Source organism: Hordeum vulgare, chromosome 5H (genome assembly GCF_904849725.1).
Source record: "Hordeum vulgare subsp. vulgare chromosome 5H, MorexV3_pseudomolecules_assembly, whole genome shotgun sequence".
NCBI classification, from domain to species: domain Eukaryota; kingdom Viridiplantae; phylum Streptophyta; class Magnoliopsida; order Poales; family Poaceae; genus Hordeum; species Hordeum vulgare.
The window spans coordinates 500,622,906-500,767,084 of record NC_058522.1 but is presented as its reverse complement, the minus strand read 5'-3'; positions in this window follow the sequence as shown (position 1 = coordinate 500,767,084).

Genomic DNA, 144,179 nt, shown 5'->3' with positions numbered 1-144,179 from the left:
TTGTCTGTCAGTATAGAACTTGCCCGAGATTCGATCGTCGGTATACCTATACCTTGTTCAATCTCGTTACCGGTAGGTCTCTTTACTCGTTTCGTAACACGTCATCGTGTGACTAACTTCTTAGTCACATTGAGCTCATGATGATGTTCTACCGAGTGGGCCCAGAGATACCTCTCCGTCACACGGAGTGACAAATCCCGATCTCGAGTCGTGCCAACCCAACAGACACTTTCGGAGGTACCCGTAGTGCACCTTTATAGTCACCCAGTTACGTTGTGACGTTTGATACAGCCAAAGTACTCCTACGGTATCCGGGAGTTGCACAATCTCACGGTCGAAGGAAAAGATACTTGACATTAGAAAAGCATTAGCATACGAACAATACGATCTAGTGCTAGGCTTAGGATTGGGTCTTGTCCACCACATCATTCTCCCAATGATGTGATCCCGTTATAAATGACATCCAATGTCCATGATCAGGAAACCATGATCATCTATTGACTAACGAGCTAGCTAACTAGAGGCTTGCTAGGGACACATTGTGATCTATTCATTCACACATATATTACGGTTTCCTGTTAATACAATTATAGCATGAACGATAGACGATTATCATGAACATGGAAATATGATAATAACCATTTTATTATTGCCTCTAGGGCATATTTCCAACAATATAATGATTTTTTTCACACCAGAAGGAGTACCCTGCACGAAAACGGAGTCCGGGAGGCGCACGAGGTGGCCACAAGCCCTCCCGGCGGGGCCAGGGGGTGGCCGCGCCAAGCAGGCTTGTCGCCTCCTCGCGTACTTTCCGGACTACTTCCAGTTTTTGTATTTTTTCAGATAATTCCAAAACAGAGAAAAAATACTACTGGAAAAGTTTTGGAGTCAGTTTACTTACCGAATCACATACCTCTTCGTTTTCGGAGTCTGAAAAGGCTAATAAATATCCCTTATGTACTCCTCCGTAGTTATGGTATTGATAATATTGCTTTCAACATTTATGGGAGTACCTGAGATATAATGCTTGATTTTCTGCCCATTTACCACTCTCGGAAAATTACCTTCCGTGTTGTTGATCTTGATGGCACCGCAACGATATACTTCCTCAACAATGTAAGGACCTTCCCATTTAGAGTGAAGCTTGCCTGCAAAAAATCTTAAACGAGAATTATATAGCAAGACATAATCACCTACATTGAACTCACGTTTTTGTATCCTTTTATCATGCCACCTCTTAACCTTTTCTTTGAACAACTTGGCATTTTCATATGCCTGAGCTCTCCATTCATCAAGCGAGCTAATAGCAAATAACCTCTTCTCACCGGCAAGTTTGAAATCAAAGTTGAGCTCTTTGATTGCCCAATAAGCCTTATGCTCTAGCTCAAGAGGTAAATGACATGCTTACCGTAAACCATTTTGTACGCAAACATGCCCATGGGATTCTTATAGGCAGTTCTATAAGCCCACAACGCATCATCGAGCTACTTAGACCAATTCTTTCTAGACCCGTTGACAGTCTGTTGCAGAATTAGTTTAATCTCTCTGTTGCTTAGCTCTACTTGACCACTGGACTGAGGGTGATAGGGAGACGCAATTCTATGGTTGACATCGTACTTAGCAAGCGTTTTATGGAAAGCACCATGAATGAAGTGTGAACCACTGTCGGTCATTAGATATCTAGGGACTCCAAATCTAGGGAAGATAACTTCTTTCAGCATCCTGATAGAGGTGTTGTGATCAGCACTACTAGTGGGGATAGCTTCTACCCACTTAGTGACGTAATCAACAACAACTAGGATATGAGTATACCCGTTGGATTTTGGAAAAGGTCCCATATAATCAAAGCCCTAGACATCAAATGGTTCAATGACAAGTGAATAGTTCATAGGCATTTCCTGATGTTTGATAATATTACCTATTCTTTGACATTCGTCACAAGACAAGACAAACTTACGGGCATCCTTGAAGAGAGTGGGCCAATAGAAACCTGATTGCAATACCTTGTGTGCAGTTCTATCTCCCGCATGGTGTCCTCCGTAGGCCTCGAAGTGACACTTCTGTAGGATCTGTCCCTGTTCATGTTTAGGTACACAACGTCTAATAACACCATCTACTCCTTCCTTATAAAGGTGAGGATCATCCCAAAAGTAGTGTCTCAAGTCAAAGAAAAATTTCTTCTTTTGCTGGTACGTGAAACTTGGTGGTATATATTTGGCAACGATATAGTTTGCATAATCAGCATACCACGATACACTACATGAAGCATTGATGACATTCAATTGCTCATCGGGAAAGCTATCATCAATAGGTTGTGGGTCATCAAGAACGTTCTCCAACCTTGCTGATAAGTCTAGGTTTAGCGTCTTTCTGCTCCATGAGGTACTTAATAGCAGCGTGATCACTGTGAATAGTGACTTTGGAATCAACTATGTAAGACCTGAACTTTTCACATGCAAACACGACTGCTAAAAATTCCTTCTCCGTAGTAGCATAGTTACTCTAGGCACTGTCTAGAGTTTTACTAGCATAGTGAATAACATTCAAATTCTTATCAACTCATTGCCCTAGGACAGCACCAAGAACATAATCACTAGCATCACACATGATTTCAAAAGGCAAGTTCCAATCAGGTGGTTGAACAATAGGTGCAGTTATCAAAGCCCTCTTAAATATTTCGAAGGCTTCCTCACAATCATCGTCAAAAACAAAAGGAATATCCTTTTGCAAGAGATTGGTAAGAGGCCCAGAAATCTTAGAGAAGTCTTTAATGAACCTTCTATAGAAACCAGCACGACAAAGGAAACTTCTTATACCTTTGATATATGTGGGGTATGGCATTTTCTCGATTGCATCAACCTTAGCTTTATCAACTTCAATACCTCTTTCGGAAATTTTATGTCCTAAGCCGATGCCTTCATTAACCATAAAGTGGCACTTCTCCCAATTCAAGACAAGATTGGTGTCTTTACATCTCTGTAAGACTCGATCAAGGTTGTTGAGGCAATCATCAAAAGAAGACCTATAAACGTAAAAGTCATCCATGAAAACCTCAACAATCTTTTCACAAAAGTCAGAGAATATAGCCATCATACATCTTTGAAACGTGGCAGGTGCATTACATAAGCCAAAAGGCATACGTCTATAAGCAAAGGTACCGAAAGGGTAGGTGAACGTGGTTTTCTCCAGATCAGATTGTGCAACTGGTATTTGGGAGAAACCAGAATAACCGTCTAGAAAGCAAAAGTGTGTGTGTTTACACAGCCTTTCTAGCATTTCGTCGATAAAACGCAAAGGGTAATGATCTTTCCTAGTGGGTTTATTCAATTTCCTAAAATCTATCACCATCCTATAGCCGGTAATAATTCTTTGCAGGATCAATTCATCCTTATCATTAGGGACAACGGTAATACCTCCCTTCTTAGGGATGCAATGCACCGGACTCACCCAATCGCTATGAGCAACAGGATAGATAATACCCGCTTCCAGAAGCTTTAGTATTTCTTTCTTACTACCTCTTTCATCTTAGGATTTAATCTCCTTTGATGATCAGCAACTGGTTGAAATCAGGATCGGTTTTAATCTTGTGTTGGCATAGAGTAGGACTAATGCCCTTAAGATCATCAAGAGTATATCCTATAGCAGCACGATGCTTCCTCAGAGTTTTTAGCAACTTATTTTCTTCATGCTCTGAGAGGCTAGCACTAATAATAACAGGATATATCTCCTTTTCATCAAGATAAGCATACTTAAGAGTATCAGGCAACTGTTTAAGCTCGAACACAGGATCACCCTTTGGTGGGGGTGGATCCCCAAGCAGTTCAACAGGCAAGTTATTCTTAAGGATAGGATATTGTTCTAAGACAACTCTATCTATCTCATCCCTTTCATCCATATGCATATCATTTTCTTGCTTAAGCAAGTATTTCTCTAAGGGATCAGTAGGAGGCAAGGCAATAGAAGCTAAGGCAATAGTTTCATCGCTACTAGGCAACTCTTTTTCATGAGGTTGTCTACCAAACTTGGAGAAATTAAACTCATGTGACACACCTTCAAAGCCAACAGTGCCAGTTTGCTTCTCACAATCAATATGAGCATTGACAGTATTGAGGAAAGGTCTGCCAAATATGATGGGACAAAAGCTATCTTGTGTGGTAGCAAGAACGAGAAAATCAGCAGGATACTTCGTTTTACCACACAAGACATCAACATCTCTAACAATTCCCGAAGGGCAGATAGTATCTCTATTGGCAAGCTGAATAGTGACATCAATAGGTTCCATCTCAACAGGTGCAATCTCATCTTTAATTTCATCATATAAAGATTGAGGTATTGCACTAACACTAGCACCCACGTCACATAAACCATGATAACAATGATCTCCTATCTTAAAAGAAACAAGAGGCGTGCCAACAACAGGCTTATGTTTGTCTCTAGCATGTGGTTTAGCAATTCTAGCAGCATCTTCACAGAAGTGAATATCATGGCCATCAACATTGTCGGACAGGAGATCTTTGATAATAGAAATCCTAGGTTCAACTCTAATTTGCTCAGGGGGTGTAGGTGTTCTAATGTAGCCCCTAAGTATCATAGTTGAAACTTTCGAATAATCCTTTATCCTAACAGGGAATGTTGGTTTATCAATGTAAGCACTAGGAACCATAGGATCATTATAGGCAATGACTTTCTCTTCAACTTGAGTGGGTTTAACTACATTGACTTCTAAAGGAGGATGATATTTAAACCACTTCTCTTTGGGGAGATCAATATGAGCAGCAAAGGATTCACACAGTGAAGCTACCATCTTAGAGTCAAGTCCATACTTAGCGCTAAAGTCTCAAAAAGTATTTTTCTCAACAAAGGATTTAATGCAATCAAACGTGAAATTCATACCTGACTCCTTACCTTCTTCAAGCTCCCAATCTTCAGAGTTGAGTTTAATTCTCTCCAATAAATTCCATTTGAAGTCAATATCTCTCTTCATAAAAGAACCGGTACAAGAAGTATCAAGCATGGTGCGATCATCATGAGAAAGCCGAGCATAGAAGTTCTGAATGATAATTTCTCTCGAGAGCTCATGATTGGGGCATGAATATAACATTGATTTAAGCCTCCCCAAGCTTGAGGAATGCTTTCTCTGTCTCGAGGCCCAAAATTATAAATATAATTCCAATCCTGATGTACTAAATGCATAGGATAAAACTTTTGATGAAATTCCAATTTCAACCGATTGTAGTCCCATGATCCAGTATCATCACATGGCCTATACCATGTCGACGCCTTATCCTTCAAAGATAAAGGAAAGACCTTCTTCTTGAACTCATCGTCGGGCAAACCTACAAGCTTAAATAAACCACAAACTTCACCTACATAGATTAGATGCAAGTCTGGATGTGATGTTCCATCTCCTGTAAAAGGATTAGCCAGCAGTTTCTCAAGCATACCCGAAGGAAATTCAAAGCAAATATTTTCAGTAGGTGTAGTAGGTTGAGGAGCAACTATTTGTGCTTCCGTTCAAGGCGAAGATACCACGAACAAACCCCTCAAAGGATAAGTATCCATAGTGACAGGTGACAATAAATTTCAGCACACTGTATGAATGTTTTCTTACCAATTTCCACTTACCAAAGGCGCTTCACTCCCCGGCAATGGTGCCAGAAAAGAGTCTTGATGACCCACAAGTATAGGGGATCTATCGTAGTCCTTTTGATAAGTAAGAGTTTCGAACCCAACGAGGTATGGTATTCTCTGCAGGCACTGAAATTATCGGTAACAGAAAGTTGTGTGATAAGATGATTCGTAGCAAGTAGCAAGTAGCAAAAGTAACAAAGGTGCAGCAAAGTGGCCCAATCCCTTTTGTAGAAAGGGACAAGCCTGGACAAACTCTTATAGGAGGTAAAGCGCTCCCAAGGACACACGGGAATTTCTGTCAAGCTAGTTTTCATCATGTTCATATGATTCGCGTTCGTTACTTTGATAGTTTGATATGTGGGTGGACCAGCGCTTGGGTACTGCCCTTACTTGGACATGCATCCCACTTATGATTAACCCCTCTCGCAAGCATCCACAACTACGAAAGAAGAATTTAGACAAAGTCTAACCATAGCATTAAACTAGTGGATCCAAATCAGCCCCTTACGAAGTAACGCATAAACTAGGGTTTAAGCTTCTGTCACTCTAGCAACCCATCATCTACTTACTACTTCCCAATGCCTTCCTCTAGACCCAAATAATGGTGAAGTGTTATGTAGTCGACGTTCACATAACACCACTGGAGGAAAAACAACATACAACACATCAAAATATCGACCGAATACCAAATTCACATGACTACTATTAGCATGACTTATCCCATGTCCTCAGGAAGAAAAGTAACTACTCACAAAGCATAATCATATTGATGACCAGAGAGGTAATGAGTGGCATCAAGGATCTGAACATAAACTCTTCCACTAAGTAATCCAACTAGCATCAACTACAAAGAGTAATCAACACTACTAGCAACCTTACAAGTCCCAATCGGAGTCACGAGACGGAGATTTGTTACAAGAGATGAACTAGGGTTTAGAGATGATATGGTGCTGATGAAGATGTTGATGGTGACGAGTCCCCTCCGATGAGAGGAGTGTTGGTGATGACTATGGCGACGATTTCCCCCTCTGGGAGGGAAGTTTCCCCAGCAGGATCGTCCTATCGGAGCTCTGGATTGGTTCTGCTCAAGTTTCGCCTCGTGGCTGCGGCGAATCCACGAAAAAGCACCTCCCTAATTTTTTTTCTGGACGAAACCCTTCCTATAGTAGAAGAGGGGGGCCAGTGGGCCAGCAGGCTGCCCACAAGCCCCCTTGGCGCGGCCAGGGGGGTGGCCGCGCCAAGCAGCTTGTGTCCACCTGCTGGCGCCCCTCTAGCGCTTCTTCGGCCCAGTATGTTTTATAAATCCAGAAAAAAAATCCTCGTTCATTTTTAGGGCGTTTGGAGTTGCGCAAAATAGGTATCTCAACTTTGCTCGTTTTTCAGCCTAGAATTCCAGCAGCCGGCATTCTCCCTCTTCATGTAAAACTTGCAACATAAGAGAGAAAAGGCATAAGTATTGTACCGTGAAGTTAAATAATATCCCAAGAAGCGATAAATAACAACATGAAAACATGATGCAAAATGGACGTATCATTCATATGATTCGCGTTCGTTACTTTAATAGTTTGATATGTGGGTGGACCGGCGCTTGGGTACTGCCCTTACTTGGACAAGCATCCCACTTATGATTAACCCCTCTCGCAAGCATCCGCAACTACGAAAGAAGAATTAAGACAAAGTCTAACGATAGCATTAAACTAGTGGATCCAAATCAGCCCCTTACGAAGCAACGCATAAACTAGGGTTTAAGCTTCTGTAACTCTAGCAACCCATCATCTACTTACCACTTCCCAATGCCTTCCTCTAGGCCCAAATAATGGTGAAGTGTTATGTAGTTGACGTTCACATAACACCACAAGAGGAAAAACAACATACAACGTATCAAAATATCGAACGAATACCAAATTCACATGACTACTATTAGCATGACGTATCCCATGTCCTCGGGAACAAAAGTAACTACTCACAAAGCATAATCATATTCATGACCAGAGAGGTCATGAGTAGCATCAAGGATCTGAACATAAACTCTTCCACCAAATAATCTAACTAGCATCAACTACAAAGAGTAATTAACACTACTAGCAACCTTACAAGTACCAATCGGAGTCGGGAGACGGAGATTGGTTACAAGTGATGAACTAGGGTTTGGAGATGAGATGGTGCTGATGAAGATGTCGATGGTGATGAGTCCCCTCCGATGAGAGGAGTGTTGGTCATGACGATGGCGACGATTTCCCCCTCCGAGAGGGAAGTTTCCCCGGCAGGATCGTCCTGCCGGAGCTCTAGATTGGTTCTGCTCAAGTTCTGCCTCGTGGTGGCGGCGAATCCTCCGAAAAGCCTACTCCTGATTTTTTTCGGAACGAAACCCTTCAGATAGCAGAAGAGGGGGGCAGGGGGCCAGCAGGGAGCCCACAAGCCCCCTAGGCGCGGCCAGGGGGGTGGCCGCGCCTACCAGGCTTGTGGCCCCCTGGTTGCGCTCCTCTCGCACTTCTTCGGCCCAGTATTTTTTATATATTCCCAAAAAATCCACGTTGATTTTCACGGCTTTTGGAGTTGTGAAGAATAGGCATCTCAAACTTGCTCCTTTTTCAGGCCAGAATTCCAGCTGCCGGCATTCTCCCTCTTCAAGTAAACCTTGCAAAATAGGAGGGAAAAGGCATAAGTATTGTATCGTGAAGTGAAATAACAACCCAAAAAGCAATAAATATCAACATGAAAGCATGATGCAAAATGGACGTATCACCCAGTCACTTGCAATAATAACACTCTGTTTCAGGCTTAGGTCCACCCTTGGGTTTCTACGTCGGATTGGCAACAGGTTTGCCGCTCTTCTTGGAGTTACCCTTCTTATTGACCATCAACATTTGATGCTCTTTCCGGAGTTCTGACTTTGCGACTTTCAGCATCGCGAATAACTCGCCGGGTGACTTGTTCATCCCTTGCATGTTATAGTTCAACACAAAGCTCTTATAGTTTGGTGGCAGTGATTGAAGAATTATGTCAGTGATAGCCTCTTGCGGGAGTTCTATCCCCAACTCATCTAGACGGTTTGAGTACCCAGACATTTTGAGCACATGTTCACTGACAGACGGATTCTCCTCCATCTTGCAAGCGTAGAATTTATCAGAGGTCTCATACCTCTCGATCTGGACGTTCTTCTGAAAGATAAACTTCAACTCCTGGAACATGTCATATGCTCCATGATGCTCAAAGCGACGTTGAAGTCCCGGCTCTAAGCCATACAAGATTGCACATTGAACTACAGAGTAGTCCTCCTTACGTGTTAACCAAGTGTTCTTAACATCTTGATCAGCCGTAGCGGGTGGTTCATCTCCTAGTGCAGCATTAAGGACACAATCCTTCTTCCCAGCTTGCAGGAGCAACTTAAGATTACGAGCCCAGTCTACAAAGTTGCTTCCATCATCTTTCAACTTAGCTTTCTCTAGGAACGTATTAAAATTCAGGGTGACTGTTGCGTGAGCCATTGATCTACAACACAAATATTTCAAAGTGGACTTAGACTATGTTCAAGATAATTAGAGTTTAACTAATCAAATTACTTGCTAAACTCACACTCAAAAAGTACATCTCTCTAGTCATTTGAGTGGTACATGATCCAAATTCACTAACTCAAGTCCGATCATCACGTGAGTTGAGAATAGTTTCAGTAGTAAGCATCTCTATGCTAATCATATTAACTATACGATTCATGCTCGACCTTTCGGTCTCATGTGTTCCGAGGCCATGTCTGCACATGCTAGGCTCGTCAAGATTAACCTGAGTGTTCCACGCGTGCAACTGCTTTGCACCCGTTGTATGTGAACGTTGAGCCGATCATCACGTGGTGTCTCGAAACGACGAACTGTCGCAACGGTGCACAGTCGGGGAGAAAACAATTTTGTCTTGAAATTTTAGTGAGAGATCACCTTATAATGCTACCGTCACTACTGGAAAAAAGGCTATTAGTGGCTGATACGTCTCAAACGTATCTATAATTTTTTATGGTTTCATGCTGTTATCTTTTCATCTTTGGACTTTTATGTACCTTTTCTATCTTTTTTGGGACTAACTTATTAATTCAGTGCCAAGTGTTAGTTCCTGTTTTTTCTGTATTTTTGGCTCTTTTCAGATCTGATTTTGGAACGGAGTCCAAACGGAATAAAATCCCCGAAATGATTTTTTCCCGAACGGAAGAAGATCATTGGGCTTGTGGGCCAAGCCAGGAGGGCTACAGGGAGCCCACAAGCCCCCATTCCGCCACCAGGGGGCGGCGGTGGGCAGGCTTGTGGCCTCCCTGCCGCCCCCCTGACCTAGATCCTGCTCCTATATATTCCCTAAAATACATAGAAAAAATCAAGGGATCCATGAAAATACTTTTCCGCCGCCGCAAACTTCCGTTTCCGCGAGATCTCATCTAGAGACCCTTCCCGGTGCCCTGCCGGAGGGGACTTTGGAGTTGGAGGGCTTCTTCATCATCATCATCGCCCCTCCAATGACTCGTGAGTAGTTCACTTCAGACCTACGGGTCCGTAGTTAGTAGCTAGATGGCTTCTTCTCTCTCTTGGATCTTCAATACAAAGTTCTCCATGATCTTCATGGAGATCTATCCGATGTAATCTTCTTTGGCGGTGTGTTTGTCGAGATCCGATGAATTGTGGATTTGTGATCAGATTATCTATGATATATATTTGAGTCTTTGCTGATTTCTTATATGCATTATTTGATATCCTTGTAAGTCTCTCCGAGTCTTGGGTTTTTTCTGGCCAACTAGATCTATGATTCTTGCAATTGGAGAAGTGCTTGGTTTTGGGTTCTTACCGTGTGGTGACCTTTCCCAGTGACAGTAGGGGCAGCAAGGCACACATCGTGTAGTTGCCATCAAGGATAACAAGGTGGGCTCTGTCGTAGATATGAGATTGTCCATCTACATCATGTCATCTTGCTTAAGGCGTTACTCTGTTCTTTTGGACTTAATACACTAGATGCATGCTGGATAGCGGTCGACGTGTGGAGTAATAGTAGTAGATGCAGAAAGTATCGGTCTACTTGTTTTGGACGTGATGCCTATAGATATAATCATTGCCATAGATGACGTCATGACTTTGCGCGGTTCTATCAATTGCTCGACAGTAATTTGTTCACCCACCGTCTACTTTCTTTCATGAGAAAAGCCACTAGTAAACACTACGGCCCCGGGGTCTATTCACATCTATCGTTTCCACTTTCGCTTTTACTTTGCTTTGTTACTTTGTTGCTTTCAGTTCTCACTTGGCGAACAATCTATAAGGGATTGACAACCCCTTCATAGCGTTGGGAGCAAGCTTTTTTGTGTTTCTTCACACACTTGTGATACTCCTTCACTGGATCGATACCTTGGTTCTCAAACTGAGGGAAATACTTACCACCATTGTGCTACATCACCCTTTCCGCTTCGAGGGAACACCAACGCAAGGCTCCAAGGCCACGGGGGAAATCCTTTGCATATTTGCCTAGGAAGTCCCTTAAGGCCTAGCCCTAGCAGAAGGATTCCTGGTGCCGTTGCTGAGGAGTATCAAGCAACACTCCTATTTCTAGCGCCGTTGGAAGGTCTTTTGTTGCAGTAGCAGTGGCGCACCTATTTTTCCTATTAATGGCGCACTATAGGTGCGCCACTATTATCACGCCACTACTAATAAATAGTAATGGTGCACCCCCGGTGCACCACTGTTAATATACATAACACTGGCGCACCACCTGGTGCACCATTAGTAGGCCCAGAAGTGTGCCACTGCTGTGGGTTTACTAATGGCGCACTTTTAGATGGTGCACCACTACTATGAATATTAGGATTTTGTTTTTGCTTTTCTGATATCTGCACAGGTTACAAAATACATTACAGCACAAAATATAAGTGATGTAGAAGTAAGTGATACATATTCTATACAATAGTTTCATAAAATATCATCACATCATCTCGAAAATAGCGATACATAGTGATGTAGAAGTAATCATCACAGTCAAGGAGACATCATACAACAAAAGTTGGTCACTAGTCATAATCACAACTCCTCTTCATCATCATCGTCAACTCTAACACATTGTAGCACATCATCACATCATCTCGGAAATAGCTAATAATCATCATAGTCATTACCACCAATACTATTTAATACATTGTAGCACATCATCACATTAACACATTGTAGCACATCATTGATACGTCTCCAACGTATCAATAATTTTTGATGGTTTCATGCTATTATCTTGTCAAACTTTGGATGCTTTGTATGCCTTTTATATCTTTTTTGGGACTAACTTATTAACTCAGTGCCAAGTGCCAGTTCCTATTTTTTCCGTGTTTTCGACCCTTTTCAGAGGAAGATTTGAAACGGATTCCAAACGGAAAAAAACCCCGGAAAATATTTTTTACGAAACAGAAGAAGATCAATTCTTACACTTTTACTTCGTTGCACCTTCCGCCTTCATATATCACTTTGCAATCAATCTTGAAGGGATTGACAACCTCTTTATAGCGTTGGGTGCAAGCTCTTTGTGTTTGTGCAGGTACTCTGGGCTTGACGAGATTCTCCTACTGGATTGATACCTTGGTTCTCAAACTAAGGGAAATACCTACTGCTCCTGTGTTGCATCACCCTTTCCTCTTCAAGGGAAAACCAACGCAAGCTCAAGAGACGACAGAAGGATTTCTGGCGCCATTGCCAGGGAAGGACTTTTGTTGTCGTAGCTGAAGAATTTCTGGCACCATTGCCGAGGAGGATCAAGTCAAGAACTCATCCAAGTAAGTGTCGCAAACTCATCTCTTGCATTTACTTTTTTGCCTCTCGTTTTCCTCTCCCCACTTCCGAAAAACAAAAATTTACAAAAAAAATCTTTGCCTTTTTCGTTTGCCCTTTTCTCTCGCTTGTTTTCTGTTCGTCTGTGTGGGATAGTCTACCTGTCCTCATGGCTAGATCCACCACTTCGAGCGATACTCCCGAGAGCGAAGTTCTCAATTTCAAACAAATTGAGGAAGAAAACTTAAAGGACGCTTGGTATAGGATTTGCAATGCTCAGAGTAGATCTACTCATAAGCAATCCACTACCGTCCTGCTTCACAGTTTTTATGTGGGTGTTTCTCCTTGGAATAGGTATATTCTTGACACCATCGTAGGTGGAAATTTCTTGGGTAGCCATACCGGTTATTCTTACGGAGCTGTAATAAATTTGGTAGGCTCACCCCCACTCATGGTTAATGGAACTACCTTAACGCTGGAACATGTGATGCGTAGGCTGGATGTCATTGAAAATAAAGTTGCTACGATCAAGATTATTGAGAATTTGGATAAAAAGATACACAATCAAATCACCTAGTACGGATCCAAGGTGGGAATGGTTTTGAAAAAATTAAAGGAGAAGGAACCCACAGTTAACGAAAATCTAGGTCATGATTCCGCTAGGATTGGCAAACTAGAGGATGTTATAACCAACTTGGGTTCTGCTTTTGCCCCTGTGCAGAATACTCCAATTTTTTCCCACAATAAGGTCACCAAGTCTGTTTTTGTTCCTAAAAATAGTGTTGAATCATCTACCAAGAAAGATGAAAACCTTAAGATAATAATTGATCACGCTACTTATGGTTTGAGCACCAAAGACGACGATACGTGATTCTATCGCTTTTATGCCTAGCTAAGGGCGTTAAACAATAGCGCTTGTTGGGAGGCAACCCAATGATTTTATCTTTTTCTTTCTATTTTGTTGCATCCACACAATCATAATTCTGTTGTGATTGTGTTTTTTGTGTTCCGTTTTGTGTTTGAGCCAAGCAAAACCTTTATGACTAGTCTTTGTGATGGTTGTTTGATCCTGCTGGAAAAAGACATAAACTTTTCGCTCACGAGATGATTTTCCATTTTTATTCAGAAAGATCTTTTGAGTTTATTCTTTTTTCTTCTGGTTGATATACCTTTTTCCAAGGCATTCGTAATTGTTCAGAATTTTTGAGGTACCAGAAGTATACGAAGTATACAAATTGCTACAGACTGGTATGTTTTTGACAGATTCTGTTTTTGTTGAGTTGGTTGCTTGTTTTGATGAAACTATGGATAGTATCGGGGGGTACTAGCCATGGAAAAGTGAGAATACAATATCCTAACACCAATATAAATATAAATAAAGATTGCTACAGTACCTAAAGAGGTGGTAGTTTGTTTTCTTGTGCTAATGATATCACGAGTTTCTGTTTAAGTTTTATGTTGTGAAGTTTTCTAGTTTTGGGTGTTGTTCTCATGGACAAAGAGATAAGGAGTGGAAATACCTCAAGCTTGGGGATGCCCAAGGCATCCCAAGCTAAATTCAAGGACACCAAAAAGCCTAAGCTTGGGGATGCCCCGGGAAGGCATCCCCTCTTTCATCTTCAATCCATCGGTAACATTACTTGGAGCTATATTTTTATTCACCACATGATATGTGTTTTGCCTGGAGCGTCTTGTATCGTAGGAGTCTTTTCTTTTTGTTTTTTCACAATCATCCATGCTTTACACCTTTAGAGAGAGACATGCACTCATTGTGATTTTGCTAGAATGCTCATTGTGCTTCACATATATCTTTTGAGCTAGATAGTTTTGCTCTATGTGCTTCACTTAGATCTTTTAGAGCACGGAGGTGCGATACTTGGTAGTTGGCTTATGCTTTGAAAGTAGTCCCAAAGGTGATAGGTACCCAAAGAGGATAGAAAAACCTCCATCTTCATGTGCATTGAGTAGAAAGAGAAGTTTTGATTCCTCTCAATTAGTTTTGAGACGTGGATTTGGTAATACTAAGAGTTATGTTAGTAGGGTGTTGTGAATCTAGAAATACTTGTGTTGAAGTTAGTGATTCCCGTAGCATGCACGTATGGTGAACTGCTATGTTAGGAAGTCGGAGCATAATTGATCTATTGATTGTCATCCTTTGTGTTGAGGTCGGGATCGCGCGATAGTTAACACCTACCAACCCTTCCCCTCGGAGTATGCGTTTAGCACTTTGTTTCAATTACTAAAAAAAAACTTTCGCAACAAGTATGTGAGTTCTTCATGACTAATATGAGTCCATGACTAATGTGAGTCCATGGTATAGATGCACTTTCACCTTCCAGCGTTGCTAGCCTCTCTAGTGTCGCGCAATTCTCGCCGGTGCACAAACCCACCAAATGCCTTCCTCAAAACAGCCACCATATCTAACTACTATGGCATTTTCATAGCCTTTCCGAGATATATTGCCATGCAACTCCCACCGTTCCGTCTCATGACTTGGGTCGTCACTCTCATATTCCCATTGCATGATCGTAAGATATCTAGTGAGATGTTTCAACGTCATACGCCAAGCTAGATCGTTGCACATCCCGGTACACTGCCGGAGGCATTTCCTATAGAGTCATTTCTAAGCTTTGAGCTTTGAGTAAATAAAAGTGTGATGATCATCATTATTAGAGTATTCTCCCATGTGAGGAAATAAATAAAAAGAAAAGAAAAAATAGAAAAAAAATAAAGAGGCCCAAGAGCCCAAATAAAAATAAAAATAAAGAGAGAAAAAGAGAGAAGGGACAATGCTACTATCTTTTTCCACACTTGTGCTTCATAATAGCACCATGTTCTTCATGATTGAGAGCTTCTTGCTTTGTCACTACCATATGCTAGTGGGAATCTTCATTATATAACTTGGCTTGTATATTCCAATGATGGGCTTCCTCAAATTGCCCCAGGTCTTCGTGAGCAAGCAAGTTGGATGCACACCCACTAGTTCTTCTTTTGAGCTTTCACATATTTATAGCTCTAGTGCATCCCTTGTATGGCAATCCCTACTCATTCACATTGATATCTATTAATGGGCATCTCCATAGCCCTTTGATACACCGAGTCAATGTGATCATCTCCTCCTTTTTATCTCACAACCACCACCACACTCTATTCCACCTATAGTGCTATATCCATGGCTCGCGCTCATGTATTGCATGATAGTTATAAAAGGTTTGAGAAAGTAAGAGTGCGAAAACAATTACTTGGCCAATACCGGGGTTGTGCATGATTTACATTAGTTGTGTGAGGATGATGGAGCATAGCGAGACTATATGATTTTGTTGGGATAACTTTCTTTGGCCTTGTTATTTTGAAAGTTCATGATTACCTTGCTAGTTTGCTTGAAGTATTATTGTTTTCATGTCAATAGCGAACTATTGTTTTGAATCTTACGAATCTGAACATTCATGTCACATGAAAGAAGTTGCAAAGGACAACTATGCTAGGTAGCATTCAACATCAAAAATTTGGTTTTTATCACTTCCCTACTCGAGTACGAGCATGAGTTAAGCTTGGGGATGCTTGATACGTCTCCAACGTATCTATAACTTTTGATGGTTTCATGTTATTATCTTGTCAAACTTTGGATGTTTTGTATGCCTTTTATATCTTTTTTGGGACTAACTTACTAACTCAGTGCCAAGTGCCAGTTCCTATTTTTTCCGTGTTTTTGACCCTTTTCAGAGGAAGATTTGAAACGGTGTCCAAACGGAATAAAATCCCCGAAAAGATTTTTCCAAAACAGAAGAAGATCGGGAGACTTGAGAACCAAGGCAGGGGGTCCCCAGGGACCCCACAAGCCCCCTAGCCCCGGCCAGGGGGTAGGCCGGGCCTCCTTGGCTTGTGGGCCCCTTGGACCTCCTCTGCCCTAGGTTTTGCGCCTATATATTCCCTAAAATCCCAGAAAAAATCAGGAGATCATCGAAAGTACTTTTCCGCCGCCGCCAGGTTCTATCTCCGCAAGATCCCATCTGGGGCATGTTCTGGTGCCCTGCCGGAGGGGGGATTCGGACACGGAGGGCTTCTTCATCAAAACCATGACCTCTCTGATGATGCGTGAGTAGTTCACCAAAGCCCTACGGGTCCATAGCTAGTAGCTAGATGGCTTCTTCTCTCTCTTGGATCTTCAATACAAAGTTCTCCATGATCTTCATAGAGATCTATCCGATGTAATCTTCTTTTGCGTTGTGTTTGTCGAGATCCGATGAATTGTGGATTTATGATCAGATTATCTATGAATCTTATTTGAGTTTCTTCTCATCTCTCTTATGCATGATTTCATATCCTTGTAATTCTCTTCGAGTTGTGGGTTTTGTTTGGCCAACTAGATCTATGATTCTTGCAATGGGAGAAGTGCTTGGTTTTGGGTTCATACCGTGCGGTGACCTCACCCAGTGACAAAAGGGGTAGCGAGGCATACATCGTGTTGTTGCCATCAAGGGTAAAAAAGATGGGGTTTTCATCATTGGTTTGAGATTATCCCTCTACATCATGTCATCTTGCTTAAGGCATTACTCCGTTCATCATGAACTCAATACACTAGATGCACGTTGGATAGCGGTCGATGTGTGGAGTAATAGTAGTAGATGCAGAAAGTATCGGTCTACTTGTCTCGAACGTGATGCCTATATGTATGATCATTGCCTTAGATATCGTCATGACTTTGCGCGGTTCTATCAATTGCTCGACAGTAATTTGTTCACCCACCGTAATACTTGCTATTTTGAGAGAAGCCTCTAGTGAACACTATGGCCCCCGGGTCTACTCCACACCATATTTTCAGCCTCACACTTTTACTTCGTTGCACTTTCCGCCTTCAGATCTCACTTTGCAATCAATCTTGAAGGGATTGACAACCCCTTTATAGTGTTGGGTGCAAGCTCTTTGTGTTTGTGCAGGTACTCTAGACTTGACGAGATTCTCCTACTGGATTGATACCTTGGTTCTCAAAGTGAGGGAAATACTTACTGCTCCTGTGCTGCATCACCCTTTCCTCTTCAAGGGAAAACCAACGCAAGCTCAAGAGACGACAGAAGGATTTCTGGCGCCATTGCCAGGGAAGGACTTTTGTTGCCGTAGCAATCTTCACATTGTAGCACATCATCACATTAACACATTGTAGCACATCATCACATTGTAGCACATAATAACACATTGAACCTAGGACCTACTCCTCTGCTTAGGTAGAATATCAAAAAACAAGATAGGCCCTGACTCTCCATTATAGAGAATGGATATCATCTTGTCTCCAATTCTTGGATTACGCACAATGTTGCTTCCAAGTAGCTCTCTCGGATAGACCATACATTTTTTTCCAATCCTTGATTGTCATCACTTCATCGGTTTGAGAAATCCGGTATGGACAGGAGTAAATCAGATACCTAGGCTGACCTGGCCGTGTTGGTCGTATCATCATAACATCAACGCGACCTCTTGGTAACATCAGATGAGGCACACAATCTTCCGGGATTTTCTGTTGAAAAACATAGTATTAGCATTGTAGCTAGCAATGTAGTTTAGTTTTACAAGAATTTATGCAAAAGATGCATGGATGTCGTAATAGTACAAAATCTTACCATGCAATCTCCATGCATGTTACTGTAGTTCACCACGTGCACTAGTGGCACATATTGACCATAATGTTGGGAAGTTTGTTGATTGGTATTGTAATTCTCAAGATCAATGATAAATTGGACAAGATGATGTATCTCCTGACAAGTTAATTCTGCTTCATCATTGTAGTAATAGGTTCTGTCTACCATTTTCCGTACATTTTTTGAAGAATGAAAATAAGTTGTCAACGGAAATAAGTTGTTAAATATTTTTAAATAAACAATATAAATTACTTAATAAATGTGGTTGAGAAACTCACATAATGGTAGAACTGGAGGCGTCCGCACATCGACCTAGATGTCGATATTACCTTCAATTTCATCTTCCGGACGAATATCAAAGGTGATAAGAATATTACGCTCAAATGTATAAGCCTTGCATAGTGCTACCCAAGTTTTGCATTCAAAAAAGGAGTAGGTGTCTACATTGTACAATTTTACGGCAAAAGTATAACCATGCACGGTCCTCAAGTGAACTATGTTTACCTCCATAGTTTCTTCAGTACTGAAACCAATCTTATCCAACACATAATGTCTTGCATGGCAGGGGATACGCTAGTAGAATAGTAAAAAATAAAAATTATAAGTTGAAGCAAAAGAAGTTATGCTTAATTATGAAAAAAGACTTGTTGTTGTGACTTACTGTATCCACTTTGAAGTCCTCATCCAGCATGATGCTGAAGCGCCTATCATCAACTAGGAAAGGCGGGTCGCAAAGGCCGCGCTTGTCTTGGCAGTATTCGCACATAACGTATTTGTCGTCAGACGACAATCCCTAAAACAGAGAAAATTTGGGCATGACATTTACTAAAAAAGTGGACATATGGAGCGCCTGAAATTTGCCGGAACGGAAATGAATCAATATTCCAGCAAAACAAGTAAAGCTACCAAACATGAAGAGCACTCTTTCGGTGCAATATATTACAGGTATACCTCTCTCAGTAACATGGTTCATGGCAAGTAAAAGTAAGATGAATGATACCTCTCTCGGTACCATGGCACAATAGTAATATTAGCATGTAAAATGTAAAAGTAAGATGAATGATACCTCCCTCGGTACCATGGTTCATGGCAAGTCAAGCAATGCATAAAGGAAGACTAATTTATATCTCCCTGCATTGTACAAGGCCTTTAGAAGCTCTGATCATGTTGATGGAAGAATCTATTATGGTCATAAACCCATTTTACTGGAAAATGGATAGAAGTAAACAATAATATTCTTCTATGTTTCACTGGAAGGGGTCGGCCTCTTTATTAGCCACTCCACAACCGAAAAAGGTGACATTAGCACTTGTAATGATAGATATGCTGATTCTACAATTTGATACTACAAGGTTTATTGATTATTGCAGCACACAATTACATATTTCAGTCGTCCTTCCATCTGTGCACAATCAAAACAGTAGAATTCATAGAAATCCCTGGTTGCTCCATGACATTTGATCGACTGTTGATATCTACGACATGTTGTAGTAGAGAAACCTGTCCAGTGTAGATTGTCACACAGTGTCAAATCATAAGAGTTTCGAGGAAGACAAAAACAGTAGTACAGTGATATGTGTGAACCGGAATAACCCAAATGTAGGTCAAACACTCATGTTCGATACATAGCCAACTCAACCATCTCAAACATAAACCTATTTTATATTCTACCGTCTTGCTGTCACAACTAGCTCAAATAATGCTTCAAATCGGTTTACATAGCAATTTCGCGGTGTGACACTATGTACTTCCTCCGGCTCACAAAATTGTCTTCTGCACATAGTTTCAGTCAAACTTTGTAAAGTTTGACGACATATTATTTCAAAATATCAAGATTGGAAACTTCAAATCATATGTATGGAGTATACACTAACTACAGTATAAACTAGAGGTCATACATCTTAAAGACCATATCAATAAGATAAACATCACTTATTTGTGAACTTGTGTTATACTAATTAAGTACTTTGCAAGCTACTTAGGCTTCTACGAAAATTGTATTCACCAACGGGCAACTACAAGTTTAAAAGCATAGCTGTACTCATTTTAGTTCTAAGAATTAAATCTTTCGAATTGACTTCTCTATATATTGGTCATCGCATCATTGTTGCTCGTATATCACTGCACAGTACAGAGCCTAGCACTTCCCTATGGGCTATGGCAAGTGCCCATAAAGAACTCTTAGTGCCAATGACAAGTGGGGTCTGCCTAGAAACTCTAACCCCACCATTTCACATGGGTAAGGAATACTCACAACGCCCGTCAGAAATTCTAACCCCATAGTTAACCTTGAAAATTGAATAATCAACATATCTTTTTCGGTTGTGGAGTGGCTAAAGTAACCTGGGGCATTGTTGCCAAAGTTCTTGGCACTAATAGTTGCCCCAATACTCTATGGCAAAGTATTTCTTGGTTGTATGCCATTTGTTGGATGATATGGTGTACTCGGAATAGAATCACCTATGAGAATCATGTGATGCGTTCTCTAGTAGAATTGTAGAAACTATCTGCTCGTTCTTATCTTAGAGGGTTCTATACGGGGGAAGGACGGGGGGCGAACCTCGGGGCGAACCTTGTGGCCGAAGGAGGGGAGCGCGGCGGAGGCGGCGGCGCCCTTGTCGTTGCCCATCATCGGGGGTTCCTGGCGGCGGTGGGGAGAGGCAGGCAGCGGGGAGGGCACGGTGCGAGGCGTACGGTGCGCAGCGGCGAGGGGGAGCAGGGGGTTCAGCCGGCGGCGGCAGGTGCGGTGGGGAAGGCGGCCGGAGGGCCAGCCGGCGGAGGCAGGTGCGGTGGGAGAGGCGGCCGGAGGGCTCGTGGGAGAGCGGGAGTTTCACTGGATTTGATCGGGAGAGAGCCACGATGGGAGGGGAGCGGGAGTTTTTTTTCACTTCTGGTTATCAATGGCGCACCCGCCTAAGAATGCGCCATTGGTAACCAGGGTTACTAATGGCGCACCTGGTAAGAATGCGCCATTAGTAGTTTTGAAAAAAAATTGAAAAAACAATTGTTAGTTCTTGCACACCGTGGATGTGGTGCGCCATTACTAGTTAAAACTAGTAATGGCGCACTTCTCCTGGTGCGCCACTGATATGTCTAGGAAAGGGTGTGGGGCCAGGACAAAGATAGTAATGGCGCACCACACACAAGGTGCGCCATTAGTAATACAGACACTAATGGCGCACCAGTCTCTGGTGCGCCACTGCTATATAGCAGTGGCGCACCATGATACGTCCATTTTGCATCATGCTTTCATGTTGATATTTATTGCTTTTTGGGCTCTTATATTACTTGTGGTACCATATTTATGCCTTTTCTCTCTTATTTTGCAAGGTTTATTTTGAAGAGGGAGAATTCAGGCAGCTGGAATTCTGGACTGGAAAAGGAGCAAATCCTATTCCACTATTCTTCACATCTCCAAATGCCCTGAAAAGTTACGTGGATTTTGTTGGGATTATATAAAAAATACTGGGCGAAAGAACTACCGGAGGGAGGCTGCCAGGGCGCCACAAGCCCTGACACCGCCACCCCCTTGGTGGCGTAGTGGGGGCTTGTGGGCTCCCTGATGGCCCACTAGCCCCCCTCTTGTTCTATATGAAGCGTCCTCGTCCAGAAAAAAATCAAGAGGGAGATTTTTCGTGGTTTCGCTGCCGCCACGAGGCGGAACTTGAGCAGATCCAATCTAGAGCTCCGGCAGGACGATCCTGACGGGGAAACTTCTCTCCCGGAGGGGGAAATCATCACAATCGTCGTCACCAACACTCCTCTCATAGGAGGGGAGGCATCTTCATCAACATCTTCATCAGCACCATCTCCTCTCCAATCCCTAGTTCATCTCTAGTAACCAATCTTCGTCTCGCAACTCCGGTTGGTACTTGTAAGGTTGCTAGTAGTGTTGATTACTCTTTGTAGTTGATGCTAGTTGGATTACTTAGTGGAAGAGTTTATCTTTAGATCCTTGATGCTATTCATTACACCTCTGATTATGATTATGATTATGATTATGTTTTGTGAGTAGTTACTTTTGTTCCTGAGGACATGGGATAAGTCATGTTGATAATAGTCATGTGAATTTGATATTCGTTTGGTATTTTGATATGATGTATGTTGTCTTTTCCTCTAGTGGTGTTATGTGAACGTCAACTACATAACACTTCACCATATTTGGGCCTAGAGGAAGGCATTGGGGAGTAGTAAGTAGATGATGGGTTGCTCGAGTGACAAAAGCTTAAACCCCAGTCTATGCGTTGCTCCGTAAGGGGCTGATTTGGATCCACTAGTTTAATGCTATGGTTGGACTTTGTCTTAATTCTTCTTTTATAGTTGCGGATGCTTGCGAGAGAGGTTAATCATAAGCGGGATGCTTGTCCAAGTAAGGGCAGTACCCAAGCGCCGGTCCACCCACATATCAAACTATCAAAATAACGAACGTGAATCATATGAACATGATGAGACTAGCATGATAGAAATTCCCGTGTGTCCTCGGGAGCGTTTTTCCTCCTATAAGACTTTACTCAGGCTTGTCCCTTGCTACAAAAGGGATTGGGCCACTTCCTGCACCATTGCTACTACGTGTTACTTGTTACTTTTTGCTCGCTACGTTTCACCTCACTACACCATCTCTTGTTACCGCTACTTTCGGTGCTTGCAGTTATTACCTTGCTGAAATCCGCTTATCACAGCCTTCTGCTCCTCGTTGGGTTCGACACTCTTACTTATCGAAAGGACTACGATTGATCCCCTATACTTGTGGGTCATCAAGACTCTTTTCTGGCGCTCTTGCCGGGGAGTGAAGCGCCTTTGGTAAGTGGAAATTGGTAAGGAAACATTTATATACTGTGCTGAAATTTATTGTCACTTGTCACTATGGAAATTGTTCCTTTGAGGAGTTTGTTCGGGGTATCTTCACCATGAACGGAAGCATGAGGAGTTGCTCCTCAACCTGAGGTACCTACTGAAAATATCTTTTATGAAATTCCTTCGGGTATGCTTGAGAAACTGCTGGCTAATCCTTTCACAGGAGATGGATCTTCACATCCAGACTTGCATCTGATCTTTGTAGATGAAGTTTGTGATTTATTTAAGCTTGCAGTTTCCGAGGATGAGGTAAAGAAGAAAGTCTTTCCTTTATCTTTGAAGGATAAGGCGTTGACATGGTATAGGCTATGTGATGATACGGGATCATGGGGCTACAATCGGTTGAAATTGGAATTTCATCAAAAGTTCTATCCTATGCATTTAGTACATCGTGATCGGAACTTTATTTATAACTTTTGTCCTTGTGACAGGGAAAGCATAGCTCAAGCTTGGGGGAGGCTTAAATCAATGCTATATTCATGCCCCAATCATGAGCTCTCGAGAGAAATCATTACTCAAACTTTTATGCTCGGCTTTCTTGTGAAGATCGTACCATGCTTGACACTTCTTGTGCCAGTTCTTTTGTGAAGAAGTATATTGATCACAAGTGGAATTTATTGGAGAGAATCAAACGCAACTCTTAAGATTGGGAGCTGGAGGAAGGTAAGGATTCAGGTATGAATTTCCAGTTTGATTGCGTTAAATCTTTTGTTGAGACAAACACTTCTAGAGATTTTAGCGCTAAGTATGGACTTGACTCTGAGATACTAGCTTCTCTATGTGAATCTTTTGCTGCGCATGTTGATCTTCCCAAAAATAAGTGGTTTAAATATCATCCTCCTGTAGAAAGCAACATAGCCAAAACCAATCTAGTTGAGGAGAAAGTCATTGCTTTTAGTGATCCTCTTGTTCCTGGTGCTTACACTGAGAAACCACCATACCCTGCTAGGATAAAGGATTATTCTAAAGCTCCAACTGTGATACGTAGGGGTTACATTAGACCACTTGCACCCCCTGAGGAAATTAGAGTTGAACCTAGTCTTGCTATTATCAAAGATCTCTTAGCTGAAGACATAGATGGGCATGTTATCAAATTCTGTGAGGACTCCGCTAGAATTGCTAAACCTCACTCGAAAGACAAACAAGGACCTGTAGTTGCCCTGCCCGTTGTTTCTGTTAAGATAGGAGATCACTGTTACCATGGTTTATGTGATATGGGAGCTAGTGTTAGTGCAATACCCCGTTCTCTATATGATGAAATCAAAGATGAGATTGCACCTTCTGAGATAGAACCCATTGATATCACTATTACGCTAGCTAATAGAGACACTATTTGCCCTCTGGGAATTGTGAGAGACATAGAAGTCCTGTGTGGTAAGACGAAGTATCCTACTGATTTCCTAGTCCTTGGTACTGCACAAGATAGCTTTTGTCCCATCATATTCGGTAGACCCTTTCTCAACACTGTCAATGCTCACATTGATTGCATTAAGTAGACTGTCACAGTAAGTTTCGAGGGTGTGTCTCATGAATTTAACTTCTCCAAGTTTGGAAGACAACCCCATGAAAGAGAGTCGTCTGGTAGGGATGAAATCATTTCTCTTGCCTCTATTGTCGTACCTCCTACGGATCCTTTAGAGCAATATCTGCTTGAGCATGAAAATGATATGCATATGGAGGAGAGAGATGAGATAGATAAAATTATCTTAGAACAATATCCTATTCTCAAGAATAATCCGCCTGTTGAACTGCTTGGGGATCCTCCCCCACCAAAGGGTGATCCTGTGTTTGAGCTTAAACAGTTGCCTGATACTCTTAAGTATGCCTATCTTGATGAGAAGGAGATATATCCTATCATTATTAGTGCTCTCCTCTCAGAGCACGAAGAGAAGAAGTTACTAAGAACTCTCAGGAAGCACCGCGCTGCTATTGGATATACTCTTGATGATCTTAAGGGTACTAGTCCTACTCTATGTCAGCACAAGATTAAAACATATCCTGACTTTAAACCAGTTGCTGATCATCAAAGGAGATTAAATCCTAAGATGAAAGAGGTCGTTAGAAAAGAATATTAAAGCTTCTGCTAGCATGAATCATTTATCGTGTTGCTCATAGTGATTGGGTAAGTCCAGTACGTTGGCTACCTAAGAAGGGAGGTATCACCGTCGTTCCTAATGATAAGGATGAACTAATCCCACAAAGGATTATTACCGGCTATAGAATGGTGATAGACTTCCGGAAACTGAACAAGGCAACCAGGAAAGGTCATTATCCTTTGTCGTTTATTGACCAAATGCTAGAAAGGCTATCAAAACACACACACTTCTGCTTTCTAGATGGTTATTCAGGTTTCTCGCAAATACCTGTCGCACAATCTGATCAAGAGAAAACCACTTTCACCTGCCCTTTCGGTACGTTTGCCTATAGACATATGCCTTTTGGCTTATGCAATGCACCTGCCACCTTCCAAAGATGTATGATGGCTATATTCTCTGACTTCTGTGAAAAGATTGTCGAGGCTTTCATGGATGACTTCTCCGTTTACGGGTCTTCCTTTGATGATTGCCTCAGCAACCTTGATCGAGTCTTACAGAGATGCGAAGAAACCAACCTCATCTTGAATTGGGAGAAGTGCCACTTTATGGTCAATGAAGGTATCGTCTTAGGACACAAAATATCTGAAAGAGGCACTGAAGTTGATAAGGCTAAGGTTGATGCAATTGATAAAATGCCTTGCCCCACAGATATCAGAGGTATACGAAGTTTCCTATGTCATGCTAGTTTCTATAGAAGATTCATTAAATACTTCTCTAAGATTTCTAGGCCTCTTACCAACCTCTTGCAGAAGGATGTTCCTTTTGTTTTTGATGAGGATTGTGAGGAAGCCTTCGAAATACTTAAGCAGGCTTTTGATAACCGCACCTATTGTTCAACCACCTGACTGGAACTTGCCCTTTGAAATCATGTGCGACGCTAGTGATTATGTTGTTGGTGGTGTTCTAGGACAAAGAGTTGACAAGAAGTTGAATGTCATTCACTACGTTAGTAAAACTCTAGACAGTGCCCATAGAAACTATGCCACTACGGAGAAGGAATTTTTAGCAATCGTGTTTGCATGTGAAAAGTTCAGATCTTACATAGTTGACTCAGAAGTCACTATTCACTCTAATCATGCTGCTATTAAGTACCTCAGGGGGAAGAAGGACGCTAAGCCTAGGCTGATCTGATGGGTACTCCTACTACAGGAATTTGATTTGCACGTCGTTGACCGAAAGGGTGTTGATAACCCTGTAGCAGATAACTTGTCTAGGTTAGAGAATGTCCTTGATGACCCACTACCTATTGATGACAACTTTCCTGATGAGCAATTAAATGTCATCGCACTTCACTTAGTGAATCGTGGTATGCCGATTATGCAAACTATATCGTAGCCAAATACATACCACCCAGTTTCACCTATCAGAAAAAGAAGAAATTCTTCTTTGATTTGAGACACTAATTTTGGGATGATCCTCACCTTTGTAAGGAAGGAGTAGATGGTGTTATTAGACGTTGTGTGCCTGAACATCAACAGGGACAGATCCTGCAGAAGTGTCATTCCGAAGCCTACGGAGGACACCGTGCTGGAGATAGAACTGCCCATAAGGTATTGCAATCAGGTTTCTATTGGCCCACTCTCTTTAAGGATGCCCGTAAGTTTGTCTTGTCTTGTCTTGTGACAAATGCCAAAGTATAGGGAACATCAGTAAGCGTCAGGAGATGCCTATGAACTATTCACTTGTCATTGAACCATTTGATGTGTGGGGCTTTGATTATATGGGACCCTTCCCGAGTTCCAATGGGTACACTCATATCTTAGTTGTTGTGGATTACGTTAGTAAGTGGGTAGAAGCTATCCCCACTAAAAATGTTGATCACCACACCTCTATTAAGATGCTTAAAGAAGTCATATTCCCAAGATTTGGAGTCCCTAGATACTTGATGACTGATGGCGGTTCACACTTCATTCATGGTGTTTTTCGCAAGATGCTAGCTAAGTATGATGCCAACCATAGAGTTGCATCTCCTTATCATCCTCAGTCTAGTGGTCAAGTGGAGTTCAGTAATAGGGAGATCAAGTTGATCCTACAAAAGATCGTCAATAGATCTCGAAAGAACTGGTCAAGCAAACTTGATGATGCACTATGGGATTAAAGGACTGCTTATAAGAATCCCATGGGCATGTCACCGTATAAAATGGTTTACAGTAAGGCCTGTCATTTACCTCTTGAGCTGGAACACAAAGCTTATTGGGCAATCAAAGAGCTCAACTTTGATTTCAAACTTGCCGGTGAGAAGCGGTTGTTTGGTATTATCTCGTTAGATGAATGGAGAGCCCGGGCATATGAGAATGCCAAGTTGTTCAAGGAAAAGGTTAAGAGATGGCACGACAAACGAATACAGAAACGAGAGTTCAATGTAGGTGATTATGTCCTGCTATACAATTCTCGTTTGAGATTCTTTGCAGGAAAGCTTCTCTCTAAATGCGAAGGTCCCTATGTTATCGAGGAAGTATATCGTTCCGGTGCCATCAAAATCAATAACACGGAAGGAAATTTTCCTAGAGTGGTAAATGGGCAAAGAATCAAGCATTACATCTCTGGAACTCCCATAAATGTTGAGACCAATATCATCAATGTCATAACTCCAGAGGAGTACATAAGGGATGTTTACCAGCCTGTTTCAGACCCTGAAAACGAAGAGGTATCTGTTTCGGTAAGAAATTGGACTCCGATGCTTTTCCAATAGGAAATTTCTTCCGTTTCGGAATTTTTGGAAAATTAGAAAAATAAAAAACAGTCCAAAGAGCGAACGAGGCGGCCACAAGCCCTGCCACCGCCCCCTACCCCCCTAGTGGTGGAGGGCAAGCTTGTGGGCACCTCGTGTGCCTCCCGGACTCTGTTTTCTTGCGGAGGACTCCTTATGGCCCAGAAAACATCAATATATAGTCTCTCGAAGGTTTTGATCTCAGTATCGCGCAGTTTTGCTCTGTTTTCATTTCGAGCTTGTTTTCTGCCGCAGATTTAGAGCAAAGATGTCTCAGAAATCTGTTGGGGACAATGATCTTCACCAAGTTCATGAGGAAGTAGATGCTGATCTGAAAAGAGTAGAAGTTACGGAAGCCAGGGACCAAGCTAAGGAGAAAACCCAAGCTAGGGAGGAGGTTCAACCTATGTTCAACATTGAAGATGTTGAAGGAGTAGATTTTCTCCAACCCTTCCTCCACGTGTTGTCTCCATCCTTGATTGAACTCTTGAGGTTTTGCGAAACAACTCGTGCTCGTAATATTTCCCTCTCTCGTGAAGTTGTTTTACTAGAAAACCATGTCACAGATCTCAAAGGTATAAATCAAAGATTGATAGTTCTCTTGGAATCAGAGGCGACAGCAACAACACCATCACCACCAAAGGAAGACAACTAAGAATTGGTATGGGCAATCCCCTTGGCTTCTGCCAAGCTTGGGGGAGTTGCCCTGGTATCGTATCACCTTTATATCTTTTGCTTTTACCTTTGTTTTAGTTCTTTCCTTTTCAGTTTTTATTTCTTCTTTTAGAGGAATAAGTCTTTAGTTTTTAGTTTTAGTCTTTTACTTTTTCCTCTCCCCCGATGTATTCGAGCTTACGAGTTTTATAATAAAGAGTTTCTTAGTTAAGGGCTTTGCTTTGTGCCATGATCAAAAGTATGAAAAGAACGATAGCATGAAAGATCATGAGACGATCTTATGGAAAGTGATAACTTCACTTATGACACGTATGATGATTGAAACTTGTTGAGAATAAATCAACATAGACCTCAGTCATTGTTGCAATTAATAATAAGTAATAAGGAAAGAGAGTTCACATATAAATATATCATCTTAGACACTTTTTACAATTGTGAGCACTCACCAAACTATTACATGCTTAGGAGTAGAATTTGGACAAGGAAGACAAAATAATGAATTGTGTTTGCTTGGTTCCAAACAATGTGATCTGATTAGAGATCCCTTGGCATGTGACGATTGCTTCCACCTCATATTAGCCAAAACTCCCGCACCAAGTAGAGATACTCTACTTGTGCATCCATAAACCTCCAACCAGTTTTGCCATGACAGTCCACCATACCTACCTATGGATTGAAAAAGATCCTTCAAGTAAGTTGTCATCGGTGCAAGCAATAAAAATTGCTCTCTAATATGTATGATCTATTAGTGTGTGGAAAATAAGCTTCATACGAACCTGTGATGAAGAAGACATAAAAGCAACAGACTGCATAATAAAGTTCTTTATCACAGGAGGCAATATAAAGTGACGTTCCTCCGCACTAAGAGGACACGCATTCAAACCTCAAAAGCGCATGACAACCTCTGCTTCCCTCTGCGAAGGGCCTATCTTGTACCTTTACTTTTTGCCCTTGTAAGAGTCATGGTGATCATCAACAATTCCCTATTTTTGCCTTTTTCTTGGCTACCGTCACATGTTTGGGAAAGATCTATATTCATATATCAACTTGGAGTTGCGTACTTATGCTTTATTGTTGTTGACTTTACCCTTGAGGTAAACCGTTGGGAGGCAAAACTATAAGCCCCTATCTTCCTTTGTGTCCAGCTGAAACTTTGACACCATGAGTACCACGTGAGTTGTAAGAATTGTGGAAAACAAAAGAGATGATTGAGTATGTGGGTTTGCCTTACAAGCTCTTATTTGACTCTTTCTGATGTTGTGATAAATTGCAATTGCTTCAATGACTATGGACTATTGTTGGTTACTTCTCGGTAAGGTTTTTGCTTCATGCTTTGCTTTGTGAAGGAATTGTTACTTTCCCATAATAATCTTTATGATGTATTGATGTTCTATGTGTGATCATGACGCCCTCATGTCCGTATTATGTTTTATCCACACCTTCGTCCCTCAACATGTGGACATGTTTATGGAACTTAGTTTTCGCTTGAGGAAAAGCGAGGTCTAAGCTTGGGGGAGTTGATACGTCCATTTTTCATCATGCTTTCATGTTGATATTTATTGCTTTTTGGGCTGTTATATTACTTGTGGTACCATATTTATGCCTTTTCTCTCTTATTTTGCAAGGTTTATTTGAAGAGGGAGAATTCAGGCAGCTGGAATTCTGGAAGTCCACTATTCTGCACATCTCCAAATGCCCTGAAAAGTTACGTGGATTATTTTGGGATTATATAAAAAATACTGGGCGAAAGAACTACTGGAGGGGGGCTGCCAGGGCGCCACAAGCCCTGACACCGCCACCCCCTGGTGGCGGAGTGGGGGCTTGTGGGCTCCCTCATGGCCCACTAGCCCCCCTCTTTTGCTATATGAAGCATCCTGTGTTGGAAATATGCCCTAGAGGCAATAATAAAATGTTTATTATCATATTTCCTTGTTCATGATAATCGTCTATTATTCATGCTATAATTGTATTAACAGGAAACAGTAATACATGTGTGAATAAATAGATCACAATGTGTCCCTAGCAAGCCTCTAGTTGGCTAGCTCGTTAGTCAATAGATGATCATGGTTTCCTGATCATGGGCATTAGATGTCATTGATAACGGGATCACATCATTGGGAGAATGATGTGATGGACAAGACCCAATCCTAAGCATAGCACTATATCGTATTGTTCGTATGCTAAAGCTTTTCTAATGTCAAGTATCTTTTCCTTCGACCGTGAGATTGTGCAACTCCTGGATACCGTAGGAGTGCTTTGGGTGTATCAAACGTCACAACGTAACTGGGTGACTATAAAGGTGCACTACGGGTACCTCCGAAAGTGTCTGTTGGGTTGGCACGAACCGAGATCGGGATTTGTCACTCCGTGTGACGGAGAGGTATCTCTGGGCCCACTCGGTAGAACATCATCATGAGCTCAATGTGACTAAGGAGTTAGTCACACGATGACGTGCTGCGGAACGAGTAAAGAGACTTACCGGTAACGAGATTGAACAAGGTATAGGTATACCGATGATCGAATCTCGGGCAAGTTCTATACCGACAGACAAAGGGAATCGTATACGGGATTGATTGAATCCTTGACATCGTGGTTCATCCGATGAGATCATCATGGAGAAAGTGGGAGCCACCATGGGTATCCAGACCCCGCTGATGGTTATTGGCCAGAGAGGCGTCTCGGTCATGTTTGCCTGTGTCCCGAACCCATAGGGTCTACGCACTTAAGGTTCGATGATGCTAGGGTTAAAGGTAATTGTTATACGAGGTTACCAAAAGTTGTTCGGAGTCCCGAATGAGACCCCGGACGTCATGAGGAGCTCCAAAATGGTCCGGAGGTAAAGATTGATATATAGGACGGATCGTTTCAGATACCGGAAGTGTTTCGGGCATCACCGGTAACGTACCGGGACCACCGGAGGTGGCCCAGGGGTCCACCGAAGGGGGGCAACGACCCCGGGAGGTAAGGTGGGCCAAGTGGGGAAGGTAACCAGCCCCTAGGTGGGCTGGTGCGCCTCCCCACTCAGCCTAATGCGTGGGGGAGAGAAAAGGGGGGGCAAACCCTAAGCCAGGTGGGCCTAAGGCCCACCAGGGGTGCGCTACACCCCTCCTCCCCCCCCCTTGGCCGCCGCACCAGACCCATCTAGGGCTCCCCCCCCCCAAAAGAGGGAAACCCTCAAGGGGTCACAGCCCCTCCCTCTCCCTATATATAGTGGGCACTTTTGGCCATTGGAGATCAGACTTTTGCCTCTCTCTCGGCGCAGCCCTGCCCTTCTTCCTCCTCCTCTCTGCCGGTGCTTGGCGAAGCCCTGCCGGGAGACCTCGTCTCTCCATCGACACCGTGTCGTCGTGCTGCTGGAGTTCATCCCCAACCACTCCCTCCTCCTTGCTGGATCAAGGTGCGGGAGATGTCACCGGGCTGCACGTGTGTTGAACGCGGAGGTGCCGTAGTTCGGCACTAGATCAGAATCGCTGCGAGTACGACTCCATCAACCGCGTTCTAGCAACGCTTCCGCTTAGCGATCTTCAAAGGTATGAAGATGCTCTTACCCCTCTCTCGTTGCTGGTCTCTCCATAGGAAGATCTGAATATGCATAGGAAAATTTTGAATTTATGCTACGTTACACAACAGTGGCATGCGAGCCAGGTTTTCTATGCGTAGATTCTATGCACGAGTAGAACACAAAAGTTATGGGCGATGATTTGTCAATTTGCTTGCCGCTACTAGTCTTATTATTTTCCGACGGTATTGTGGGATGAAGCGGCCCGGACCGACTTTACACGTACGCTTACGTGAGACTGGTTCCACCGACAGACATGCACACCGTGCATAAAGGTGGCTAGCGGGTGTCTGTCTCTCCTACTCTAGTCGGATTGGACTTGATGAAAAGGGTCCTTATGAAGGGTAACTAGCTTTGGCATATCATCGTTGTGGCTGTCACATAGGTAAGAAGGCGTTCTTGCTAGAAACCCAAATCAGCCCCGTAAAACTTGCAACAACAATTAGAGGACGTCTAACTTGTTTTTGCAGGGTTTGACATGTGATGTGATATGGCCAAAGTTGTGATGTTTGCATGTATGATGTATGATATGATCATGTTATTGTAATAGGTTTCACGACTTGCATGTTGATGAGTATGACAACCGCCAGGAGCCATAGGAGTTGTCTTAATTTATTGTATGAGATGCAACGCCATGTGCTTACTACTTTTAATTCATTGCAAACGGTTAGATATAGTAGTAGTGATAGTAGTAGTTGGCGTGACGACTTCATGGAGACACGATGATGGAGATCATGATGATGGTGATCATGGTGTCACGCCGGTGACGATGATGATCATGCGATGCCTGAAGATGGAGATCGAAAGGGCAAAGATGATAATGGCCATATCATGTCACTATATGATTGCATTGTGATGTTTATCATGTTTTACATCTTATTGCTTAGAACGACGGTAGCATAATAAGATGATCCCTCTTAAAATTTCGAGAACGTATTCCCCTAAGTGTGCACCGTTGCGAAGGTTCGTTGTCTCGAAGCACCACGTGATGATCGGGTGTGATAGATGCTAACATTCGCATACAACGGGTGTAAGCCAGATTTACACACGCGAAACACCTAGGTTGACTCGACGAGCTTAGCATGTACAGACATGACCTCGAATACAAGAGACCGAAAGGTCGAACATGAGTCGTATGATTGAATACGATCAGCATGAAGTTTCTCACCATGGTGACTGGTCCGTCTCACGTGATGGTCGGACACGGGTTAGTCAACGTGGATCATGTACCACTTAGATGACTAGAGGGATGTCGATTTAAGTGGGAGTTCATACTTAATTTGATTAAATGAACTTAATTGTCATGAACTTAGTCTAAAAGGTTGGTCTTTATAAATATTGTAGATGGCCAACGTCAACCTCAATTTCAACGCATTCCTAGAGAAAAACAAGCTCAAAGATGATGGTAGCAACTATGCGGACTAGGTTCGCAACTTGAAGCTCATCCTTGAAGCAGCTAAAAAGGCTTATGTCCTTGATGCGCCACTAGGTGACCCTCCTGCTCCCGCAGCAGCCCAAGACATTCTGAACGTCTGGCAAACGCGGAGTGATGACTACTCTCTGGTTAGGTGTGGCATGTTATACAGTTTAGAAACGGGGCTCCAAAGGCGTTTTGAGCAACACTGAGCATATGAGATGTTCCAGGAACTGAAGCTAGTTTTTCAAGCTCATGCCCATGTCGAGAGATATGAAGTCTCCGACAATTTCTTTAGCTGTAAGATGGAGGTGAACAGTTATGTCAGTGAGCACATACTCAAAATGTCTGGGTTACACGGTCGTCTGACTTCACTTGGAGTCGAACTTCCGGATGATGCTATAATTGACAGAATCCTCCAGTCTCTCCCACCAAGCTACAAAGGCTTTGTGCTTAACTACAACATGCAAGGGATGGAGAAGACCATTCCCGAGTTGTACTCGATGCTCAAGTCTGCAGAAGTAGAAATCAAGAAAGAGCATCAAGTGTTGATGGTCAACAAGACCACTAGTTTCAAGAAGGGCAAGGGTAAGAAGAACTTCAAGAAAGACGGCAAAGCTATTGCCGCGCCCGGTAAGCCAGATGTCGGGAAGAAGAAAAAAAATGGACCCAAGCCTAAGACTGAGTGCTTCTATTGCAAGGGAAAGGGTCACTAGAAGCGGAACTGCCCCAAATACTTAGCGGACAAGAAGGCCGGCAACGTTAAAGGTATATGTGATATACATGTTATTGATGTGTACCTTACCAGCGCTCGTAGTAGCTCCTGGGTATTTGATACCGATGTTGTTGCTCACATTTGCAACTCAAAGCACGAACTGCGGAATAAGCGGAGACTGGCCAAGGACGAGGTGACGATGCGCGTCGGGAATGGTTCAAAGGTCGATGTGATCGCCGTCGGCACGCTACCTCTACATCTACCGTCGGGATTAGTTTTAAACCTAAATAATTGTTATTTAGTACCAGCTTTAAGCATGAACATTGTATCAGGGTCTTGCTTAATGCGAGACGGCTACTCATTTAAGTCAGAGAATAATGGTTGTTCTATTTATATGAGTGATATGTTTTATGGTCATGCTCCGCTGGTGAATGGTTTATTCTTGATGAATCACGATCGTGATGTTACACATATTCATAGTGTGAGTACCAAAAGATGTAAAGTTGATAATGATAGTCCCACATACTTGTGGCACTGCCGCCTTGGTCATATCGGCGTTAAGCGCATGAAGAAGCTCCATACTGATGGACTATTAGAGTCTCTTGATTTTAAATCATTTGACACATGCGAACCGTGCCTCATGGGCAAGATGACTAAGACTCCATTCTCAGGTATAATGGAGAGAGCAACCGACTTATTGGAAATAATACATACTGATGTGTGTGGTCCAATGAACGTTGAATCTCGCAGTGGCTATCGTTATGTTCTCACTCTCACCGATGATTTGAGTAGGTATGGGTATATCTACTTGATGAAGCACAAATCTGAGACATTTGAAAAGTTCAAGTAATTTCAGAGTGAGGTCGAGAATCAACGTGACAGAAAAATTAAGTGTCTACGATTTGATCGTGGAGGAGAATATTTGAGTCACGAGTTTGGCACACACCTAAGGAAGTGTGGAATTGTTTCACAACTGACGCCGCCTGGCACACCGCAACGCAACGAAGTGTCTGAACGTCGTAATCGCACTTTATTAGATATGGTACGATCTATGATGTCTCTTACCGACTTACCACTATCATTTTGGGGATATGCATTAGAAACTGCAGCATTCACTTTAAATAGGGCACCGTCTAAATCCGTTGAGACGACACCGTATGAACTATGGTTTGGCAAGAAACCTAAGTTGTCGTTTCTTAAAGTTTGGGGCTGCGATGCTTATGTGAAGAAACTTCAACCAGAAAAGCTCGAACCCAAAGCGGAGAAATGCGTATTCATAGGATACCCTAAGGAAACTATTGGGTATACCTTCTATCTTAGATTCGGAGGTAGAACCTTTGTTGCCAAGAACGGATCCTTTCTAGAGAAAGAGTTTCTCTCGAAAGAAGTAAGTGGGAGCAAGGTAGAATTTGATGAGGTATTTACTGTTGGGGAACGTCGCATGGGAAACAAAAAATTTCCTACGCGCACGAAGACCTATCATGGTGATGTCCATCTACAAGAGGGGATGTGTGATCTACGTACCCTTGTAGACCGTACAGCAGAAGCGTTAGTGAACGCGGTTGATGTAGTGGAACGTCCTCACGTCCCTCGATCCGCCCCGCGAACCGTCCCGCGATCAGTCCCACGATCTAGTGCCGAACGGACGGCACCTCCGCGTTCAGCACACGTACAGCTCGACGATGATCTCGGCCTTCTTGATCCAGCAAGAGAGACGGAGAGGTAGAAGAGTTCTCCAACAGCGTGACGGCGCTCCGGAGGTTGGTGATGATCTCGTCTCAGCAGGGCTCCGCCCGAGCTCCGCAGAAACGCGATCTAGAGGTAAAACCGTGGAGATATGTGGTCGGGCTACCGTGGCAAAAGTTGTCTCAAATCAGCCCTAAAACCCCACTATATATAGGAGGAGGAGGGGGGAGCCTTGCCTTGGGGTCCAAGGACTCCCAAGGGGTCGGCCGAACCTAAGGGGGAAGGTCTCCCCCTCCCAAACCGAATTCTACTTGGTTTGGAAGGTGGAGTCCTTCTTCCCTTTCCCACCTCCTTCTTTTTTTCCTTTTCTCTTTGATTTTTCTTCCAATGCGCATAGGGCTCTTTTGGGCTGTCCCACCAGCCCACTAAGGTCTGGTGCGCCACCCCAAAGGCCTATGGGCTTCCCCGGGGTGGGTTGCCCCCCCCCCCCGGTGAACTCCCACAACCCATTCGTCATTCCCGGTACATTCCCGGTAACTCCGAAAATCTTCCGGTAATCAAATGAGGTCATCCTATATATCAATCTTTGTTTCCGGACCATTCTGGAAACCCTCGTGACGTCCGTGATCTCATCTGGGACTCCGAACAACATTCGGTAACCAACCATATAACTCAAATACGCATAAAACAACGTCGAACCTTAAGTGTGCAGACCCTGCGGCTTCGAGAACTATGTAGACATGACCCGAGAGACTCCTTGGTCAATATCCAATAGCGGGACCTGGATGCCCATATTGGATCCTACATATTCTACAAAGATCTTATCGTTTGAACCTCAGTGCCAAGGATTCATATAATCCCGTATGTCATTCCCTTTGTCCTTCGGTATGTTACTTGCCCGAGATTCGATCGTCAGTATCCGCATACCTATTTCAATCTCGTTTACCGGCAAGTCTCTTTACTCGTTCCGTAATACAAGATCCTGCAACTTACACTAAGTCACATTGCTTGCAAGGCTTGTGTGTGATGTTGTATTACCGAGTGGGCCCCGAGATACCTCTCCGTCACACGGAGTGACAAATCCCAGTCTCGATCCATACTAACTCAACGAACACCTTCGGAGATACCTGTAGAGCATCTTTATAGGCACCCAGTTACGTTGCGACGTTTGATACACACAAAGCATTCCTCCGGTGTTAGTGAGTTATATGATCTCATGGTCATAGGAACAAATACTTGACACACAGAAAACAGTAGCAACAAAATGACACGATCAACATGCTACGTCTATTAATTTGGGTCTAGTCCATCACATGATTCTCCTAATGATGTGATCCCGTTATCAAGTGACAACACTTGCCTATGGCCAGGAAACCTTGACCATCTTTGATCAACGAGCTAGTCAACTAGAGGCTCACTAGGGATAGTGTTTTGTCTATGTATCCACACAAGTATTGTGTTTCCAATCAATACAATTATAGCATGGATAATAAACGATTATCATGAACTAAGAAATATAATAATAACTAATTTATTATTGCCTCTAGGGCATATTTCCAACAGTCTCCCACTTGCACTAGAGTCAATAATCTAGTTCACATCACCATGTGATTCCAACGAATCCAACACCCATATAGTTATGGGGTCTGATCACGTCTTGCTCGTGAGAGAGGTTTTAGTCAACGGTTCTGAAACTGTCAGATCCGTGCGTTCTTTACAAATCTTTATGTCATCTTATAGATGCTGCTACTACGTGCTATTTGGAAATGCTCCAAATATCTACTCTACCATACGAATCCGTTTCACTATTCATAGTTATTCGGATTAGTGTCAAAGCTTGCATCGACGTAACCCTTTACGACGAACTCTTCAGCCACCTCCATAATAGAGAAAAATTCCTTAGTCCATTAGTTACTAAGGATAAATTTTGACCTCTGCTAGTGATTCAATCATGGATCACTCTGTGTACCTCTCAACAGACTTTGAGTCAAGGCACACATTAGGTGCGGTACACAGCATGGCATACTTTAGATTCTACGACTAAGGCATAGAAGACGACCTTCGTCTATTCTCTTTATTCTGCCGTGGTCGGGTTTTGAGTCTTACTCAAATTTACACCTTACAACGCAACCAAGAACTCCTTCTTTGCTGATCTACTTTGAAGTCCTTCAAAAACTTGTCAAGGCATGCATCTTATTGAAACTTTCATTAAGCGCTTTTGATCTATCTCCATAGATCTTTGATGCTCAACGTTCAAGTAGCGCAATCCAGGTATTCCTTTGAAAACTCCTTTCAAACAACCTTATATGCTTTACAGAAATTCTACATTACTTCTGATCAACAATATGTCTACCACATACACTTATCAGAAATTCTATAGAGCTCCCACTCACTTCTTTGGAAATACAAGTTTCTCATAAACCTTGTACAAACCCAAAATCTTTGATCATCTCATCAAAGTGTATATTCCAACTCCGAGATGCTTGCACCAGTCCATTAAAGGATCGCTCGAGCTTGCATACTTGCTAGTATATTTAGTATCGACAAAACCTCCTGGTTGTATCAATACAATGTTTTCTCAAGGAAACCGTCGAGGAAACAATGTTTTGACATCCTATGTGCCATATTTCATAAATAATGCAGTAACTACTAACACAATTCTAACAGACTTTCAGCATCGCTACGAGTGAGAAAGTCTCATCATAGTCAACTATTTGATCTTGTCGGAAACATCTTTGCGACAAGTCGAGCTTTTCTTAATAGTGACTTATCACCATCATCGTTTGTCTTCCTTTTAAAGATCCATCTTTACTCAATAGTCCTATGACCATTAAGTAGTTCTTCCAAAGTCTACACTTTGTTTTCATACATGGATCCTCTCTCGGATTTCATGGCCTCCAGCCATTTGTCGGAATCCGGGCCCACCATTGCTTTCTCCATAACTCGTAGGTTCACTGTTTCTCAACAACATGACCTCCAAGACAGGGTCACCGTACCACTCTGCAGTAGTACATGACCTTGTCAACCTACGAGGTTTGTAGTAACTTGATCCGATGCTCGATGATCACCATCATCAGCTTTCACTTCAATTGGTGTAGGCACCACAGGAACAACTTCCTGCGCCCTGCTACACACTGGTTGAAGTGATGGTTCAATAACCTCATCAAGTTCCACCACCATCCCACTCAATTCTTTCGAGAGAAACCTTTCCTCGAGAAAGGATCCGTTTCTAGAAACAAACACTTTGCTTTTGGATCTGAGATAGGAGATGTACCCAACTGTTTTGGATATCCTATGAAAATGCATTTATCCGCTTTGGGTTCGAGCTTATCAGACTGAAACCTTTTCACATAAGTGTCGAAGCCCCAAACTTTCAAGAAACGACAATTTAGATTTCTCTAAACCTCAGTCTATATTGTGTCATCTGAAGGAAATACGTGGTGCCCTATTTTAAAGTGAATGCGGTTGTCTCTAATGCATAACCCATAAACGATAGTGGTAATTCGATAAGAGACATCATAGCATGCACCATACCAAATAGTGCGTGGCTATGACGTTCAGACACATCATCACACTATGATGTTCCAGGTGGCATGAACTGCGAAACAATTTCCACATTGTCTTAACTGCGTACCAAAACTCGTAACTCAGATATTCATTTCTATGATCATATCGTAGACAGTTTACCATCTTGTTACGACGAACTTCACTCTGAAACAGAATTGAACTTTTCAATATTTCAGACTTGTGATTCATTAAGTAAATACTCTTGTATCTACTCAAATCGTCATTGAAGTAAGAACATAATGATATCCACTGCGTGCCTTAGCACCCATTGGATTGCATACATCAAAATGTATCACTTCCAACAAGTTACTATCTTGTTTCATCTCAATGAAAACAAGGCCTTTCTCATGTGGTATGATTTGCATGTCACTAGTGATTCGAAATCAAGTGATTATAAAGATCCATCAACATGGAGCTTCTTCATGCAATTTATACCAACATGACTCAAGCGGCAGTGCCACAAGTAAGTGGTACTATCATCATTACCTCGTATCCTTTTGGCACCAATATCATGAACATGTGTAACACTACGATCGAGATTCAATAAACCATTGAAGGTGATTATTCAAGCAAATAGAGTAACCATTATTCTCTTTAAATGAATAATCGTATTGCAATAAACACGATCCAATCATGTTCATGCTTAACGCAAGCACCAAATAACAATTATTTAGGTTTAACACCAATCCCGATGGTAGAGGGGGTGTGCCACGTTTGATCATATCAACCTTGGAAACACTTCCAACACGTATCGTCACCTTGCCTTTAGTTAGTCTCTGTTTATGCCGTAGCTTTCATTTCGTGTCACTAATCACTTAGCAACCGAACCGGTATCCAATACCCTAGTGCTACTAGGAGTACTAGTAAAGTACAAATCAACATCATGTATATCAAAATACTTCTTTTGACTTTTGCCAGCCTTCTTATCTACCAAGTATCTAGAGTTGCTCCGCCTCAGTGACTGTTTCCCTCATAACAGAAGCACTTAGTCCCGGGCTTGGGTTTAATCTGGGGTCTCTTCATTAGTGCAGCAACTGCTTTGCCGTTTCATGAAGTATCCCTTCTAGCCCTTGCCTTTCTCGAAACTTAGTGGTTTTACTAACCATCAACTATTGATGCTCCTTCTTGATTTCTACTTTCGCAGTGTCAAACATCGTGAATCGCTCAAGGACCATTGTATCTATCCTTGATATGTTATAGTTCATCACGAAGCTCTCACAACTTGGTGGTAGTGATTTTGGAGAACCATCACTATCTTATCTGGAAGATCAACTCCCACTTGATTCAAGCGATTGTCGTACTCAGATAATCTGAGCACACGCTCAACGATTGAGCTTTTCTCCTTTACTTCATGGACAAAGAATCTTGTCGGAGGTCTCATACCTCTTAACAAGGGCACAAGCATGAAATAACAATTTCATCTCTTTAGAACATCTCTTATGTTCCGTGACGTTTCAAAATGTCTTCGGCGCCTTGCTTCTAAGCCATTAAGTATTTTGTACTGAACTATCGTGTAGTCATCAGAAACGTGTATGTCGGATGTTCACAACATCTACACACAACGCTCGAGGTGCAGCACACCGAGTGGTGCATTAAGGACATAAGCCTTATGCGCAGCAACGAGGACAATCCTCGGTTTCACAGACTCAGTCTGCAAAGTTTGCTACTATCAACTTTCAACTAAATTTTCTCTAGGAACATATAAAAACAGTAGAGCTATAAGCTACATCGTAATTCGCAAAGACCATTAGACTATGTTCATGACAACTAGTTCAATTAATCATATTACTTAAGAACTCCCACTCAAAAAGTACATCTCTCTAGTCATTTGAGTGGTACATGATCCAAATCCACTATCTCAAGTCCGATCATCACGTGAGTCGAGAATAGTTTCAGTGGTAAGCATCTCTATGCTAATCATATCAACTATACAATTCATGCTCGACCTTTCGGTCTCATGTGTTCCGAGGCCATGTCTGCACATGCTAGGCTCGTCAAGCTTAACCCGAGTGTTCCGCGTGTGCAACTGTTTTGCACCCGTTGTATGTGAACGTTGAGTCTATCACACCCGATCATCACGTGGTGTCTCGAAACGAAGAACTGTTGCAACGGTGCACAGTCGGGGAGAACACAATTTCGTCTTGAAATTTTAGTGAGAGATCACCTCATAATTCTACCATCGTTCTAAGCAAGATAAGGTGCATAAAGGATGAACATCACATGCAATGCATAAGTGACATGATATGGCCATCATCATGTGCTTCTTGATCTCCATCACCAAAGCACCGGCACGATCTTCTTGTCACCGGCGTCACACCATGATCTCCATCATCATGATCTCCATCAACGTGTCGCCATCGGGGTTGTCGTGCTACTCATGATATTACTACTAAAGCTACGTCCTAGCAATATAGTAAACGCATCTGCAAGCACAAACGTTAGTTTAAAGACAACCCTATGGCTCCTGCCGGTTGCCGTACCATCGACGTGCAAGTCGATATTAACTATTACAACATGATCATCTCATACATCCAATATATCACATCACATCGTTGGCCATATCACATCACAAGCATACCCTGCAAAAACAAGTTAGACGTCCTCTAATTGTTGTTGCATGTTTTACGTGGTGACCATGGGTATCTAGTAGGATCGCATCTTACTTACGCAAACACCACAACGCAGATATATGAATTGCTATTTAACCTCATCCAAGGACCTCCTCGGTCAATTCCGATTCAACTAAAGTTGGAGAAACCGACACCCGCCAGTCATCTTTGAGCAACGGAGTTACTCGTAGCGATGAAACCAGTCTCTCGTAAGCGTACGAGTAATGTCGGTCTGAGCCGCTTCGATCCAACTATACCGCGGAATCTAGAAAAGACTAAGGAGGGCAGCAAGACGCACATCACCACCCACAAAAACTTTTGGGTTCTACTCGAGATTACATCTACGCATGAACCTAGCTCATGATGCCACTGTTGGGGAACGTCGCATGGGAAACAAAAAATTTCCTACGCGCACGAAGACCTATCATGGTGATGTCCATCTACGAGAGGGGATGTGTGATCTACGTACCCTTGTAGACCGTACAGCAGAAGCGTTAGTGAACGCGGTTGATGTAGTGGAACGTCCTCACGTCCCTCGATCCGCCCCATGAACCGTCCCGTGATCAGTCCCACGATCTAGTGCCGAACGGACGGCACCTCCACGTTCAGCACACGTACAGCTCGACGATGATCTCGGCCTTCTTGATCCAGGAAGAGAGACGGAGAGGTAGAAGAGTTCTCCGGCAGCGTGACGACGCTCCGGAGGTTGGTGATGATCTCGTCTCAGCAGGGCTCCGCCCGAGCTCCGCAGAAACGCGATCTAGAGGTAAACCATGGAGATATGTGGTCGGGCTGCCGTGGCAAAAGTTGTCTCAAATCAGCCCTAAAACCCCACTATATATAGGAGGAGGAGGAGGGGGGAGCCTTGCCTTGGGGTCCAAGGACTCCCAAGGGGTCGTCCGAACCTAAGGGGGAAGGTCTCCCCCTCCCAAACCGAATTCTACTTGGTTTGGAAGGTGGAGTCCTTCTTCCCTTTCCCACCTCCTTTTTTTTCCTTTTCTCTTTGATTTTTCTTCCAATGCGCATAGGGCTCTTTTGGGCTGTCCCACCAGCCCACTTAGGGCTGGTGCGCGACCCCCAAGGCCTATGGGCTTCCCAAGGGTGGGTTGCCCCCCCCCCCCCCCGGTGAACTCCCCGAACCCATTCGTCATTCTCGGTACATTCCCGGTAACTCCCAAAACCTTCCGGTAATCAAATGAGGTCATCCTATATATCAATCTTTGTTTCCGGACAATTCCGGAAACCCTCGTGACGTCCGTGATCTCATCCGGGACTCCGAACAACATTCGGTAACCAACCATATAACTCAAATACGCATAAAACAACGTCGAACCTTAAGTGTGCAGACCCTGCGGGTTCGAGAACTATGTAGACATGACCCGAGAGACTCCTTGGTCAATATCCAATAGCGGGACCTGTATGCCCATGTTGGATCCTACATATTCTACGAAGATCTTATCGTTTGAACCTCAGTGCCAAGGATTCATATAATCCCGTATGTCATTCCCTTTGTCCTTCGGTATGTTACTTGCCCGAGATTCGATCGTCACTATCCGCATACCTATTTCAATGTCGTTTACCGGCAAGTCTCTCTACTCGTTCCGTAATACAAGATCCTGCAACTTACACTAAGTCACATTGCTTGCAAGGCTTGTGTGTGATGTTGTATTACCGAGTGGGCCCCGAGATACCTCTCCGTCACACGGAGTGACAAATCCCAGTCTCGATCCATACTAACTCAACGAACTCCTTCGTAGATACCTGTAGAGCATCTTTATAGTCACCCAGTTACGTTGCGACGTTTGATACACACAAAGCATTCCTCCGGTGTTAGTGAGTTATATGATCTCATGGTCATAGGAACAAATACTTGACACACAGAAAACAGTAGCAACAAAATGACACGATCAACATGCTACGTCTATTAATTTGGGTCTAGTCCATCACATGATTCTCCTAATGATGTGATCCCGTTATCAAGTGAAAACACTTGCCTATGGCCAGGAAACCTTGACCATCTTTGATCAACGAGCTAGTCAACTAGAGGCTCACTAGGGACAGTGTTTTGTCTATGTATCCACACAAGTATTGTGTTTCCAATCAATACAATTATAGCATGGATAATAAACAATTATCATGAACTAAGAAATATAATAATAACTAATTTATTATTGCCTCTAGGGCATATTTCCAACAATTACACCCCCTCTCAAACAGGATAGTAGCGCAGCGCGGGAAGTTGTTCCTGTGGCGCCTACACCGACTCAAGAGGAAGTTAATGATGATGATCATGAAGCTTCGGATCAAGTTACTGCTGAACCGCGAAGGTCCACAAGGGTACGCTCCGCACCAGATTGGTACGGCAACTCTGTGATGGAAATCATGTTGTTAGACAACGGTGAACCTTCGAACTATGAAGAAGCGATGGCGGGCCCGGATTCCAACAAATCGCTTGAGGCTATGAAATCTGAGATAGGATCCATGTATGAGAACAAAGTATGGACTTTGGTGGAATTGCCCGATGACCGGCGAGCCATAGAAAATAAATGGATCTTCTCGTTCTTGATACCGTTCTTGCTACCGCACAAGATAGCTTTTGTCCCATCATATTTGGTAGACCTTTTATCAATACCGTCAATGCTCATATTGATTGTGAGAAGAAAACTGTCATTGTTGGCTTTGAAGGTGTGTCACATGACTTCAATTTCTCTAAGTTTGGTAGACAATCTCATGAAAAGGAGTTGCCTAGTAGGGATGAAACTATTGCCTTAGCCTCTATTGTCGTGCCTCCTACTGATCCCTTAGAGCAATACTTGCTTGAGCATGAAAATGATATGCATATGGATGAAAGGGATGAAATAGATAAAGTTCCTACAACAATATCCTATCCTTAAGAATAACTTGCATGTTGAACTGCTTGGGGATCCATCCCCACCAAAGGGTGATCCTGTGTTCGAGCTTAAACAATTGTGTGATACTGTTAAGTATGCCTATCTTGATGAAAAAGACATATATCCTGTTATTATTAGTGCTAGACTCTCAGAGCATGAAGAAAAGAAGTTACTAAAAACTCTAAGAAAGCACCGTGCTGCTATTGGATATACTCTTGATGATCTTAAGGGCATTAGTCCCACTCTATGCCAGCACAAGATCAAAACTGATCCTGATTTCAAACTAGTTGCTGATCATCAGAGGAGATTGAATCCTAAGATGAAAGAAGTAGTAATAAAAGAAATACTAAAGATCCTGGAAGCGGGTATTATCTATCCTGTTGCTCATAGCGCTTGGGTGAGTCCGGTGCACTGCGTCCCTAATAAGGGAGGCATTACCGTTGTCCCTAATGATAAGGATGAGTTGATCCCACAGAGGATTATTACTGGCTATAGGATGGTGATCGATTTTAGGAAATTGAATAAAGCCACTAGGAAAGATCATTACCATTTGCCATTTATCGACCAAATGCTAGAAAGGTTGTCCAAACACACACACTTCTGCTTTCTAGACGGTTATTCTGGTTTCTCCCAAATACAAGTTGCACAATCTGTTCAGGAGAAACCACTTTCACCTGCCCTTTGGTACCTTTGCTTATAGACGTATGCCTTTTGGCTTATGTAATGCACCTGCCACCTTTCAAAGATATATGATGGGTATATTCTCTGACTTTTGTGAAAAGATTGTCGAGGTTTTCATGGATGTCTTTTCTCTTTACGAGTCTTCCTTTGATGATTGCCTCAGCAACTGTCGTGGGTATAAGTCTGACAGTAGAAGTACGGGGTACGAAAGTATATGGGAAGAGCCTTAGCTACGGCGAGGACGTATGTGTTCAGGCCCCTCTACGGTGGAGGTAAAAGCCCTACGTCTCAGTGCTCTTGGGAGCTTTGTGTCGAGTGTATTAAGGGATTAGAGCAAGTGCCAACCCCTGTACCAGTGGTGAAGGGCGGCTTATATAGAGTGTGTTGCCCTTCATAATGGTCCGGTGGACAGGGGTGGAATAGTGGCGAGTAAATTCTGGCGTTACTGGTAACGTAAGCCTTAAATGCTAGTTATGGTGTATGAAAACGTATGACCGTTGCCCTCCTGGGAGGTTACGATGTACAGAGTGGATTCCAGTCGGCACGTTAGATATGCTCCGAGTGGACCGTCGCCGACTGGATGATGGGGGCGTCCTTAGTTCAGTCGGAACTGTCTAAGGGCCTTGTCCCCTATGAAGGGTAGTCCTTGGGTAGGACCTATAGGGCAGACCTATGACCCTACCCTGGGACTATAACCCCATCAGCAACCTTGATCGAGTCTTACAGAGATGTAAAGATACCAATCTTGTCTTGAATTGGGAGAAGTGAAACTTTATGGTTAATGAAGGCATCATCTTAGGACATAAAATTTCCGAAAGAGGTATTGAAGTCGATAAGGCTAAGCTGATGCAATCGAGAAAATGTCATACCCCACAGATATCAAAGGTATCAGAAGTTTTATTGGTCATACTGGTTTCCGTAGAAGGTTCATTAAAGACTTCTCTAAGATTTCTAGGCCTCCTACCAATCTCTTGGAAAAGGATATTCCTTTTGTCTTTGACGATGATTGTGAGGAAGCCTTCGAAATACTTAAGAGGGCTTTGATAATTGCACCTATTGTTCAACGACCTGATTGGAACTTACCTTTTGAGATCATGTGTGACGCTAGTGATTATGCTGTTGGTGCTGTTCTAGGGCAAAGAGTTGATAAGAAGTTGAATGTTATTCACTACGCTAGTAAAACTCTAGACAATTCCCAAAGAAACTATGCTACTACGGAGAAGGAATTTTTAGCAGTAGTGTTTGCATGTGAAAAGTTCAGGTCTTACATTGTTGATTCCAAAGTCACTATTCACACTGATTATGCTGCTATTAAGTACCTCATGGAGCAGAAGGACGCTAAACCTAGACTTATCAGATGGGTTCTCTTGCTACAAAAATTTGATTTGCACGTTGTCGACAGAAAGGGTGCTGATAACACAGTAGCGGATAACTTGTCTAGGTTGGAGAACGTTCTTGTTGACCCACAACCTATTGATGATAGCTTTCCCGATGAGCAATTGAATGTCATCAATGCTTCACGTAGTGCCTCGTGGTATGCTGATTATGCAAACTATATCGTTCCAAATACATACCACCTAGTTTCACATACCAGCAAAAGAAGAAATTCTTGTTTGACTTGAGACACTACTTTTGGGATGATCCTCACCTTTATAAGGAAGGAGTACCTGGTGTGATTAGACGTTGTGTACCTGAACATGAACAGGGACAGATCCTACAGAAGTTTCACTCCAGGCCTACGGAGGACACCATGCGGGAGATGGAACTGCACACAAGGTATTGCAATCAGGTTTCTATTGTCCCACTCTCTTCAAGGATGCCCGTAAGTTTGTCTTGTCTTGTGAAGAATGTCAAAGAATAGGTAATATTAGCAATCGTCAAGAAATGCCTATGAACTATTCACTTGTCATTGAACCATTTGATGTTTGGGGCTTTGATTATATGGGACCTTTTCCAAAATCCAACGGGTATACTCATATCCTAGTTGTTGTTGATTACGTCACTAAGTGGGTAGAAGCTATCCCCACTAGTAGTGTTGATCACAACACCTATGTTAGGATGCTGACAGAATTTATCTTCCCTAGATTTGGAGTCCCTAGATATCTAATGACCGACACGGTGGTTCACACTTCATTCATGGTGCTTTCCATAAAACGCTTGCTAAGTACGATGTCAACCATAGAATTGTGTCTCCCTACCACCCTTAGTCTAGTGGTCAAGTAGAGCTAAGTAATAGAGAGATTAAACTGATTCTTCAAAAGACTGTCAATATGTCTAGAAAGAATTGGTCTAAGAAGCTCGATGATGCACTGTGGGCTTATAGAACTGCCTATAAGAATCCCATGGGCATGTCTCCGTACAAAATGGTGTATGGGAAAGCATGTGACTTACCTCTTGAGCTAGAGCATAAAGCTTATTGGGCAATCAAAGAGCTCAACTCTGATTTCAAACTTGCCGGTGAGAAGAGGTTATTTGATATTAGCTCGCTTGATAAGTGGAGAACTTAGGCATATGAGAATGCCAAGCTGTTCAAAGAGAAGATTAAGAGGTGGCATGATAAGAGGATACAAAAGTGTGAGTTCAATGTAGGTGATTATGTCTTGATATATAACTCTCGTTTAAGATTCTTTGCAGGCAAGCTTCTCTCTAAATGGGAAGGTCCCTATGTTGTTGAGGAAGTATATCCTTCCGGTGCTATCAAGATCAACAACACGGAAGGTAATTGTCCGAGAGTGGTAAATGGGCAGAGAATCAAGCATTATATCTTGGGTACTCCCATAAATGTTGAAAGCAATATTATCAATACCATAACTCCGTAAGAATACCTAAGGGATATTTATCAGCCTGTTTCAGACTCCGAAAATGAAGAGGTATGTGATTCGGTAAGAAAACAGAGTCCAAAACTTTTCCAGTAGGAAACTTTCTCCGTTTTGGAATACTTGAAAAAAAACAAAAAATGGAAGTAGTCCGGAAAGTGCGCGAGGAGGCGACAAGCCTACACGGCACGGGCCCACCCCCTGGTCGTGCCGTGAGGGCTTGTGGCCACCTCGTGCGCCTCCTGGACTCTGTTTTCGTGCGGGGTACTCCTTCTGGTCTGAAAAAAATCATTATATATACTCCCGTTTGGTCTGACCCCTGCATCACGCAGATTTCCTCTATTTTTCGTTTCGAGCCTGTTTTCTGTCGCAGATCTAGGTCAAGATGTCGTCCTAGGAATCTGTGAGGGAGAACAACCTCCGTCAAATCTATGGAGAAGTTCATGCTGATCTGAAAAGGATGGAGGTCATGGAGGCTAAGGAAAGGCTACCTAAAGAAACCAAGGGCAAAGCTAAGGAGAAGGATCAGGCATAGGACGAAGTGCAATCTGTGCTCAACACACTACAACAAAAATGGCTTGTACAGTCGCTTTTTCTGAGACGCTGTTTGTATTCGTCTCTACGCCCATAAACACTAGTAGGCTAAAGACGCTTCTTAAGACATTTACAAAATGCCACAAACTTTTTCTTATTATTGTTCATTTAGAAAATAGCTATATAATTTTAATTAACTTAGAGACAATTTATAAGGCGCTTTAGTATACGAATCTATTGAGAAAACTTTTAATAATTACATTTTCAACTTGAAAGGCTATTGAAATTAGTTGTTCTTGTAGCATATTATATTTTAAAATTTTAATAAGTTGATTCCGGTATCCCATCACCGTTTATAACATATGGCACCGTGGGTTGTAGTTCTCTACGACCGCGGCCATGCTATCGCGGGGCGCGAGACGACGAGTGTCAAAACCACCCATTTATTACCATCCTCGTCCATGAAGCTGTAGTAGTTCGCAGCTGTAGGGGGCGACGACGGCAAGTCGCTATGCGTCTGTGCAAGGAGATGGCGCATGACGAGGTGGCTCAACACATGTACTGCGATGGCCATTTGATCCAATGACACGGGCTCAGCGGGACAAAGTTTCCACCGGCTAGCTCTGTCCTTTTCATAATATAAGATCTTATGACATTCATATATTGGATGTAACAAGATTTTAAAATAATAATTTTAATCATTCCTCCTCGCTGGAAATAGGACCTTAATCATGTCAGATACGTGGGTTTGATTTATTGAACTTAATAATAATTCTACATGGAATGACCTATATACCCTTTCGTATTTTGCAAGCTATACTGTAGGAGTAAGTATAATACTAGTACTACGTACGTGGCTGCCGGTCCTATATAACTATACTATGACTAGGCAGCAAGCCTGGTAAGTTATCTAAAAAACAACAACCAGCACGATAGCTATACTATGTACTAGTACTATACGGTGGCTGATGGATTATGAAGTTAGATCTCGATCAACCCTTCTCGAGCAGCTCGTCCATAGCTCCACCACCGCTCGATACCTCGGCACCAGCCGCCGCCCTCCCGCCCGTCCTCCCGCTGCCGTTTTCCCCTAGCCATACCTCGGCACCAGCCTCCACTCTCGCGTCCCCGTCATAGATCTTAGGCAACCGCCACTGGCCCCTAGTTGAACTCCCGATTCGCCGGACTCTGCTCCCCGCCGCTCCTCCCGACCAAGTTCCCCTGCCGCTGAACGCCGGTAGCCTCCCCCAGCCCAAGCTTCCCCACCACCCGACGTCGGATTCCTGCAGCCCAAGCTCCCCGGCAGCAACCCAACGCCGCTCCCCACCAATGCCAGGCTCCGCCACCTGCACTACCGGGGCAAATCCTCTCTCCCTCAGCTGCCAGACATCGACAATGAGCTCGCCCACACACCTCTGCTACTAGGAGCTTCCCCGCAGGTTGTTAATTTCATTTTTCTATCTCTGCATCACGTGAAAAATAGATCGAATTAGGATATATCACCTCTGTTTTCCCTTTCTACCTTTTGTAGTGATGCACTGTATTATTGAAATTTGACAACTGCTGGTAAAAACCAGTGAATCCTTTTTGTGATTGGATGAGAATTGTTCTTAAAAACAATGTGTATTGTTGATTGGATGGTAATGGTTGATGAAATCATATTTTGGACTTGATCTGGTTATGGGGAGCTGCATATGTCATGCCACACAAGAGTTTTTTTCTCGTTTTAGCAAGAGAAACCACTGGATATTACTTATATATTACCTCTATTTTCCCTTTTGTCATCTATGAAACTCTCTTTATGTACTTCACATAATTCTACTACTATAGTAAAGACACATATGCACTTATATGTTTTCCAATGTAAGGTGAATGATAGAGGTAAATCCTATTATACAATTTGAACCTAAGTATCTATTTCACAATTTAAGATATTCATATAGACCTATGTTTAATGTACAAGAGCATATGGGAAATTACAAACTAATCTATTTTGCTTTCATTACTACAGATTGCGAAGGGTCATGGATCGAGGTTGGATGAGTAAACCAAGATCGACTACTGCATATAAAGACGGCGTTGAGCAATTTCTATCTTTTGCCTTCCGTGATCTTCCACTCGGTGATAAAATTCTTTGTCCCTGTGTAAACTGTGCAAATAAAGCAACACAAAATTATGACGAAGTGAAAACCCATCTAAGATGTGATGGTATTCTTCAGGGTTATACAAAATGGGTTAGCCATGGAGAAGAGTATGATTCACCGTCATTTGCATTTGCTCCCATGTCAAATAACAACAACAGTTTTCATATTCCTGGTTTTCCAATCAATTCTGATGTAGAAGGCAGTAATAGAAGATTGCATGACATTCCTGGACTCTTAAGTGCTATTTTCCCCATGGCTGGCAGCTTCCAACCACTATCAAGCTCATTGGATGGGGAACTAGATGGTGTTTAGTCTGAATTTGTGGACTTGGAGCGTGGTGTGGCTGAGAATGTGAATACAACATTTGCCGATGATGATAAAATGAGAGAACAAGACATATACACTAGTTTCTTGAAGGAAGCAGACACAGATTTATACCCTGGATGTACAGCATATTCGAGGTTGTCATTTCTTGTCACTTTATATCACATGAAAGTCTTGCATGGGTGGTCACAGGAGTTGTTCACACAACTACTTGGTGTATTATCGGTTGCATTTCCTCAGATAAACCTGCCGAAGAAATATTATGAGGCGAAAAAAACATACGTGGATTAGGGCTGGATTATGAGAAAATTCATGCATGCCCAAGAGATTGCATGCTTTTTAGAGGTGAAAGAACTGACCAGGAGTCTTGCCATGTGTGTGGTGCCTCTCGTTGGGTTACCAATGAAAATGAGAAGAAAGATTCAATAGCTGAATCTAAAAAGAAGAAGAAGAAACCAGCCAAGGAGTTGCGATATTTCCCATTGATTCCAAGGCTCCAAAGGTTATTTGCAACTAAGAAGACATCAACTGACATGCGTTGGCATGATGAAGGTCGTACAAAAGATGGATTGCTGTGATGTCCAGTTGATGCAGAGGCATGGAAAGATCTTGATGCCAGATATCGTAAATTCGCTGAGGATCCCCGTAATATACGACTAGGCCTTGGGTGTGATGGTTTTAACCCTTTCCGACTCATGAGTGCAAAACATAGTACTTGGCCAGTCATGCTTATTCCATACAACCTACCACCTTGGATATGCATGAAGCAAACATCTCTAATTTTATCAATGATTATTCCTGGACCAAGTTCCCGTGGCAATGACATTGATGTATACCTGCAACCGCTGATGGATGAGCTGTTACAACTTTGGAAGGGGGTGGACACTTTTGACTCATGTACTCAGGAGAAATTTCCTCTTCGAGCTGCACTATTATGGACTTTGAATGATTTTCCAGCATTAGCTTACCTGTATGGATGGAGCACGAGTGGTAGATATGCTTGTCCGTCCTGTGGTCCTTTCACAAGATCATATTGGCTAAATAAGAGTAAGAAATTTTGTTATATGGGTCATCGTCGATGGCTACCACGGGATCATGTATTTCGGAGGCGAAAGAAGGAGTTTGATAACACCGAAGAGATCGAACTTGCACCTACAACTATGAGTGGTAGCTCAGCTTTGAGAATGTTGCGGGGCAGAGTGTTTGTCTTAGGAAAAAAAAAGTTGTTGCAGCAAACAAAGGGAAAGGGAAAATGAAGGGCAAAGCCAGTGAAAAAGCAACTGAAGGGCGTGAAAAACAGAAGCGTAAAAGAGCGCCTAAAAAGAAATCGGATAACATCTCATGTAAACCTGAAAAGAAGCCCGAGGATTGTTTCAAAAAGAAGTCAATGTTCTTTGATTTGGAATACTGGGAGCACAACAAGTTAAGGCACAATCTAGATGTAATGCATATTGAGAAAAACGTCTTTGAAAGTTTAATTGGTACCTTACTGGATATTGATTCTAAAACAAAGGATGGCCTTAATGGACGGCTTGACTTGGGAGAAATTGGAATTCAACCTAACCTTCAACCCGATGAAGGTGATACATGTAAAACTAAATTGCCGCACGCACCTTTTAATATGTATAAAGAAAAGAAGGAGATGCTTTGTACAATGATTAAGAATTGTAGGACTCCTGATGGTTGTGCATCAAACTTTTCGAGGTGTGTGAACATGAAAGAATTAACATTGACTGGCCTCAAAAGCCATGACTGTCATGTTATTCTAGAAGACATCCTTCCTGTGGCACTTTTACACTGTTATCCCAGTAAAGATGTCATGATAATAGTGGTTGAGCTGGCTAATTTCTTCAAGAAACTATGCTCCAAAGTGTTAGATGTCTCTGAGCTTGAGAAACTACAAGAGAGTATTGTGAAGACACTTTGTAATATGGAAAAAGTTTTTCTTCCATCGTTTTTTACTGTCATGGTACATTTAATGGTGCACTTAGTTGAAGAAGCTAAACTTGGTGGCCCGGTGCATTACAGGTGGATGTACCCTCTAGAGAGGTATGCTACTTTGATTTGATTTATTATTTTCCATGATGCATCTAAGTATATGATTTGATTTATCATTTCCTGGGACGCATATAACATCGTTGTTTTATGATGTTCAGATCATTTGTTTGGCTAAAGTCACTTGTGCGCAATAGAGCTTATCCTGAAGGTTCTATTGCTAAAGGATATATTGTTGAAGAATGCTTGACCTTTTGTTCAAGATTTCTAGAAGGAACCACACGTTTCACAAGAACTTCTAGGAACCCCGATCCTTCACATAATACAAAGGGCGTATACATGTTCGATAGTGTTGGTGAGCCAATTGGAAAGGTTGCCAGTGGCCAGTTGGATGATCAACTTCTTGTTCAAGCACATCGATATGTCTTGCGACACTCTGATGAGCTTGATGGTCTCCGTAGGTGTGCTTCAGTGTTGTCTTGTATTTCTTTTGTTTTTCATAAGTTGGAAAGAATAATGATGTTATTTGTCTTATTATTACAGAGAATTTCTGGATCAAGAGAAGAGGAAACCGGGTAACTTAAATTTGACGGATGATGACAATGAGGGATTGATTAGTGGACACTTTGCTCACTGGTTGGAACAAAAGGTACAGTTCACCTTTAGCATATTCTATCATTGTAGTTCCATATGAATTCAATGTAACCACTTTTACATATAGGTTATATTAAACGATGGTCCGGATATCACAGAAAAGATAAGAGCATTAGCCGCAAAACCAAGCAAATGTGGGGTGCGCTACAGTGGCTATATAATTAATGGTTTCAGGCTTCATACTATCAGTCGCGAGAGAGGACGCGTGACACAAAATAGTGGTGTCGTGAACCTTGCTGAAAATGGTGTGTCGTATTATGGCCGGTTATCTGACATCTTCGAATTGTCATACAGAGATTACAAGGTGGTGTTCTTCAAATGTGATTGGTATGATGTTCATCACAGATCTGGTATTATAAAAGATGAGTTTGGATTCACTCATGTGAACTTCTCTCGAAAAATACATACAGGGGATAATTTAGAGGATGATCCCTTTGTATTTTCTTCCCAAGTTGACCAGGTTTTTTATATCCACCATCCGAGAAGTGAGAATTGGAATACCATGGTGAAATTCAAACCTTGTGATATATTTGACATGGGTGAAGAACCTTCTTCACATGAAACAGATTAGTCGAGCTGGGCGGATCTTTAGAATGTATTGTTCGTGTTACTCTATAGTGAACTAGCCTATGGCCTTTTTTAATGTGTATGTTCCCTTTTGTTATGAATGAATTGTATGGCTACCCGTTTAGTTTTCTAAAAAGTTCTGTAATTGATTTTTTTTATAACTTTCACATCATAGTACTACTGCTAAATTTTGGAAACCATGAAGTGTGCGTCAGGTTCATTTGTTCTGATCGGACAGAAATAAATATAGTCAACAAAAATTCAAGAAAATGGAATATTTTAAAAATCAAAAGCAATAAAAGATATTTCGTGAATCGAACGGGCATGGAAGTGTGGGACTTTTGAAAAAGTTCACAAATTTTGAAAAACTACAATAATTTGAAAAGATTACAAAGAAAAGGGAATAAAAAAATAAATGAAAATTAAACAAAAAATGAAACAAAAAGGCGTATCCTTATTTTTCCGTATGCGTTTTTGGCTTTTCAGATTGATTTTTTCTTGGATATTTTGGTGTTTCGGTTTTTCACCGGTTTTATAGTTTTTTAACGAAAAAAATCAACTTTTTTTCAAAAAAACTCAATTTTTTCGTGAGAGGCACGCTCGGCCGTGCCTCTGAGAAATAAAAAACAATGTTTTTTTGCAAGAGGCACGGTTTTGCCTTCGCGAGAGCCGCAGTCGCCGCTCCGCACCCTGCTGCCCCTCTCCTCTCCTCTCTGCTCACCATCCGTCATCGCTCCTCTCCGCTCACCATCCGTCGTCGCTCCTTTCGTCGCTCCTCTCCTCTCCTCTCCGCTCACCACCCTAGCGTGGCCGCCGGGCCGACTTCCCTCCCCTCGCCATCGTCGGGCAAAGCCTGGTCGGCGTTGGCGGCGGTGGAGTTTCTCACCCCTCCTTTGGAGACGACCGACGCAGGCCGCGGGGCTTCGGATGACGGCGATGGGTGGGCACGGGGCGCGTCGGCGTGGTGACAGGCGTTTGGCGGCGACGTCGTGGATGTGTGGCCCGGTATGGTGGGTTGCGTGGTGGTTGCGCCCGTCGCAGCCACGGCGACCCGATCTGGTCCGCTCTAGGGCCGATTCAGGCAGCGATGGCAGCGGATGGCCTGGTGGCCACCGGTGGCTCCTCCTGTCTCTTTTGAAGGTCTCCCTCCCGCATCCATGGGTGGGCGGGGGTGGCTGCTGTGCGGTTGCAGGGGCGGGTGGTAGGGCATTCGTCCTAGATCTGGCGCTGGGATCCGGGTGGGCGGCGCGGGTGGGTGAGCGGCCTGGCGTGACTGTTGCTCACGCCGCGGGCGGCGTCGCGGAGGTCCGGCTCATGGCGATGGTCTCCCGGGGGCGCGGCGGCTATACAGTGGCTCGGCGGCTCAGTGACCAGCTTGTCAAGATTGCCTTGAAGTCGCTGGGCACTGCCGCCCCCATTGCCGACAAGGGCTAGGTGAAGGAATGGCATGTCGAGGAGGCATTTGCGGCTGACGCGACCAAAGACTTCGGTCTACCACTACCTTTATAATTTCTATTAAACCATGTCGATATTACTTGGATATGTATATTACCGAAGAAAGTTTGTTCTTTTTTGAGAAAAGAACAAAGCATACGAATTTATACAATAAAGATACACCTAAAATCATTTATTCATATATCCGTTTTTAACACATCCGTATATGTGAATACTTAGCGCTTTATTTTTCGTAAAAAATAAATACTTAGCACTCTTTTTTCACTTAATTAAATTTGACGTTCCCTGAATATTTTCGCTTAACAAAATTTGGCGCTTCAAATTGTTTCTTTGCCACGCGCAATACGTACTTCCCGCGTTATCGCCTGATTTTTTTCCTCCCGTCATCTAGCCCACCTCCCCATTATCCAACCTCCTCCTGATTGCAATCTGTGTGGCATCAGCAACAACCACGCCGCCCAGTCCCGCAGATCGCGTGATGGTAGGCTCGTCCTCGAGTCTGCTCTGCGCCGCTAGCTCGTCCTCGGGTGCTGCCCTGCGCCGCTAGCTCCGCCGGCTGCCTGTCCGGAAGCAGCTCTCGCCTCCACGTCAAGCAGGTGATCCATTGAAATCCATTGTCTGTATAGTTTTACCACGTCAAGTATGGATCCTCTTCTCCTGTGTCTCCTTACTTCCTTCGTGTAGAATCAGTACGTGTCTCCAGTCTCGCACTCTAAATGTTTGTTGAATTGCTTGCCTGCCTGTAAATCAATTATGACAGATTTTCTTGAACATACGTGAGCAATTGTTTGCTCTAATCAAACTTTGTATGGTAAAAATCAAGAGTAGTACAAGTGGTTTTGATAGATTGGCTGAAATGTTCAGACTGAAATGGTTGTAGCGAATCTGATAGTGTTTGGTTGCACAGACTGAAATGTACTCTACTATTTCATAGTAGTTTTTTTGTCCTATTTCACACCTCATCTTAGTGCAGTCCCACTTTTTCATTAATTTTGATTCTTGCATCTTAGTTGAATGGAGGTTTCAATCAGCACCTCTCAGATTTTGCACCAAAAAATGTTGTTTACATGTATGTATGTTGTTATGTGCATTACAGTAATTTTAGAAGTGCTTTTTGCTGCCTTTTCAGTTACATATGTACATCAGCAAGATCACCTTATTTCATCTTATTTCAGTTAGGTACCTAGGGATTGAATTAGATGGTAACTGATTCATGAAAACCACACACATAATGCAGTATCTTTTTTTCTTTTGAATTGTGAATGACTGTAGGAGAGTTTCCTACAGTTTTGTATATATTAGAATAGTGAGCGTGTCAAGGTTACAGGAGTAGCAGTTACATTTTTACAAGAGAGGCCAGGAAAGTTTTACTAGCAATTACATTTGTTTCCATACTTGACCTTAATATATGATTTTAACATTGTTTAATAAAGATATCATGTCGAGGATACCTCGACGGCTTCGAAGCTTAAACATCCCAGACCAGGCTTCTAAAAGTGTACAAGCAGATGAAGAAAATTTACAAGGCCCTCCAGAGGTTGATGATCTAGTACCAAAAAAGCCTCCTGACTGTACTAGGCAAATTAAAATAATATGTAAGCTCTTTTTCTTTCAAACACATATATCTAGTTTGATGTATATGTTCCAGCTATATTCCATCCTGATACTCTTGCATGCAGGGCCAAATGGAGATGTGAGACAGATTGTAGGGGAATTCCGAGGTAAAAATTTGTCGGAATTACGAGGGGGGAAGATAATTGTGGAGACTGATGGAAATGGTCTTCCAAATGGAAAGTCAGCTGTGATTCTTGGTCATCATCTTACATGGCTTGCAGAGAACTCAACATTTGCACCATTGCATATTCCTAGATGGGACAATGAATTGTTTCTGCAAAAACATGGGCAAATGATCACAGATGTAGAGGTAAAGTTTTCATAGCACTGTTCAAGATTGTTAATTTGACATCGCTGACTGTCGATTTTAATTTTTGAAGGATAAATTTAGCTACCCCAATGAGACAAGGCAACTTACACGAGACTGGATCCTATTGACTATTAACAAAAAATGGAGAGCGTACAAGTCTCGTTTGAAGAGTAAATATTTCAAGCGTGACAAGAAGTCTTTGGCTGAAATTATAGCAAGTGTTCCCAAAGGTGTTAATGAACATCAATGGGATACTCTTGTTGGGTTTTGGTGCCAGGATTCACACATGGTTAGATGTTCTATTCTCATACTTAATATGACGTACATAACTAGTTTGGTGACATTAGTATTGACTAGATGTGTTGTTTTCCTAGAAATTGTGCGAAAAAACACCGAGTGTGCAAATAAGCAGAAGAATCCACATACAACTGGGAGAAAAATCCATGCTAGACTTAGAAAAGAGATGGTGAAACCTTTTCTTTCTAAAGATGGCTTAGAAATAAATTTTGTTAGTGTAGAACACTGAATATGTTCTTACAGAAACACTAACAAACATTCCAATTTACTTTGTTGAACAGGAAATCAAGAGCAATCGACAGGTTAGCAAGATTGAACTTTGGGATGAAGCTCATAAGCAGAAGGATGGTAAATACAAAAATGCAAAAACGAAGATAGTGATGGTATAGTTCTACTTCTGATTAAAGTAAAGGCTTTAATTTAACACTACTTAGTATAATGTGATGTTTGTGTTTATTTCAATAGGAGAAACTGGAAGAAAGAAAGAATGCTTGTTGGGGAACAACGCATGGGAAACAAAAAATTTCCTACGCGCACGAAGACCTATCATGGTGATGTCCATCTACGAGAGGGGATTTCTGATCTACGTACCCTTGTAGATCGCACAGCAGAAGCGTTAGTGAACGCGATTGATGTAGTGGAACACCCTCACGTCCCTCGATCCGCCCCGCGAACCGTCCCACGAATCGTCCCGCGATCCGTCCCATGATCTAGTGCCGAACGGACGGCACCTCCGCGTTAAGCACACGTACAGCTCAACGATGATCTCGGCCTTCTTGATCCAGCAAGAGAGACGGAGAGGTAGATGAGTTCTCCGGCAGCGTGACGACGCTCCAGAGGTTGGTGGTGATCTAATCTCAGCAGGGCTCCGCCCCAGCTCCGCAGAAACGCGATCTAGAGGTAAAACCGTGGAGGTATGTGGTCGGTCTGCCTTGAAAAGTTGTCTCAAATCAGCCCTAAAACCCCACTATATATAGGAGGGAGGGAGGGGAGGAGGCAGCCTCAAAACCTAAAGGTTTGGCCGAAATTGGAGGTGGAGGAGTCCTACTCCAATCCTACTTGGAGTAGGATTCCACCTTCCCACTTGGAAACTCTTTCCACCTTGTGTTTTTTCCTTCTCAAACCTTATGGGCCTTAGTGGGAACTTATTCCAGCCCACTAGGGGCTGGTTTATCTCTTCCCATCGCCCAAGAGACCCCTTGGGGCGTGACACCCCTCCCGATGGTCCCCGGCACCCCTCCCGGCACTTCCGGTACACTACCGATGAGCCCGAAACTTTTCCGGTGACCAAAACAGGACTTCCTATATATCAATCTTTACCTCCGGACCATTCCGGAGCTCCTCGTGACGTCCTGGCTCTCATCCGGGACTCCGAACAACATTCGGTAACCAACCATATAACTCAAATACGCATAAAACAACGTCGAACCTTAAGTGTGCAGACCCTGCGGGTTCGAGAACTATGTATACATGACCCGAGTGACTCCTCAGTCAATATCCAATAGCGGGACCTGGATGCCCATATTGGATCCTACATATTCTCCGAAGATCTTATCGGTTGAACCTCAGTGTCAAGGACTCATATAATCCCGTATGTCATTCCCTTTGTCCTTCGGTATGTTACTTGCCCGAGATTCGATCGTCAGTATCCGCATACTTATTTCAATCTCGTTTACCGGCAAGTCTCTTTACTCGTTCCGTAATACAAGACCCCGCAACTTACACTAAGTCACATTGCTTGCAAGGCTTCTGTGTGATGTTGTATTACCGAGTGGGCCCCGAGATACCTCTCCGTCACACGGAGTGACAAATCCCAGTCTCGATCCATACTAACTCAACGAACACCTTCGGAGATACCTGTAGAGCATCTTTATAGTCACCCAGTTACGTTGCGACGTTTCATACACACAAAGCATTCCTCCGGTGTCAGTGAGTTATACGATCTCATGGTCATAGGAACAAATACTTGACACGCAGAAAACAGTAGCAACAAAATGACACGATCAACATGCTACGTCTATTAGTTTGGGTCTAGTCCATCACATGATTCTCCTAATGATGTGATCCCATTATCAAGTGACAACACTTGCCTATGGTCAAGAAACCTTGACCATCTTTGATCAACGAGCTAGTCAACTAGAGGCTTACTAGGGACAGTGTTTTGTATATGTATCCACACATGCAGTGTGTTTCCAATCATTACAATTATAGCATGGATAATAAATGATTATCATGAACTAAGAAATATAATAATAACTAATTTATTATTGCCTCTAGGGCATATTTCCAACAGTCTCCCACTTGCACTAGAGTCAATAATCTAGTTCACATCACCATGTGACTTCAACGAATCCAACACCCATATAGTTATGGGGTGTGATCACGTCTTGCTCGTGAGAGAGGTTTTAGTCAACGGTTCTAGAACTTTCAGATCCGTGTGTTCTTTACAAATCTTTATGTCATCTTATAGATGTTGCTACTACGTGCTATTCGGTAATGCTCCAAATATCTACTCTACTATACGAATCCGTTTCACTACTCATAGTTATTCGGATTAGTGTCAAAGCATGCATCGACGTAACCCTTTACGACGAACTCTTTAACCACCTCCATAATCGAGAAAAATTCCTTAGTCTATTTAGTTACTAAGGATAACTTTGACCGCTGATCAGTGATTCAATCCTGGATCACTCTGTGTACGTCTTAACAGACTTGCTGCAAGGCACACATCAGGTGCAGTACTCAGCATGGCATACTTTAGAGTCTACGGCTAAGATATAGAAGACGACCCTCGTCTATTCTCTTTATTCTGCCGTGGCGGGTTTTGAGTCTTACTCAAATTCACACCTTACAACACAGTCAAGAACTCCTTCTTTGTTGATCTATTTTGAATTCCTTCAAAAACTTGTCAAGGCATGCATCTTGTTGAAACTTCTATTAAGCATTTTGATCTATCTCCATCGATCTTGATGCTCAACGTTCAAGTACCTCAATCCAGGTATTCCTTTCAAAAACTCCTTTCAAACAACCTTTTATGCTTCACAGAAATTCTACATTACTTCTGATCAACAATATGTCAACCACATATACTTATCAGAAATTCTATAGTGCTCCCACTCACTTCTTTGGAAATACAAGTTTCTCATAAACCTTGTACAAACCCAAAATCTTTGATCATCTCATCAAAGTGTATATTCCAACTCCGAGATGCTTGCACCAGTCCATTGAAGGATCGCTGGAGCTTGCATACTTTTTAGTATCTTTAGGATCGACAAAACCTTCTGGTTGTATCACATACAATGTTTGCTCAAGGAAACCGTCGAGGAAACAATGTTTTGACATCCTATGTGCAATATTTCAAAAATAATGCAACAACTACTAACATAATTCTAATAGACTTTTAGCATCGCTACGAGTGAGAAAGTCTCACCATAGTCAACTGTTTGATCATGTCGGAAACATCTTTGTGACAAGTCGAGCTTTCTTAATAGTGACTTATCACCATCGTCGTCTGTCTTCCTTTTAAAGATCCATCTTTACTCAATAGTCCTACGACCATCAAGTAGTTCTTTCAAAGTCTACACTTTGTTTTCATACATGGATCCTCTCTCGGATTTCATGGCCTGCAGCCATTTGTCGGAATTCGGGCCCACCATCGCTTCTCCACAGCTCATAGGTTCATTATTGTTCAACAACATGACCTCCAAGACAGGGTTACCATACCACTCTGTAGTAGTACGCGACCTTGTCGACCTACGAGGTTTGTAGTAACTTGATCCGAAGCTCAATGATCACCATCATCAGCTTCCACTTCAATTGGTGTAGGCGCCACAAGAACAACTTCCTGTGCCCTGCTACACACTAGTCGAAGTGATGGTTCAATAACCTCATCAAGTTCTATCACCCTCCCACTCAATTCTTTCGAGAGAAACCTTTCCTCAAGAAAGAACCCGTTTCTAGAAACAAACACTTTGCTTCCAGATTTGAGATAGGAGATGTATCCAACTGTTTTGGATATCTTATGAAGATGCATTTATCCGCTTTGGGTTCGAGCTTATCAGACTGAAACTTTTTCACATAACCATCGCAGCTCCAAACTTTCAAGAAACGACGGCTTAGATTTCTCTAAACCTTAATCTATACTGTGTCATCTCAACGGAAATACGCGGTGTCCTATTTAAAGTGAATGCGGTTGTCTCTAATGCATAACCCATAAACGATAGTGGTAATTCGATAAGAGACATCATAGTATGCACCATATCAAATAGGGCGTGGCTAAGACATTCAAACACATCATCACACTATGGTGTTCCAGGTGGCATGAACTGCGAAACAATTTCCACATTGTCTTAACTGCGTACCAAAACTCGTAACTCAGATATTCATCTCTATGATCATATCGTAGACTGTTTATCCTCTTGTCACGACGATCTTCGCTCTAAAATAGCTTTGAACTTTTCAACATTTCAGACTTGTGATTCATAAAGTAAATACTCTTGTATCTACTCAAATCATCAGTGAAGTAAGTATATAATGATATCCACTGCGTGCCTCAGCACCCATTGGACTGCATACATCAAAATGTATCACTTCCAACAAGTTACTATCTTGTTTCATCTCAATGAAAACAAGGCCTTGCTCATGTGGTATGATTTGCATGTCACTAGTGATTCGAAATCAAGTGATTATAAAGATCCATCAACATGGAGCTTCTTCATGCAATTTATACCAACATGACTCAAGCGGTAGTGCCACAAGTAAGTGGTACTATCATCATTACCTCGTATCCTTTTGGCACCAATATCATGAACATGTGTAACACTACGATCGAGATTCAGTAAACCATTGAAGGTGATTATTCAAGAAAATAGAGTAACCATTATTCTCTTTAAATGAATAATCGTATTGCAATAAACACGATCCAATCATGTTCATGCTTAACGCAAGCACCAAATAACAATTATTTAGGTTTAACACCAATCCCGATGGTAGAGGGAGCGTGCGACGTTTTGATCATATCAATCTTGGAAACACTTCCAACACGTATCGTCACCTCGCCTTTAGCTAGTCTCCGTTTATGCCGTAGCTATCATTTCGTGTTACTAATCACTTAGCAACCGAACCGGTATCCAATACCCTCATGCTACTAGGAGTACTAGTAAAGTACACATCATGTATATCAAATATACTTCTTTCGACTTTTGCCGTCCTTCTTATCTACCAAGTATCTAGAGTTGCTCCGCCTCAATGACTGTTCCCCTCATTACAGAAGAACTTAGTCTCAGGTTTGGGTTTAATCTTGGGTCTCTTCATTAGTGCAGCAACTGTTTTTCCGTTTCACGAAGTATCCCTTCTAGCCCTTGCCTTTCTTGAAACTTAGTGGTTTTACAAACCATCAACTATTGATGCTCCTTCTTGATTTCTACTTTCGCAGTGTCAAACATCGCGAATCGCTCAAGGATCATTGTATCTATCCTTGATATGTTATAGTTCATCACGAAGCTCTCACAGCTTGGTGGCAGTGACTTTGGAGAACTATCACTATCTCATCTGGAAGATTAACTCCCACTTGATTCAAGCGATTGTCGTACTCAGACAATCTGAGCACACGCTCAACGATTGAGCTTTTCTCCTTTACTTTGTGGACAAAGAATCTTGTTGGAGGTCTCGTACCTCTAAACAAGGGCACAAGCATGAAAACACAATTTCATCTCTTTAGAACATCACTTTTGTTCCGTGACGTTTTCAAAACGTCTTCGGCGCCTTGCTTCTAAGCCATTAAGTATTTTGCACTAAACTATCGTGTAGTCATCAGAAATGTGTATGTCGGATGTTCACAACATCTACAATCGACGCTCGAGGTGCAGCACACCGAGTGGTGCATTAAGGACATAAGCCTTCTGCGCAGCAACGAGGACAATCCTCGGTTTTACAAACTCAGTCTGCAAAGTTTGCTACTATCAACTTTCAACTAAATTTTCTCTAGGAACATATAAAACAGTAGAGCTATAGCGCAAGCTACATCGTAATTCACAAAGACCATTAGACTATCTTCATGATAATTAGTTCAATTAATCATATTACTTAAGAACTCCCACTCAAAAAGTACATCTCTCTAGTCATTTGTGTGGTACATGATCCAACTCCACTATCCCAAGTCCGATCATCACGTGAGTCGAGAATAGTTTCAGTGGTAAGCATCTCTATGCTAATCATATCAACTATACGATTCATGCTCGACCTTTCGGTCTCATGTGTTCTGAGGCCATGTCTGCACATGCTAGGCTCGTCAAGCTTAACCCGAGTGTTCCGCGTGTGCAACTGTTTTGCACCCGTTGTATGTGAACATTGAGTCTATCACACCCGATCATCACGTGGTGTCTCGAAACGAAGAACTGTCGCAACGGTGCATAGTCGGGGAGAACACAATTTCGTCTTGAAATTTTAGTGAGAGATCACCTCATAATGCTACCGTCATTCTAAGCAAGATAAGGTGCATAAAGGATTAACATCACATGCAATTCCTAAGTGACATGATATGGGCATCATCATGTGCTTCTTGAGCTCCATCACCAAAGCACCGGCACGATCTTCTTGTCACCAGCGTCACACCATGATCTCCACCAACGTGTCGCCATCGGGGTTGTCGTGCTACTCATGCTATTACTACTAAAGCTACGTCCTAGCAATATAGTAAACGCATCTGCAAGCACAAACGTTAGTTTAAAGACAACCCTATGGCTCCTGCCGGTTGCCGTACCATCGACGTGCAAGTCGATATTAACTATTACAACATGATCATCTCATACATCCAATATATCACATCACATCGTTGGCCATATCACATCACAAGCATACCCTGCAAAAACAAGTTAGATGTCCTCTAATTTGTTGTTGCATGTTTTACGTGGCGACCATGGGTATCTAGTAGGATCGCATCTTACTTACGCAAACACCACAACGAAGATATATGAATTGCTATTTAACCTCATCCAACGACCTCCTCCGTCAAATCCGATTCAACTAAAGTTGGAGAAACCGACACTTGCCAGTCATCTTTGAGCAATGGAGTTACTCGTAGCGATGAAACCAGTCTCTCGTAAGCGTACGAGTAATGTCGGTCCAAGCCGCTTCGATCCAACAATACCGCGGAATCAAGAAAAGACTAAGGAGGGCAGCAGAACGCACATCACCTCCCACAAAAACTTTTGTGTTCAACTCGAGATTACATCTACGCATGAACCTAGCTCATGATGCCACTGTTGGGGAACGACGCATGGGAAACAAAAAAATTCCTACGCGCACGAAGACCTATCATGGTGATGTCCATCTACGAGAGGGGATTTCTGATCTACGTACCCTTGTAGATGGCACAGCAGAAGCGTTAGTGAACGCGGTTGATGTAGTGGAACGTCCTCACGTCCCTCGATCCGCCCCGCGAACCGTCCCGCGATCCGTCCCACGATCTAGTGCCGAACGGACTGCACCTCCGCGTTCAGCACACGTATAGCTCGATGATGATCTCGGCCTTCTTGATCCAGCAAGAGAGACGGAGAGGTAGATGAGTTCTCGGGCAGCGCGACGGCGCTCCGGAGGTTGGTGGTGATCTAATCTCAGCAGGGCTCCGCTCGAGCTCCGCACAAACGCGATCTAGAGGTAAAACCGTGGAGGTATCTGGTCGGGCTGCCTTGAAAAGTTGTCTCAAATCAGCCCTAAAACTCCACTATATATAGGAGGGAGGGAGGGGAGGAGGCAGCCTCAAAACCTAAAGGTTTGGCCGAAATTGGAGGTGGAGGAGTCCTACTCCAATCCTACTTGGAGTAGGATTCCACCTTCCCACTTGGAAACTCTTTCCACCTTGTGTTTTTTCCTTCTCAAACCTTATGGGCCTTAGTGGGAACTTATTCCAGCCCACTAGGGGCTGGTTTATCTCTTCCCATAGCCCATGAGACCCCTTGGGGCGTGACACCCCTCCCAATGGTCCCCGGCACCCCTCCCGGCACTCCCGGTACACTACCGATGAGCCCGAAACTTTTTCGGTGACCAAAACAGGACTTCCTATATATCAATCTTTACCTCCGGACCATTCCGGAGCTCCTCGTGACGTCCTAGATCTCATCCAGGACTCCGAACAACATTCGGTAACCAACCATATAACTCAAATACGCATAAAACAACGTCGAACCTTAAGTGTGCAGACCCTGCGGATTCGAGAACTATGTAGACATGACCCGAGTGACTCCTCGGTCAATATCCAATAGCGGGACCTGGATGCCCATATTGGATCCTACATATTCTCCGAAGATCTTATCGGTTGAACCTCAGTGTCAAGGATTCATATAATCCCGTATGTCATTCCCTTTGTCCTTCGGTATGTTACTTGCCCGAGATTCGATCGTGAGTATCCGCATACTTATTTCAATCTCATTTACCGGCAAGTCTCTTTACTCGTTCCGTAATACAAGACCCCGCAACTTACACTAAGTCACATTGCTTGCAAGTCTTGTGTGTGATGTTGTATTACCGAGTGGGCCCCGAGATACCTCTCCGTCACACGGAGTGACAAATCCCAGTCTCGATCCATACTAACTCAATGAACACCTTCGGAGATACCTGTAGAGCATCTTTATAGTCACCCAGTTACGTTGCGACGTTTGATACACACAAAGCATTCCTCCGGTGTCAGTGAGTTATACGATCTCATGGTCATAGGAACAAATACTTGACACGCAGAAAACAGTAGCAACAAAATGACACGATCAACATGCTACGTCTATTAGTTTGGGTCTAGTCCATCACATGATTCTCCTAATGATGTGATCCCGTTATCAAGTGACAACACTTGCCTATGGTCAGGAAACCTTGACCATCTTTGATCAACGAGCTAGTCAACTAGAGGCTTACTAGGGACAGTGTTTTGTCTATGTATCCACACATGCACTGTGTTTCCAATCAATACAATTATAGCATGGATAATAAACGATTATCATGAACTAAGAAATAAAATAATAACTAATTTATTATTGCCTCTAGGGCATATTTCCAACACGGCTTTCATTCAGCGATTATGGATAAGTGTTTAAAAGTGTGCATGGGGAAGACGCAAAAAAGCTTCGAGGGTATTATGGTGATAAGTATTGGAGCGAAATAAAAGTTTCTCAGGGACTGACTTTTGTTCAGCATTCTGAGAATGAAGGAAATGTTCATCTTTCATTGCGGGCACTTGGAGATAATGTAGAAAATGTGACAGATGAGTTGGCTATGGTGCGTTCGTTCGTGAAGCGAAAATTTCCTGGAGAAGATTTCAGAAATGAATTTGTAACCATGGGAAGTGATGAAGTTGGTATCTAAACCACTAATCTTTTTGCAAAGATAAAAGTACAAGTATTAACATACTATTATCCATGTTCTTGTTTCAGGTTGATCTCGACGAAAGAGTTGTTGGCAGCGACCTCCCAAATGAATCACATAACAAAATTGAAGTACATGCTCGATTGAGGGCTGTGCAGGTGATGTAATACTTTCTTCACTAATAAATATTCTAGTTTATTCCCAGACTTAAAAATTAAAAGCAATTGTTCATCATAAGTTTCAGGAATTGCATCCTAGCATTTGGGCGGGAGGGGAAGAGTGTTACACTGGTTTATCGTTACCACATGAAAAAATGGTAGCTAAGGTGTGTGTGCTGCATGAATTTTTATTTTGTTATTAAAAAATGTCTATGTTTTGAATAAGTTTACTTACAACTAAATGGAACCTTAATTGTAGAAGGCACACATTGAAAACTTCAATGGGGCCAATAAGGGGACTGCAGAATCAAATTTACGAGACAATCAGATCACTAGCCAAGATTTGTGTCCTAGTTTTTCTGCCATAACCAAAGAGGATTTCACTGGTTTATCTTTACCACACATGGTCGCTAAGGTGCGTGTGTGAATAATTTTTTGCTTCACTACCAAACAATGCCTATGTATTGTGTATGTTTACTTACAACTAAAGTGAATCTCAATTGTAGAAAGCACACATTGAAAAAATTGATAGTGTCAATCAAGGCTATGCAAAATCTACTTTATCGGACAAGACTAACCAGGAATTGCATCCTAGCAATTGCGCAAGAACCAAAGAGGGTTGCACAAGTTTATCTTCACCACATAAACACACGGTTTCTAAGGTGTGTGCGCCCACGCGCATAAATTTTTGCTCTGTCATGAAACAATGTCTATGTGTTTTGTAAGTTTACTTACATCCGAACTGAACCTCAACTGTAGAAAGCACATGATGCTCCTGAGCCAAAGATTGGTCAGCCTGAAAATAGCAATGCAAACATGCAAGGTGCTCTTAAACGAAGTGAACTGCTTCATCGCGTCACTAAACAGGTATATATATATGTATCTGATGACAATGGTGAGAATAGTTAGTTTTCTAATTTCATGTGCAATTGCCCTTTCTGTTTAAAGTAAAATATTCATGTGTGATAATTAATGTTTCATTTCTTGAAAAAATAGGATAAAATGAAAGTCTTTTTTATTCATTGAACCCGAGAAGCAAAAATAAATGTATGGCCGAAGGAACTTTAGTGAGTAGAGATAAAACATACGTGGTCGGAGGAAACATGCTTGGAGAGCAATATGTAGCACTATCTATTTCCGCTGTTACAAGACATGGAAATGAGGCACTGGCTAGACCATCTGAAAAAAAATTAAACATTAAGGGATGCTATTGGTCATGTTATTGCATGGCCTCTATCACATGTAAGTACACTTTCGTTGAATCATTGGTTATGCTCTAATGTACATTCTTAAGGTTTTTTATTTATGAAGAATTTTGTAATTTTTAGGTCAAAAAACCAAAACTGACCACTCGTACACATTCTCCAAACAAGCCACCAAACACTGGTATGGTACATCACCAACGTACATTTCTTTCCACACTAGTCTTAAAGTTTATGATCTAATTTTATCTCTGTTATCTTTATTTTTCAGTGTAGCTCAAGATTTTGAAAAGGAGTGCATTGCAGGAGTCAGGAGCAAGTATAGAAGAATTAGTCTTTAAAAGGATAAATATTATGTATTATATAAAGATTTTAGCTTCATATGAAAACTTAGTTCTAGTTTGTATGATCTCTTCTTGAACATTTAGGTCTTTGATATGAATATCTGATTTGATTCCGTTGTGAACCTAATGTGTTTGTTCCTAATTGGAATAGTGTGAATGGGTTGCTTGCTAATACAATTGGTGATATGGATGGATCCCTTTATATAATGATATCTGGTTCTTATGAATGCGATTCGTGATATGGATGCATGCCCTTGCATAAAAATATTTGTTGATCATTCTACAGAAGAATGTATGTGATAAAGTAACTAGATTTGAAATCATGAAGTAAAAAATTAAAATAAATCAAATATTGTTTTAAAGTAAAATAACAAGTGGCAACAAAGTAGCTTGTGTGAGTTTAGAGACGAATATAACGTATGTACATAGCGTGTATAGAAATGGGTCGGAGCCGATGATGAATTCAATGACCCTGTTAGTAGAGACGTCATAGGAGCGCATCTAACAAACGACTATAATATGTAGAGGCGATTTTGTACGTCCCAATATAGCGTCTCATATCTAAGGACGTCTTTGAACGTCCCAACATAGCGTCTCATAACTAGAGACGCCTTTGAACGTCCCAACATAGCGTCTCATATTTACAGACGCCTTTGAACGTCCCAATATAGCGTCTCATCCCATGTACGGACGCTTAGCGAGCGTGACTATATTTTTTGAGACGGACCATAAGGAGACGCTCCAAAGACGCTTTACTAAGTTGACTCTATGGTTGCCTAGAGATGAAATAACACGCCTCTAGAAATGGAATATGACGTCTCTACATGCAGAATTTCTTGTAGTGACAAGGAAGAAGTTGAAGAAGTGGATTTCCTCCAACCCTACCTCCACCTACTGTCTCCATCTTTGATTGAACTCTTCAGGTTTTGTGAAACAACTCGTGCTCGCAATACTTGTCTCACTCGTGAAGTTGTTTTCCTGGAAAAACATATCGCAGATCTCCAAGGTATAAATCAAAGATTAATGGCCCTCTTGGAGTCAAAGATTGCAACAACTCCACCATCATCACCTCCAAAGGAAGACAACTGAGCATTGGTATGGGCAATCCCCTTGGCTTGTTCCAAGCTTGGGGGAGTTGCCCCGGTATCGTATCACCATCACATATTTTGCCTTTACCTTTGTTTTAGTTTTCCTTTTCAGTTTTCTCTTTCTCTAGTAGATTAAAAGCCTTAGTGTTTTAGTCTTGAGTTTTGCTTTGTGTCACCCCCGATGTATTCAAGCTCATGATCCATATAATAAAGAGTGTCTTAGTTGAAGGGTTTTGCCTCTTGCCATGATAAAAAGAGTGAGAATAGAACAAAAGCATGAAAGATCATGTAATGATCTTATGGGAAGTGATGGCTTCACATATAAAAAGAATGAGGATTGAAACTTGTTGAGGGTAGGCAAACGTAGACCTTGGTCATTGTTGCAATTAATAGGAAGTGATAAAGAAGGAGAGGTTCACATATAAATATATCATCTCTGACACCATCTATGATTGTGAACACTCACTAAACTATTACATGCCTAGAAGTAGATGTTGGACAAGGAAGACAACATAATGAATTGTGCTTGCTTGGCTATGAACAATGTTATATGATTAGAGATCCCTTAGCATGTGATGATTGCTTCCACCTCACATTAGCCAAAAATCCCGCACCAAGTAGAGATACTACTTGTGCATCCATAAACCATCAACCCAGTCTTGCCATGTGAGTCCACCATACCTACCTATGGATTGAATAAGATCCCTCAAGTAAGTTGTCATCGGTGCAAGCCATAAACATTGCTCTCTAATATGTATGATCTATTAGTGTGTGGAAAATAAACTTTATACGAACTTGTGATGAGGAAGTCATAAAAGCGACAGACTGCATAATAAAGTCCTTTATCACAGGAGGCAATATAGAGTGACGTTCCTCCGCACTAAGAGGACACACATCCAAACCTCAAAAGCACATGACAACCTCTGCTTCCCTTTGCGAAGGGCCTATCTTGTACCTTTACTTTTTGCCCTTGAAAGAGTCATGGTGATCTTCACCAATTCCTTATTTTGCCTTTGTCTTGGCTACCGTCACATGCTTGGGAAAGATCTATATTCATATGTCAACTTGGAGGTAAGTATTCATGAATTATAATTGTTGACATTACCCTTGAGGTAAGCAGTTGGGAGGCAAAACTGTAAGCCCCTATCTTTCTCTCTATCCAGCTGAAACTTTGATCTCATGAGTACCACGTGAGTTGTAGCAGTTGTAGAGAACGAAAGAATGATTGAGTATGTGGATTTGCTTTACAAGCTCTTATTTGACTCTATCTGATGTTGTGATAAATTGCAATTGCTTCAATGACTAAAGGCTATCGGTTGTTACTTCTCGGTAAGCTTCTTGATCCATGCTTTACTTTGTGAAGGAATTATCACTTTAGCATGAGAGATTATATGTTGGTATTGTTGTTCTGATCTTGATCATGATGCATGCATGTTCGTATCTTGTTTTGTCGACACCTCTCTCCCTAAACATTTGGACATATTTATTGAGCTCAGCTTTCGCTTAAGGACAAGCGAGGTCTAAGCTTGGGGGAGTTGATACGTCCATTTGGCATCATGTTTTCATGTTGATATTTATCGCTTCTTGGGCTGTTATTTCACTTCACGATACAATTCTTATGCCTTTTCTCTCTTATTTTGCAAGGTTTACATGAAGAGGGAGAATGCCGGCAACTGGAATTCTGGCCCGGAAGTGGAGCAAACCTGAGATACCTATTCTGCGCAACTCCAAACATCGTAAAAATCAATGAGGATTTTTTTTCCAGATTTATCAAAAATACTAGGCCGAAGAAGTGCCAGAGGGGCGCCAGGGGGTGGCCACAAGCCTGCACGGCGCGGCCACCCCCCCCCTAGGCCGCACCATGGGGGCTTGTGGGCACCCTGCTGGCGCACTTGCCCCCCTCTTCTGCTATATGAAGGGTTTCGTCCAGAAAAAAATCAGGGAGGAGCTTTTTCGTGGATTCGCCGCCGCCATGAGGCGTAACTTGAGCAGAACCAATCTAGAGCTTTGGCACGACGATCCTGCCGGGGAAACTTCCCTCCCGGAGGGGGAAATCGTCGCCATCGTCATCACCAACACTCCTCTCATCGGTGGGTACTCGTCACCATCAACATCTTCATCAACACCATCTCATCTCCAAACCCTAGTTCATATCTTGTAACCAATCTCCGTCTCGCGACTCCGATTGGTACTTGTAAGGTTGCTAGTAGTGTTGATTAATCTTTGTAGTTGATGCTAGTTGGATTACTTGGTGGAAGAGTTTATGTTCAGATCCTTGATGCTACTCATTACCTCTCTGGTCATGAATATGATTATGCTTTGTGAGTAGTTACTTTTGTTCCTGAGGACATGGGATAAGTCATGGTAATAGTAGTCATGTGAATTTGGTATTCGTTCGGTAATTTGATATGTTGTATGTTGTTTTTCCTCTAGTGGTGTCATGTGAACGTCGACTACATAACACTTCACCATTATTTGGGCCTAGAGGAAGGAATTGAGAAATAGTAAGTAGATCATGGGTTGCTAGAGTGACAGAAGCTTAAACCCTAGTTTATGCGTTGCTTCGTAAGGGGCTGATTTGGATCCACTAGTTTCATGCTATGGTTAGACTTTCTCTTAATTCTTCTTTCGTAGTTGCGGATGCTTGCGAGAGGGGTTAATCATAAGTGGTATGCTTGTCCAAGTAAGGGAAGTACCCAAGCGCCGGTCCACCCACATATCAAACTATCAAAGTAACGAACGTGAATCATATGAACATGATGAAACTAGCATGACAGAAATTCCCGTGTGTCCTCGGGAGCGTTTTTCCTCCTATAAGACTTTGTCCAGGCTTGTCCCTTTATACAAAAGGGATTGGGCCACTTTGCTGCACTGTTGCTACTTTTTCTACTTGTTGTTTGCTACAAATCATCTCACCACACAATCACTTGTCACCGACAATTTCAGTGCCTACAGATTTTACCTTGCTGAAAACCACTTGTCAGATCCTTCTGCTCCTCGTTGGGTTCGACACTCTTACTTACCGAAAGGAGTACGATTGATCCCCTATACTTGTGGGTCATCATTGATGGCAAGGGACAAGCCTGGACAAAGTCTTATAGGAGGAAAAACGCTCCCGAGGACACACGGGAATTTCTGCCATGCTAGTTTTCATCATGTTCGTATGATTCGCGTTCGTTACTTTGATAGTTTGATATGTGGGTGGACCGGCGCTTGGGTACTGCCCTTACTTGGACAAAATCCCACTTATGATTAACCCCTCTCACAAGCATCCGCAACTACGAAAGAATAATTAAGACAAAGTCTAACCATAGCGTTAAACTAGTGGATCCAAATCAGCCCCTTACGAAGCAACGCATAAACTAGGGTTTAAGCTTCCATCACTCTAGCAACCCATCATCTATTTACTACTTCCCAATGCCTTCCTCTAGGCCCAAATAATGCTGAAGTGTTATGTAGTCGACGTTCACATAACACCACTAGAGGAAAAACAACATACAACATATCAAATTACCGAACGAATACCAAATTCACATGACTACTATTAGCATGACTTGTCCCATGTCCTTAGGAACAAAAGTAACTACTCACAAAGCATAATCATATTAATGACCAGAGAGGTAATGAGTAGCATCAAGGATCTGAACATAAACTCTTCCACCAAACAATCCAACTAGCATCAACTACAACGAGTAATCAACACTACTAGCAACCTTACAAGTACCAATCGGAGTCGCGAGACGGAGATTGGTTACAAGTGATGAACTAGGGTTTGGAGATGAGATGGTGTTGATGAAGATGTTGATGGTGACGAGTACGCTCCGTTGAGAGGAGTGTTGGTGATGACGATGGCGACGATTTCCCCCTCTGGGAGGGAAGTTTCCCCGGCAGGATCGTCCTGCCGGAGCTCTAGATTGGTTCTGCTCAAGTTCCGCCTCGTGGCAGCGGCGAATCCACGAAAAAGCTCCTCCCTGATTTTTTTTCCTGGACGAAACCCTTCATATAGCAAAAGAGGTTGGCAAGTGGGCCTGCAGGGTGCCCACAAGCCCTCATGGTGTGGCCTGGGGGGTGGCCGCACCGTGCAGGCTTGTGGCCACCTGCACGCCCCGCTCTGGCACTTCTTCGGCCCAGTATTTTTGATAAATTGGGAAAAAAATCCTCGTTGATTTTTACGGAGTTTGGAGTTGCGCAGAATAGATATCTCAACTTTCCTCCACTTTCAGGCCAGAATTCCAGTTGCCGGCATTCTCCCTCTTCATGTAAACCTTGCAAAATAAGAGAGAAAAGGCAAAAGAATTGTACCGTGAAGTGAAATAACAGCCCAAGAAGCGATAAATATCAACATGAAAACATGATGCAAAATGGACGTATCAACTCCCCCAAGCTTAGACCTCGCTTGTCCTCAAGCGAAAGCCTAGCTCAATAAATATGTCCACATGTTTAGGGAGAGAGGTGTCGACAAAACAAGATACGAACATGCATGCATCATGATCATGATCAGAACAGCAATACCAGCATATAATCTCTCATGCTAAAGTGACAATTCGTTCACAAAGTAAAGCATGGATCAAGAACCTTACCGAGAAGTAACATCCGATAGCCTTTATTAATTTAAGCAATTGCAATTTATCACAACATCAGATAGAGTCAAATAAGAGCTTGTAAAGCAAATCCTCATACTCAATCATTCTTTCGTTCTCTACAATTGCTACAACTCACGTGGTACTCATGAGATCAAAGTTTCAGCTGGACACAGAGAAAGATAGGGGCTTACAGTTTTGCCTCCCAACTGCTTACCTCAAGGGTAATGTCAACAATTATAATTCATGAATACTTACCTCCAAGTTGACATATGAATATAGATCTTTCCCAAGCATATGACGTTAGCCAAGATAAAGGCGAGATAAGGAATTGGTGCATTTCACCATGACTCTTTCAAGGACAAAAAGTAAAGGTACAAGATAGGCCCTTCGAAGAGGGAAGCAGAGGTTGTCATGCGCTTTTGAGGTTTGGATGTGTGTCCTCTTAGTGCGGAGGTACGTCACTTTATATTGCCTCCTGTGATAAAGAACTTTATTATGCGGTCTGTCGCTTTTATGTCTTCCTCATCACAGGTTCGTACAAAGCTTATTTTCCACACACTAATAGATCATACATATTAGAGAGCAATTTTTATTGCTTGCACCGATGACAACTTACTTGAGGGATCTTATTCAATCCATAGGTAGGTATGGTGGACTCACATGGCAAAACTGGGTTGATGGTTTATGGATGCACAAGTAGTATCTCTAATTAGTGCGGGAGGTTTGGCTAATATGAGGTGGAAGCAATCGTCACATGTCAAGGGATCTCTAATCATATAACATTGTTCGGAACCAAGCAAACACAATTCATTATGTTGTCTTCCTTGTCCAACATCTACTTCTAGGCATGCAATAGTTTAGTGAGTGTTCACAATCATATATGGTGTCAGAGATGATATATTTATATGTGAACCTCTCCTTCTTGATCACTTCCAATTAATTGCAACAATGACCAAGGTCTACTTTTGCCTACCCTCAACAAGTTTCAATCTTCCTTCTTTTTTTATATGTGAAGCCATCACTTCCCATAAGATCATTACATGATCTTTCATGCCTTTGTTCTATTCTCACTCTTTTTATCATGGCAAGAGGCAAAGCCCTTCAACTAAGACACTCTTTATTATATGGCTCATGAGCTCGAATACATCGGGGGTAACACAAAGCAAAACTCAAGACTAAAACACTAAGACTTTAAATCTACTAGAGAAAGAGAAAACTGCAAAGGAAAACTAAAACAAAGGTAAAGGCAAAAGATGTGATGGTGATACGATACAGGGGCAACTCCCCCAAGCTTGGCACAAGCCAAGGGGATTGCCCATACCAATGCTCAGTTGTCTTCCTTTGGTGGTGATGGTGGTGGAGTTTTTGAAGAGGTCTTGAGCTTGTTTAATTTCCACTTGAGCATAAAATTCTGCTCCCTCAGATCATCGTTTTCCTCTTCAAGCTTCAACACCCTTTTGCATAAATCATGATTACTCTCCTGCAAGAAACGAGAAGGGATAAACAAAGCCCTAGGATTCTTCCTTGAGTCAGGGAGGCTCGACTTCTTGAACTCCACATGCGTGTGTCCAGGTTGAGGTAGAGGAGCCTCCTCTTCATCGGAACTTGTTTGTTCCTTCCCCTTGGGATCATAGTCTTATTCATCATCAGTGGTCCAGCCATATGGATCAAAGTCCCCATAGATCTTGGGGTTAGCAAGGTAACCAGCCACATAGCTCTCCCCCTCTGAATCCTCAGAAGACATCTTGACCTAGATCTGCGGCACAAAACAGGCTCGAAACGAAAAACAGAGGAAATCTGCGTGATGCAGGGGTCAGACCAAACAGGAGTATATATAATGATTTTTTCAGACCAGAAGGAGTACCCCGGACGAAAATGGAGTCCGGGAGGCGCACGAGGTGGCCACAAGCCCTCACGGCGCGGCCAGGGGGTGGGCCCACGCCGTGCAGGCTTGTCGCCTCCTCGCGCACTTTCCGGACTACTTCCAATTTTTGTATTTTTTCAAATATTCCAAAACGGAGAAAAATTCCTACTGGGAAAGTTTTGGACTCTATTTTCTTACCAAATCACATACCTCTTCGTTTTCGGAGTCTGAAACAGGCTGATAAATACCCCTTAGGTATTCTTCCGGAGTTATGGTATTGATAATATTGCTTTCAACATTTATGGGAGTACCTTAGATATAATGCTTGATTCTCTGCCCATTTACCACTCTCGGACAATTACCTTCTGTGTTGTTGATCTTGATAGCACCGGAACGATATACTTCCTCAACAACATAGGGACCTTCCCATTTAGAGAGAAGCTTGCCTGCAAAGAATCTTAAACGAGAGTTATATAGCAAGACATAATCACCTACATTGATCTCGCGCTTTTGTATCCTCTTATCGTGCCACCTCTTAACCTTCTCTTTGAACATCTTGGCATTCTCATATGACTAAGTTCTCCACTCATCAAGTGAGCTAATGTCAAATAACCTCTTCTCACCGGCAAGTTTGAAATCAAAGTTGAGCTCTTTGATTGCCCAATAAGCTTTATGCTCTAGCTCAAGAGGTAAGTCACATGCTTTCCCATACACCATTTTGTACGGAGACATGCCCATGGGATTCTTATAGGCAGTTCTATAAGCCCACAGTGCATCATCGAGCTTCTTAGACCAATTGTTTCTAGACTTGTTGACAGTCTTTTGCAGAATTAGTTTGATCTCTCTGTTTCTTAGCTCTACTTGACCACTGGACTGAGGATGGTAGGGAGACGCAATTGTGAGGATGATTGTGAGGAAGCCTTCGAAATACTTAAGAGGGCTTTGATAATTGCACCTATTGTTCAACGACCTGATTGGAACTTACCTTTTGAGATCATGTGTGACGCTAGTGATTATGCTGTTGGTGCTGTTCTAGGGCAAAGAGTTGATAAGAAGTTGAATGTTATTCACTACGCTAGTAAAACTCTAGACAGTTCCCAAAGAAACTATGCTACTACGGAGAAGGAATTTTTAGCAGTAGTGTTTGCATGTGAAAAGTTCAGGTCTTACATTGTTGATTCCAAAGTCACTATTCACACTGATTATGCTGCTATTAAGTACCTCATGGAGCAGAAGGACGCTAAACCTAGACTTATCAGATGGGTTCTCTTGCTACAAAAATTTGATTTGCACGTTGTCGACAGAAAGGGTGCTGATAACACAGTAGCGGATAACTTGTCTAGGTTGGAGAACGTTCTTGTTGACCCACAACCTATTGATGATAGCTTTCCCGATGAGCAATTGAATGTCATCAATGCTTCACGTAGTGCCTCGTGGTATGCTGATTATGCAAACTATATCGTTCCAAATACATACCACCTAGTTTCACATACCAGCAAAAGAAGAAATTCTTGTTTGACTTGAGACACTACTTTTGGGATGATCCTCACCTTTATAAGGAAGGAGTACCTGGTGTGATTAGACGTTGTGTACCTGAACATGAACAGGGACAGATCCTACAGAAGTTTCACTCCAGGCCTACGGAGGACACCATGCGGGAGATAGAACTGCACACAAGGTATTGCAATCAGGTTTCTATTGTCCCACTCTCTTCAAGGATGCCCGTAAGTTTGTCTTGTCTTGTGAAGAATGTCAAAGAATAGGTAATATTAGCAATCGTCAAGAAATGCCTATGAACTATTCACTTGTCATTGAACCATTTGATGTTTGGGGCTTTGATTATATGGGACCTTTTCCAAAATCCAACGGGTATACTCATATCCTAGTTGTTGTTGATTACGTCACTAAGTGGGTAGAAGCTATCCCCACTAGTAGTGCTGATCACAACACCTATGTTAGGATGCTGACAGAATTTATCTTCCCTAGATTTGGAGTCCCTAGATATCTAATGACCGACACGGTGGTTCACACTTCATTCATGGTGCTTTCCATAAAACGCTTGCTAAGTACGATGTCAACCATAGAATTGTGTCTCCCTACCACCCTTAGTCTAGTGGTCAAGTAGAGCTAAGTAATAGAGAGATTAAACTGATTCTTCAAAAGACTGTCAATATGTCTAGAAAGAATTGGTCTAAGAAGCTCGATGATGCACTGTGGGCTTATAGAACTGCCTATAAGAATCCCATGGGCATGTCTCCGTACAAAATGGTGTCTGGGAAAGCATGTGACTTACCTCTTGAGCTAGAGCATAAAGCTTATTGGGCAATCAAAGAGCTCAACTCTGATTTCAAACTTGCCGGTGAGAAGAGGTTATTTGATATTAGCTCGCTTGATAAGTGGAGAACTTAGGCATATGAGAATGCCAAGCTGTTCAAAGAGAAGGTTAAGAGGTGGCATGATAAGAGGATACAAAAGTGTGAGTTCAATGTAGGTGATTATGTCTTGATATATAACTCTCGTTTAAGATTCTTTGCAGGCAAGCTTCTCTCTAAATGGGAAGGTCCCTATGTTGTTGAGGAAGTATATCCTTCCGGTGCTATCAAGATCAACAACACGGAAGGTAATTGTCCGAGAGTGGTAAATGGGCAGAGAATCAAGCATTATATCTTGGGTACTCCCATAAATGTTGAAAGCAATATTATCAATACCATAACTCCGTAAGAATACCTAAGGGATATTTATCAGCCTGTTTCAGACTCCGAAAATGAAGAGGTATGTGATTCGGTAAGAAAACAGAGTCCAAAACTTTTCCAGTAGGAAACTTTCTCCGTTTTGGAATACTTGAAAAAAAACAAAAAATGGAAGTAGTCCGGAAAGTGCGCGAGGAGGCGACAAGCCTACACGGCACGGGCCCACCCCCTGGTCGTGCCGTGAGGGCTTGTGGCCACCTCGTGCGCCTCCTGGACTCTGTTTTCGTGCGGGGTACTCCTTCTGGTCTGAAAAAAATCATTATATATACTCCCGTTTGGTCTGACCCCTGCATCACGCAGATTTCCTCTATTTTTCGTTTCGAGCCTGTTTTCTGTCGCAGATCTAGGTCAAGATGTCGTCCTAGGAATCTGTGAGGGAGAACAACCTCCGTCAAATCTATGGAGAAGTTCATGCTGATCTGAAAAGGATGGAGGTCATGGAGGCTAAGGAAAGGCTACCTAAAGAAACCAAGGGCAAAGCTAAGGAGAAGGATCAGGCATAGGACGAAGTGCAATCTGTGCTCAACACACTACAACAAAAATGGCTTGTACAGTCGCTTTTTCTGAGACGCTGTTTGTATTCGTCTCTACGCCCATAAACACTAGTAGGCTAAAGACGCTTCTTAAGACATTTACAAAATGCCACAAACTTTTTCTTATTATTGTTCATTTAGAAAATAGCTATATAATTTTAATTAACTTAGAGACAATTTATAAGGCGCTTTAGTATACGAATCTATTGAGAAAACTTTTAATAATTACATTTTCAACTTGAAAGGCTATTGAAATTAGTTGTGCTTGTAGCATATTATATTTTAAAATTTTAATAAGTTGATTCCGGTATCCCATCACCGTTTATAACATATGGCACTGTGGGTTGTAGTTCTCTACGACCGCGGCCATGCTATCGCGGGGCGCGAGACGACGAGTGTCAAAACCACCCATTTATTACCATCCTCGTCCATGAAGCTGTAGTAGTTCGCAGCTGTAGGGGGCGACGACGGCAAGTCGCTATGCGTCTGTGCAAGGAGATGGCGCATGACGAGGTGGCTCAACACATGTACTGCGATGGCCATTTGATCCAATGACACGGGCTCAGCGGGACAAAGTTTCCACCGGCTAGCTCTGTCCTTTTCATAATATAAGATCTTATGACATTCATATATTGGATGTAACAAGATTTTAAAATAATAATTTTAATCATTCCTCCTCGCTGGAAATAGGACCTTAATCATCTCAGATACGTGGGTTTGATTTATTGAACTTAATAATAATTCTACATGGAATGACCTATATACCCTTTCGTATTTTGCAAGCTATACTGTAGGAGTAAGTATAATACTAGTACTACGTACGTGGCTGCCGGTCCTAGATAACTATACTATGACTAGGCAGCAAGCCTGGTAAGTTATCTAAAAAACAACAACCAGCACGATAGCTATACTATGTACTAGTACTATACGGTGGCTGATGGATTATGAAGTTAGATCTCGATCAACCCTTCTCGAGCAGCTCGTCCATAGCGCCACCACCGCTCGATACCTCGGCACCAGCCGCCGCCCTCCCGCCCGTCCTCCCGCTGCCGTTTTCCCCTAGCCATACCTCGGCACCAGCCTCCACTCTTGCGTCCCCGTCATAGATCTTAGGCAACCGCCACTGGCCCCTAGTTGAACTCCCGATTCGCCGGACTCTGCTCCCCGCCGCTCCTCCCGACCAAGTTCCCCTGCCGCTGAACGCCGGTAGCCTCCCCCAGCCCAAGCTTCCCCACCACCCGACGTCGGATTCCTGCAGCCCAAGCTCCCCGGCAGCAACCCAACGCCGCTCCCCACCAATGCCAGGCTCCGCCACCTGCACTACCGGGGCAAATCCTCTCTCCCTCAGCTGCCAGACATCGACAATGAGCTCGCCCACACACCTCTGCTACTAGGAGCTTCCCCGCAGGTTGTTAATTTCATTTTTCTATCTCTGCATCACGTGAAAAATAGATCGAATTAGGATATATCACCTCTGTTTTCCCTTTCTACCTTTTGTAGTGATGCACTGTATTATTGAAATTTGACAACTGCTGGTAAAAACCAGTGAATCCTTTTTGTGATTGGATGAGAATTGTTCTTAAAAACAATGTGTATTGTTGATTGGATGGTAATGGTTGATGAAATCATATTTTGGACTTGATCTGGTTATGGGGAGCTGCATATGTCATGCCACACAAGAGTTTTTTTCTCGTTTTAGCAAGAGAAACCACTGGATATTACTTATATATTACCTCTATTTTCCCTTTTGTCATCTATGAAACTCTCTTTATGTACTTCACATAATTCTACTACTATAGTAAAGACACATATGCACTTATATGTTTTCCAATGTAAGGTGAATGATAGAGGTAAATCCTATTATACAATTTGAACCTAAGTATCTATTTCACAATTTAAGATATTCATATAGACCTATGTTTAATGTACAAGAGCATATGGGAAATTACAAACTAATCTATTTTGCTTTCATTACTACAGATTGCGAAGGGTCATGGATCGAGGTTGGATGAGTAAACCAAGATCGACTACTGCATATAAAGACGGCGTTGAGCAATTTCTATCTTTTGCCTTCCGTGATCTTCCACTCGGTGATAAAATTCTTTGTCCCTGTGTAAACTGTGCAAATAAAGCAACACAAAATTATGACGAAGTGAAAACCCATCTAAGATGTGATGGTATTCTTCAGGGTTATACAAAATGGGTTAGCCATGGAGAAGAGTATGATTCACCGTCATTTGCATTTGCTCCCATGTCAAATAACAACAACAGTTTTCATATTCCTGGTTTTCCAATCAATTCTGATGTAGAAGGCAGTAATAGAAGATTGCATGACATTCCTGGACTCTTAAGTGCTATTTTCCCCATGGCTGGCAGCTTCCAACCACTATCAAGCTCATTGGATGGGGAACTAGATGGTGTTTAGTCTGAATTTGTGGACTTGGAGCGTGGTGTGGCTGAGAATGTGAATACAACATTTGCCGATGATGATAAAATGAGAGAACAAGACATATACACTAGTTTCTTGAAGGAAGCAGACACAGATTTATACCCTGGATGTACAGCATATTCGAGGTTGTCATTTCTTGTCACTTTATATCACATGAAAGTCTTGCATGGGTGGTCACAGGAGTTGTTCACACAACTACTTGGTGTATTATCGGTTGCATTTCCTCAGATAAACCTGCCGAAGAAATATTATGAGGCGAAAAAAACATACGTGGATTAGGGCTGGATTATGAGAAAATTCATGCATGCCCAAGAGATTGCATGCTTTTTAGAGGTGAAAGAACTGACCAGGAGTCTTGCCATGTGTGTGGTGCCTCTCGTTGGGTTACCAATGAAAATGAGAAGAAAGATTCAATAGCTGAATCTAAAAAGAAGAAGAAGAAACCAGCCAAGGAGTTGCGATATTTCCCATTGATTCCAAGGCTCCAAAGGTTATTTGCAACTAAGAAGACATCAACTGACATGCGTTGGCATGATGAAGGTCGTACAAAAGATGGATTGCTGTGATGTCCAGTTGATGCAGAGGCATGGAAAGATCTTGATGCCAGATATCGTAAATTCGCTGAGGATCCCCGTAATATACGACTAGGCCTTGGGTGTGATGGTTTTAACCCTTTCCGACTCATGAGTGCAAAACATAGTACTTGGCCAGTCATGCTTATTCCATACAACCTACCACCTTGGATATGCATGAAGCAAACATCTCTAATTTTATCAATGATTATTCCTGGACCAAGTTCCCGTGGCAATGACATTGATGTATACCTGCAACCGCTGATGGATGAGCTGTTACAACTTTGGAAGGGGGTGGACACTTTTGACTCATGTACTCAGGAGAAATTTCCTCTTCGAGCTGCACTATTATGGACTTTGAATGATTTTCCAGCATTAGCTTACCTGTATGGATGGAGCACGAGTGGTAGATATGCTTGTCCGTCCTGTGGTCCTTTCACAAGATCATATTGGCTAAATAAGAGTAAGAAATTTTGTTATATGGGTCATCGTCGATGGCTACCACGGGATCATGTATTTCGGAGGCGAAAGAAGGAGTTTGATAACACCGAAGAGATCGAACTTGCACCTACAACTATGAGTGGTAGCTCAGCTTTGAGAATGTTGCGGGGCAGAGTGTTTGTCTTAGGAAAAAAAAAGTTGTTGCAGCAAACAAAGGGAAAGGGAAAATGAAGGGCAAAGCCAGTGAAAAAGCAACTGAAGGGCGTGAAAAACAGAAGCGTAAAAGAGCGCCTAAAAAGAAATCGGATAACATCTCATGTAAACCTGAAAAGAAGCCCGAGGATTGTTTCAAAAAGAAGTCAATGTTCTTTGATTTGGAATACTGGGAGCACAACAAGTTAAGGCACAATCTAGATGTAATGCATATTGAGAAAAACGTCTTTGAAAGTTTAATTGGTACCTTACTGGATATTGATTCTAAAACAAAGGATGGCCTTAATGGACGGCTTGACTTGGGAGAAATTGGAATTCAACCTAACCTTCAACCCGATGAAGGTGATACATGTAAAACTAAATTGCCGCACGCACCTTTTAATATGTATAAAGAAAAGAAGGAGATGCTTTGTACAATGATTAAGAATTGTAGGACTCCTGATGGTTGTGCATCAAACTTTTCGAGGTGTGTGAACATGAAAGAATTAACATTGACTGGCCTCAAAAGCCATGACTGTCATGTTATTCTAGAAGACATCCTTCCTGTGGCACTTTTACACTGTTATCCCAGTAAAGATGTCATGATAATAGTGGTTGAGCTGGCTAATTTCTTCAAGAAACTATGCTCCAAAGTGTTAGATGTCTCTGAGCTTGAGAAACTACAAGAGAGTATTGTGAAGACACTTTGTAATATGGAAAAAGTTTTTCTTCCATCGTTTTTTACTGTCATGGTACATTTAATGGTGCACTTAGTTGAAGAAGCTAAACTTGGTGGCCCGGTGCATTACAGGTGGATGTACCCTCTAGAGAGGTATGCTACTTTGATTTGATTTATTATTTTCCATGATGCATCTAAGTATATGATTTGATTTATCATTTCCTGGGACGCATATAACATCGTTGTTTTATGATGTTCAGATCATTTGTTTGGCTAAAGTCACTTGTGCGCAATAGAGCTTATCCTGAAGGTTCTATTGCTGAAGGATATATTGTTGAAGAATGCTTGACCTTTTGTTCAAGATTTCTAGAAGGAACCACACGTTTCACAAGAACTTCTAGGAACCCCGATCCTTCACATAATACAAAGGGCGTATACATGTTCGATAGTGTTGGTGAGCCAATTGGAAAGGTTGCCAGTGGCCAGTTGGACGATCAACTTCTTGTTCAAGCACATCGATATGTCTTGCGACACTCTGATGAGCTTGATGGTCTCCGTAGGTGTGCTTCAGTGTTGTCTTGTATTTCTTTTGTTTTTCATAAGTTGGAAAGAATAATGATGTTATTTGTCTTATTATTACAGAGAATTTCTGGATCAAGAGAAGAGGAAACCGGGTAACTTAAATTTGACGGATGATGACAATGAGGGATTGATTAGTGGACACTTTGCTCACTGGTTGGAACAAAAGGTACAGTTCACCTTTAGCATATTCTATCATTGTAGTTCCATATGAATTCAATGTAACCACTTTTACATATAGGTTATATTAAACGATGGTCCGGATATCACAGAAAAGATAAGAGCATTAGCCGCAAAACCAAGCAAATGTGGGGTGCGCTACAGTGGCTATATAATTAATGGTTTCAGGTTTCATACTATCAGTCGCGAGAGAGGACGCGTGACACAAAATAGTGGTGTCGTGAACCTTGCTGAAAATGGTGTGTCGTATTATGGCCGGTTATCTGACATCTTCGAATTGTCATACAGAGATTACAAGGTGGTGTTCTTCAAATGTGATTGGTATGATGTTCATCACAGATCTGGTATTATAAAAGATGAGTTTGGATTCACTCATGTGAACTTCTCTCGAAAAATACATACAGGGGATAATTTAGAGGATGATCCCTTTGTATTTTCTTCCCAAGTTGACCAGGTTTTTTATATCCACCATCCGAGAAGTGAGAATTGGAATACCATGGTGAAATTCAAACCTTGTGATATATTTGACATGGGTGAAGAACCTTCTTCACATGAAACAGATTAGTCGAGCTGGGCGGATCTTTAGAATGTATTGTTCGTGTTACTCTATAGTGAACTAGCCTATGGCCTTTTTTAATGTGTATGTTCCCTTTTGTTATGAATGAATTGTATGGCTACCCGTTTAGTTTTCTAAAAAGTTATGTAATTGATTTTTTTTATAACTTTCACATCATAGTACTACTGCTAAATTTTGGAAACCATGAAGTGTGCGTCAGGTTCATTTGTTCTGATCGGACAGAAATAAATATAGTCAACAAAAATTCAAGAAAATGGAATATTTTAAAAATCAAAAGCAATAAAAGATATTTCGTGAATCGAACGGGCATGGAAGTGTGGGACTTTTGAAAAAGTTCACAAATTTTGAAAAACTACAATAATTTGAAAAGATTACAAAGAAAAGGGAATAAAAAAATAAATGAAAATTAAACAAAAAATGAAACAAAAAGGCGTATCCTTATTTTTCCGTATGCGTTTTTGGCTTTTCAGATTGATTTTTTCTTGGATATTTTGGTGTTTCGGTTTTTCACCGGTTTTATAGTTTTTTAACGAAAAAAATCAACTTTTTTTCAAAAAAACTCAATTTTTTCGTGAGAGGCACGCTCGGCCGTGCCTCTGAGAAATAAAAAACAACGTTTTTTTGCAAGAGGCACGGTTTTGCCTTCGCGAGAGCCGCAGTCGCCGCTCCGCACCCTGCTGCCCCTCTCCTCTCCTCTCTGCTCACCATCCGTCATCGCTCCTCTCCGCTCACCATCCGTCGTCGCTCCTTTCGTCGCTCCTCTCCTCTCCTCTCCGCTCACCACCCTAGCGTGGCCGCCGGGCCGACTTCCCTCCCCTCGCCATCGTCGGGCAAAGCCTGGTCGGCGTTGGCGGCGGTGGAGTTTCTCACCCCTCCTTTGGAGACGACCGACGCAGGCCGCGGGGCTTCGGATGACGGCGATGGGTGGGCACGGGGCGCGTCGGCGTGGTGACAGGCGTTTGGCGGCGACGTCGTGGATGTGTGGCCCGGTATGGTGGGTTGCGTGGTGGTTGCGCCCGTCGCAGCCACGGCGACCCGATCTGGTCCGCTCTAGGGCCGATTCAGGCAGCGATGGCAGCGGATGGCCTGGTGGCCACCGGTGGCTCCTCCTGTCGCTTTTGAAGGTCTCCCTCCCGCATCCATGGGTGGGCGGGGGTGGCTGCTGTGCGGTTGCAGGGGCGGGTGGTAGGGCATTCGTCCTAGATCTGGCGCTGGGATCCGGGTGGGCGGCGCGGGTGGGTGAGCGGCCTGGCGTGACTGTTGCTCACGCCGCGGGCGGCGTCGCGGAGGTCCGGCTCATGGCGATGGTCTCCCGGGGGCGCGGCGGCTATACAGTGGCTCGGCGGCTCAGTGACCAGCTTGTCAAGATTGCCTTGAAGTCGCTGGGCACTGCCGCCCCCATTGCCGACAAGGGCTAGGTGAAGGAATGGCATGTCGAGGAGGCATTTGCGGCTGACGCGACCAAAGACTTCGGTCTACCACTACCTTTATAATTTCTATTAAACCATGTCGATATTACTTGGATATGTATATTACCGAAGAAAGTTTGTTCTTTTTTGAGAAAAGAACAAAGCATACGAATTTATACAATAAAGATACACCTAAAATCATTTATTCATATATCCGTTTTTAACACATCCGTATATGTGAATACTTAGCGCTTTATTTTTCGTAAAAAATAAATACTTAGCACTCTTTTTTCACTTAATTAAATTTGACGTTCCCTGAATATTTTCGCTTAACAAAATTTGGCGCTTCAAATTGTTTCTTTGCCACTCGCAATACGTACTTCCCGCGTTATCGCCTGATTTTTTTCCTCCCGTCATCTAGCCCACCTCCCCATTATCCAACCTCCTCCTGATTGCAATCTGTGTGGCATCAGCAACAACCACGCCGCCCAGTCCCGCAGATCGCGTGATGGTAGGCTCGTCCTCGAGTCTGCTCTGCGCCGCTAGCTCGTCCTCGGGTGCTGCCCTACGCCGCTAGCTCCGCCGGCTGCCTGTCCGGAAGCAGCTCTCGCCTCCACGTCAAGCAGGTGATCCATTGAAATCCATTGTCTGTATAGTTTTACCACGTCAAGTATGGATCCTCTTCTCCTGTGTCTCCTTACTTCCTTCGTGTAGAATCAGTACGTGTCTCCAGTCTCGCACTCTAAATGTTTGTTGAATTGCTTGCCTGCCTGTAAATCAATTATGACAGATTTTCTTGAACATACGTGAGCAATTGTTTGCTCTAATCAAACTTTGTATGGTAAAAATCAAGAGTAGTACAAGTGGTTTTGATAGATTGGCTGAAATGTTCAGACTGAAATGGTTGTAGCGAATCTGATAGTGTTTGGTTGCACAGACTGAAATGTACTCTACTATTTCATAGTAGTTTTTTTGTCCTATTTCACACCTCATCTTAGTGCAGTCCCACTTTTTCATTAATTTTGATTCTTGCATCTTAGTTGAATGGAGGTTTCAATCAGCACCTCTCAGATTTTGCACCAAAAAATGTTGTTTACATGTATGTATGTTGTTATGTGCATTACAGTAATTTTAGAAGTGCTTTTTGCTGCCTTTTCAGTTACATATGTACATCAGCAAGATCACCTTATTTCATCTTATTTCAGTTAGGTACCTAGGGATTGAATTAGATGGTAACTGATTCATGAAAACCACACACATAATGCAGTATCTTTTTTTCTTTTGAATTGTGAATGACTGTAGGAGAGTTTCCTACAGTTTTGTATATATTAGAATAGTGAGCGTGTCAAGGTTACAGGAGTAGCAGTTACATTTTTACAAGAGAGGCCAGGAAAGTTTTACTAGCAATTACATTTGTTTCCATACTTGACCTTAATATATGATTTTAACATTGTTTAATAAAGATATCATGTCGAGGATACCTCGACGGCTTCGAAGCTTAAACATCCCAGACCAGGCTTCTGAAAGTGTACAAGCAGATGAAGAAAATTTACAAGGCCCTCCAGAGGATGATGATCTAGTACCAAAAAAGCCTCCTGACTGTACTAGGCAAATTAAAATAATATGTAAGCTCTTTTTCTTTCAAACACATATATCTAGTTTGATGTATATGTTCCAGCTATATTCCATCCTGATACTCTTGCATGCAGGGCCAAATGGAGATGTGAGACAGATTGTAGGGGAATTCCGAGGTAAAAATTTGTCGGAATTACGAGGGGGGAAGATAATTGTGGAGACTGATGGAAATGGTCTTCCAAATGGAAAGTCAGCTGTGATTCTTGGTCATCATCTTACATGGCTTGCAGAGAACTCAACATTTGCACCATTGCATATTCCTAGATGGGACAATGAATTGTTTCTGCAAAAACATGGGCAAATGATCACAGATGTAGAGGTAAAGTTTTCATAGCACTGTTCAAGATTGTTAATTTGACATCGCTGACTGTCGATTTTAATTTTTGAAGGATAAATTTAGCTACCCCAATGAGACAAGGCAACTTACACGAGACTGGATCCTATTGACTATTAACAAAAAATGGAGAGCGTACAAGTCTCGTTTGAAGAGTAAATATTTCAAGCGTGACAAGAAGTCTTTGGCTGAAATTATAGCAAGTGTTCCCAAAGGTGTTAATGAACATCAATGGGATACTCTTGTTGGGTTTTGGTGCCAGGATTCACACATGGTTAGATGTTCTATTCTCATACTTAATATGACGTACATAACTAGTTTGGTGACATTAGTATTGACTAGATGTGTTGTTTTCCTAGAAATTGTGCGAAAAAACACCGAGTGTGCAAATAAGCAGAAGAATCCACATACAACTGGGAGAAAAATCCATGCTAGACTTAGAAAAGAGATGGTGAAACCTTTTCTTTCTAAAGATGGCTTAGAAATAAATTTTGTTAGTGTAGAACACTGAATATGTTCTTACAGAAACACTAACAAACATTCCAATTTACTTTGTTGAACAGGAAATCAAGAGCAATCGACAGGTTAGCAAGATTGAACTTTGGGATGAAGCTCATAAGCAGAAGGATGGTAAATACAAAAATGCAAAAACGAAGATAGTGATGGTATAGTTCTACTTCTGATTAAAGTAAAGGCTTTAATTTAACACTACTTAGTATAATGTGATGTTTGTGTTTATTTCAACAGGAGAAACTGGAAGAAAGAAAGAATGCTTGTTGGGGAACAACGCATGGGAAACAAAAAATTTCCTACGCGCACGAAGACCTATCATGGTGATGTCCATCTATGAGAGGGGATTTCTGATCTACGTACCCTTGTAGATCGCACAGCAGAAGCGTTAGTGAACGCGATTGATGTAGTGGAACACCCTCACGTCCCTCGATCCGCCCCGCGAACCGTCCCACGAATCGTCCCGCGATCCGTCCCATGATCTAGTGCCGAACGGACGGCACCTCCGCGTTAAGCACACGTACAGCTCAACGATGATCTCGGCCTTCTTGATCCAGCAAGAGAGACGGAGAGGTAGATGAGTTCTCCGGCAGCGTGACGACGCTCCAGAGGTTGGTGGTGATCTAATCTCAGCAGGGCTCCGCCCCAGCTCCGCAGAAACGCGATCTAGAGGTAAAACCGTGGAGGTATGTGGTCGGTCTGCCTTGAAAAGTTGTCTCAAATCAGCCCTAAAACCCCACTATATATAGGAGGGAGGGAGGGGAGGAGGCAGCCTCAAAACCTAAAGGTTTGGCCGAAATTGGAGGTGGAGGAGTCCTACTCCAATCCTACTTGGAGTAGGATTCCACCTTCCCACTTGGAAACTCTTTCCACCTTGTGTTTTTTCCTTCTCAAACCTTATGGGCCTTAGTGGGAACTTATTCCAGCCCACTAGGGGCTGGTTTATCTCTTCCCATAGCCCAAGAGACCCCTTGGGGCATGACACCCCTCCCGATGGTCCCCGGCACCCCTCCCGGCACTTCCGGTACACTACCGATGAGCCCGAAACTTTTCCGGTGACCAAAACAGGACTTCCTATATATCAATCTTTACCTCCGGACCATTCCGGAGCTCCTCGTGACGTCCTGGCTCTCATCCGGGACTCCGAACAACATTCGGTAACCAACCATATAACTCAAATACGCATAAAAGAACGTCGAACCTTAAGTGTGCAGACCCTGCGGGTTCGAGAACTATGTATACATGACCCGAGTGACTCCTCAGTCAATATCCAATAGCGGGACCTGGATGCCCATATTGGATCCTACATATTCTCCGAAGATCTTATCGGTTGAACCTCAGTGTCAAGGATTCATATAATCCCGTATGTCATTCCCTTTGTCCTTCGGTATGTTACTTGCCCGAGATTCGATCGTCAGTATCCGCATACTTATTTCAATCTCGTTTACCGGCAAGTCTCTTTACTCGTTCCGTAATACAAGACCCCGCAACTTACACTAAGTCACATTGCTTGCAAGGCTTCTGTGTGATGTTGTATTACCGAGTGGGCCCCGAGATACCTCTCCGTCACACGGAGTGACAAATCCCAGTCTCGATCCATACTAACTCAACGAACACCTTCGGAGATACCTGTAGAGCATCTTTATAGTCACCCAGTTACGTTGCGACGTTTGATACACACAAAGCATTCCTCCGGTGTCAGTGAGTTATACGATCTCATGGTCATAGGAACAAATACTTGACACGCAGAAAACAGTAGCAACAAAATGACACGATCAACATGCTACGTCTATTAGTTTGGGTCTAGTCCATCACATGATTCTCCTAATGATGTGATCCCATTATCAAGTGACAACACTTGCCTATGGTCAGGAAACCTTGACCATCTTTGATCAACGAGCTAGTCAACTAGAGGCTTACTAGGGACAGTGTTTTGTATATGTATCCACACATGCACTGTGTTTCCAATCATTACAATTATAGCATGGATAATAAATGATTATCATGAACTAAGAAATATAATAATAACTAATTTATTATTGCCTCTAGGGCATATTTCCAACAGTCTCCCACTTGCACTAGAGTCAATAATCTAGTTCACATCACCATGTGACTTCAACGAATCCAACACCCATATAGTTATGGGGTGTGATCACGTCTTGCTCGTGAGAGAGGTTTTAGTCAACGGTTCTAGAACTTTCAGATCCGTGTGTTCTTTACAAATCTTTATGTCATCTTATAGATGTTGCTACTACGTGCTATTCGGAAATGCTCCAAATATCTACTCTACTATACGAATCCGTTTCACTACTCATAGTTATTCGGATTAGTGTCAAAGCATGCATCGACGTAACCCTTTACGACGAACTCTTTAACCACCTCCATAATCGAGAAAAATTCCTTAGTCTATTTAGTTACTAAGGATAACTTTGACCGCTGATCAGTGATTCAATCCTGGATCACTCTGTGTACGTCTTAACAGACTTGCTGCAAGGCACACATCAGGTGCAGTACTCAGCATGGCATACTTTAGAGTCTACGGCTAAGATATAGAAGACGACCCTCGTCTATTCTCTTTATTCTGCCGTGGCGGGTTTTGAGTCTTACTCAAATTCACACCTTACAACACAGTCAAGAACTCCTTCTTTGTTGATCTATTTTGAATTCCTTCAAAAACTTGTCAAGGCATGCATATTGTTGAAACTTCTATTAAGCATTTTGATCTATCTCCATCGATCTTGATGCTCAACGTTCAAGTACCTCAATCCAGGTATTCCTTTCAAAAACTCCTTTCAAACAACCTTTTATGCTTCACAGAAATTCTACATTACTTCTGATCAACAATATGTCAACCACATATACTTATCAGAAATTCTATAGTGCTCCCACTCACTTCTTTGGAAATACAAGTTTCTCATAAACCTTGTACAAACCCAAAATCTTTGATCATCTCATCAAAGTGTATATTCCAACTCCGAGATGCTTGCACCAGTCCATTGAAGGATCGCTGGAGCTTGCATACTTTTTAGTATCTTTAGGATCGACAAAACCTTCTGGTTGTATCACATACAATGTTTGCTCAAGGAAACCGTCGAGGAAACAATGTTTTGACATCCTATGTGCAATATTTCAAAAATAATGCAACAACTACTAACATAATTCTAATAGACTTTTAGCATCGCTACGAGTGAGAAAGTCTCACCATAGTCAACTGTTTGATCATGTCGGAAACATCTTTGCGACAAGTCGAGCTTTCTTAATAGTGACTTATCACCATCGTCGTCTGTCTTCCTTTTAAAGATCCATCTTTACTCAATAGTCCTACGACCATCAAGTAGTTCTTTCAAAGTCTACACTTTGTTTTCATACATGGATCCTCTCTCGGATTTCATGGCCTGCAGCCATTTGTCGGAATTCGGGCCCACCATCGCTTCTCCACAGCTCATAGGTTCATTATTGTTCAACAACATGACCTCCAAGACAGGGTTACCATACCACTCTGTAGTAGTACGCGACCTTGTCGACCTACGAGGTTTGTAGTAACTTGATCCGAAGCTCAATGATCACCATCATCAGCTTCCACTTCAATTGGTGTAGGCGCCACAAGAACAACTTCCTGTGCCCTGCTACACACTAGTCGAAGTGATGGTTCAATAACCTCATCAAGTTCTATCACCCTCCCACTCAATTCTTTCGAGAGAAACCTTTCCTCAAGAAAGAACCCGTTTCTAGAAACAAACACTTTGCTTCCAGATTTGAGATAGGAGATGTATCCAACTGTTTTGGATATCTTATGAAGATGCATTTATCCGCTTTGGGTTCGAGCTTATCAGACTGAAACTTTTTCACATAACCATCGCAGCTCCAAACTTTCAAGAAACGACGGCTTAGATTTCTCTAAACCTTAATCTATACTGTGTCATCTCAACGGAAATACGCGGTGTCCTATTTAAAGTGAATGCGGTTGTCTCTAATGCATAACCCATAAACGATAGTGGTAATTCGATAAGAGACATCATAGTATGCACCATATCAAATAGGGCGTGGCTAAGACATTCAAACACATCATCACACTATGGTGTTCCAGGTGGCATGAACTGCGAAACAATTTCCACATTGTCTTAACTGCGTACCAAAACTCGTAACTCAGATATTCATCTCTATGATCATATCGTAGACTGTTTATCCTCTTGTCACGACGATCTTCACTCTAAAATAGCTTTGAACTTTTCAACATTTCAGACTTGTGATTCATAAAGTAAATACTCTTGTATCTACTCAAATCATCAGTGAAGTAAGAATATAATGATATCCACTGCGTGCCTCAGCACCCATTGGACTGCATACATCAAAATGTATCACTTCGAACAAGTTACTATCTTGTTTCATCTCAATGAAAACAAGGCCTTGCTCATGTGTTATGATTTGCATGTCACTAGTGATTCAAAATCAAGTGAGTATAAAGATCCATCAGCATGGAGCCTCTTCATGCAATTTATAGCAACATGACTCAAGCGGCAGTGCCACAAGTAAGTGGTACTATCATCATTACCTCGTATCTTTTGGCACCAATATCATGAACATGTGTAACACTACGATCGAGATTCAGTAAACCATTGAAGGTGATTATTCAAGAAAATAGAGTAACCATTATTCTCTTTAAATGAATAATCGTATTGCAATAAACACGATCCAATCATGTTCATGCTTAACGCAAGCACCAAATAACAATTATTTAGGTTTAACACCAATCCCGATGGTAGAGGGAGCGTGCGACGTTTTGATCATATCAATCTTGGAAACACTTCCAACACGTATCGTCACCTCGCCTTTAGCTAGTCTCCGTTTATGCCGTAGCTATCATTTCGTGTTACTAATCACTTAGCAACCGAACCGGTATCCAATACCCTCATGCTACTAGGAGTACTAGTAAAGTACACATCATGTATATCAAATATACTTCTTTCGACTTTTGCCGGCCTTCTTATCTACCAAGTATCTAGAGTTGCTCCGCCTCAATGACTGTTCCCCTCATTACAGAAGCACTTAGTCTCAGGTTTGGGTTTAATCTTGGGTCTCTTCATTAGTGCAGCAACTGTTTTTCCGTTTCACGAAGTATCCCTTCTAGCCCTTGCCTTTCTTGAAACTTAGTGGTTTTACAAACCATCAACTATTGATGCTCCTTCTTGATTTCTACTTTCGCAGTGTCAAACATCGCGAATCGCTCAAGGATCATTGTATCTATCCTTGATATGTTATAGTTCATCACGAAGCTCTCACAGCTTGGTGGCAGTGACTTTGGAGAACTATCACTATCTCATCTGGAAGATTAACTCCCACTTGATTCAAGCGATTGTCGTACTCAGACAATCTGAGCACACGCTCAACGATTGAGCTTTTCTCCTTTACTTTGTGGACAAAGAATCTTGTTGGAGGTCTCGTACCTCTAAACAAGGGCACAAGCATGAAAACACAATTTCATCTCTTTAGAACATCACTTTTGTTCCGTGACGTTTTCAAAACGTCTTCGGCGCCTTGCTTCTAAGCCATTAAGTATTTTGCACTAAACTATCGTGTAGTCATCAGAAATGTGTATGTCGGATGTTCACAACATCTACAATCGACGCTCGAGGTGCAGCACACCGAGTGGTGCATTAAGGACATAAGCCTTCTGCGCAGCAACGAGGACAATCCTCGGTTTTACAAACTCAGTCTGCAAAGTTTGCTACTATCAACTTTCAACTAAATTTTCTCTAGGAACATATAAAACAGTAGAGCTATAGCGCAAGCTACATCGTAATTCACAAAGACCATTAGACTATCTTCATGATAATTAGTTCAATTAATCATATTACTTAAGAACTCCCACTCAAAAAGTACATCTCTCTAGTCATTTGTGTGGTACATGATCCAACTCCACTATCCCAAGTCCGATCATCACGTGAGTCGAGAATAGTTTCAGTGGTAAGCATCTCTATGCTAATCATATCAACTATACGATTCATGCTCGACCTTTCGGTCTCATGTGTTCTGAGGCCATGTCTGCACATGCTAGGCTCGTCAAGCTTAACCCGAGTGTTCCGCGTGTGCAACTGTTTTGCACCCGTTGTATGTGAACATTGAGTCTATCACACCCGATCATCACGTGGTGTCTCGAAACGAAGAACTGTCGCAACGGTGCATAGTCGGGGAGAACACAATTTTGTCTTGAAATTTTAGTGAGAGATCACCTCATAATGCTACCGTCATTCTAAGCAAGATAAGGTGCATAAAGGATTAACATCACATGCAATTCCTAAGTGACATGATATGGGCATCATCATGTGCTTCTTGAGCTCCATCACCAAAGCACCGGCACGATCTTCTTGTCACCAGCGTCACACCATGATCTCCACCAACGTGTCGCCATCGGGGTTGTCGTGCTACTCATGCTATTACTACTAAAGCTACGTCCTAGCAATATAGTAAACGCATCTCCAAGCACAAACGTTAGTTTAAAGACAACCCTATGGCTCCTGCCGGTTGCCGTACCATCGACGTGCAAGTCGATATTAACTATTACAACATGATCATCTCATACATCCAATATATCACATCACATCGTTGGCCATATCACATCACAAGCATACCCTGCAAAAACAAGTTAGATGTCCTCTAATTTGTTGTTGCATGTTTTACGTGGCGACCATGGGTATCTAGTAGGATCGCATCTTACTTACGCAAACACCACAACGGAGATATATGAATTGCTATTTAACCTCATCCAACGACCTCCTCCGTCAAATCCGATTCAACTAAAGTTGGAGAAACCGACACTTGCCAGTCATCTTTGAGCAATGGAGTTACTCGTAGCGATGAAACCAGTCTCTCGTAAGCGTACGAGTAATGTCGGTCCAAGCCGCTTCGATCCAACAATACCGCGGAATCAAGAAAAGACTAAGGAGGGCAGCAGAACGCACATCACCTCCCACAAAAACTTTTGTGTTCAACTCGAGATTACATCTACGCATGAACCTAGCTCATGATGCCACTGTTGGGGAACGACGCATGGGAAACAAAAAAATTCCTACGCGCACGAAGACCTATCATGGTGATGTCCATCTACGAGAGGGGATTTCTAATCTACGTACCCTTGTAGATGGCACAGCAGAAGCGTTAGTGAACGCGGTTGATGTAGTGGAACGTCCTCACGTCCCTCGATCCGCCCCGCGAACCGTCCCGCGATCCGTCCCACGATCTAGTGCCGAACGGACTGCACCTCCGCGTTCAGCACACGTATAGCTCGATGATGATCTCGGCCTTCTTGATCCAGCAAGAGAGACGGAGAGGTAGATGAGTTCTCGGGCAGCGCGACGGCGCTCCGGAGGTTGGTGGTGATCTAATCTCAGCAGGGCTCCGCTCGAGCTCCGCACAAACGCGATCTAGAGGTAAAACCGTGGAGGTATCTGGTCGGGCTGCCTTGAAAAGTTGTCTCAAATCAGCCCTAAAACTCCACTATATATAGGAGGGAGGGAGGGGAGGAGGCAGCCTCAAAACCTAAAGGTTTGGCCGAAATTGGAGGTGGAGGAGTCCTACTCCAATCCTACTTGGAGTAGGATTCCACCTTCCCACTTGGAAACTCTTTCCACCTTGTGTTTTTTCCTTCTCAAACCTTATGGGCCTTAGTGGGAACTTATTCCAGCCCACTAGGGGCTGGTTTATCTCTTCCCATAGCCCATGAGACCCCTTGGAGCGTGACACCCCTCCCGATGGTCCCCGGCACCCCTCCCGGCACTCCCGGTACACTACCGATGAGCCCGAAACTTTTTCGGTGACCAAAACAGGACTTCCTATATATCAATCTTTACCTCCGGACCATTCCGGAGCTCCTCGTGACGTCCTAGATCTCATCCAGGACTCCGAACAACATTCGGTAACCAACCATATAACTCAAATACGCATAAAACAACGTCGAACCTTAAGTGTGCAGACCCTGCGGATTCGAGAACTATGTAGACATGACCCGAGTGACTCCTCGGTCAATATCCAATAGCGGGACCTGGATGCCCATATTGGATCCTACATATTCTCCGAAGATCTTATCGGTTGAACCTCAGTGTCAAGGATTCATATAATCCCGTATGTCATTCCCTTTGTCCTTCGGTATGTTACTTGCCCGAGATTCGATCGTCAGTATCCGCATACTTATTTCAATCTCATTTACCGGCAAGTCTCTTTACTCGTTCCGTAATACAAGACCCCGCAACTTACACTAAGTCACATTGCTTGCAAGTCTTGTGTGTGATGTTGTATTACCGAGTGGGCCCCGAGATACCTCTCCGTCACACGGAGTGACAAATCCCAGTCTCGATCCATACTAACTCAATGAACACCTTCGGAGATACCTGTAGAGCATCTTTATAGTCACCCAGTTACGTTGCGACGTTTGATACACACAAAGCATTCCTCCGGTGTCAGTGAGTTATACGATCTCATGGTCATAGGAACAAATACTTGACACGCAGAAAACAGTAGCAACAAAATGACACGATCAACATGCTACATCTATTAGTTTGGGTCTAGTCCATCACATGATTCTCCTAATGATGTGATCCCGTTATCAAGTGACAACACTTGCCTATGGTCAGGAAACCTTGACCATCTTTGATCAACGAGCTAGTCAACTAGAGGCTTACTAGGGACAGTGTTTTGTCTATGTATCCACACATGCACTGTGTTTCCAATCAATACAATTATAGCATGGATAATAAACGATTATCATGAACTAAGAAATAAAATAATAACTAATTTATTATTGCCTCTAGGGCATATTTCCAACACGGCTTTCATTCAGCGATTATGGATAAGTGTTTAAAAGTGTGCATGGGGAAGACGCAAAAAAGCTTCGAGGGTATTATGGTGATAAGTATTGGAGCGAAATAAAAGTTTCTCAGGGACTGACTTTTGTTCAGCATTCTGAGAATGAAGGAAATGTTCATCTTTCATTGCGGGCACTTGGAGATAATGTAGAAAATGTGACAGATGAGTTGGCTATGGTGCGTTCGTTCGTGAAGCGAAAATTTCCTGGAGAAGATTTCAGAAATGAATTTGTAACCATGGGAAGTGATGAAGTTGGTATCTAAACCACTAATCTTTTTGCAAAGATAAAAGTACAAGTATTAACATACTATTATCCATGTTCTTGTTTCAGGTTGATCTCGACGAAAGAGTTGTTGGCAGCGACCTCCCAAATGAATCACATAACAAAATTGAAGTACATGCTCGATTGAGGGCTGTGCAGGTGATGTAATACTTTCTTCACTAATAAATATTCTAGTTTATTCCCAGACTTAAAAATTAAAAGCAATTGTTCATCATAAGTTTCAGGAATTGCATCCTAGCATTTGGGCGGGAGGGGAAGAGTGTTACACTGGTTTATCGTTACCACATGAAAAAATGGTAGCTAAGGTGTGTGTGCTGCATGAATTTTTATTTTGTTATTAAAAAATGTCTATGTTTTGAATAAGTTTACTTACAACTAAATGGAACCTTAATTGTAGAAGGCACACATTGAAAACTTCAATGGGGCCAATAAGGGGACTGCAGAATCAAATTTACGAGACAATCAGATCACTAGCCAAGATTTGTGTCCTAGTTTTTCTGCCATAACCAAAGAGGATTTCACTGGTTTATCTTTACCACACATGGTCGCTAAGGTGCGTGTGTGAATAATTTTTTGCTTCACTACCAAACAATGCCTATGTATTGTGTATGTTTACTTACAACTAAAGTGAATCTCAATTGTAGAAAGCACACATTGAAAAAATTGATAGTGTCAATCAAGGCTATGCAAAATCTACTTTATCGGACAAGACTAACCAGGAATTGCATCCTAGCAATTGCGCAAGAACCAAAGAGGGTTGCACAAGTTTATCTTCACCACATAAACACACGGTTTCTAAGGTGTGTGCGCCCACGCGCATAAATTTTTGCTCTGTCATGAAACAATGTCTATGTGTTTTGTAAGTTTACTTACATCCGAACTGAACCTCAACTGTAGAAAGCACATGATGCTCCTGAGCCAAAGATTGGTCAGCCTGAAAATAGCAATGCAAACATGCAAGGTGCTCTTAAACGAAGTGAACTGCTTCATCGCGTCACTAAACAGGTATATATATATGTATCTGATGACAATGGTGAGAATAGTTAGTTTTCTAATTTCATGTGCAATTGCCCTTTCTGTTTAAAGTAAAATATTCATGTGTGATAATTAATGTTTCATTTCTTGAAAAAATAGGATAAAATGAAAGTCTTTTTTTATTCATTGAACCCGAGAAGCAAAAATAAATGTATGGCCGAAGGAACTTTAGTGAGTAGAGATAAAACATACGTGGTCGGAGGAAACATGCTTGGAGAGCAATATGTAGCACTATCTATTTCCGCTGTTACAAGACATGGAAATGAGGCACTGGCTAGACCATCTGAAAAAAAATTAAACATTAAGGGATGCTATTGGTCATGTTATTGCATGGCCTCTATCACATGTAAGTACACTTTCGTTGAATCATTGGTTATGCTCTAATGTACATTCTTAAGGTTTTTTATTTATGAAGAATTTTGTAATTTTTAGGTCAAAAAACCAAAACTGACCACTCGTACACATTCTCCAAACAAGCCACCAAACACTGGTATGGTACATCACCAACGTACATTTCTTTCCACACTAGTCTTAAAGTTTATGATCTAATTTTATCTCTGTTATCTTTATTTTTCAGTGTAGCTCAAGATTTTGAAAAGGAGTGCATTGCAGGAGTCAGGAGCAAGTATAGAAGAATTAGTCTTTAAAAGGATAAATATTATGTATTATATAAAGATTTTAGCTTCATATGAAAACTTAGTTCTAGTTTGTATGATCTCTTCTTGAACATTTAGGTCTTTGATATGAATATCTGATTTGATTCCGTTGTGAACCTAATGTGTTTGTTCCTAATTGGAATAGTGTGAATGGGTTGCTTGCTAATACAATTGGTGATATGGATGGATCCCTTTATATAATGATATCTGGTTCTTATGAATGCGATTCGTGATATGGATGCATGCCCTTGCATAAAAATATTTGTTGATCATTCTACAGAAGAATGTATGTGATAAAGTAACTAGATTTGAAATCATGAAGTAAAAAATTAAAATAAATCAAATATTGTTTTAAAGTAAAATAACAAGTGGCAACAAAGTAGCTTGTGTGAGTTTAGAGACGAATATAACGTATGTACATAGCGTGTATAGAAATGGGTCGGAGCCGATGATGAATTCAATGACCCTGTTAGTAGAGACGTCATAGGAGCGCATCTAACAAACGACTATAATATGTAGAGGCGATTTTGTACGTCCCAATATAGCGTCTCATATCTAAGGACGTCTTTGAACGTCCCAACATAGCGTCTCATAACTAGAGACGCCTTTGAACGTCCCAACATAGCGTCTCATATTTACAGACGCCTTTGAACGTCCCAATATAGCGTCTCATCCCATGTACGGACGCTTAGCGAGCGTGACTATATTTTTTGAGACGGACCATAAGGAGACGCTCCAAAGACGCTTTACTAAGTTGACTCTATGGTTGCCTAGAGATGAAATAACACGCCTCTAGAAATGGAATATGACGTCTCTACATGCAGAATTTCTTGTAGTGACAAGGAAGAAGTTGAAGAAGTGGATTTCCTCCAACCCTACCTCCACCTACTGTCTCCATCTTTGATTGAACTCTTCAGGTTTTGTGAAACAACTCGTGCTCGCAATACTTGTCTCACTCGTGAAGTTGTTTTCCTGGAAAAACATATCGCAGATCTCCAAGGTATAAATCAAAGATTAATGGCCCTCTTGGAGTCAAAGATTGCAACAACTCCACCATCATCACCTCCAAAGGAAGACAACTGAGCATTGGTATGGGCAATCCCCTTGGCTTGTTCCAAGCTTGGGGGAGTTGCCCCGGTATCGTATCACCATCACATATTTTGCCTTTACCTTTGTTTTAGTTTTCCTTTTCAGTTTTCTCTTTCTCTAGTAGATTAAAAGCCTTAGTGTTTTAGTCTTGAGTTTTGCTTTGTGTCACCCCCGATGTATTCAAGCTCATGATCCATATAATAAAGAGTGTCTTAGTTGAAGGGTTTTGCCTCTTGCCATGATAAAAAGAGTGAGAATAGAACAAAAGCATGAAAGATCATGTAATGATCTTATGGGAAGTGATGGCTTCACATATAAAAAGAATGAGGATTGAAACTTGTTGAGGGTAGGCAAACGTAGACCTTGGTCATTGTTGCAATTAATAGGAAGTGATAAAGAAGGAGAGGTTCACATATAAATATATCATCTCTGACACCATCTATGATTGTGAACACTCACTAAACTATTACATGCCTAGAAGTAGATGTTGGACAAGGAAGACAACATAATGAATTGTGCTTGCTTGGCTATGAACAATGTTATATGATTAGAGATCCCTTAGCATGTGATGATTGCTTCCACCTCACATTAGCCAAAAATCCCGCACCAAGTAGAGATACTACTTGTGCATCCATAAACCATCAACCCAGTCTTGCCATGTGAGTCCACCATACCTACCTATGGATTGAATAAGATCCCTCAAGTAAGTTGTCATCGGTGCAAGCCATAAACATTGCTCTCTAATATGTATGATCTATTAGTGTGTGGAAAATAAACTTTATACGAACTTGTGATGAGGAAGTCATAAAAGCGACAGACTGCATAATAAAGTCCTTTATCACAGGAGGCAATATAGAGTGACGTTCCTCCGCACTAAGAGGACACGCATCCAAACCTCAAAAGCACATGACAACCTCTGCTTCCCTTTGCGAAGGGCCTATCTTGTACCTTTACTTTTTGCCCTTGAAAGAGTCATGGTGATCTTCACCAATTCCTTATTTTGCCTTTGTCTTGGCTACCGTCACATGCTTGGGAAAGATCTATATTCATATGTCAACTTGGAGGTAAGTATTCATGAATTATAATTGTTGACATTACCCTTGAGGTAAGCAGTTGGGAGGCAAAACTGTAAGCCCCTATCTTTCTCTCTATCCAGCTGAAACTTTGATCTCATGAGTACCACGTGAGTTGTAGCAGTTGTAGAGAACGAAAGAATGATTGAGTATGTGGATTTGCTTTACAAGCTCTTATTTGACTCTATCTGATGTTGTGATAAATTGCAATTGCTTCAATGACTAAAGGCTATCGGTTGTTACTTCTCGGTAAGCTTCTTGATCCATGCTTTACTTTGTGAAGGAATTATCACTTTAGCATGAGAGATTATATGTTGGTATTGTTGTTCTGATCTTGATCATGATGCATGCATGTTCGTATCTTGTTTTGTCGACACCTCTCTCCCTAAACATTTGGACATATTTATTGAGCTCAGCTTTCGCTTGAGGACAAGCGAGGTCTAAGCTTGGGGGAGTTGATACGTCCATTTGGCATCATGTTTTCATGTTGATATTTATCGCTTCTTGGGCTGTTATTTCACTTCACGATACAATTCTTATGCCTTTTCTCTCTTATTTTGCAAGGTTTACATGAAGAGGGAGAATGCCGGCAACTGGAATTCTGGCCCGGAAGTGGAGCAAACCTGAGATACCTATTCTGCGCAACTCCAAACATCGTAAAAATCAATGAGGATTTTTTTTCCAGATTTATCAAAAATACTAGGCCGAAGAAGTGCCAGAGGGGCGCCAGGGGGTGGCCACAAGCCTGCACGGCGCGGCCACCCCCCCCCCCCTAGGCCGCACCATGGGGGCTTGTGGGCACCCTGCTGGCGCACTTGCCCCCCTCTTCTGCTATATGAAGGGTTTCGTCCAGAAAAAAATCAGGGAGGAGCTTTTTCGTGGATTCGCCGCCGCCATGAGGCGTAACTTGAGCAGAACCAATCTAGAGCTTTGGCACGACGATCCTGCCGGGGAAACTTCCCTCCCGGCGGGGGAAATCGTCGCCATCGTCATCACCAACACTCCTCTCATCGGTGGGTACTCGTCACCATCAACATCTTCATCAACACCATCTCATCTCCAAACCCTAGTTCATATCTTGTAACCAATCTCCGTCTCGCGACTCCGATTGGTACTTGTAAGGTTGCTAGTAGTGTTGATTAATCTTTGTAGTTGATGCTAGTTGGATTACTTGGTGGAAGAGTTTATGTTCAGATCCTTGATGCTACTCATTACCTCTCTGGTCATGAATATGATTATGCTTTGTGAGTAGTTACTTTTGTTCCTGAGGACATGGGATAAGTCATGGTAATAGTAGTCATGTGAATTTGGTATTCGTTCGGTAATTTGATATGTTGTATGTTGTTTTTCCTCTAGTGGTGTCATGTGAACGTCGACTACATAACACTTCACCATTATTTGGGCCTAGAGGAAGGAATTGAGAAATAGTAAGTAGATCATGGGTTGCTAGAGTGACAGAAGCTTAAACCCTAGTTTATGCGTTGCTTCGTAAGGGGCTGATTTGGATCCACTAGTTTCATGCTATGGTTAGACTTTCTCTTAATTCTTCTTTCGTAGTTGCGGATGCTTGCGAGAGGGGTTAATCATAAGTGGTATGCTTGTCCAAGTAAGGGAAGTACCCAAGCGCCGGTCCACCCACATATCAAACTATCAAAGTAACGAACGTGAATCATATGAACATGATGAAACTAGCATGACAGAAATTCCCGTGTGTCCTCGGGAGCGTTTTTCCTCCTATAAGACTTTGTCCAGGCTTGTCCCTTGATACAAAAGGGATTGGGCCACTTTGCTGCACCGTTGCTACTTTTTCTACTTGTTGTTTGCTACAAATCATCTCACCACACAATCACTTGTCACCGACAATTTCAGTGCCTACAGATTTTACCTTGCTGAAAACCACTTGTCAGATCCTTCTGCTCCTCGTTGGGTTCGACACTCTTACTTACCGAAAGGAGTACGATTGATCCCCTATACTTGTGGGTCATCATTGATGAAGAAGCCCTCCGTATCCGAATCCCCCCTCCGGAAGGGCACCAGAATGTGTCCCAGATGGGATCTTGCGGAGACAGAAGCTTGCGGCGGCGGAAAAATACTTTCGATGATCTCTTTCTTTTTTCTGGAACTTTTGGGAATATATAGGCAAAAGACCTAGGGCAGAGAAGGCCCAGGGAGCCCACAAGCCTGGGAGGCGCGCCCCCTGGCCGCGGCTAGGGGGCTTGTGGGGTCCCTGGTGGCCCCCTATCTTGGTTCTCAAGTTCCCCGATCGTCTTTTGTTTCGCAAAAAATCTTTTTGGAAGTTTCGTTCCGTTTGGACTCCGTTTAAAATCCTCCTATGAAAAGGGTCAAAAACACGGAAAAAATAGGAACTGGCACTTGGCACTGAGTTAATAAGTTAGTCCCAAAAAAGATATAAAAGGCATACAAAACATCCAAAGTTTGACAAGATAATAGCATGAAACCATCAAAAATTATAGATACGTTGGAGACGTATCAAGCATCCCCAAGCTTAACTCCTGCTCGTCCTCGAGTAGGGATGTGATAAAGACTGAATTTTTGATGTGGAATGCTACCTAGCATAGTTGTCCTTTGTAACTTCTTGCATGTGACATGAATGTTCAGATCTGTAAGATTCAAAACAATAGTTTGCTATTGACATGAAAACAATAATACTTCAAGCAAACTAGCAAGGTAATCATGAACTTTCAAAATAACAAGGCTAAGGAAAGTTATCCCTACAAAATCATATAGTGCGGCTATGCTCCATCATCCTCACACAACTAATTTAAATCATGCACAACCCCATTATTGGCCAAGTAATTGTTTTTGCACTCTTACTTTCTCAAACTTTTTATAACTATCACGCAATACACGAGCGTGAGCCATGGATATAGCACTGTAGGTGGAATAGAGTGTGGTGGTGGTTGTGAGACAAAAAAGGAGGAGATGGTGACATTGACTCGGTGTATCAAAGGGCTATGGAGATGCCCATTAATAGATATCAATGTGAATGAGTAGGGATTGCCATACAAAGGATGCACTAGAGCTATAAGTATGTGAAAGCTCAAAAGAAGAACTAGTGGGTGTGCATCCAACTTGCTTGCTCACGAAGACCTAGGGCAATTTGAGGAAGCCCGTCATTGGAATATACAAGCCAAGTTATATAATAAAGATTACCACTAGCATATGGTGGTGACGAAATGAGAGGCTCTCAATCATGAAGAACATGGTGCTGTTATGAAGCACAAGTGTGGAAAAAGATAGTAGCATTGTCCCTTCTCTCTTTTTCTCTCTTTTTTTTATTTGGGCTCTTGGGCCTCTCTCTTTTTCTCTTTTTTTTATTTGGGCTCTTTGTCCTCTTTTTTCTCTCTTTTTTTTGTTTGGGCTCTTTGGCCTTGATGACCCACAAGTATAGGGGATCAATCGTAGTCCTTTCGATAAGTAAGAGTGTCGAACCCAACGAGGAGCAGAAGGATCTGACAAGTGGTTTTCAGCAAGGAAAAATCTGCAAGCACTGAAATTGTCGGTAACAAGTGATTGTGTGGTGGATGATTCGTAGCAAGCAACAAGTAACAAAAGTGGCAACGGTGCAGCAAAGTGGCCCAATCCCTTTTGTAGCAAGGGACAAGCCTGGACAAAGTCTTATAGGAGGAAAAACGCTCCCGAGGACACACGGGAATTTCTGCCATGCTAGTTTTCATCATGTTCGTATGATTCGCGTTCGTTACTTTGATAGTTTGATATGTGGGTGGACCGGCGCTTGGGTACTGCCCTTACTTGGACAAAATCCCACTTATGATTAACCCCTCTCACAAGCATCCGCAACTACGAAAGAATAATTAAGACAAAGTCTAACCATAGCGTTAAACTAGTGGATCCAAATCAGCCCCTTACGAAGCAACGCATAAACTAGGGTTTAAGCTTCTATCACTCTAGCAACCCATCATCTATTTACTACTTCCCAATGCCTTCCTCTAGGCCCAAATAATGCTGAAGTGTTATGTAGTCGACGTTCACATAACACCACTAGAGGAAAAACAACATACAACATATCAAATTACCGAACGAATACCAAATTCACATGACTACTATTAGCATGACTTGTCCCATGTCCTTAGGAACAAAAGTAACTACTCACAAAGCATAATCATATTAATGACCAGAGAGGTAATGAGTAGCATCAAGGATCTGAACATAAACTCTTCCACCAAACAATCCAACTAGCATCAACTACAACGAGTAATCAACACTACTAGCAACCTTACAAGTACCAATCGGAGTCGCGAGACGGAGATTGGTTAGAAGTGATGAACTAGGGTTTGGAGATGAGATGGTGTTGATGAAGATGTTGATGGTGACGAGTACGCTCCGATGAGAGGAGTGTTGGTGATGACGATGGCGACGATTTCCCCCTCTGGGAGGGAAGTTTCCCCGGCAGGATCGTCCTGCCGGAGCTCTAGATTGGTTCTGCTCAAGTTCCGCCTCGTGGCAGCGGCGAATCCACGAAAAAGCTCCTCCCTGATTTTTTTTCCTGGACGAAACCCTTCATATAGCAAAAGAGGTTGGCAAGTGGGCCTGCAGGGTGCCCACAAGCCCTCATGGCGTGGCCTGGGGGGTGGCCGCACCGTGCAGGCTTGTGGCCACCTGCACGCCCCGCTCTGGCACTTCTTCGGCCCAGTATTTTTGATAAATTGGGAAAAAAATCCTCGTTGATTTTTACGGAGTTTGGAGTTGCGCAGAATAGATATCTCAACTTTCCTCCACTTTCAGGCCAGAATTCCAGTTGCCGGCATTCTCCCTCTTCATGTAAACCTTGCAAAATAAGAGAGAAAAGGCAAAAGAATTGTACCGTGAAGTGAAATAACAGCCCAAGAAGCGATAAATATCAACATGAAAACATGATGCAAAATGGACGTATCAACTCCCCCAAGCTTAGACCTCGCTTGTCCTCAAGCGAAAGCCTAGCTCAATAAATATGTCCACATGTTTAGGGAGAGAGGTGTCGACAAAACAAGATACGAACATGCATGCATCATGATCATGATCAGAACAGCAATACCAGCATATAATCTCTCATGCTAAAGTGACAATTCGTTCACAAAGTAAAGCATGGATCAAGAACCTTACCGAGAAGTAACATCCGATATCCTTTAGTCATTGAAGCAATTGCAATTTATCACAACATCAGATAGAGTCAAATAAGAGCTTGTAAAGCAAATCCTCATACTCAATCATTCTTTCGTTCTCTACAATTGCTACAACTCACGTGGTACTCATGAGATCAAAGTTTCAGCTGGACACAGAGAAAGATAGGGGCTTACAGTTTTGCCTCCCAACTGCTTACCTCAAGGGTAATGTCAACAATTATAATTCATGAATACTTACCTCCAAGTTGACATATGAATATAGATCTTTCCCAAGCATATGACGTTAGCCAAGATAAAGGCGAGATAAGGAATTGGTGCATTTCACCATGACTCTTTCAAGGACAAAAAGTAAAGGTACAAGATAGGCCCTTCGAAGAGGGAAGCAGAGGTTGTCATGCGCTTTTGAGGTTTGGATGTGTGTCCTCTTAGTGCGGAGGTACGTCACTTTATATTGCCTCCTGTGATAAAGAACTTTATTATGCGGTCTGTCGCTTTTATGTCTTCCTCATCACAGGTTCGTACAAAGCTTATTTTCCACACACTAATAGATCATACATATTAGAGAGCAATTTTTATTGCTTGCACCGATGACAACTTACTTGAGGGATCTTATTCAATCCATAGGTAGGTATGGTGGACTCACATGGCAAAACTGGGTTGATGGTTTATGGATGCACAAGTAGTATCTCTAATTAGTGCGGGAGGTTTGGCTAATATGAGGTGGAAGCAATCGTCACATGTCAAGGGATCTCTAATCATATAACATTGTTCGGAACCAAGCAAACACAATTCATTATGTTGTCTTCCTTGTCCAACATCTACTTCTAGGCATGCAATAGTTTAGTGAGTGTTCACAATCATATATGGTGTCAGAGATGATATATTTATATGTGAACCTCTCCTTCTTGATCACTTCCAATTAATTGCAACAATGACCAAGGTCTACTTTTGCCTACCCTCAACAAGTTTCAATCTTCCTTCTTTTTTTATATGTGAAGCCATCACTTCCCATAAGATCATTACATGATCTTTCATGCCTTTGTTCTATTCTCACTCTTTTTATCATGGCAAGAGGCAAAGCCCTTCAACTAAGACACTCTTTATTATATGGCTCATGAGCTCGAATACATCGGGGGTAACACAAAGCAAAACTCAAGACTAAAACACTAAGACTTTAAATCTACTAGAGAAAGAGAAAACTGCAAAGGAAAACTAAAACAAAGGTAAAGGCAAAAGATGTGATGGTGATACGATACAGGGGCAACTCCCCCAAGCTTGGCACAAGCCAAGGGGATTGCCCATACCAATGCTCAGTTGTCTTCCTTTGGTGGTGATGGTGGTGGAGTTTTTGAAGAGGTCTTGAGCTTGTTTAATTTCCACTTGAGCATAAAATTCTGCTCCCTCAGATCATCGTTTTCCTCTTCAAGCTTCAACACCCTTTTGCATAAATCATGATTACTCTCCTGCAAGAAACGAGAAGGGATAAACAAAGCCCTAGGATTCTTCCTTGAGTCAGGGAGGCTCGACTTCTTGAACTCCACATGCGTGTGTCCAGGTTGAGGTAGAGGAGCCTCCTCTTCATCGGAACTTGTTTGTTCCTTCCCCTTGGGATCATAGTCTTATTCATCATCAGTGGTCCAGCCATATGGATCAAAGTCCCCATAGATCTTGGGGTTAGCAAGGTAACCAGCCACATAGCTCTCCCCCTCTGAATCCTCAGAAGACATCTTGACCTAGATCTGCGGCACAAAACAGGCTCGAAATGAAAAACAGAGGAAATCTGCGTGATGCAGGGGTCAGACCAAACAGGAGTATATATAATGATTTTTTCAGACCAGAAGGAGTACCCCCGGACGAAAATGGAGTCCGGGAGGCGCACGAGGTGGCCACAAGCCCTCACGGCACGGCCAGGGGGTGGGCCCACGCCGTGCAGGCTTGTCGCCTCCTCGCGCACTTTCCGGACTACTTCCAATTTTTGTATTTTTTCAAATATTCCAAAACGGAGAAAAATTCCTACTGGGAAAGTTTTGGACTCTATTTTCTTACCAAATCACATACCTCTTCGTTTTCGGAGTCTGAAACAGGCTGATAAATACCCCTTAGGTATTCTTCCGGAGTTATGGTATTGATAATATTGCTTTCAACATTTATGGGAGTACCTTAGATATAATGCTTGATTCTCTGCCCATTTACCACTCTCGGACAATTACCTTCCGTGTTGTTGATCTTGATAGCACCGGAACGATATACTTCCTCAACAACATAGGGACCTTCCCATTTAGAGAGAAGCTTGCCTGCAAAGAATCTTAAACGAGAGTTATATAGCAAGACATAATCACCTACATTGATCTCGCGCTTTTGTATCCTCTTATCATGCCACCTCTTAACCTTCTCTTTGAACATCTTGGCATTCTCATATGACTAAGTTCTCCACTCATCAAGTGAGCTAATGTCAAATAACCTCTTCTCACCGGCAAGTTTGAAATCAAAGTTGAGCTCTTTGATTGCCCAATAAGCTTTATGCTCTAGCTCAAGAGGTAAATGACATGCTTTACCGTACACCATTTTGTACGGAGACATGCCCATGGGATTCTTATAGGCAATTCTATAAGCCCACAGTGCATCATCGAGCTTCTTAGACCAATTGTTTCTAGACTTGTTGACAGTCTTTTGCAGAATTAGTTTGATCTCTCTGTTTCTTAGCTCTACTTGACCACTGGACTGAGGATGGTAGGGAGACGCAATTCTATGGTTGACATCGTACTTAGCAAGCATTTTATGGAAAGCACCATGAATGAAGTGTGAACCACCGTCGGTCATTAGATATCTAGGGACTCCAAATCTAGGGAAGATAACTTCTTTCAGCATCCTGATAGAGGTGTTGTGATCAGCACTACTAGTGGGGATAGCTTCTACCCACTTAGTGATGTAATCAACAGCAACTAGGATATGAGTATACCCGTTGGATTTTGGAAAATGTCCCATATAATCAAAGCCCCAGACATCAAATGGTTCAATGACAAGTGAATAGTTCATAGGCATTTCCTGACGTTTGCTAATATTACCTATTCTTTGACATTCGCCACAAGACAAGACAAACTTACGGGCATCCTTGAAGAGAGTGGGCCAATAGAAACCTGACTGCAATACCTTGTGTGCAGTTCTATCTCCCGCATGGTGTCCTCCGTAGGCCTCGGAGTGACACTTTTGTAGGATCTGTCCCTGTTCATGTTCAGGTACACAACGTCTAATAACACCATCTACTCCTTCCTTATAAAGGTGAGGATCATCCCAAAAGTAGTGTCTCGAGTCAAAGAAGAACTTCTTCTTTTGCTGGTATGTGAAACTAGGTGGTATATATTTGGCAACAATATAGTTTGCATAATCAGCATACCACGGTGCACTACGTGAAGCATTGATGACATTCAACTGCTCACCGGGAAAGCTATCATCAATAGGTTGTGGGTCATCAAGAACGTTCTCCAACCTAGACAAGTTATCTGCTACTGGGTTATCAGCACCCTTCCTGTCGACAACGTGCAAACCAATTTCTTGTAGCAAGAGAACCCATCTGATAAGTCTAGGTTTAGCGTCCTTCTTCTCCATGAGGTACTTAATAGCATCATGATCAGTGGGAATAGTGACTTTGGAGTCAACTATGTAAGACCTGAACTTTTCACATGCAAACACGACTGCTAAAACCTCCTTGTCCGGAGTAGCATAGTTTCTCTGGGCACTGTCTAGAGTTTTACTAGCGTAGTGAATAGCATTCAACTTCTTATCAACTCTTTGCCCTAGAACAGCACCAATAGCATAATCACTAGCGTCACACATGATCTCAAAAGGTAAGTTCCAATCAGGTGGTTGAACAATGGGTGCAGTTATCAAAGCCCTCTTAAGTATTTTGAAGGCTTCCTCACAATCATCGTCAAAAACAAAAGGAATATCCTTTTGCAAGATATTGGTAAGAGGCCTAGAAATCTTAGAGAAGTCTTTGATGAACCTTCTATAGAAACCAGCATGACCAAGGAAACTTCTTATACCTTTGATATCTATGGGGTATGGCATTTTCTCGATCGCATCAACCTTAGCCTTACCAACTTCAATACCTCTTTCAGAAATTTTATGTCCTAAGACGATGCTTTCATTAACCATAAGTGGCACTTCTCCCAATTCAAGACAAGATTGGTGTCTTTACATCTGTGTAAGACTCGATCAAGGTTGCTAAGGCAATCATCAAAAGAAGACGCGTAAACAGAAAAGTCATCCATGAAAACCTCGACAATCTTTTCACAAAAGTCAGAGAATATAGCTATCATACATCTTTAAAAGGTGGCAGGTGCATTACACAAGCCAAAAGGCATACGTCTATAAGAAAAGGTACCGAAAGGGCAAGTGAAAGTGGTTTTCTCCTGATCAGATTGTGCAACTAGTATTTGGGAGAAACCAGAATAACCGTCTAGAAAGTAGAAGTGTGCGTGTTTGGACAACCTTTCTAGCATTTGGTCGATAAAAGGCAAAGGGTAATGATCTTTCCTAGTGGCTTTATTCAATTTCCTAAAATCGATCACCATCCTATAGCCAGTAATAATCCTCTGTGGGATCAACTCATCCTTATCATTAGGGACAACGGTAATGCCTCCCTTCTTAGGGATGCTATGCACCGGACTCACCCAATCGCTATGAGCAACAGGATAGATAATACCCGCTTCCAGGAGCTTTAGTATTTCTTTTCTTACTACTTCTTTCATCTTAGGATTCAATCTCCTTTGATGATCAGCAACTGGTTTGAAATCAGGATCAGTTTTGATCTTGTGCTGGCATAGCGTGGGACTAATGCCCTTAAGATCATCAAGAGTATATCCGATAGCAGCACGGTGCTTCCTCGGAGTTTTTAGTAACTTATTTTCTTCATGCTCTGAGAGGCTAGCACTAATAATAATAGGATATATCTCCTTTTCATCAAGATAGGCATACTTAAGAGTATCAGGCAACTGTTTAAGCTCGAACAAAGGATCACCCTTTGGTGGGGGAGGATCCCCAAGTAGTTCAACAGGCAAGTTATTCTTAAGAATAGGATATTGTTCTAAGACAACTCTATCTATTTCATCCCTTTCATTCATATGCATATCATTTTCATGCTCAAGCAAGTATTGCTCTAAGGGATCAGTAGGAGGCACGGCAGTAGAAGCTAAGGCAATAGTTCCATCCCTACTAGGCAACTCCTTTTCATGAGGTTGTCTACCAAACTTGGATAAATTGAACTCATGTGACACACCTTCAAAGCCAACAGTGACAGTTTGCTTCTCACAATCAATATGAGCATTGACAGTATTGAGAAAAGGTCTACCAAATATGATGGGACAGAAGCTATCTTGCGTGGTAGCAAGAACGAGGAAATCAGCAGGATACTTCGTTTTACCACACAAGACTTCAACATCCCTAACAATTCCCACACGGCAGATAGTATCTCTATTGGCAAGCTGAATAGTGACATCAATAGGCTCTATCTCAACAGGTGCAATCTCATCTTCAATTTCATCGTATAAGGATTGAGGTATTGCACTAACACTAGCACCCACGTCACACAAACCATGATAACAATGATCTCCTATCTTAATAGAAACCACAGGCATGCCAACAACAGGCCTATGTTTGTCTCTAGCGTGAGGTTTAGCAATTCTAGCAGCATCTTCTCATAAGTGAATATGATGTCCCTCAACTTCTTCGGACAGAAGATCTTTGATAATAGCAATGCTAGGTTCAACTCTAATTTTCTCAGGGGGTGTAGGTGTTCTAATATAGCCTCTAAGTATCACAGTTGAAGCTTTAGAATGATCCTTTATCCTAATAGGGAAAGGTGGTTTCTCAATGTCAGCACTGGGAACCACATGATCATTATAGGCAATGACTTTCTCTTCAACTGGAGTGGGTTTAACTACATTGATTTCTAAAGGAGGATGATATTTAAACCACTTCTCTTTGGGGAGATCAATATGGGCAGCAAAGGATTCACACAATGAAGCTACTATCTCAGAGTCAAGTCCATACTTAGCGCTAAAGTCACAAAAAGTATTTGTCTCAACAAAGGAATTAATGCAATCAAAAGTGAAATTCATACCAGACTCCTTACCCTCTTCAAGCTCCCAATCTTCAGAGTTGCATTTAATTCTCTCCAATAAACTCCATTTGAAGTCAATATCTCCCTTCATAAAAGAACCGGTACAAGAAGTGTTAAGCATGGTGCGATCATCATGAGAAAGCCGAGCATAGAAGTTCTGAATGATAATTTCTCTCGAGAGCTCATGATTGGGGCATGAATATAACATTGATTTAAGCCTCCCCCAAGCTTGAGCGATGCTTTCTCTGTCACGAGGCCAAAAATTATAAATATAATTCCGATCACGATGTACTAAATGCATAGGATAAAACTTTTGATGAAATTCCAATTTCAACCGATTGTAGTCCCATGATCTAGTATCATCACATAGCCTATACCATGTCAACGCCTTATCCTTCAAAGATAAAGGAAAGACCTTCTTCTTGACCTCATCCTCGGGCACACCTGCAAGCGTAAATAAAACACAAACTTCATCTACATAGATCACATGCAAGTCTGGATGTGATGTTCCATCTCCTGTAAAAGGATTAGCCAGCAGTTTCTCAAGCATACCCGAAGGAAATTCAAAGCAAATATTTTCAGTAGGTGCAGCAGGTTGAGGAGAAACTCTTTGTGCTTCCGTTCGAGGTGAGGATACCCCGAACAATCCCCTCAAAGGATTAGTATCCATAGTGACAAGTGACAATAAATTTCAGCGCACTATATGAATGTTTCCTTACCAAGTTCCACTTACCTAAGGCGCTTCACTCCCCGGCAACGGCGCCAGAAAAGAGTCTTGATGACCCACAAGATTAGGGTATCAATCATAGTCCTTTCGATAAGTAAGAGTGTCGAACCCAACGAGGAGCAGAAGGATCTGACAAGTGGTTTTCAGCAAGGAAAAATCTGCAAGCACTGAAACTGTCGGTAACAAGTGATTGTGTGGTGAGATGATTCGTAGCAAGCAACAAGTAACAAAAGTGGCAATGGTGCAGCAAAGTGGCCCAATCCCTTTTGTATCAAGGGACAAGCCTGGACAAAGTCTTATAGGAGGAAAAACGCTCCCGAGGACACACGGGAATTTCTGCCATGCTAGTTTTCATCATGTTCGTATGATTCGCGCTCGTTACTTTGATAGTTTGATATGTGGGTGGACCGGCGCTTGGGTACTGCCCTTACTTGGACAAGCATCTCACTTATGATTAACCCCTCTCACAAGAATCCGCAAGTACGAAAGAAGAATTAAGACAAAGTCTAATCATAGCATTAAACTAGTGGATCCAAATCAGCCCCTTACGAAGCAACGCATAAACTAGGGTTTAAGCTTCCGTCACTCTAGCAACCCATCATCTACTTACTACTTCCCAATGCCTTCCTCTAGGGCCAAATAATGGTGAAGTGTTATGTAGTTGACGTTCACATAACACCACTAGAGGAAAAACAACATACAACATATCAAATTACCGATTGAATACCAAATTCACATGACTACTATTAGCATGACTTATCCCATGTCCTCAGGAACAAAAGTAACTACTCATAAAGCATAATCATATTCATGACCAGAGAGGTAATGAGTAGCATCAAGGATCTGAACATAAACTCTTCCACCAAACAATCCAACTAGCATCAACTACAAGGAGTAATCAACACTACTAGCAACCTTACAAGTACCAATCGGAGTCGCGAGACGGAGATTGGTTACAAGTGATGAACTAGGGTTTGGATATGAGATGGTGATGATGAAGATGTTGATGGTGACAAGTCCCCTTCGATGAGAGGAGTGTGGTGATGACGATGGCGGCGATTTCCACCTCCGGGAGGGAAGTTTCCCCGGCAGGATCGTCCTGCCGGAGCTCTAGATTGGTTCTGCTCAAGTTTCGCCTCGTGGCGGTGGCGAATCCACGAAAAAGCTACGCCCTGATTTTTTCCTGGACAAAACCCTTCATATAGCAAAAGAGGGGGCAAGTGGGCCTGCAGGGTGCCCACAAGCCCTCATGGCGCAGCCCGGGGGGTGGTCGCGCCGTGCAGGCTTGTGGCCACCAGCACGCCCCCCCTCTAGCACTTCTTCGGCCAGTATTTTTGATAAATCGGGAAAAATCCTCGTTGATTTTTACGGCGTTTGGAGTTGCGCAGAATAGGTATCTCAACTTTGCTCCACTTTCATACCAAAATTCCAGTTGCCGGCATTCTCCCTCTTCATGTAAACCTTGCAAAATAAGAGAGAAAAGGCATAAGAATTGTACCGTGAAGTGAAATAACAGCCCAAGAAGCGATAAATATCAAATTGAAAACATGATGCAAAATGGACGTATCAGGCCTCTCTTCTTTATTTCCTCACATGGGACAATGCTCTAATAATGATGATCATCACACTTTTATTTACTCACAGCTCAAAGCTCAGAACAATGATGACTCAATAGGAAATGCCTCCGACAGTGTACCGGGATGTGCAACGATCTAGCTTGGCGTATGACGTTGAAGAATCTCGCTAGCTATCTTACGATCATGCAATGGCAATATGAGAGTGACGGCACAAGGCATGATACGAAACGGTGGGAGTTGCATGGCAATATATCTCGGAATGGCTATGAAAATGTCATAGTAGGTAGGTATGGTGGCTATTTTGGTGGGTTTGTGCATCGGCGGAAGTTGCACGGCACTAGAGAGGCTAGCAATGGTGGAAGGTGAAAGTGCATCTATACCATGGACTCACATTAGTCATGAAAAACTCACATACTTGTTGCGAAAGTTTTTATTAGTAATCGAAACAAAGTGCTAAAATCATACTCCTAGGGGAAGGGTTGGTAGGTGTCAACCATCGCGCGATCCCAACCTCAACACAAAGGATGACAATCAATAGATCAATTATGATCCAACTTACTAACATAGCGGTTCACCATACGTGCATGCTACGGGAATCACTAACTTCACACACAAGTATTTCTAGGTTCACAACACCCTACTAACATAACTCTTAATATTACCAAATCCACATCTCAAAACTAATTCAGAGGAACCAAAATTCTCTTTCTACTCAATGCACATGAAGATGGAGGTTTTTGTATCCTCTTTGGGTACCTATCACCTTTGGGACTACTTTCATAGCACAAGCCAACTACCAAGTCACGCACCGCCATGCTCTAAAAGATCTAAGTGAAGCACATATAGCAAAATTATCTAGCTCAAAAGATATAAGTGAAGCACGATGAGCATTCTAGCAAAATCACGATGAGTGCATGTCTCTCTCAAAAGGTGTGCAGAAAGGATGATTGTGACACAATAAAAAGAAAAGACTCCTACGATACAAGGCGCTCCAATCAAAACACATATCATGTGGTGAATAAAAATATAGCTCCAAGTAATGTTACCGATGGATTGAAGACGAAAGAGGGGATGCCTTCCTGGGGCATCCCCAAGCTTAGGCTTTTTGGTATCCTTGAATTTGGCTTGTTATGCATTGGGCATCCCCAAGCTTGAGCTCTTTCGACTCCTTATCCCTTTTTCCATGAGAACATCACCCAGAACTTGAAAACTTCACAACACAAAACTTAAACAGAAACTCGTGATATCATTAGCACCAGAAACAAACTACCACCTCTTTAGATACTGTAGCAATCTTGATTTCTATTTATATTGGTGTTATATTACTGTATTCTCACTTTTCCATGGCTAGTACCCTCCGATACTATCCATAGTTTCATCAAAACAAGCAACCAACTCAACAAAAACAGAATCTGTCAAAAACAGACCAGTCTGTAGAAATCTGTATACTTCGTATACTTCTGGTACCTAAAAATTCTGAAAACTTACGACTGCCTGGGAAAAAGGCATATCAACCAGCAGCAAAAAGAATCAACTCAAAATATATTTCTGAATAAAAATGAAAAATAATCTCGTGAGCAAAAAGTTTCTGTCTTTTTCCAGCAGGATCAAACAACCATCACCAAGACTAGTCATAAAGGTTTTGCTTGGATCAAACACAAAGAGAAACACAAAAGACACAATCATAACATAATTATGATGGTGTGGACGCAACAAAACAGAAAGAAAAAAAAGCAAAGGTAACTTCATTGGGTTGCCTCCCAACAAGCGCTATTGTTTAACGCCCTTAGCTAGGCATTGATAATTCAATGATGCTCACATAAAAGACAAGAATTGCAACACAACGAGAGCATCATGAAGCATGTGAAAATCACATCTAAGTCGATCATACTTACTATGCATAGGCATTTTATAGGAAAACAGATTCTCAAGACAACCAATGGTTACCATATGCAAGGAAGAAGAAAGAGACAATGTCAATCTCAACATAACGAGAGGTGATTTAGTGATATGAAAGTTTCTACCACCATATTTTCCTCTCTCATAATAATTACATGTGGGATCATATTCGAATTCAACAATGTAACTATCACATAGGATATTCTTTTCATGATCCACATGCATGCAAAGTTGACGATCTTCAAAAATAGTGGGATTATCATCAACTAAAGTCATGACTTCTCGAAACCCACTTTCAATAATATTGCAAATATCATATTCATCATGAGGCTTAAACAAATTTTCAAGATCATAAGAAAATACATCACCCCAATCATGATCATTGCAACCAGTAGTGGACATAGCAAAACTAGCATCCCCAAGCTTAGGGTTTTGCATATTTTTAGCATGATTGTCACTAATAGATTTATAGTGAAACCATTGCAATCATGCTTTTCATCCAAGGAGCCCTCGTGAACCACTTTATAAATTTCTTCATCACGATTTTCAGATTCACGCATCTCAAGCAAAACTCCATAGAGAAAGTCAAGTGCACTCAACTCACTAGCAATTGGTTCCACATAAATGGATCTCTTAAAGAGATTAGCAAGTGAATGAAGATCCATATCAATAGATTTTCAGCAAGCGAAGATGCAAGCATATTGAAGCACATGGCAACACAAGCAAACAGAAAGCAAGCGAAAGAAAGGGCGAACGAAAAAGGCAAACGAAAAAGGCAAATATTTTTGTAAATTTTTGTTTTCCAGAAGTGGGGGAGAGGAAAACGAGAGGCAAAAAAAGTAAATTCAAGAGATGAGTTTGCAACACTTACTTGGATGAGTTCTTGACTTGATCCTCCCCGGCAACGGCGCCAGAAATCTTTCTGCTACTTCTCAAACAACAGCGCCAGAAATTGACACATTGACGGAGACTTGCTTGCGTTGGTTTTTCCCTTGAAGAGGAAAGGGTGATGCAGCACAGGAGCAGTAAGTATTTCCCTCAGTTTGAGAACAAAGGTATCAATCCATTAGGAAAATCTCATCAAGTCCAGAGTAACTGCGCAAGCACAAAAGAGCTTGCATCCAACGCTATAAAGGGGTTGTCAATCCCTTCAAGATTGATTGCAAAGTGAGATCTGAAGGCGGAAAGTGCAACGAAGTAAAATAGTAAGGCTGAAAATATGGTGTGAAGTAGACCCAGGGGCCATAGTGTTCACTAGAGGTTTCTCTCAAAATAGCAAATATTACGGTGGGTGAACAAATTACTGTCGAGCAATTGATAGAACCGCGCAAAGTCATGACGATATCTAAGCCAATGATCATACATATAGGCATCACATCCGAGACAAGTAGACCGATACTTTCTGCATCAACTACTATTACTCCACACATCGACCACTATCCAGCATGCATCTAGTGTATTGAGTTCATGACGAATAGAGTAACGCCTTAAGCAACATGACATGATGTAGAGGGATAAAATCAAACCAATGATGAAAACCCCATCTTTTTAACCTAGATGGCAACAACACGATAAGTGCCTCGCTACCCCTTCTGTCACTGGGTGAGGTCACCGCACGGTATGAACCCAAAACCAAGCACTTCTCCCATTGCAAGAATCATAGATCAAGTTGGCCAAACAAAACCCACAACTCGAAGAGAATTACAAGGATATGAAATCATGCATATAAGAGATCAGAAGAAACCCAAATAAGATTCATAGAAAATCTGATCATAAATCCACAATTCATCGGATCTCGACAAACACACCGCAAAAGAAGATTACATCAGATAGATCTCCATGACGATCATGGAGAACTTTGTATTGAAGATCCAAGAGAGAGACGAAGCCATCTAGCTACTAGCTATGGACCCGTAGGTCTATGGTGAACTACTCACGCATCATCGGAGAGGTCATGATGTTGATGAAGAAACCCTTCGTATCCTAATCCCCCCTCCGGCAGGGCACCAGAACATGCCCCAGATGGGATCTTGCGGAGACAAAAGCTTGCGGCAGCGGAAAAGTACTTTTGATGATCTCTTTATTTTTTCTAGAATTTTTGGGAATATATAGGCGAAAGACCTAGGGAAGAGGAGGCCCAGGGAGCTGATACTGCAACAAAAGACCTTCCAACGGCGCCACAAATAGGAGTGTTGCTTGATACTCCTCAGCGACGACACCAGGAATCCTTCTGCTACGGCTACGCCATAAGGGACTTCCTAGGCAAATATGCAAAGGATTTCCCCCGTGGCCTTGTAGCCTTGCGTTGGTGTTCCCTCGAAGCGGAAAGGGTGATGTAGCACAGCGGTGGTAAGTATTTCCCTCAGTTTGAGAACCAAGGTATCGATCCAGTGAAGGAGTATCACAAGTGCCTACACAAACACAAAAGGTTTGCTCCCAACGCTATGTAGGGGTTGTCAATCCCTTATAGATTGTTCGCCAAGTGAGAACTGAAAGCAACAAAGTAACAAAGCAAAGTAAAAGCGAAAGTGGAAACGATAGATGTGAATAGACCCAGGGGCCGTAGTGTTTACTAGTGGCTTCTCTCATGAAAGCAAGTAGACGGTGGGTGAACAAATTACTGTCGAGCAATTGATAGAACCGCGCAAAGTCGTGACGTCATCTATGGCAATGATTATATCTATAGGCATCACGTCCAAAACAAGTAGACCGATACTTTCTGCATCTACTACTATTACTCCACACGTCGACCGCTATCCATCATGCATCTAGTGTATTAAGTCCAAAAGAACATAGTAACGCCTTAAGCAACATGACATGATTTAGATGGACAATCTCATATCTATCATAGAGCCCACCTTGTTACCCTTGATGGCAAATACATGATGTGTGCCTTGCTGCCCCTACTGTCACTGGGAAAGGTCACCACACGGTAAGAACCCAAAACCAAGCACTTCTCCCAATGCAAGAATCATAGATCTAGTTGGCCAAACAAAACCCAAGACTCGGAGAGACTTACAAGGATATCAAATCATGCATATAAGAAATCAGCAAAGACTCAAATATATATCATAGATAATCTGATCACAAATCCAAAATTCATCGGATCTCGACAAACACACCGCCAAATAAGATTACATCGGATAGATCTCCATGAAGATCATGGAACTTTGTATTGAAGATCCAAGAGAGAGAAGAAGCCATCTAGATACTAACTACGGACCCGTAGGTCTGAAGTGAACTACTCACGAGTCTTTGGAGGGGTGATGATGATGATGAACAAGCCCTCCAACTCCAAAGTCCCCTCCGGCAGGGCACCGGGAAGGGTCTCCAGATGAGATCTCGCGGAAACGGAATCTTGCGGCGGCGGAAAAGTAATTTCGTGGATCCCTTTGAGTTTTTTCTGATTTTTAGGGAATATATAGGCACAAGATCTAGGTCAGGGGGGCGCCAGGGAGGCCACAAGCCTGCCCACTGCCGCCCCCCTGGTGGCGGAGTGGGGGCTTATGGGCTCCCTATAGCCCTCCTGGCTTGGCCCACAAGCCCCCTGATCTTCTTTCGTTCGGGAAAAAATCATTTCGGGGATTTTATTCCGTTTGGACTCCGTTCCAAAATCAGATCTGAAAAGAGCCAAAAACACAGGAAAAAAACAGGAACTGGCACTTGGCACTGAATTAATAAGTTAGTCCCAAAAAAGATATAAAAGGTACATAAAACATCCAAAGATGACAAGATAACAGCGTGAAACTAGCAAAAATTATAGATACGTTTGAGACGAATCAAGCATCCCCAAGCTTAACTCCTGCTCGTCCTCGAGTAGGGAAGTGATAAAGAATGAATTTTTGATACTTTCATGCCACCTAGCATAGATGTCATTTGTAACTCCTCTTATGTGACGTGAATGTTCAAATCCATTAGATTCAAAACAATAGTTTGCTATTGACGTGGAAACAATAATAATTCAAGCAAACTAGCAAGGTAATCATGAACTTTCAAAATAACAAGGCCAAAAGGAAGTTATTCCTACAAAAGCATATAGTCTGGCTATGCTCTATCATCATTGCACAACGAATTTAAATCATGCACAACCCCGGTATTGGCCAAGTAATTTTTCACACCTTTTCTTTCTCAAACCTTTTCAACTCTCACGCAATACATGAGCGTGAGCCATGGTTTTAGCACTATAAGTGGTGTTGAGTGTGGTGGAGGTTGCAAGACAAAATAGGAGAAGATGGTCACATTAACTAGGCATATCAATGAGCTGTGGAGATGCTCATCAATAGATATCAACGTGAATGAGTAGGGATTGCCATAAAAATTATGCACTAGAGCTAATAGTATGTGAAAGCTCTTAAAGAAAACTAGTGGGTGTGCATCCAACTTGCTTGATCACGAAGACCTAAGGCAATTTTGAGGAAGCCTATCATTGGAATATACAAGCCAAGTTATATAATGAAAATTTCCCACTAGCTATATGGTGGTGACAAAACGAGAGACTCTCAAACATAAAGATCATGGTGCTTAATATGCACAAGTGTGGAAAGGTGGTAACATTGTCCCTTCTCTCTTTTTCTCTCATTTTTTTTATTTTTTTTGGTGGGCTCTTTGGCCTCTTTTTTCCTTTTTTTTAATTTTTTTATTTTGGTGGGCATCTTTGGCCTCTTTTATTTCCTCACATGGGACAATGCTCCATTAATGATGATCAACACACTTTCAACTCAAAACTTAGAGCAACAATGACTCTATATGGAATGCCTTCGGTAATGAACCGTGACAATGATCTAGTATGGCATGGAAACATCATGCTAGCTATCTTATGATCATGCAATGGCAATGTAGACGTGGTGGCACATGTCATGGTGGTAGTTGCATGGCAATATATCTCAGAATGACTTTGAAAAAGCCATCGTAGGTAGGTATGGTGGCTGTTTTGAGGGAGGCTAATGGTGGGTTTTGTGCACCGGCGAAAGTTGCACGACACTAAGAAGATAGTGATGGTGGAAGGTGAAAGTGCATCTAAACCATGGACTCAACATTAGTCATGAAAAACTCATATACTTGTTGCAAAAGTTTTATTAGTAATCGAAACAAAGCATTCAACGCATACTCCTAGGGGAAGGGTTGGTAGGTATAAACCATCGCGCGATCCCGACCGCCACACAAAGGATGACAATCAATAGACTAATCATGCTCAGATTTCATCACATAGCGGTTCACCATACGTGCATGCTACGGGAATCACTAACTTCAACACAAGTATTTCTAGATCCACAACACCTTACTAGCATAACTTCAATATTACCATAACCGCAACTCAAAACTAATTGAGATGAATCAAACTTCTCTAACTATTCAATGCACATGAAGGCGGAAGTTTTCGTATCCCTTTGGATAACTACCCCTTTTGAGACTACTTTCAAAGCATGGATCAACTACCAAGCCACGCACCGCTGCGCTCTAAAAGATATAAGTGAAGCACATAGAGCAAAAGTATCTAGCTCAAAAGATATAAGTGAAGCACATGTGAGCTGAATTGTCTACCAAAAGATATAAGTGAAGCTCGACAAAATCACGGTGAGTGCATGTCTCTCTCTCTAGGTGTGCAGCAAGGATGATTGTGACACAACAAAAATAAAAGACTCCTACGATACAAGATGCTCCAAGCAAAAACACATAACATGTGGTGAATAAAAATATAGCCCCAAGTAACGTTACCGATGGATTGAAGACGAGAGAGGGGATGCCTTCCCGGGGCATCCCCAAGCTTAGGATTTTACGGCATCCTTGAATCTCTTGGGGTGCCTTGGGCATCCCCAAGCTTGATCTCTTGCCACTCTTTATCTCTTTGTCCATAAGAACTTCACCCAAAACTTGAAAACTTCACAACACGAAACTTAAACAGAAACTCGTGATAACATTAGTATGAGAAAGCAAACCACCACTTCCTTAGGTATTGTAGAGAACTTAAATTCTACTTGTGCTCATGTTGGATTACTGTATTTTCAATCTTCCATGGCTAATACCCCCGATACTATCCATAGTTTCATCAAAATAAGCAACCAACACAACAAAAACAGAATATGTTAACAGCAGACCAGTCTGTAGCAATCTGTATATTTCGTATACTTCTGGTACTTCGAAAATTCTGAAAAATTACGACAATCTGAAGAATTTCGTAGCAATCAGCAGCAAAAGGATCAACTCAAAAGCTCTTACAGAAAAAAAATGAAAATTCTTTTCGTGAGTAGAAAGTTTCTGTCTTTTCCAGCATGACCAAACGATCATCCCCAAGACTAATCATAATGGTTTTATTTGGCACAAACGCAAAAAGAAACACAGAAAACACAATCATAACAGAATTATGAAAGTGTGGAAAACACAAAACAGAAAGAAAAAGGATAGATTCGTTGGGTTGCCTCCCAACAAGCGCTTTTGTTTAACGCCCTTAGCTAGGCATTCAATGATGCTCTCACAAAAGACAAGAATTGAAGCTCAACGAGAGCATCCTAAAGCATGTGGAAACCACATCTAAGTCTAACATACTTCCTATGCATAGGCATTTTATAGGAAAACAGATTGTCAAGACAACCAATAGTTGCCATATGCAAGGAAGAAGAAAGAGACAATAGCAATCTCCACATAACGAGAGGTAATTTGGTAACATGAAAGTTTCTACCACAATATTTTCCTCTCTCATAGCTATTACATGTGGGATCATATTCGAATTCAACAATGTAACTATCACATAGGATATTATTTTCATGATTCACATGCATGCAAAGTTGACGCTCTTCAAAAATAGTGGGATTATCATCAACTAAAGTCATGACTTCTCCAAACCCACTTTCGATATCATTACAAATATCATATTCATCATGAGGTTTAAACAAATTTTGAAGATCATGATTATTGCAATAAGTAGTGGTCATAGCAAAACTAGCATCCCCAAGCTTAGGATTTTGCATACTTTTAGCATGATTGTCACTAATAGAATTTATAGTGAAACCATTGCAATCATGCTTTTCATCCAAGGAGCCCTCGTGAATCTCTTCATGAATTTCTTCATCACGATTTTCAGATTTACGCAACTCAAGCAAAACTCCAAAAAGGTAGTCAAGTGCACTCAATTCACTAGCAATTCGTTCCTCATAAGTGGATCTCTTAAAGATATTAGCTAGTGGATGAGGATCCATATCAATAGATTTTCAGCAAGCGAAGATGCAAGCATATTGAAGGCACATGGCACTCAAGCAAAGGAAAGGCAAACGAAAAAGGCAAATGTGAAGTGGGGGAGAGGAAAACGAGAGGCAACTCGCAAAAAGGAAATGCAAGAGATGAGTTTGTGAGACCTACTTGGAAAGATCTCTCCTTCCCCGGCAACGACGCCAGAAATACTTCTGCTACTACAACAAAATACCTTCCAACGGCGCCAGAAATAGAAGTGTTGCTTGATACTCCTCACCAACGGCACCAGGAATCCTTCTGCTACGGCTACGCCTTAAGGGACTCCCTAGGCAAATATGCAAAGGATTTCCCCCGTGGCCTTGGAGCCTTGTGTTGGTGTTCCCTCGAAGCGGAAAGGGTGATGTAGCATAGCGGTGGTAAGTATTTCCCTCAGTTTGAGAACCAAGGTATCGATCCAGTGAAGGAGTATCACAAGTGCCTGCACAAACACAAAAAGCTTGCTCCCAACGCTATGAAGGGTTTGTCAATCCCTTATAGATTGTTCGGCGAGTGAGAACTGAAAGCAACAAAGTAACAAAGCAAAGTAAAAGCGAAAGTGGAAACGATAGATCTGAATAGACCCGGGGGCCGTAGTGTTTACTAGTGGCTTCTCTCATGAAAGCAAGTAGACGGTGGGTGAACAAATTACTATCGAGCAATTGATAGAACCGCGCAAAGTCGTGACGTCATCTATGGCAATGATTATATCTATAGGCATCACATCCAAAACAAGTAGACCGATACTTTCTGCATCTACTACTATTACTCCACACGTCGACCGCTATCCAGCATGCATCTAGTGCATTAAGTCCAAAAGAACAGAGTAACGCCTTAAGCAAGATGACATGATGTAGATGGACAATCTCATATCTACGATAGAGCCCACCTTGTTACCCTTGATGGCAACTACACGATGTTTGCCTTGCTGCCCCTACTGTCACTGGGAAAGGTCACCACACGGTAAGAACCCAAAACCAAGCACTTCTCCCAATGCAAGAATCATAGATCTAGTTGGCCAAACAAAACCCAAGACTCGGAGAGACTTACAAGGATATCAAATCATGCATATAAGAAATCAGCAAAGACTCAAATATATATCATAGATAATCTAATCACAAATCCACAATTCATCGGATCTCGACAAACACACCGCCAAATAAGATTACATCGGATAGATCTCCATGAAGATCATGGAGAACTTTGTATTGAAGATCCAAGAGAGAGAAGAAGCCATCTAGATACTAACTACGGACCCGTAGGTCTGAAGTGAACTACTCATGAGTCATTGGACGGGCGATGATGATGATGAAGAAGCCCTCCAACTCCAAAGTCCCCTCCGGCAGGGCACCGGGAAGGGTCTCCAGATGAGATCTCGTGAAAATGGAAGCTTGCGGCGGCGGAAAAGTAATTTCGTGGATCCCTTTGATTTTTTCTGATTTTTAGGGAATATATAGGCACAAGATCTAGGTCAGGGGGCGCCAGGGAGGCCACAAGCCTGCCCACCGCCGCCCCCTGGTGGCGGAGTGGGGGCTTGTGGGCTCCTTGTAGCCCTCCTGGCTTGGCCCACAAGTCCCGTGACTTCTTTCGTTCGGGAAAAAATCATTTCGGGGATTTTATTCAGTTTGGACTCCGTTCCAAAATCAGATATGAAAAGAGCCAAAAACACAGAAACAAACAGGAACTCGCACTTGGCACTGGATTAATAAGTTAGTCCCAAAAAAGATATAAAAGGTACATAAAACATCCAAAGATGACAAAATAACAGCATGAAACCATCAAAAATTATAGATACGTTTGAGACGTATCAGGATCCCACAAGCTTGGGAGCGCCCCCCCCCCCTCGCCGCGGCTAGGGGCTTGTGGTGTCCCCGGTGGCCCCCTGCCTTGGTTCTCAAGTTCTGTGATCGTCTTCTGTTTCACAAAAAATCTTTTTTGAAGTTTCGTTCCGTTTGGACTCCGTTTAAAATCCTCCTCTGAAAAGGGTCAAAAACACGGAAAAAAAGAGGAAATGGCACTTGGCACTCAGTTAATACGTTAGTCCCAAAAAAGATATAAAAGGCATACAAAACATCCAAAGTTTGACAAGATAATAGCATGAAACCATCAAAAATTATAGATATGTTGGAGACGTATAAGTGATGATCTACTCCTACAGGGCTCCGCCCGAGCTCCGAAGAAATCTGATCTAGAAGTGAAACTATGTGGTTCAGGCTAGAGTTGCACGTGGCAAAGTTGTGTCTCAAAAAGCCCTAAACTCCACTATATATAGGAGGGAGGGGGAAGGGCTAGCCTTGAGGCACAAGGCCCTCAAGGGTGCACCGGCGCTAGGAGGAGGAGGACTCCTCCTCCAATTCGGTTTGGGAAGGAGGAGTCCTCCTCTTCCTTCCCACCTCACTCTTTCCCTTATTCTTTTTCTTTTCTATTGGTATTTTCTTATGTGGCGCCATGGGCTAACTCCATCGGCCCACTAAGGACTTGTGGCACCACACTAGGGCCTTGGGCTCACTCCCGTGTGGGTGGGCCCCTCCCGGTGAACTCCCGGAACCCATTCGTCACTCCCGGTACACTGCCGGAATTGCCCGAAACTTTCCGGTGACCAAATGAAACCATCCTATATATCAATCTTCATTTCCGGACCATTCTGGAAACCCTCGTGATGTCTGTGATCCCATTCGGGACTCCGAACAACATTCGGTAACCACACATATAACTCAATATACTAAAACATCATCGAACCTTAAGTGTGCATACCCTGTGGGTTCGATAACTATGTAGACATGACCCGAGGCACTCCTCGGTCAATATCCAATAGAAGGACATGGATGCCCATATTGGATCCTACATATTCTCCGAAGATCTTATCGGTTGAACCTTAGTGTCAAGGATTCATATCATCTTGTATGTCATTCCCTTTGTCCTTCGGTATGTTACTCGCCCGAGATTCGATCGTCGGTATCTGCATACCTATTTCAATCTCGTTACCGGCAAGTCTCTTTACTCGTTCCGTAATACAAGATCCCTTGACTTACACTTAGTCACATTGCTTGCAAGGCTTGTGTGTGATGTTGTATTACCGAGTGGGCCCCGGGATACCTCTCTGTCACACGGAGTGACAAATCCCAGTCTTGATCCATACTAACTCAACGGACACCTTCAGAGATACCTGTAGAGCACCTTTATAGTCACCCAGTTACGTTGCCACGTTTGATGCGCACAAGGTATTCCTCCGGTGCCAGTGAGTTATATGATCTCATGGTCATAGGAACAAATACTTGACACGCAGAAAACAATAGCAATAAAACGACACGATCAATATGCTACGTTCATATTTTGGGTCTAGTCCATCACATGATTCTCCTAATGATGTGATCCAGTTATCAAGTGAAAACACTTGCATATAGTCAGAAAACCTTGACTATCCTTGATCAACTGGCTAGCCAACTAGAGGCTTGCTAGGGACATTGTTTTGTCTATGTATCCACACATGTATCTATGTTTTCATTCAATACAATTATAGCATGGATAATAAACGATTATCTTTAAACAGGAAATATAATAATAACTATTTATCATTGCCCCTAGGGCATATTTCCAACAGTCTCCCACTTGCACTAGAGTCACTAATCTAGTCCTCACATTGCCATGCGATTTACATTGTAATAAATCTAACAACCATACAGTTCTGGTGTTGATCATGTTTTGCCCGTGGAAGAGGTTTAGTCAGCGGGTTTACTACATTCAGATTCTTGTGCACTTTGCAAATATTCACGTCCTCTCCTTCGACGTAGTCACGGATGAGGTTGAAGCGTCGTTTGATGTGTCTGGTCTTCTTGTGAAACCTTGGTTCCTTTGCTAGAGCAATGGCATCAGTGTTGTCACAGAACAGAGTTATTGGATTTAGTGGGCTCGGCACAACTCCAAGATCCGGCATGAACTGCTTCATCTAGACACCCTCCTTTGCTGCCTCCGAGGCAGCCATGTACTCCGCTTCACATGTAGAATCTTCTTGAAGCTTTGCTTGGAACTGCACCAGCTTACCGCACCCCCATTAAGAATAAATACGTATCCGGTTTGTGACTTAGAGTCATCCAGATCAGTGTCAAAGCTTGCATCGACGTAACCCTTTACGATGAGCTCTTCGTCACCTCCATAAACGGGAAACATTTCCTTAGTCCTTTTTAGGTACTTCATAATATTCTTGACCGCCGTCAAGTGATCCACTCCTGGATTACTCTGAAACCTGCCTGTCATACTTATGGCCAGGCATTGCATACATGATAGAAACTACGGCTGAAGCATAGGGGACAAAACTAATTTGTTCTCTATCTTCCGTAGTTGATGGGCAATGAGTCTTACTCAATTTTATACCTTGTAACACTGGTAAGAACCCTTTCTTGGACTAATCCATTTTGAACTTCTTCAAAACTTTATCAAGGTATGTGCTTTGTGAAAGTCCTATCAAGCGTCTCGATCTATCCCTATAGATATTAATGCCTAGAATGTAAGCAGCTTCTCCTAGGTCCTTCATAGAGAAACTTTTATTCAAGTAATCCTTTATTCTCTCCAAAAACTCCACATTGTTTCCAATCAGCAATATGTCATACACATATAATATTAGAAACGCCAAAGAGCTCCCACTCACTTTCTTGTAAATACAAGATTCTCCAACCACTTGTATAAACCCAAATGCTTTGACCGCCTCATCAAAGCGCTTATTCCAACTCCGAGATGCTTGCACGAGTCCATAAATGAGATCATGTACATCACCATGATAGGCCTGGCATTGGTCCCGGTTTTAGTTTGAAACGGGGCTAATATGGTTTTCGGCTTCGGCCGGAAGACCCATTTTCTACTAGTGATCATGGTAGCTGTAGCGACCCGACTCAAAACGAGTCAAGCCTCTGTGTTTCTGTGCCATCCCTGGATCAGTATGCTGGCACACACAGTACATCAATGTATATATCAAAGTGCAATCACATGTAAATAGCGTAAAACTGATATATACCTTAAATATTTCAGCGGAAGCAATCAAGGGAGTGGAGTCCCAATAAACACCAACGGCAAGTTGAGTGTAGACCGTAACCCTGAATCGTACTCTTACTCGTCGAAGAAAATATCTGCAACATAAGACGTTGCAGCCTGTAGGTCAGCATATTGAATATGTCGGCAAGTCACATAAGAGAGGGGTGGAATAATAATCAACTATCTCTACATGCATATATGGTCGGTGGGGCTAAGTTTTGCATAAAGCCAGTTTTATCCTACAACAAGAGGGGTTGAAAGCAAAATGTTACTACAAAGTTTGTTGTTACCGAGATGGTTCCGCCAACCAGTTCTCGTACCCGAGTTGTCAATAATTACCCTCATCAAATGTATATATAACGGTGTTGAGAAATCCAGATAACTTCAGTTCCTTTGGCTCTAGTGGTCCATGACCATGGACACGGCTAATCGATTAGGTTTGAGTACTCTACAGAGTTTTGCACACGTTCCCCACAAGATTTGATCGCCTCCGTGTATGTCCTCGCACTTCAAGGTGTTTGAAGACCGGATGATCAAAACATGGTCTTTCAACGGGTCCCTCTGAATCCCTGTCGGTGCCCATCCATTCCTACCGTTCGTCTACATCTCCTAGCACCGCCTGTCCAGAGTCGCCGCGTTGTCCAACCAAGCCAGAGCCCATAATGACTTGTGGCTGTGCAGGTAAGCCTTGGGTCTTGAAAATATCCGTCTGTCTCTTCGTGCCTGGGTGAAGCTTTCCGCAGGATGACATGGCCTCTCCAGCATCCCACGCATCCACTGGATTTTCCAGGGAGCCGATCAACCGTCCTTCACCCAGAGTTGCATTTCGTCCGAGGTCTTGAAAATCTTGTCTTAGTCCGGTCTTGATTATTATATCAACCTTGCATCACTCGTGGTATACACTCAACCAATAACCCGTCTACTCAAACATAGCAAATATAACATTGTCGTCCCGGGGCTAAGTGTCGGGGTTGTTGTGCTCCTACCACATGATACTACATCTTATGCTAAAGTTTCCAAGTACCTAGGCAGCATGCAAATTGGGCAAAGAAGGTGATCTACTATGCGTCGAAAACATAGGTAAAATAACATGATCAAAATGACTTGCCTGTGATGTTGACGAAGAAGAAATTCTCGAGAAAATAACTTGATAGACTACTCGTCACTCTCCGATGAAATCTATATAGCAAACATATCATCCACATAAGCACACATACTAGCAAGGATTCTAGCAATCAAACAGAAGAGAGAAAGCGAATGAGAAACCGAAAGAAACTTCAAATAGAACTACAGAGTCTTCTACTACGTCAACCACTAAATAGTTTTGTCTAACAGAAAATAATAGCAAGGAACTAAGGTATAAGTTTAACTATGATAAAATAAAGTATTTTTCACAAACCTTTTGAAAGTATTCCCAAACGGGATTTGAAACAACGGTGAAAACAATTGCACGTTACTACGGAGCTAGAATTGTTTTCATAAAAACAAATAAACATAAAATAAAGACTTGTTGCAAAACTACTGTTAACTAACATAAACAAACAATAATAATCTTTCTGAAATAATAAAGAAAATATTTTAAAACAAAAATAGAGAATGAATTAGCCTAAATCCTAAAAGAGGTGAAACAGAAATTGTTTCACATGAAACAGTGAGCTAAAATACTCAAAGAAATCTGAAGTTTTTACCACAGTAAGACTTTATAACTATAAAGCAGTAGCAAAAAGAATCAACTCAAAATCATTTTTTAAACTCCTGGAATAGACAAAACAAATTTTTAACTAAATCTGCCCTAACTTATATTTCAAAATTTCAAACATAGACAAATTATATGTTTTTAAAAACTACAGGAAATTTTTGAGCTACTGGAAAAATAATCAATGTCATTGGACTTAGGGATAAAAAGTTGTGGCCAAAACAAGATTGAAAGTTGCTGTTTTTCTGTAATCGGGCAGAAAAAACTGGAGATAACTAGCTAGCTACGTGGCAAGTTGCTAGTGGCTGAGAGGGGTGTTTGTTGCATGGCTTCGGGCAAATGGCCGAGCTCTAACAAAAGTGTTGGTTAATCATAAGTGGAAATAAAACCCACTGGTTTTCTAGGATAAACCAAACAGGTATCTAGTGATCTAATCTAGACCCTACGCGTGAAATCTAACGGCTAAGAAGCAACCAAAGGAAAACAGAGAGGAAGAAGGAGGGGTTACCGTGCTGGGACAGTGGGTTGCTCCGGCGAGGGACGTGGCTGCCGGCGGGGAGGATCTCCGGGGCGGCAGTGGCGTCGGGGAGGCGGCGGCGGGGTCCTTCTCCTCCGCGGGGGAGGCGGCGGCGGGGAGAGGGGGCTCCGGGGGGTGGCTCCCAGGGCGACCGAAAGTGGTGCAGTAGCTTTGCTGCTGCTGCACCGGCGAGGGAGCGGCGAGGGGAGGGTTCTGGCGAGGTGGAGATGGTGCTGGCGGCGGCGGGGTTCGTCCTCCGTGGGGTGGGGGCGCTCGGGGAAGAGAGGGGCGGCGACGGGGCGCTCCGGGGCGAGGCCGATGGGTGGTGCAGCCTTGCACCGGCGAGCTTGCGGTGTGGCGGCTAGGGGATGGGACGGCGGCGGCTCGGGTTGGGAACGGGGTGGCCGAGGGTAGGGGCTTTATATAGGCCAGGTAGGGGGGTAAGGAAGGAGGAGAGGGAGCTGTAGGGAAGGGAATCGGGAGTTCCCTGGAGAGGCTCGGTCGGGCAGAGAAGAAAGGAAGGAGACGAGGGAGAAGACCGACGGGGAGATGGTGTCGGCCAGGGTGGGCTCCACGGACAGAGAGAGGGAAGGTGGGGAGTGGGTCGGTGGCCGGGATTAAAGGGATTTAATCCCTGGGCAGGAGGACTCGGCCCAATAAGAAAAAAAACGCTCGGGGCGGCGGCGGTTAAGGAAAGAAAAAAAAAGACCTTTCCTTTTTTTAAACCTTTCCGAAACAGAAAAATAATAGCTAAAATAAAGGGAAATAAATAAAATATTGATATATGGTATTATATACCAAAAAAATCAGAAAAAGAATCTCCACTCGAATAACATTTTTTTTAAGCCAAAATAAAAACTTTTAAAAAATGTTTTTTTTCAGAAATTCACTAAATTGCCTTATTTCTCTTTGCAAATAAACCTTGGGTTTTTTCTTGGCTCAAACATTTCAAAAATTTGCCCGCACTTTGGAGGGTCATTTTCCTCCGCTCTCTCTCTTGCGTGCAAGAGAGTTTTCTCCGGGCATTACTCGCGCGATGGAAATGCAAAACAAAAGACTAAAGAATTTCCCGGCATTTCTTGCGCGAAGAAAACGAATGGAAATGCAAGGAAATTCAAATGCAAACACCTCCGTTCAAATTCTTTATAGTTGAAGAAGTCATGTCATCTTCTCTCGTTGCTTTTAAAAGCTTTAATTTGAATTCACCGGAGAAGGGGAAAGTCATTTTATTCCCTCTCATTCAAAAGTTTCGAAAAGTTTCAAATTTCAGACAAGTTTCAATCACTCAGGCAAACAAACAAACAATCAATCTAATAATTATATTAACATTCCAAAATTTATAATTTTGGGATGTTACAATAGCTAATGTTACATAGCACGTGAACAACCTTTGTGTTTTCCCCCTCTAATCTTTGTTTTCTAGCTCTGATTAGCTAAAAAAGTATAAGTTCTGGTATATATTTATTGTTGCAGAACCTACAACTAGAACCTCATTGACATTATTCTTATCACACATATGAAGGATTGTGCATACAACTTGCAGCGTTGGAGTCAACATCTTGTTGGTTATGAGCTTTGTCCATAAATTTGAGAACATTGCATGGACATTTATATATGTTTAAACATTCTTCAGGGTCTTGACTTAATTTCTTTTTAGGCTGTAAAATAATAATATGTTGGACAGTAGTACGTAGTACCGATTATGTAGTCAAGTTTATTAAAGTCAAAGGATTACCAGGAAAGGAGGGCAAAAGTTTAGGGCATGTTCAGCTCCATCCATTAACGAAAATATATACAAGAATATTCAGCAGCGATGACATGATCAAACATGCCAGTGGCACCACCCGTACTAAACTTGATTTGTTCTCCCAATATGAAGTTTTAATCTTCTCTGTATAGTACAACATTCCTTTGGCATCACGACTTTGGTTGATTAGAGGAGGAAAACAGAAAAAATAACCCCAAAACCATAGAACAATTGTTCTATGGTATTTTTCTATTAATATAATCAAAAGTTTTGTACAAACAAGCAGAAATAAAATGTAAATAAGAATAATTTAAAAGTAGAAAAGGGAGATAATGTTGCTTGATGGGACGTATTCTAAAGATATATGTTTGATACTTTCCCTGCATGATAGAGATTAGTCGAGGTTTTCAGAGTCCTCATAAGAAAAGAACTATTTGGTGTTTCGTTATTGTATTTTTACCCCCTAAAATAATTATGCTCCCTATTTAAATTGTTTAACATGTGTTTCTTGGTCGGACCAATAAACAAATGTTAAAATGTCTGGCATTGGTAGGAAAGGGATGTCCAAGTAGACACAAGAGAAATTTCTCCTTATATTGTTGAGATCAGTGAAGCTGAGTCTTCTCCAAAGAATACAAATGTCCTTGGTAAATATTTCTCCTTTGGCCTCTGCACCTGCAAATAGACACCTCGATGACGTGCTAAATCTTGTGGCCTCATATTTAAAGCCATGGCTCATGTGCGCACAAGGGAACAGATTCCTTCTACTTCTTTATGGTACTTCTACTATCTTGCTCTCAAAAGAAAACAATGAAAAGATAATGTGTATTCTTTTTTTATAAATTAACACATTTTTAGCAATATCACCAGACCAAAGGTTTGTCAGTCACAATATTTAAAATTCAAGTTGACCCCGCAAATTAAGATTCTTGAAGTTTGACTTCAGAAATTGTGGTTGACTAGAGCGAGGGGTAATTGAGAATTTCTATTATTTCTTTGATTAAGTGGGAGTGAAGATGTTCATTTTGTTCATATCTGAAATCACAAAGCACATGAAGATCCTTTCAATGTATGGTTTTTTGGTTGTTCATTAGTTGGACTTTCTTTTTTGTCTTCAAAATGTTCATGTCTTCATCGTACTTTTTGCTATGCACGTTCATGTCCATGTTCAAGTAGGCTTTCATTTGTTTGTACTCACGTGCTAAGAAAATCACTCTTGCACACAACTCTTAATTAACTATTGTAGCATGTGTCTTATCTTCTATTTTAGAAGTCAATATTTTACTTTGGTTCTTCAACATTTAGCATATTTAAGCCGAAAACTTGAAGCCACACATGTAAAATCATGCAAGTTTTAGATGGTTCGTTTCATTTCCATGATTTCAATTTGTTGTCAAATATTGGTTTTGGATTTTGCTTTGCATGGGATTATTTTTAACTATTCTCCGTGACAATGACAAAATCAGAATCAGAGTTATGTTTCTTCTTAGGTAGCAGTTTGTCTATGCTTATAACCAAGCACATTTACCATGTTCTATATTTTGATGCCTGCTTCCATTAGATTAGAGGATACTAAGATCCAAATATATAATACGTTTTCTCTTTTTTGAAAGATAATATAGTTTTTTGTTGGTGATGATCCCTGCATATGTGATTTATTGTTTCATGTGGGCAACTATTAAGTGGGGACTCAAATAAATATACATATTTTCCATCCTTAAAAATATGTGTAGCTCGCTAACTTGCATTGTTAGGATTCCATTGTGGCTAATGAGATGAGATATGTAATAGGGAAACAAAGATGGGCATCAAGGGAGCACAAGTGGTCCCATATGGTGTTTTTTCTATGGTGATGGGAGTTGTGGAGAAAGATGTGATGTGGTCAATATGAAAGAGGAGTAACAATATCAAGCATGCTGAGAAATGCGGGTCAATATCATCATCCCTCCATCACCGGAGCAGCAAAACTTGTTGTAGTGGACAGTCGGAAAGTCGCCGTGCTAAGGCCCCATAATACCAGCGCACCAGAACAGCAACCACCGCCGATGAAGAGTAGCATAGATCAGAAAATTCCAAACTGAAGACACGGGTATGTAGATGAACGAACACATGCATACGTCCACCGACGATGCAAGATGCACCACCGAGTCGGGGGGATAAGCGTGGAGAACTTGATTCCAACTTCAGGGAGCCACCACCGTCTCACATTCTGAAGCAGTATACAAACCCTAATATATCTCAAAGGAACATCTAAAAACGGAGCCCTTTTGCCGACAAGGTTTGGGATCGACCGCGCCCCCATGGCCCTAGGGCCAACGGAGACTAGACCAGGCCCTAGGGCCACCGGAGACGAGACCAATAGTGGCGCCAGCGGGAGGCGGAAGAACCCTAAAGTTATTTTGGGGGAGGCTTAAAACATCATAATATTGGCTTTCATACTTGTGTTATATCCAATTGGATTGGTTCTAAACTATGTGTATTGATCAAAATGTGCATTGCATGTGCATCTTTACTAGTAATAATCTAGATTGTGAAGATAGATTATATATCTAGGTGGGCTTGTTTGGAGGCTAGATTATATAAACTGTAATCCAGGTTTTTTACATCGCATAATGACCTATGTGCCCTCTGTGCGCGCTGAGGAGAAAAAAGGAGGAGGGTGGCGGTGGCAGAAATTAGTAATACCTCCAACTTTACAAGGATAATGGGTCATTAGCAATCCATAATCTGGTTTTATCTCATGTAGAGTAGATTGTGAGTTTTTAATAATATGTCCATTTTGTTTTAATAATCAACAACATAGTCTGTCCTATTTGGAAATAGTATAGATTATAAAAACTGGATTATCATAATCTGAGTGGTTCCAAACAGGGCCTAAGCTTGCCATAAAAAGTGAATGAAATTGTTTCATGCCACATGTGTGCCATTTATGAGGGTACTTTATCAAATGACACTTATGTCATTTACTAAAAATTTTTGAATCAATTCAAGAGATTGTTTGCAATGTTCCAACACAGAGCCAACCACCATAGATTGTCTACCATTCTGGAGAATAGCATCCACCACCATGATGTTATCCATCCTTACCAAGGCATTGTTGCACCCTAGAGTTTGCAACCGTTCTAGGCCTTCTAGCAACGATGCAGCTTCTACCGAAACTATCTCTGCAACATGCAATAAGTTAGCAGTTGATGCCCCTATAAACCCTCCATGCATGTCTCGTGCTATCGCACTTCATGAGCCTGAGTTATCCTTCATAGAAAAAGAAGCGTCGACGTTGAGAATCTGCTGGCATGCTAGTACTATGGGCCATTTGTTCTTCCTAGATAGGATCAGCCTTAACCAAACTAGTGGAGGTCGTTTCTCCAAATGGGATGTGAAGTGGATCCAATGGGTAACCATCTATCCGAGTCAACCTAAATGCAAGTATCCTCACATTGTTTATAGTATGCAGATCTAGCCGAGAAGGTCCTGGTTTCTGGTCTATTCCAAGCCACAAAATCCTCCATAAATTGATGATGTATATGAATTTGTAGGATCCGTTCAACGTCAATATGCCAAAAAATATCTTTAATGAGTTGTTCATCCTATTCACCCGAAGATGGGTTGATGGGTTCAATCACCCTGGTATGTATCTAGTTACCACATATTGTTATCACCTTGCAAGAGGCACTATTAGCTATCCAACAGTCATTCAAAATATGTATTTCCGCTCCATCTCCAACTCTCCAAATATTAGCTATCACCCTTTCTTGAAGGTTTGGATCCCGCCCATATACTTTACCAAACATACGATGATCCTTTTTTAGTTCGATTTTTAAAATGTCCCGAGAGGGATAATACCTGGCCTCAACACTCTGACACAAAGGGAGTTGTAATTATCTATTAGCCTCCAACATTATTTGACCACCATAGCCAAATTAACCGGCTCTAGGTAGTGTACTTGGTGGGAAGTGCTAGGAGCGGTCATGAATGGTCTCAATAGGTGCCTCGTTTAGGGACACACAGTATAACACTGGTGTGACCTGGTCATCAGGGTGGAAACTGAGGCATTAACTCCCAAGTGACACATCACTCAGTTAGCTGGTTTATGGCTAGGTGGTCACGTCCAAAAGAATTATTCTAAGGTTACGCGGACTGGTTTACATAAATCTACCTTTAAAAACAAAGGCGTGCAGGAATCCTGCAATTTATTTAAAACAGTTTTATCACAAACACGTGAATACCACGTTGTTTATCACAAACACGTGAATACCACGTTGCAAGGCGACACTGGTACTAAGGCCAGACATCTATACCAACAAACTCGCTCTTCTTTCATTGGCCTCTGAGCAAACAGTCCTGGTAACCAATAAGGCTCCTCCATTTGTCATATCTCCAGGGTCAACTGGGCCATGGAACGGGGCTGCAGGGTTGAAGTGGCGACGACATCTCGGACGCCGCATCCTTGGCATAACTTCATTTCAAAAGGCATCCAAACTACGGTGAAGCTCCATTGGGGTCATGGTCGGGTTGGCTAACAGAAAGGCTGGGGCAGACCTCAGAGATCCAACCAGTCAGACTAGTCAACTAGTCGTCCTTGACCGTGGACACGACTATTCGAATAGTTTTGACTCTGCAGAGGGTGTACTCTTTACCCACATCCCACGGGTTTCAATAGTAACTCGGACTAATCCCGCGTATGGTATCTCAGAAGTAAACACTCAGAACCAGTACACACCCATTTTTTCCCGCGAAGACCGGCCTCACCCGGGCTACGCTGCCAAGGAAAAACCATAAGACGGGGAGGCTCCAACCTCGACTAGCATGGGATCAAATTTATACCGTGCGCTACAAAGGAAGGGCCATTCCCTCTCGATCCCAGACCGGAATACCCATGCCCCCTGACCAGATGACTAGATTTAGTCTAGGGCTATGGATACCTTCATCCCGTCCTCTCTACTTGGTGTGTACTTGGTAATAGGTTTATGACCTACTAGACAGTATTCCCTCTCAGGAAGACTTGTGGCAGCACGAAAGGTAAGGTGACACACAGACAAGACTCGATCAACGGTCGACTTAGGAGGTTTAATATTTCCTACAAGGGTTAGTACCACACAATCTTGCTGAAAGAATTATCTCAGCATTACTACCATCACACCCCTACATGCCTTCATTGACCACTATTGTCCCAGGAGGTGTCTTTCCATGGTCTCACAATATCCACGAGAAACCTCCCTCTGATGTTGTCCACACGAACATAGCATACGAGGCATGAGGTAGTACCCACATACCATTTGCATCTCATATGTTCAGCAACATAATTATCCATCACAAGCACTCATGCAAGTATAATTATCCATCACAAGCACTCATGCAAGTATAATTTAGACTCGCGAATCAGGCTCAAGTCAAGCTTCAGTGAAGCAGGTTCTGTGAACCCATGGTTTGTCTATTTTCCATATACTGGCTCTCGCAAGCACCTTTTTAACTTTGGGAAATTCAGGGTCCAAGATTGGATTGACTCGCGAAGAGTACACGAGGCCTATATGGCGAGTCGTAAAACATACAATCCAGTATAACAATTGTAATGCGTTAATTTTTCGCTAGCCAAGAGGGTATTCAGGCTGAAATCGGTGAGTTGGAAACCCCCAAGTGACGTATGATCAAGGAAAAGCTGAGCATAGGATTGCACAAGCCAATGCTCTTACTTCTAAACAACCTGGGGACTAGTAGCCCCAAGTAAGCTGGCTTAATTCTCAATAACATAAATTGACGCCTATGTTTGAACCGTGCATCGTGGCAACTTTGGTCCTCTTTGGCTTACCAGTATCCATGTGTTGAATGAGCGCAACTGGCGGCTTATCCTCTTTGATAGTGATAGCGCCCATGTTTGAATGACCTCCTTGGCGGCGGCTCATCCTCTTGGGCTGCTTTTAAATCATCCACCAATGAGGCAGGGCACCAATGTTTGGGCGGTCGCACCATGGCGACTTGTCTTCTTGGGCGACCTTAAATCTTTTCGCCAATGAGGCAGCAGCCCCCGGGACCGGCCTAACTTCCGTGTAATGACCTGGGGTTCTTGAATTATTCAGCCCGGTTGAATCTGCCGAGCCATGCCTGTGTAGCCCCCGAGTCTTAAGTCAACTCAAGGAGGCGGCTTGAGAATCTCCATACTTGATTGTGACATAAACCGACATAAGGTTGATGGTTGAATGATGGATTTATCCAAACTATAGATGTTGTGGTGAGTTGATGATCTTGGTGACGCTCATCACATGTCTTTGGCTAATATTGTGGCCAAGTTGTGTGTATATGCCTTTTGGCCCATGCTTTATTCTCGGGTAGTCCGACTCTCGTGGCTCCTCTAGGGACTTCCTTTTCCTTTGTTGCTTGATTTGAACTACCGGCTCAATGATAGCCGGCTCAATTTGTAACTTCACCAGGGATGTTTCCTTGAAAAACTCTCCTGTTACTTTTGATATGCAGAAGTAGATAGTATTAGCCAACGTGTCTATACATTGAGCAATCCGACGCAAGTTGGAGCTGGTCCGTGTTTTGATGACGTTGTGTAAAACATGAATGCCACTTTTTCTTTGCACCAATGTTGTTGGGGGAGATGGGCCGCATAGGCGGCTTGCATGCGTCCGTTGGGAGGCTCGTATAGGCGCACTGCACCGATATGTTGATGGAGAACAGACCGTGGGGACTGCGGGTTGCATGCATCTGTTGTGCAGCTCGTACAGGCGAGCACTGCACCGGCGGGTTGAGTTGAACGCGAGAGTTGTGTGGCGATTTGGCACAGACTCGAGAATCGGTCGCGTCATTGTATGCCGTCTTTGTCGTCCAAATGTGAGATTTGGCCGCGTCAATGTAAATCGTGTTGGTCGCACGGTCGTGAGAGTTTGTCGCATCATTGTAAATAGGCGTGGGCGGCGAGTTGACCGCGATATTGTAAGCCGACGCATGAGTGCGTTGAGCAACGCCCGTAATATTATATCACATTTGTAGTGAGTACTTGTCATGTGCAGAAAATATATTGCAGACAGTAATTATTCTCAAACAAAAGTTATAGTGATAAAATAAATAAGGTAGATAACACCTGGTTTTTTTCACGGATTAACATCGGAAAACTTCTACATATTTGATATAGACCAGGCGGAGAGAACAACAGCTCGCGCGCATTCGTTGGGCGGCTCGAGCGAGGAGACGTGGCACCGGCGTGATGATGTAGACCAGATCGCGAGTACCACCGCTCGCGCGCATTCATCGGGCGGCTCGAGCAAGCTGGTACGACGCCGTCGTGTTGATGTTGACGCGAGAGTCGGCTGCAACATTGAGTTGGTCCCAGCATCACAAGCTGGTGTTGACATACGAGTCGGCCATGACGTTGTAAGCCGGCGTGAATGCATGAGTCGATCATGGCATTGTAAGCCAGTGTGGAAGCACAAGACGGGCGCGACGCTGTTGATGTTGACCGGGCTCGATGCACGCAATATAACGCCACTTCTATACTTAATAATTATCTTAGCAATTTCTGTTTTGTGAAGGGCGGCGCATGTCGTAGGAGTTGTCCGGGCCATAGTGCTGGTTACCCCGAATAATTTTGGCGGCTTCATGGCTGCCTATGGCAGCAAGAGTCGGAGCCGGAGTTGGAGGCAAAAAAAATTGTTCTAACCTAAAGCCGAAAGAAAACGCAAATCTTACTATAGTTTGAAAATATGTTTATGTTGGAAATATGCCCTAGAGGCAATAATAATTAGTTATTATTATATTTCTTTGTTCATGATAATCGTTAATTATCCATGCTATAATTGTATTGATTGGAAACACAATACTTGTGTGGATACATAGACAAAACACTGTCCCTAGTAAGCCTCTAGTTGACTAGCTCGTTGATCAAAGATGGTCAAGGTTTCCTGGTCATAGGCAAGTGTTGTTACTTGATAACGGGATCACATCATTAGGAGAATCATGTGATGGACTAGACCCAAACTAATAGACGTAGCATGTTGATCGTGTCATTTTGTTGCTACTGTTTTCTGCGTGTCAAGTATTTGTTCCTATGACCATGAGATCATATAACTCACTGACACCGGAGGAATGCTTTGTGTGTATCAAACGTCGCAACGTAACTGGGTGACTATAAAGATGCTCTACAGGTATCTCCGAAGGTGTTTGTTGAGTTAGTATGGATCAAGACTGGGATTTGTCACTCCGTATGACGGAGAGGTATCTCAGGGCCCACTCGGTAATACAACATCACACACAAGCCTTGCAAGCAATGTGACTTAGTGTAAGTTGCGGGGTCTTGTATTACGGAACGAGTAAAGAGACTTGCCGGTAAACGAGATTGAAATAGGTATGCGGATACTGACGATCGAATCTCGGGCAAGTAACATACCGAAGGACAAAGGGAATGACATACGGGATTATATGAATCCTTGGCACCGAGGTTCAAACGATAAGATCTTCGTAGGATATGTGGGATCCAATATGGGCATCCAGGTCCCGCTATTGGATATTGACCGAGGAGTCACTCGGGTCATGTCTACATAGTTCTTGAACCCGCAGGGTCTGCACACTTAAGGTTCGACGTTGTTTTATGCATATTTGAGTTATATGGTTGGTTACCGAATGTTGTTCGGAGTCCCGGATGAGATCATGGACGTCACGAGGGTTTCCGAAATGGTCCGGAAACGAAGATTGATATATAGGATGACCTCATTTGATTGCCGGAAGGTTTTCGGAGTTACCGGGAATGTGTCGGGAATGACGAATGGTTCCGGGTGTTCACCGCGGGGGGGGGGGGGGCAACCCACCCCGGGGAAGCCCATAGGCCTTGGGGGTGGCGCACCAGCCCTTGGTGGGCTGGTGGGACAGCCCAAGAAGGCCCTATGCGCCAAAGGATAAGAAATCAAAGAGAAAGAAAAAAAAGGAGAGGTGGGAAAGGAGAGAAGGACTCCACCTTCCAAACCTAGTTGGATTCGGTTTGGAAGGGGAGGACTTCCCCCCTTGGCTCGGCCGACCCCCTTGGGGCTCCTTGAACCTCAAGGCAAGGCCCCTCCCCTCCCACCTATATATACAGAGGTATTAGGGCTGATTTGAGACAACTTTTGCCACGGCAGCCCGACCACATACCTCCACGGTTTTACCTCTAGATCGCGTTTCTGTGGAGCTCGGGCGGAGCCCTGCTGAGATTAGATCACCACCAACCTCCGGAGCGTCGTCACGCTGCCGGAGAACTCATCTACCTCTCCGTCTCTCTTGCTGGATCAAGAAGGCCGAGATCATCGTCGAGCTGTACGTGTGCTGAACGCGGAGGTGCCGTCCGTTCGGCACTAGATCGGAGTGGATCGTGGGACGGATCGCGTGACGCTTCGTGGGACGGTTCGCGGGGCGGATCGAGGGACGTGAGGACGTTCCACTACATCAACCGCGTTTCTTAACGCTTTTGCTGTGCGATCTACAAGGGTACGTAGATCGGAAATCCCCTCTCGTAGATGGACATCACCATGATAGGTCTTCGTGCGCGTAGGAAAATTTTTGTTTCCCATGTGACGTTCCCCAACAGTTTAAAACTAATCTTTTTACGTGACGCCATCCACCGTGGCGTTTGGGTTGCAAAGGAGACGCCACGCACCCCGACATGTGGCTCGGGTGCCTTCTCTTGAGCAAAGTATTATGATTGATGCCTCCAATGCTTATAGCCAACCAGAAATTATTGTCCTCTCAACATAACTTTGCTCAACAGAAGGCACACTTGTCCTCTCGGTCATTGGGGAAGAGACAAGCCGATTCAAGTCAATTTCAGCCCGAGATGGTTCATCCTTTGTGGCAAACAATTCAATTGACTTGTCATCTGATTTTTCAACTTGTTCCTTGTACACG